General features: G+C 47.5%; 1 pseudogene; it reads right to left on the reverse strand.

Annotated features, from left to right (window-relative positions):
* Nucleotides 1–42,467: 42,467 nt before the first annotated feature.
* On the reverse strand, nt 42,468–115,118 carry LOC144161596 (uncharacterized; annotated as a pseudogene).
* Nucleotides 115,119–144,179: the final 29,061 nt, after the last annotated feature.

Genomic DNA, 144,179 nt, shown 5'->3' on the forward strand with positions numbered 1-144,179 from the left:
TTCGTTATCTTTCGCCCTTCGCGAAGACGACGTCCGATATTGCTGCACACGCTTGCAAGCATGAACGAGGCTGATTTTGGTTCACTTAGCGAGTGAGGCAAAAGTCGCGCAAATGTTTACACTCGCGCGTACAACAACCCTATTTAGGTTGTCGAACTTTTGGAAAGGTCTAAGGGACGGGGTTGAGGTTCGGCCAGCCCAAATATGCCAAATATTGGCTGTGGTAAATGAGTTATAAGAGATCTTTTCTTTCTGCTTATTGTGATAGATGCAACATGAACGATACACGTAAGCCAAGTGCACGTTTCGCGCGATTTGTAGAAGTGAAAATATTATTTTGAAGTAAAAGCCTTTTGACAACTTTGGAATGTCGCAAGCGCGTGTATAGTTTTGTAGGCTTATAATCTTTCTTATTGCATTTAAAAAATGGCGGATACTTCTACCTATGCGCCTAGTTTTAAACGTGATGGCGATGATGGTACGGCGTGGTGGTATAGCAAAAAACCTCAGGCGAACGCATGCCTTCACGCGGCAGAGCACCGTGCAAGTCGGCGGAGGAGTGCGTGCTCCACGGGGATTGTTCTTCACCGTCACTGGTCGCTGGGGACGTTTTTCGGTGACTCTGCGCCAGGTGCAAACGCCGTCTTCTCGGAGGTACTTTGCACGCTGGTACCTTGTTGTGTGCCCTGTACTTACGAAGCATAGAATTTTGCCATGGTGATGTTTAAACCAAAGACTACTTATTTGGATCAAATGTGGGCAAAGAAGCGTTTCAGTGCAGTTGGCCTTCTGTTGATCATCTTCTCGAGAACATTGCACAGGCAGCTTGTGAGAGCGATGCGTCGATAGCTTAAGGGAGAGAAAGCGTTTTCCCCCTCTTTTACTATTGCTAGAACTATGGCCTCCCTCCAAGACCTTTGAATGTGCCACGGAAGAAATATCTTGTTGTAAAGGTGAAGAAGTGTAACAAAATTGTATGCGTGTAAATGCTGTATCATTGAGGATTTACAGGTACTTAGAGCACCCCTCAGCTCATGAAGCGAAAACTCGGAGTTATAGGATGTGATGGATTTGTCCTTTTCATGTAAAGGCTTATTTTGATTGATTGATTGTGGGGTTTAACGCGCCGACGCAACGCAGGCGATGAGGCGCGCAAAAAGGCTTATTTTCGGCTGAGAGTTTGTGTTTCATGAAAGTGTTTGTGTCGTGTGCTGAACTGTACACGTGTTGGAAGTGTTGTGCAAGTGTGTCAGCCTGGTTTTCAAGTGTATCCCCTGTTGTGCTGACCAGAGGCAGGCTGTGTGTTTGTTGCCCTTTGAGCTTGCGTATTCGTGTCCATACTTTTCGTGTGTCTGTGTAGGAGTTATTTGATGTAATGAATGAACGCCAACTCTCTCGTTTTGCCTCACGGTGCACACGTTTTCCTGTCGTCTTTGCCCTTTTGAACAACAGGAGATTTCCCGACGTGGGGTACCGACGAAGGATACCCCACACCTTATTCTGGGCCTCTCACGCCCGCCCACAGTCCTCATTCCACCACGGGCTCGGCTGGTTGCGCATGGCACCAGAGGTGTCAGGAATGGACTTTTCAGTGGCTCCAGGATGTGCGCCGTAAGGAGTTGAGCGGCTTCATGTACGTGATGGTGTGTAATGGTTGTGTAGTGTAGTTTGGATGTGTCTGTAAATGTATTCCAGTTAGCCCGTGCATCATTGAGCCTGTTTTGGGAAGATGGACTGCATGGGCCTTTACGTATATATGTTAGTGAGGTGGGGAAGTGGTCACTGCCGTATATGCCAGTGCCCACACCCCACTCAAGAAAAGGGAAGAGAACTCTGAAGCCAATAGCCATGTCAAGAAATGAGTGTGTGTTGTGTCCTATGTTGTGGCATGTATGCTGTTTCTTATTGAAATGGCATGCTCCAGAGGACGTTAACAACTACTCTATCAGGCGACCTCGGGAATCAGTGCGAAAAGAGCCCCAAAGAGAATTGTGTGCATTAAGGTCCGCTGTCAGGATGTCTGGTTCGGGCAGCTGGTCAACAAGCGCCTCGAAATCAGAGCTCGAAAGTGCAAAATCCGGAGGAGTGTATATGAAGCATACCGTTATCAACCTATTAAATATTATTGTGCGGATTGCTACACCCTCAAAGAAAGTGTTTAAAGTGACAGGGTGGCATGCTAAGGACTTGCTGGTGATTATTGCCACACCGCCCAAAAAGTGTGTGCAGCCATCCCTGTCCTTTCTAAATACCATGTAACTCTTAGAAATTTGTGTGCTTGCAATTCAAATGTGTTCCCTGAACACCATTACACTTGGCTCATTAGCATGCAGTATTTCGTATACATAGTCAAGATTATTAGGAAGGCCTCTGCCGTTCCATTGGAATTAAGTGTTCGGAACTATTGGGGTGTGTTGTATATGTATCGTCTTTCGGTGCTTGGACTCTCGGAGGGGGCGTCTGAGGCTTCCCTACAGGTTTGGAAGTAGGAACCCGTTCTTTCCGCTGCGACGCAAACAGGAACAGTCCCACGTCCATCTCATCTTCGGATGTCCTAGGGGTGCCTGATTGACGAGGCATACTGGACTTGGCCTCCATGCGGGTGCCTTTCATTTTCGGAGCCGCTACCGCCGAAGGTGTTTGAAGCACCACAGGTGGCCCGGTCGGTGCGGCAGAGGTGGGAGCCGATTCGGAACCCCCGGTGTCCATCTGCTCCGCATGCCCCAGTGGAAGCGGGGAGGGTGAAGAAGCAGGGGCTGGAGGGGCATATGTCAAGATGGTGCCTGTTGCCACAGCCGCTACTGGCTCGGCGAGAGGTGCGGAGGCGCGCTGGGCTGCCTGAGACAATCCAGAAGGATGGGGGCGGGACAAAGTCTGACTCGGAGTACTGTGTGCCCGCCGAAGCCAGACGCCGCTCCGCCCCCCGGCGAGCTGCGCCGGCGTACCTCCCCAGAAAAAAAAGACGCGAACCACTTACGCGCCTCTGGACGGTAATGTTCTCTGTCACCTTGACTTTATTGATTTTCTTTTCCATTTGAAATTTCTCGCAGACCCGGGAGGATACCGCGTGCTGTCCCCGGCAGTTAGGACAAGTACGTGTTGATTGGTTGCTTGTAGGGTTTAACGCGCCGACGCAACGCAGGCGATGAGGCGCGCCGTAGTGGAGTGCTCCGGGTTAATTTTGACCACCTGGGGATCTTTAACGTGCGCCGAAATCTCGTACACACGGGCGTTTCTGCTTTTCGCCTCCATCACAAAAGCGGCCGCCGCGGCCGGGAATCGAACCCGCGACCTTGTGCTCCGCAGCGCAACGCCTTAGCCACTGAGCCACCGCGGCGGGTGACAAGTACGTGTAGTGAACGGACAGTTCTCAGAGGGGTGGTCCTGTGCGGCGCACCTTGCACAGGTCGTTGTTCTACGGTAAGAATTAATATCGTGCCCGAACCGCTGGCACTTCAAGCAGCGGCGCGGGTTGGGTATGTAGGGTCGGGGACCAAGCCTGCATTGATTAGTTGAGGAAGTTTCGATCGGTTGATTTTCAAAAATATGTGCTTCGTTGGGATTGTCTTTTCTGCTCTTCGGATAGTGATGCGGCTGACGGCCGTAACACCCTGCTCCCTCAGGCCTTAAATCAGCTGGGCATCAGTTTCGATCAGCAGGTCTGGCTCAGATATCACACCCTGGGAGCTATTCAGGCTCCGGTGGGGTGTGGCCCAGATGTCCAGATCGAGGATGCGAGTTTGGGCAAGGAGGTTGTCAGCTTGTTTTTCTGTGTTCACCTCAACAAGAATTTCTCCCTTATTGAGTTTTTGAGCCTCATACGTATAACCAAGAATCCTATGCAAGAACCTTGGAATCACGAATACAGTCATCGACGCTACGACTCTTCCTGAGTCAGCTGACTCAATCACCAAAAAACGAGAATAGTTATTGGGCTTGGAAAAGATGGTTGTTGAGAGTGGTGGAAAAGAGGCTTCGGTGCGGCACCTTTTCGGGGGCGATCATGTTTGGAGGGGGCTTTAGAAGATACCATACAGGATATATTGGAAGCAGGGTACGGGGGTATTTTCTTCTCAAACCTTATCCTGATAGCTTGAGAGGTCCCGGAACTTCCTGCCTGGTAAACAGACAGGGAGCCCATCCGCCGGAGCTTGACAAGGGCTCCGACAGCCACCGTTTGAGGTTTCTACCCTTCACCTTAAAACTCATTACCACGGTCGTTTACCGCGTGAGTATGGGGGCTGGGGGTCCTTGGTGTCGCCAATACCGTCACCAACGTTGCTCAAGGAGCCCCGTGCGGAAACAGGAGCAGCAGTGGGACGAGCGACCACACTCAAAGATGTGCCATGACCTAGTCGCGCATCCTTGGAGCGCGCTGCCCTGGACCAATTACACCACTTCAATAATCACCAAAGAGCATGAATGGCATTTTTAACGCGTTGGAACCCTGCCTCGAAATGTTATCATGAGCTTATTATTATCATCACTGCTCCGCCTTGCCCGAGTTTTGCTCACACTCGGGCCTTCTGGAATAATGCCCTAGGTTTCACGTTACTGGAGATTGGCGAAAGTTTTTTTTGGTGCTTTGGTGGGCGACCGAGACATGCGACGTTACTTTAGTTAAATCAAATTTTATATTCTGCTTCCTAATATTCCGATATTGTAAACCTTCTTGCGGTAGTGTGTCAGGAGCTTTCTCAAGAATATCGCGGCACGCTGATAAACGCAAAGAAACCAGGATGGAGCGGTACCACATGCGCTCCATCTTATTTTTTTTAATTACACTTAGTTGATGTATGCTTTATTGTCAGAAACGCCTATTTGCACCCATTTTGCTTTCTGAGTAACAAACATGCCCTAATCGAACGTTTTCTAATCAAGCCTGTATAACTGAATGCTTTGCTTCCCGTTAAAAAAAACCGCTGGCCCCATTTTATGTTCGGAATAAATATCTAAGCATTGTTTCACTCCTCGAGGGTCTACGAACTCGAAATACCAGGAACCTTATGCATTGGTTGTAATACAAATGCCGACGACCTAGAGAAACGAGGCCAATATCCTATCTTTGAGTCTTGTAGTTCGCTAGTATGTATTTTAAGGTAAAGCTTTTTACCTCTACCCCTCAAGGGTTCTTTCGCGACCGTTGGTGTCAACAGAAAACTCCGCAAAGAAATAAAAGAGACTGGTACCGCCAGGCATCGAGCCTGGATCTAATACAGTAACTTAGCTTGACCCCGTTGTCTTACCGATTGAGCTACGAGCCGACGTGGAAACGGGAAGACTGGAGGTGCACTGACCACGCACATCTGCGGGTTTACCTCCTGCACTCTCGCTGAATGCCATGTGATTGCGTCATGCGACCTCTCGCACCACTGTGCTCTCCACCCGCGGCACGTGAAGCGGCCATGTCCGCACGTTGAGCACGCGCTAGGGATGACAAAAATAGAAGGAAGCTCACACAAATGCGTGCAATCTCACTTCTAGTACGCCAATATGCTAAAGCCTGTGGCCTCCACTGTTCACCTAAAAAATCAGAGCTCTGTCGTACGCCCTCACGCCAAGCGACACATCAAGAAAGACCCTCAAATACTCCTTGATGGCCAGGCGATCACCCCAACCCCCATCAACAAGATCCTGGGGCTACACCTTCACTCCAACACCAAGAGTGACGATCCTTACAGCGCCTCCAACACAGCATCAATCAAATCATACACATGATCAGGCGAGGTGTCACCAAGAGGCGAGGCCGCCAGGAAGCCAATACCCTTCGATGAATTCAAGCTGTTCTCCCCTAGAGAACCACTTACGTCACCCCCTACCTTCTTGTTGGCAAGCAGCACCTAAGGATGCTTGATATAATGATTATAAATTCCGTTAAGCGGGCCATTGGTCTTACCATGAGTGCGTCCACGGAGAGGCGGCTTAGGATAGGGCTCCGCTACACGGTGGAAGAGCTTATAGATGGCCATCATTCTGACCAGAAGCACCGATTCAGCAGACCTCTGCTAAGTCGCCGCATCTTTCACCAGATTTGCTGGGCAGCACAAAATGCCCCTCCGCGTGACGTATTCCTGGATTCTTGGCGACAAGAACTAAGATGTTCCGCCCTTTACCTAGAAACATGAACCCGGCACACCACGAGTGTTCCCGACAAGCACGGGCACAGGCGCTCAGCACCACCTCCGGCCTGGATCATGCAGTTATCTACACATACGCCTCCCAACATCAAGGGGCGCAGTGCGCCATTATCGTGGCTACCACCAGAAGCAACCTCCTTGCGTGTGCCTCAGTCTAGACCAAAGACATGACGACAGCAGAAGAGGCAGCCAACGCCTTGGCTCTCACTTAACCATGGATTCAAAAGGTAGTCACCCATTCCAAACAAGCCTAGCAGAAATACCAGTCAGGGAGCGTGTCGCGTGTGCATTGTGAGTTCTAAATAAAAACTCCCCAACCGGTTCCATTCAGCTAATCTAGACGCCTGCTCACGCTCGTATTGAGGGCAACGAAAACGCCCACCAACAGGCCTACGATGTACGCCCCCCCCCCCTCCCATTATATGGGGTAGCACGAGCACAGACACCCGCTTGTCCAGTTCAGGACATAACCCAGCATTATAGCCTTCAGAGACATCCTACCCTCACCGCACCCTGCAGTTTTCACGGAAGAACTACCATACGGCTCATACCATCCGACAGGCCTTCAATCAATGCGTCCGTATCGCTAAGGCGCCTAATGTAAATTTTGCTCAGAAGTAGAAACACAAAGTAACATAATCGAGGTGTGCGACTTCATCCCTGTGAACCCACCTCTCTTCTCGTGAACTACCCAACAACAGCAATGGGACATGTTACTGTCCAGCTCTCTCTGCCTACCCAGCTTCAGTTGGTGGACAGAGCACAGGCAGCGCGGTATGCATATTGGCCCTAGTGAAGAATGAAACACTCCACTGCCCGCCCCCCTCTGGGCCATTCAGAAATCTGAATAAAAGTATTTCCTCCTCCCTCTCCTCCTGCTCCATCTCTCGCCGATTTCGCCGCCTTTGTCGGCGGCGGCAGAGACGGAGAAGGGAGATCGTCTAACAGGAGCTCTGAGCTTCCTTTAATTTTATAAAAAAATGAGTTTCCACTCATGTGCTACTCCAATACAACTCAACGAACCACCGTTCATTCATCATGCATTGATTTAACCTTAGCATAGAAGCTCTCTTTCATGTAATAAAGGTTGTGGTTGAGTGCATTTCACTTGTCTCTGGTTTCAATATGTGTACAGCCACGTGAGTGAATTCAAGTTATGTCGTGCGGACTCCTCGTCGGCACGAGCACCGAGAAGGTTCTGGCCCTGGGGGTGAACAACACCCTAGATGAGATCGCGGAGGTGCAGAGGACCGCCCAGATGTCGAGGCTCTCGGAAACGAGAACGGGAAGACAGATACTGCATGACCTGCGTCTGACACCGATGGAAGAGGGAGCCGAAAACGAACAGGTACCTGTACCAGAAGCCACAGGCAGAGAGTTACGCGTATGCCCGGTACCGAAGAACATGAACCCCGAGTTCAACAAGAAGCGAAGGATGGCGAGGGCTAAGGCGCTCGTGGACCTCCACACCAGAGACGAGAAGGGGCCATGTACGTGGACGCGGCGGAGTACCAGGAGAGCGAGAGGGCCTTCGCCGCAGCGGTCGTCAGGGCGTCGACTGCCGAAACGATAACCGCGGCGAGCCTGAGAACCCAGATGGCGCACCGGGCAGAGGAGGTGGCCATCGCCCTGGCCATCGCCGTCCCTGCGTGCATGACGGTGCTGTGCGACTCAAGAAGGGCGGTGCGTAACCACGCCAGCGGGAGAGTGTGCAGGGAGGCCGCACGAGTAGTACGTATGGTCGACCTCGACGGTGAGAGGAGGTGCGTAGCGTAGCCATCAAGTGGTTCCCGGCACACGTGGGCATCGATGTGTCGGACCGGGGCAAGACCAACCATAACGAGACGGCAAACACCGCGGCGCGAGGACTAACCAACCGCTCCGCTGCGGCAGAAGCCGACCCGTCGTGGTGGTGGAGGGAGACCAAGGACAGCATGACCACCTACACCCAGATCGTGAAGTGGTGCAGACTGAGCAGACGAAAGGTACCGCCACCCCACCAGGGCTTGACCCGAGAGGAAGCGGCGATATACCGGCAACTGGAGATGGGGTCCCTCCTCACCCCGGTGCTGATGAGGCACGTGTGTCCGAGCGTGTACGAGAGTGACCTGTGCCGAGTTTGCCAGAAGGAGAGAGCCACCGCGGCTCACATCCTCTGGGACTATGCCAAAAACCCGCACGAAGCGTCGACAGAGACTATGATCCCGCCGCATCTCGAAGCCGCAGCGGGAAGCTACGACCACGAACAACAGACCAAGGCCGTCCAGCAGGTCTCGGGGGCCCTCGAAAGGCAATGACCAAGCGAAACCGACGAAAGATTACCGCCCCAACAAAGGAGCAGGCGAAACCGGCCGAAGGGAGTAGCGAGGCCGGAGCCAAAGTAGAGGGACAAGAAGTCGAGAAGACGTCACGGCCGCGTCGCGGAAAGACCTCCGCGCGAGGAGATCTAACCGAGCTGCAGGCACTTCAATAAAGTTGTTCTCTCTCTCTCTCTCTCTCTTTCTCTCTATGTCGCATGGGTAATTGTGGGTGTCGCTTACAGCTTTACTTTCCAAGCACATTCACAGGGTGGATTGGCACGCATTTTTTGTGCCAGGAAGTTCTGCATTTACCGCGCTCAGCGTCGCGGGAATGCCCAAGTTTTACATCCTTCTAGCTCGTTTTGTTTAAGGTAGCAGCTACATGCAGTACTTCTAGTTAAGCTCGCTACATGCAGTACTCAGTCAACCTGTGACAACGTTTAATATTCTGCGCAAAAGAAGTATATTTGTTCTTTGGATGACAATGATCAAAATCATCAAGGTCACTAAGCTGTCTTTGAAAGACCACAGAAGCATGATATAGAGAGAGCAAGCAAGCTGTATCCAACCTATTTGCTGATGTAAATTTTATACCAGTAATGGCAGATTCAACGACATGCGGCCCTTGCGCAACATACATGCCCAAAATGAACCTCCCCATCCTCTGCAGTATTTAAACTTGTAGCTCACAGGAGCCATCAGTTTTTTAACCAGTCAAGATGCTTACTCTTACAGCTGAACTTTGCGTTCAAAGAAAAATATCTGAGCAACAACCTATATCCTTGGCCACTAGTGAAATAGAACTATAAGTAACTTTATTGTGCATTTCTCTGTGGGGTTAAAATTTTCTCTAAATGTCTGAAAAATAAATTTAGTATACCACCCCTATTTTTTCAGGCGCTTCAGTTTCGAGGTCATCTCTTCAAAGATACGCCCATTCGTCTATTTTTTAAAGGTGTCCTGAAATACCTTTCGCCGATGCATGGATGTACATGTAACCAAATAAAGCAATGTATTGGCAATCGCCTCCCGTATTCAATGGCAATCACCTCCCGTAAAGTGATGAGTATTAGCTGAGAAATCGTAAATTAAAAACCGCGCATTATCGTCGCGCCGCGTTTCCTCCTGCTTTCAACTTACTCTCCGCTGTTGACGGTGCGCGAGCCTTCCCTCCCATGATGCTGCGCTCCTCAGCGGCGACGTACATCCGCTATTGCGCTGCTCAGATTGCCGTCTGCTGCAGGCAAGCTTTGTTGACACCATGAATCCCGCACTCCGCTCAAGGCTGGAAAAGCGAACCAAAAATCTTGCCGCATGTGTGCGGCCGCCTTTCATTGCCCTTTCGCGGTGTACGTTTCTGCAGTTGCTATCGGCGGCACGTTACTTTTTATAGGCGGCGAACTCGCAGCCGCACGGGGAGGATCGTGCGCTCGTTCTCTTTGATGCACCGCGCACTGTTTATCCAAAAAGCGCCGTATCAGGTGTGGCCCCGCTGGTGCCGGGTCTTATTTTGCGGCGGTGGTAATTCCTGCCGGCGGCATGTGAAAAGGACATTTTAAACCGATACAGAACCCGTGTACAAAACGCTTCAATCATGTGACCAGTTTAGCTTGGGGTGACGCGTGGTGGACAGCGGCAACGTTGGCAAAACATGCTCCACCGTGGCTCTGAGCTTTCTAGCGCCGGAGCGAGCGCCATTTCTTTGACAATCTCAAACATCGGTTGCCTTGGCAACAGGGCACAAACCACTCTAGAAGTCAGTTACGGTTCCGTAATCCCGGTTTAGCTCGGGGCCCCACCTCGCGACAAGTGGGTACTGCAGGCGTACCACTCACTCCCATTGGGAAGTGCGAGATGCGTTTAGCATTACACGAGGCGATGGTGTGTGTGTTGTGGACGTCTTTGTTTCGCGATGAAATGCGACGTTGTGCTTCTTCGGGTGGATACTGCTTCACATGGTCTGGATTATCTTTCTCGAGCGACGTACGACTCAATCTCGCATGGGGTATGTCCAGTGTGCGTGGCTAAAAGCCATCTCGGCTTGTGCGCCAGAGTTACGTGACTTGCTGTTCGTCCCCACAAACCGCGCGCGAGGTGAGTGCCGAATTTACGACGGGCAGGAGGAGGCAACCCGTCGTCTGTCAATCGCGGTTCAGACTTGCAACGCATGTTGTGACGTTGTGTTCGATCGAAACGCATCTCTGGATTGTTTTGAGGTTGAATAAAATGTATGCGTCAAACCAGGGCATTCGGCTCAGGGCGTTCTCTGCGATTGCACAAAAGAAGTGCCACGGGGCTTCAACGCTTTTTTTATGGAACGCACTCAGGTAAGAGAATATCCATGTCGTGGGCGTGTTGCATTCAATACAAACGGTTAGGCGTTTGTTTGCACTTTTTTCGTTTGTCGTAAAAGGTCCAAGCACTACGCTGGCAGATCAGCCGGCGAGCCGACGCTGAGCAGACGACTCATCTCTTTGCCTGAAGTGCGTGAAAAAGTCGCCCAATAGCAGGATGTCTAGCTTATGACGAACATCTGGGAATCGTTGACGTTGACATGTGTAGATGGCGGCGTCCAAAATCACGAAGGGAAGGGTGAGAAAAAACCGACAAAATTTGCAACTAAAATGTGAGCTTTCCGCTGCGCGTAAAAGAGTAATACTTGGCACAGCTGACGTTGACGACCCAATCTAACGATTGCGCTAGTTCATTTAGTGTGCTCAAAACGCCTTTCAGGGCCCCTTTAATTCGAAGCAGGGTAGTTGTGAAAGGCTGATGTAAACAGTCGAGTTTTCTCGGTACCATTTATTTATAAATCGGATTTCCATAACTATTTCCTACTTTCAGTTGTATGGGTACCAACAAGGTTTGCAAAAAATGTCTTCACAGTATTTTCACGATGGTTTTCGGGCACATAGAAACAAGTGTTATGCGAGAATTTACGTGATGAGATGGAAAGCAAGCAAAGCGTTCGTCCGCGTACAAATTGTTGCAAGACCTTTTTGTTAAGGTCACAACAAGCATAACGAAGAAAAAATATTTGGCAAAATTTCGAAATTTTGCCAATTTATCTACGATAGAAATGTACTGCTCTCGCGCTTACTTGAAAAGCGAAAAAAAGATGCTCGCGTGTCTCCTTCCCTGCGGAAATCATCAAAATACTTCTGGCGCTCCTGCCACGTATATTATCGTCCTTTTCTCTCTGACATTTCAGCGCAGCAGCGTCCTTTCAGCGATATTGTAGTGAGGCCCCCCCGGCTGAACTTTAACACATACACAGAACAGGCATCTTCTGTACATTGCCATTTATTCATTTCTGCGCCATCTTCATCTTTCTCGTCCTCTATCCACGCTCTCTCGTCCCCTTTCCCTTTCCCCCACACAATAGCTGGCTAGATATACTACCATTTTCATTTTCAGTGCGCATTTTCGGAAAAATCAAGCTATTTGTAAATACAACAACACCGCTCGTGTCAGTTATGTGTAGATGGTTTGTAGTATGAGAACTCAATTGAGAATTCTGATATCTTTTTGCTGGGCGGCTTAATCAAGCGGCAGCGGTACAAACATGCAGAAAGAAATAGTTTTTCTCCTTCAAGAAGCCCAGAGAAAACTATCATCTTTAAAAGAGGGAAAGTACCGAAATTTTGTGAGGAGGGGAATACGTACAGATAACACAAATGCCGGTAGTGCTGACCACATGAGTTTAATGAGCGATATAAATCTCGACGCAACCGCAACATGGGCGGAACCTTTTTTGAAGAAGAACAAAAGACAAGAAGACGGCCCGGTCAGCTATGTCCGCTTGCTTCAATGCTGCTTGGTTTTTCGCTTTCCTGGTGCAGGTAATCGGCCAACCTTCAGGCGGATTAGCGGTTGTTCCCCGTCATTCTTTTGGTCATTTCTTTTCTCCCATGTTGCTGGTTTCTGCGCCTGGATGTCTTTTGAGTCCCCTGGCCGGGGGAGTTCCCCCTGTGCGGCCTCTTTTCGTCCACAGGACGTACAATTGGAAGGCCTAAACGCAGGGGGAGGGGCAGCATCCCCGTTGCCCTGGTGTCAGTGAGTGGCGGAGTCATCCGACTGAAGAACCCGCGGGATTTACAGGCGGCACTTAGAGCGGCCACTGAGAAGTTCGAGCACATTACGGAGGTTCGCCCGTTTGGCAAAGGTGGCGTCTGGTGCCGATCCTCAGACGAGACCTGTGTCGCTGGCCTCTTGAAATGAACAATTTTCGCCTATCTTCAGGTGAGTGCATTTATCGCCCCTCACCTTGCTTGTGTGAAGGGCATCGTTCGAGGTGTTGATGTCCAGATGACACCTCCGGAGGTACGTGGACAGTTTTCGGTTGCAGGAGTCACCTCAGTTTACCATTGCAGCCGTGTTGTAGACAAAAACAGGGTGCTGACAGAATCTGTCATCGCTACATTTTGTTAAAGAACCGAGGCGAGGACCGCGGGACATGAGCGAATCTTTAATGGCGGATGAATCATTACAATGATGGTGATACTAGACAACAGGTGCCAGTGGCCACCTCTTCTTCCTTTGAAATATTTTCAATATCCTCCCAGCCACGCGATTTGCACAGGAAGATGTCGAACATGACGGGAAGAATTAACGGTGTTTAGCGGTCATCTCGCATAGCTCTCTTCGGTGTACCCATCAGTCCAAGTTCAAAAGCATTATACAGTCCGTAGCACAAATCGATGTCACGCCCGTGGTAGCCGCACCGGGTTAGTCCATGCTTTCGTTTCCACCGATGTTTCCTGCGTCTGTGAAACCTGTGCATCGCGGAATCTGAACAGGTTAATCAACTAGTTTGGACCGTCGTTCGTCCTGGATGACGACCTTGCAGTATTCGCACAAACATCATGCTGCATGGGCGTCGGGTTGACTGTCGGGTCCTAGAGAAATTCAGGTACCGGACGAGTATCTTGAGGTGTATACAGGTCCTTCTACGTGGGACTTTGTCTTGCCCTTTTGTTTTTCCTATCACTCTGTACTTGATCATGCGTTTCCGTTGAGCGTTATTTGTGCTACTTGTACATGCTTGTCGTAGGCTCGTCCAGCTTCGCCGTCGTCGTTTTGGCATCGCGGTTATGAAATCTTCACGATGTGCCGTAGTCAATAAAATCCCCTTTGAAGTCGTGTTTCCGGGAGCGCAACATACATTGACCCAGTTTCAGGCTCGAAGGGTGAGCCTGAAACTGGGTCAATGTGTCGATGTTTCTGCAGTGTTCTTTGGTTCCTCTTTGCTGTTCCCTGAAGTCGCTCGTTGTACGCTGAGCACTTTTTATTCCCTTCAAAATCTTGCGCAGAAGACGACGTCTCTTTCGGTACCTCCACTGCGGTGACGTCGCTTTTATCACTCGTTACACGCATTGGATGTAATGAAGCCGGTTCATCGTTTGCAGCGTCAACTGTGGAAAAAGCTCTGGTCAGTTCGTCTGGACGAGTATCAGGAGCGGCTGCCTGCACTTTGTCTGTTGAGGCATTATGTTCGTCTTTGAAGGTACCAGCTCGTTCGGTGACCTGGGGCTCCTGATGATCGTGTTTCGAATGTGCCGCCAAATCGCTGTTTCTGTTAGGACGGCGACTGCTCTTCAGTGCTGACTGTTTGTTCTTTATGGTGCGGTTGTCTTTTTCGGAGGCTATTGCTAAAGTGTCATTTCTTGGGTAGTTTTGTAACTCCGGGAACAATCGCTCCATCCTAATTTTGTGAGCAGGATTGAATCTTCGAATTCTAATGATGCTTCACATTCTTTCTCTAAATCGTCGTTCGACAAGCTCTTCAATTTCACCGTCCAGTTTATTCAGGATTTCATATTTTTCTAATAAACTTTTTTTCAGGAAAATTAGCTCACCGATTGATGATGTGTCGTCAGTCATGCGTGATTTTATGTCGTCGATCAGTGCTTTGACGCCCAGTCGGATTAGGCTTCTTCTTTGGCAAAGGCCTTGCAGGTCCATTCTCGGCGTCGTTAATGTCTAGGTGGTCGTCGAGAAGGATCACGCTCGGTGGAATGTCGAAGCAGTTGTCGTTGATGTTGAAGCCGTTGTCGTTGTCTTTCAGTGTCTCCGCGAGACGTCCGCGGAGAATCGGTAAATCGTTGAGAGCGTGGGGTCCGCTGCAGGTCTGGCGCGTCCTCAAGTCGTTGTGTTTTCTCCGCGGACGCTTTCGGTCAATGGTCAGGAGCAGCAGTGTAGTCCCATCGTTGCGGTCACTCACGTCATCGTTGTGGGGCGGTGCGCACTCAGTTCTTCAACTGTATTATCCATTAATCCTGGTCAGGGCCCATTTTGTTAAAGAACCGAGGTGAGGACCGCGGGACGTGAGCGAATCTTTAATGGCGGATGAATCATTACAATGATGGTGATACTAGACAGCCGCTGCCAGTGGCCACCTCTTCTTCCTTTGAAATATTTTCAACACATTTTTTGGGATCACATGGATCCGAGAGAGGAGCCGCGCGGTGCTCCTGCACACCGTGCCCCTCGCGAAGTTGGAGATCGCCGACTTGGAGTCGCTGAGGACGGTCCGCGTGCCGGGCAGGGTTAGGGCTAAGGCGATCACCGCCTCCTCGGCCTGCCGGGCGGTCGCGGCCCGCACGCTCCCGGCGTTGAGCAGGTCTCCCGAGGTGGCCTTCAGGACCACCGCCACGAAGGTGTCGGCCCGCTCGCGGTGCTTGGCCGCGTCCACGAACACCGCTCCCTCGTCCTCGTTGTACGTTCTGGCGAGCGCGCGCGCCCGCGCCGACCGGCGTTCGACGTTTCGCTCCGGGTCCACGTTCCTCGGGAGCGGAGGCACTACGATACGGCGTGCTATGTCGTCTCGCAGCGGGACCAGCTCGTCTTCCGCCGCGGGACCGAGGGGCGGGCGGAGGCCCACCCGTTGCAGGATTTTGCGCCCGGACGTGGTGCTGCCCAGGCGCTCCAGCTGCGATACACGCTGCGCTTCGCTGATCTCCGCCAGGGTGTTGTGGACCCCCAGGGACAGGAGGGCGGCGTTGCTCGTGCCGTTCAGGAGGCCCAGGGCCGCCCGGTAGGACTTGCGGATGGCAGCGTCGATGCGCTCCCGTTCTTGCGCCTTCCACTGGTGAAAGGCGCCCACGTAGGCCACGTGGCTCACCACGAAGGCCTGCAGCAGTCGGAGGAGGCTGGCCTCGCGCATCCCCCTCGAACGCGTGGATCCGGGAGGGGGCCGCCAACAGCACGAGCATCCGGTGGTTCCCGGCCCACGCGGGCCGGGAGCTGCCCAACGGCCACCACAACCGCAACGAAGAGGCGGACGCCGCGGCCCGAGTCCTCGCCACGTGCCGGACCGCGCCCCCCCGCCTCGACCGAACCCCGCAAGACTCCGGGGAGGAAGCAGACGACGACCACGACGAAGACGCAGGGGAGCCCCTCGTCGCCTACGGCGAAGTGCTCCGGTGGTACAGACGCGAAAGAGGGACTTTTCCGCCTCCACACCCCGGCCTGTCCCGGGAGGAGGCGGTGCTCCTGCGGCAGTTACAGACCGAGACCGTGCTCACGCCGGCGCTGGCGCGCTACGTGTACCCGGAACTCTACGAGCGGACCGAGTGCTGTGTGTGTGCGCGAGTGCCCGCGGACCTGGCCCACATCATGTGGGGCTGCGACGAACAGTGCGCGCGCGACGGAGGCGACCGCCTCCCGCCGGACATTCGCGAGTTGATCGGCTCCCCGGAGCACGGCAACCAGCTCAGGGCCGTCCAGCGGCTCGAGGAAGCTCTGGCGCTGCAACGGCGAAAGGAAAGCCAGCGCCCCTCGCCTCCCGGCCCCCGCGGGGGTCCAGCGGACGGCGACGGCGCGGGTGATCCGAGTAACCCGCGCGGCCGGCCGGGCACGACGCCTCGGGCTCCGCCCGCTACCTAGCGCAGGTAGTTAGACGAGGTGCGGCGAAGCCCTGCGTGGCCTGACCCGCACCTTTCTCGCAGGACGAATCAATGCAGGTCATTTCTCTCTCTCTCTTGGGATCACATGTCCATCTGAGATTAAAATATGGCCACTCATTTACCGTGTGAGTGGCCATACGTACGTGGGCAGTTTTCGGTTGCAGGAGTCACCTAAGTTTACCATTGCAGCCGTGTTGTAGACAAAAACCGGGTGCCGACAGAATCTGTCATCGCTACATTTCTTGGGATCACATGTCCATCTCAGATTGAAATATGGCCCCTGATTTACCGTGTGGAGCCTCTCTCTACCCGGCCTCTTCAGTGCCACAGCTGGTGGCGTTTTGGCCATATGCACTGCCCAAGATGCCAAATGTTGTTTATGTGGAGCGGCACAGCCAGCTGACTATTCTAATTGCCCTGCTAGAGCACAAGAAGTCCAAGTTGTTGAGGTCATGGGTAAGCGTCGCTGCTCGCGCATGGATGCGGTTGCCATTGTCAAAGAAAGGACACATGGTTACGCTGGAGTTACGGCCAAGCACTCTCCATCATTAGCTGATCCAACCGTAGTGAGTACTATAGCTGCAACCGTGGAAACAGCCGCTGCCAAGCTCTAACAGCCTTCCCTCGCTGACCCAGCATTTGCTTCCGTTGTTGCAGCGGTGGTTGAGAGGGGTGTCTCTTCAGTAACCACCAACTTAACTTCCCGCATAATCGAGTGCATTTCTCACACATTGGTGATTCAGCGGGCGCCATATTTGCAGCCCGCTCCGCTTTTGTGTACCTCTTCTCCCCAAGTGATTCCACAAGATTCCACAGCTCCTGACAGGCCGCTGCTTCCAGCAGCAAATCTTGGCTCGGATTCTGTTAAAGTCACGCATACTCTCACTACTTCTATGCGTGGATCGGAAAGTCTTACTTGCGCTGAGGCTGGTACTTCGTCTGTTCGTGGTCCTACGGTCGACACAGAGTATTTCCCCTCCTTATCGCCCTCTTCACATTCGGACATGGAGCTTCAGGCTTGGCCTATGGAGTCTGTTCATCAGTCTAGTAAACGTTCCGGATCACCTAGTACTGATGCCCTGGAAGTGCAGCCAACAGAAAAATCCAAGAAAGGTAAACCTGCTTCAAAGCCCAAGGATCGAATATTAGAGGCTGCAGTCGCTGCAGGCTGTCTCTCTGAATTATAGGGGTTCTGAAAGTTATTCAGTCGAGTTGTCACTCTGTTTCAGCAGGCTTTGCGGATTTACTTTGTATGCGCTCCCAATTTTCCCCAGACGTAATTTTGCAAAGCTGGCTTGGTAGCAACCAAGAATGTGGTCTTTATAATTATCGCACCTTTAGGCTAAACAGACCAACCGGAGGTGGCGGTCTGTTAAGTTTGATATCAACAAAGTTTGCGCACAACGCGAAAGTGGCCTTAAAATTTCAACGCCCAGACTGTGAAATTTAATGCTGGAAATAAAGCTACCTGGTTGCCCCCCCTTCTCCTTCGCCAACGTTAACTTTCCTACTGGTGTCGTTGATTCCGAACCAATTCATTTGGCTATTGCTTCGGCTATACCTAAAATCATCTTTGCGGGAGACTTTAATTCCCAATACGTTACTTGGGGCTTCCGGACGGGTTCTTGCGGTAATCGCTTGTTGGATTGGATTACACATAACTTAACATGCATAAATTCGGATTGTGCAACCTACCTTAAGGGACAAACGCAATCTGTTTTGGATTTAACTATATCTTCTCGAGGTGTTTCAGTGTCTTCTTGGTCGACTGTTGATGGCGGGTCGAGTAGTGACCACATCCCAATAGTTTATTTATTGATTTATTTATGTATTCATATACGTAAGTTTCGCCCACAGGGTAATACAATAGGGGGTAAAAACACATTTTCACACACGAAAAGTTCCAACAAAAATAAATGAATAAAGAATAACAAGAAAAAGGGAAATAAACAGAGAAAAACATACATATATAAACATACAAAATATGCATAGTGTACAAAAAATATGCAGCACTGCAAGTAAGACACGTCTGCAGAAACACGTGTATAAACTCGCGGACAAAAGAAAACAAGTATGCAATAAGCAGACATGCGCACTAGGGTAGAATAATGTAGAAATTTAGCTTTGAAGATAATTGCGTACATGTACAAGGAATTCGTTGTCGCCTACGCCTTGGATGATTTCCCGTGTAAGCTGATTGCAGGATTTTATTGTGCGGGGAAAAAATGAATTCATAAAAGCAGTTGTACGAGCGGGCATTTCTTTAATCTTACTAAGCGCGTGGTCCAGACGGTGCGAAACATATGTGGGCGGCAGCAGATAAGCCTTTTTGTTGAGTTGGGTTCTGTCAAAGTATACTGCTCTTAGAAAGGCCATACGAAAAAAAGCGCGACGCGATGCACGTGTAGGCCAGCCACGGGAATCTTTTATCCGAGTAATGCTACTTGGAGATATATAGCTATTCCTAACAAAACGAGCAGCGTGGTTCTGTATGGCCTCGAGACTACCTATCAAACTCGGCGCGAAGGGATCCTATACCGTGAAACAGGATTCCAGAATCGGATGGATAGTTGTGCTGTATAAGACTTCCCTTATATCTTGCGGAGCCTGCTTAAACTTTCTCTTAATGGCGCTAAGAGTGCAGGCTGCCTTCATTATTATAGATTATATATGTTGTTTCCATGTAAGGTTGAAAGAAAACGTGACTCAAATATTTAGAGTGGGTTACCTGAGGGATTGCTTCGTTATTAAGATTATATTGTGTTTGCAACGGCTTGCGTTTCCAGGAAAATTGAATGTGGTTGCATTTAGATACGTTTAGAGACATGAGCCACTCGCTGCACCAAAGACAGACGTTATCTAAATCAGTTTGTAACGTCAGCCTATCAGAATAGTCCCGGACCTCTCTGTACAAAACACAATCGTCGGCGTGTTGCCTTATACTCGAAGTTACGCGAGCAGCAATATCATCGATATATATCAAAAATAAAAGTGGTCCGAGGACCAACGCTCGGGTTACACCGGGTGACACGGGAATAGTTGTTGATGAAACAACAGTAATTAAAACATTTTGAGACCGGCCGGTTAGGTAATTCTGAAGTCAGCACAGACTATTGATGGGTAAACCAAAAAAAAAAGCTTGTATAAGAAAAGGTTGCGAGAAACTTTGTCAAAATCTTTCTGAAAATCTAGCAGTACACAGTCTGTTCACCATTGTCGAAAGATTTAAATAGATCGTGTGAGGATTCAATTATTTGAGTGGTACATGATCGGCCGGACGTAAACCAATGTTGATAATCTACCAATAAATGGATTTTTGAAGGTGGGTAATTATGGCTGTGTATAATATGTGTTCAAGTGTCTTGCAACGAACACTAGTTAATAGGTCGATGATTTGGTCGATGATTAATATAGGTCGATGATTTGGAACCAAATCTCGGCTAATCCTCTGGTAGTGTGGAACTGTAAACAGATATGTTATACAACAGTTTTTTAGATTTGACAGAAGCGCAGGATATGAGGACAACATTTGGAATTCCACCAGGACCTGGTGCAGAGCTTGGCTTTATGTTTTGAAGAAGCTTTAGCACTCAGTAACCATCAACGATAATTTCAGGCATAGGTTAAAGTACTGAGAACACGCAAGTCGGAAATCGGCTAGGTTGAGATCTTGAAAAGACAGACTCGAAATACTCGTTAAAATATTTGGCCTTATCAACATCGTCCAGAATATAGCTGTTAATTAAAGTGAGTGGAGGTATGCCCGCATCGTCCTTGCGATTGGAATTCGCCAGTTTACTGAATTCTTTGGAATTCTTTTTAAGTTTTTGAACCTAACAAAAGAAAGAAAGTACTTTTTTCAGATTTTGTTTGGTGTTTTATAAAATGGCCTAGCTCCTCAAGGCTAGCACATGAATCCGGAATGCTTTATAAACATTCGTCTCCTCTTATTCACGAGTTTTTTTATTTCTCTTGTGGACCATGGCTTATCTGACCTTTGCTTTCCCCACAATATCTTAAATGGTATATATAATTCTATAAGGGTGAATATTTTTCTCTTGGACTTCAACCATAAATACGTGATGTCTGATGCAGCGGTATGAGACTCAAACAAGGGAAAATAATTTTCTAACTCTAAGGCAATTGAATCATAATCACCCCTATCGCAGAGGTAAACCGTACGAGGCTGGGTGGCACATAAAGGAGCGCAATCACATAAGACCTTTTCGGTTATTCCCACATGATCCCTCATTCCAGGAATTGCGGAGGCAGATTGAATCAGGGATTCAGAATTAGAAAAAAGTAAATGAAGCGTGTTGGCGTTAACGCTAGAGCACCTAGTATGGACATCAACAAATTAGAAAAGGCCATGGCAGGAAATTAGGTGTCGAAACACTGTAGTCAATGAAGCTTGTAAGAAAATACAGGTATGTTATTTACCCAGCGGACGTCAGGCATATTCAAATCTCCCCCGATTACGAAATAATCTGGTCACGTTTCGCAGCTGATCGGGTAATGAAAGGAGGGGGCGAATACTGCTGTCACTGGGTGGGCGATAAAACGCCGCCATCGTAATGTCCTCGCCATTCTGAAGCCGTCCTTACAGCATACCGATTCGCAATTTATATTGCTAAAATCAATCGGGAAACTCGGGAGGGTTTCTTAAACCAGAATAAATACACCTCCGCCACGTGAATTTCTGTCGTCACGGTAGGCTTCGTATTCGTGGGGGAACACCTCAAAATTGGTGATGCATTCGTCAAGCCATGACTTGCAGCCGAAGACTATACCCGTGTTTAGGGAGGATAACAGGCTCGCTAGCTCATCAGTTTTCTTTTTAACACTGCGGCAGTTACTAGCCGAATATCAAGATTTGGGGCACGCGCACTCACAGAAGACACAGAATGCTCAGTAGCAAGACGATGGCCCAGGCGTAGTGTGGGAACTACTGTTTATACTGCACAACAGTTTCGCAGACGACATCATAAAGATAACAGCGCCCATCAATGAACAGCTCGTCATGCCTGAGCTTGTATATCAAAGACTGCGCTTTGCCAAATTCGAGCAGTTTTTTCACGCAACACGTAGTAGGCGTGAAAAAGCTTCGCGCACAAAAAAATCAGTATCGTTGGGTTTGATGCCTAAAGTCAACACATATTCTGTACCTTTAAACCTAAAAACTTGTGCAATGATGGGCCGAATTTTCTCTTCGTCGAAAGAGCCAAGTCTATGAGCGCGGTCAATGTTAACTGCATCAAGTGCGACCCCAAGTTTATCGCTGCATAAAGAAACAACTGTTGCTTCGGACACCTTCCACGTCTCGCATTTAGTATCAGGCAAACCGAAAAAAAACAACAGAAGAATATTTCAACTCTGCCTGTTCTCGGCATCGTCTGTGCATGCCTCCAGCGCTGCTATCTCTGCTGATTGCACTTTGAAAGCACTTTCTGCACTCCCAGTACCATTACTAGAAGTGGGCTGCCTTTGCTCCAAAGAATTGACTCTTTCCGGCATTTTTTCTAGCTGTTCGCCAGTGGTACGCTGTTTGCTACGGATATCTGCTAAGTTATAAGTAATCTTTTCCTGACCGGACTCAAGTCTGGTCATTACTTCTAAGATTGCAGGCAATTCAGATGTTTCTGTCTGGCTGCAGAATTCACGTACTACGATGGGGCCAGGATTCGACTCTACGTCACCCGAGAATAATAGGCGCAATTGCGATACATCATGGTACACTGCAATCATGAGTTGTTTAGCAACTGCGAAAAGAACGTTTTTGGCGTCAAAAGGGCATGACACCGATGTTAACTTTTTGACATCAGGTGTTCCATCCGTTTGATTAACCGCCAGAGCCCATCTTTTGTTAACTATAAAAGGTTTCAAATCTCTCTGAAGGAATCCCTGTCCTCTGTGGTCACACAAAGCGAAGCTGAATGTGCGACAGGTCTTTGTTCCACCCTTTCCACTTCAGCTCAGTCGTACTTTTTTGAAGTCATGTCAAATAAGTCAGTATCGCCTAGTCCTTGGGGGACGGAGACTGTTCGTGCAGCTTTAAACGCTGAAAAGCGGCCTGGAAGAAACTTTGCGATAACCTATCCACGCTTAACTCGTGCAACTAGAAATATTTTTCAGACGTATTCAAACACGCTTTTTCCAATGCTAAACATATTTATGACATAGACCGATCTTCGTGTCTCTCCAAGCCTAACAATAAGCGTGCGCTTTTTCGGTGTCTTCGATGGCGGAAAGCAGTTCCCTCTCCAGATAATACAGACCCTGTGGGGCTATCTCCAGGGGAACTCTCAGAGTCCCTAGAGACGATTGCTGATGGGCTTCAAGCTCATTTTTTATTTTCTTTAGCGATGTTCTTCACTCCCCCAGACGTGATAGACGGCATCATAGAGGTAACGCTCTCAGAGCTCGCTGACGTCATGATGAAATTAACTGCTGCAGCTCCTGACCCGGATGGCATCACTACTGAAATGCTGACCCTATTATTTGATGAGGCTCCCAATCATTTTCTTAAAATGATAAATTATTCTATTACACATGCATGGATCCCGGGTGGCTGGCGTCTCGCCAAAATACTTCCTGTACTTAACAGTGCTGGTCAAGGCTTCTTAATTGAAAATGGCAGGCCTATCGCGTTGACATGGAACGAGGTAAATTAATCGAGTGGATCTTGCAGCAGCGCACAATGCAATTGGTGTGCAGTTCTAGAATCTTTACCCCGAGACAAATTGGTTTCCGGCCTGGGTGTTCGATTGGGACTGGGCATATGGACCTTGAAAGCCGGATTAAGCTTGCCCGTCGCACTAACCAGTTTGCGGCTTTTGTGAACCTAGATGAAGAAAAAGCTTTTGATAGCATGATATACCCTGTGTTGTTGTCCCGGTTACAAGTCTTAAACTTCCCAAGGTACATTATGGCTTGAATTTCCGAATTTCTGAGGGACAGGCAGTTCAGTTGTTTAAAATGTAATGTTACTTCCTAACAGCGGCCACAGCCTAGGGGTGTACAGCAAGGAGCGGACCTTTCCCCTATTCTTCTTAACATCCTTGTAAGCCCTATTCTGGTGGTTTCTGGGGTCTCTACATATGTCTATGCCGACGATATTGCGTTTTTTATATCAGCACCTGACATTCAAGCAAATTACGCATAATGCAGTCATATCTGAACATTATTGCCTCCTTGTTGGACAGTATTTGTGTTTCTTTGAATGTCAACAAATGGTCATTATTCGTTTTTCCGATCTAAACCCCTGTTCACATTACTCTCAGTTACCGACAGCGCATAATTCCTCAGGCTCCTTCTTAAAACTATTTTGTGATAATATACACCATTGAGCTTGACTCGACCCCACGTATACTCCTCATAGAGGCCAAAGGTGCACGTGCTGTTGGGATGTTGAGCCGTCTCAGTCATAGAAAGAAGGGTATGAGCAGAGAGACCCTCCTTATGACATACAGAAGGTACGTCCGGCCCATTTTAGAGTTTGTCGCCGCTGGGTCCGCGGCGTATAAGCTACATCGTCTGGTTATTCTGAAGCACCAGGCTCTTCGCTGCTGCTAAGGGTTACCTAAGAGTGCAGCTAATGCAGTAGTTTACTTGGAAGCGCGCGTTCCTGATACTTACTGATTCCCGATACTTACTAGGTTCCCGATACTTACTGTGGAAACTATTCTGAGAGCTTATAGCTCTGGGGTTAACAGAAAGCAGATTATATTTATTGCTGAACCATCTGCGTTTCTGGTGCACCAATAACCCAGATCCTTATGTCCTCAAAGCACGTTGGTTGAGAGCTTCCTTTCTCCATAGGGTGTAGCAATAAATCAGGTTATTCCATATATTGTCAGGAGTTCTCCTCTTTCCATTCATTTCCGGAACATTTTTCCCAAAAATGCGGTACTGTTGCCAGCCCCACTGCTCAATCGTCTTCTCCTAGATTATTTGGCCTCCAAGCAGCCAGGTGCTATAATATCTAAAGATGCCTCTCACCGAGAAGAAAAATGCGGCATAGGTATATCTTCCCTTTCCCTTGACTGATCCTTTTGGGTTTGTCTGGTTTATTTTATTCCCGTATTCTTCCAGGGATTCCTGGCAATTGTTTTGGCACTACGAAAGCTGGATGCATCAATTGCATTTGCAATCATAATTTCAGATTCATTTCCTGTATGTTTAGCCCTTTCTTTCCCTAAGACACTCTCCTTCTGCGGACGTTTCAGTCACTCCTGCCACCTCCCTTCACTGAAATTAACCTTCTTTGGGTTCATGGTCATGCAGGGATCACACTCAACGAGACCGCTGACTCTCTACCAAGGATCGCACTTTCTGGGCCTGTAGTAGACGTCGTTGAGCCGACACCTTTTAATAACCGCTGCTAGGTACAGTAGGATGCTGAAACTCCAAGAACAGCAAGAACCAGTTTTACTGTTATTAAGAGATTTTAATCATCTGTAATTGTGATGAAAACCTGAATGGTGCCCTTCACGCAACTTAGAGGTGATTACTACAGCCCTACGTTGTCGCGTACCCCAGTTAAATAGGTACTTACACCTGTCTCCTCTGCCGCCAACAGCTCTCTGCAGCTATCCCAACGAAGATTAGTCTGTAGAACATCACATCTTGACATGTCGACGTTTTTCACGTCTCAGACATCAGTCCCTGGAGGTGCCGCTTTGCAGTTGTGGATATCCTTAACAGTTCCTGCTCTACTAACGTTCGGAGCATCCGACATGGGGTTCTGCCGCCGTATGTATGCTCTGCCCTCCTGCGCGTCATTGAAAATTCCTGTAGATTTACTTTGATTGTGATTGGCCACCCTCGCCTTGATTTTCCAATTTTGTTTCTGTCGTTTATGGTACCAGAACTCTTTCCAACCGGTCTAAATTATCTTTTCTAAGCGTCTCGTAATTAGATAAGAATTCCATTTCTTAACCGTCTTATGTTGATTGGCCGATGCCCTGATTGGGTATGTGCCATATCTGAAGGCGCAACAACAACAAAATTTATTTAGGAGCACAGTCAGTTGACGATGGTGGCCGCCGTTGTGGCGGGTACCGCGGCCGGCCGGGCGACCCGTGAAACTTGAGCCCCCTAGTCTGGGCAGCGCAACGCCTCCTCCCACTGTTCACATCTTGATATTTTCGGACAGGGATTCCTCGGCCATCCACACATAAGATGCTGAAGCGTGCCGAGGGACTGGCAGGCAGTATAGTAAGGTGAAAGGTATAGGACTGGATGAATTAGGTGTAATTTAGCGAGATTGGGAAATGTGTTCGTCTGTAAAAGACGCCATGTGTGTTCTTGCTGGAAGGTGAGTTGTGTGTGTGCCGGGGGGTATAGACGGCGAGAGAGGCGGTAATGGGTGGTAATTTATTGTACGTGATCATCCGGTCTCTAGCGGATCTGGCGCCATGATAAGGCAACGAGCTGGGCCCGGCTCGGATGGGGAGTTCTCGAGCCATACTGGGGGCAACTTCATTCCACTCCAGGCCAGCATGGGCCGGAGCCCAGATTATTTCTACGGAGGACGTTGAAGGGGCTTGTTGGAGAATTTTGAGTGCCTGAGGCGAAATAAAGTCGGAGGTGACGTTGAAGGGGCTTGTTGGAGAATTTTGAATGCCTGAGGCGAAATAAACCCGGAGGTGAAGTTTTGAACTGCCTGTTCTAGAATCGCTGATGATTGTGGAGGGGCTCAGCTTTTTGCGTTAGCGCTAATGCCCCCTCTTCCGCCGTGGCTGGGTGGGTGCTGCGGATGGTCAGGAAGTTGCGCTCTACCTGATTGGAAGGGCAATGGGAAACGATTGAGAAGGTACCTTACCGCCGATATTCGGCTGCATTGACGTAATGGACGTCGTGTTTGTCGCGGTATTTTTATGTAATGCTTGTGCGCGTTCCGAACGCCTTTTGCTGTTGAATAGACCCTATGCAAAATGCGCCCCGCCATCTCACGTCGACTCCGGTAACTAGGTCCGCCATTTTGGTACGGTCGTTTGAAACCGAAACATAGAAGGCGCGCATTGACCGCTCTTGGTGATGGACTACAATATCGGAACATTTTTTCGTGCCGCAGTGCACGCAATGCGGAAATACTGCTCCAAATGGAGAAAAGGTACGTGAACTTCCACGCTCTTGGACGAACTTTCTGACGCGAACTATGCCGGCGCGAGCAACCTTTGTTACACGCTGAGCGCGGTGCGCTGGGAGCGAATATTTGTCATTGGTTCGCTAAGCGCGGGATTCCGTAGTAGCTGTCCGGATGAAACATACAGCTGCGTTGGAGTTCTGTGGTCCAGCCTTTGTATTCTAAATGAAGCCTGAGCGTGCGCCACCTATTCATGTGACTGACAGCGGCGCTCGACCGGGAAAACAGTACCGTACGTTGCCAAAATTAGGCTGTTTCTTTACTCGTCCCTGTGGCTCTGCGGCCGCTTCATTTCATTATTAAATGGTACCGCTTAGCCCCTACACGAGCCTTTATCTTACCTAGGGCTGTAAACAAACTTTTTTTGCCGCACTACACCGTCACGGCGCGATTGAAAACTTCCTCTTTGACGGGCGCGCAAGGTATGGGAGTGTGTTGTTGGTTTCTTTTGCGTTTTTAGCCGCGTGTCGTTGCGGAAGTGGTGTAAACTGTTTTATGGTGATCTAACGGTGGAAAATTCGAGCTTTTGCACTTGGTTTCCGATTTGCCGGGCTGAAAGGTTTGTTGTTATGTCAAGTTAACTTGGTGCCCATTGTCATTTCAGCCACGATGTATTTACTGTCGAATATTTTGCGACTAAAATACCCACTCACTCGTCTAGCTTGTCGCATGCTGCATGCATGCCTCCGACGTAATGATAGTGGCCATTGATGTAGGTAGCTGAGACAATTTTCAAGTTTTATTAAAAAAAAGAAAACGGCCAGAGTTGCATCAGGCCGCCGCCCATCAGCTTGAGTGTTTTTGCATTTTTTGTACCCACAGTGAAAATCCCAGTAAATTAAAATACTTCGCTGATTTATAGCGCGTGCAGTATAGCAAACTGTGGATATAAATGGAACGCGCACCCCTGCATGCCGCGGTCTATTAAACACGATGTTGCCCAGCCTATGCGTGCTTGCGAGATGACCACGGCGAAATGTGGCATGAATGCTTGCTGGTAGCTCATAGGTGACCCTCCAGGTGCCATGCCAGATCTTGTTTCTGTCACTGTGGGGGTGAGGCCAGCACAACTGGGGCAAAAAACCCATTCCCAAGGCTACCAAGTTTTCTCCCAAGCGCCTGCTCGCATTGCTCCTGTACTCGACGTGCATCAAACAGACGCATTGGCAAGGGAAGGGAGTGGCCATTTTCTCGCGGGCTTCTCCAGTCAATGTCTTGGACACTCGCTGGCTTGATGCCCTAGCTGCTGTCTCGGACGTCCCCACTGTTGTGGCAGCTCAGTGCACGCAAGCTCCAGTGGCGCCTCTTAAAACATTCGGCTTGCAATAGGGCGAGTAGGTGCACAGCGGCTAGGATGTGACTCCATGCTCCACTGCAATCCGCCGGGCACTCGCACGCTGCCTCCACAATCGCCCCACTGTCCGTCTCAATGGTGAGGCACACAACATAGGGCCGGCCATTTTTCTTGTGGGAGCGAAAGCAGCTGCTGAGCACATGAATGAGGCCCAACCTGCAAGAACAGAGAGAGTAACAGTAAATAGCACCCAGGGAAGAACAGGACTAGTCCGCTACAGTTTATGGTAAAGGGACAGAGCAGAAAGAAGTGGCCGCAAGGAACAGACTCGAAATGACCAGATTTTGTGTCGTGCTTGACACTGTTGCACGGGCAATAATCTACACCTCAAACAGCAATGATGTCAATATTGTTTGTCAAGTTCGAGCGTGCAAGTATCTCTGCAGGCTTTGTTAATGAATTTGCAAGAGAAGGACGTTTAACATTTAAAAACCTCACCGTGGGTAATGATACCAGTACCCGCACAATCGTGTTCGTCATAACTTAAACAAGCAATAATGTGATTATCTGGAACTCACTTCCAGAACCTTTTGAGATAAACAGGTAAACATTCGGGCTATACCGATGACCTATTGAAGTAAAAAAAAATCTTCTAGTTCAGTGAGTTCGAGCTAACGAGGTTTTACTATATTATCAATTCGTGCAAACCAAAAACATGCGCTTTAGAAACAAACACAACCACCCCACCGCCAAAAAAGGAGAAGAAAGACACAAACAGATTTTTGCGGCGGAACATGCGCAATAAATAATGAAAACACAAAAAAAGAAAATTCAAGGTGTATGTGCGCTTTTGTAGTTGACTTCGCCGCTAAGCGAGATTGCTTTGCGGCAAACACGCGGGCGGACGACTGTCACGAAAAACGGCCGCAACCTTTCCGTAAACATCTTCGCCAAAAATCATCCCGAAAATTCGATGTACAGCATTTGAAAATACCTAATCCACCCACTACCGGTACGGTCTGGCGATTGTCGCTTTCCTCTTTCAAAGTTACTGCAACAGGGTCCCCGCTACGCATTTGCATGGTAAACAACAGTGAACAAAGTGCTACATATGCTCATACCGGTTAACTCGCGTCAAGTAAAAACAAAGAAGTATTTACTTACTGCGAGTCGCACGTGTTTGTCCGCACCGATGAAGGCGAGCAATGCGCCTCGGTGGCTAGGCGACATGCCGTGCTCCGCTGTCACTCGGATGGGTCTTTGGCGCGGCACCCCGAGTGGTATGAGTCTTCAGACACAGTCGGCAGCTCAGACAAGTCCTTCGTCCACAATCCGCGGTCGGGAGCCGAAAACGCCGTCCAGTTTGAGCCATACCGCGTTACCGTCACCTACTCTTCCACAGTAAACAATACGAGACTTCTCGATCGGCGCCCGTACCAATATGGCCTACGGTCTCGTTTACATCAGTGTTGCTAGATCACCGAGCAATTTCGCATAAGGTCTATTGTGGGGGCATGTTTCTGGGTATAGGCTTGATAATTCAGGGAGTGTGGTTTTGTATTCTGGAGGGTCTAGAGGGGAGATTCATAGCCTCTGGTGAATGTGAGCGCCAGTGGTAGGTTTTGAGAGTCTGGTGATTTGATTTGGAGAGTTGAGCTTCAGTGAGTTCTTCCGCGGTGTTATGCACACCTAGAGCTTCGAGTTTGGCAGTGGAAGTGCTGAGGGGCAGTTGTTGCGCTTCCTTACAGGCTTTTCTGAGTCTGAGGTTGAGTCTTTTAAGCCAAGGTTTAGGTAGAATTAGATATGGAAAGGAGTAGGTCAGTTTGCTAAGGACAAAAGCTTGAAGGAGGCGGAGGCGTTCAGCTTTCCGGAGGACTCTGTGTCTATTAGTAACTCGTCGATTTCAACCTACCGTTTGTGTGGCGTGTTCGAGCTGGCGCATGTGGTGAGTAATTAATTTTTCGAACGTGGTTGAGTCAGTAGCGTAGTACTTATAATGGGTAGCGTTCTTTGCTGGGTACCCCCACAGCCAGGACCGCGTAACACCCTGCATTTCCACAAAAATGCAGGTATCGCGGAAGTTCCACCTCCAATCGCTACAATGGCGTAAAGTGCCATAACTTGTCCCTCAATATCTTGAATAATTAAAAAATAAAAAATATAAAGAAATTGCTGAACATGGCGAAACATGTAACGCACTGCATTTCCACAGTAACACAGATATCACGAAAATTAGATCTGTAATCGTTGTAATAGCGTAAACGGAGGAAATTCGTAATAAGAAGTTTTGAAAAACTAGAAAATAAGACAGCTATTACACGTTGCGCTAATGGGTAAAACGCATAACGCATTTCCACAATAATGGAGATTTCGCAAAGCTTTCACATGCAATCGTTATAATAGCGTAAATGGAGATCATTGGTCGAACGAAATTTTGAAACAAAAAAGAATAAGAAATACAAAATAATTACGGAGAATGGAGGAACATGTAACGCTCTGCATTTCTACAATATTGCAGATTACGTAAAAGTTCCAAATGTAATCCCTACAATAACGTAAATGAAAATAATTGGTTGGACAAAGTTTGGAAAACTAAAAAAAGATAGGAAAGCTGTTAACTTACGGAAATACAAAGCGTATAACGCATGGCATTTCCACACTAATGCCGATTTAGCGGACGTTTCACCTAAAATCGCTATGTTAGCTTAAATGAGATGATTTGTCGAAGAAAACTTTGAAACACTAAAAAAACAGATAAAAGAATAAGGGAAGATGCCGTACCGCGTAACGACTTGCATTTCCACAATATTGCAAATTTCGCTAACGTTGTACTTATAATCGTTATAATAGCGTAAATGGCCATGATTGGGCCGACAGGACTTAGCAAAAACAAAAACATTTGGCTAGAAAAAACTCACACAAGGGAACTGGCATAAGAGTGCTATGTATTTGTAGATAATTCTCTGAATTTCTACAGAATTTTTTTTATTCCGTGTAGTTTCTGTTTCAAACCTTAGACAACCAACCCACATCATCGATTACACAGGCATTGTTAGCAAGCACTTATTTTAATATATATTTTCCATAACAGAATTTTGGCATTGTATATCTCAAAGTAGCCAAGAAACGCCCGAACATTTCAGTTTTTAGGGGCAACTTTGCCCACCGCAAGAAACGGTGAGAGCGAATGAATGCCAAAGCAGAATGAAACGGAGAAAAACAGTAAAAAGCTGACTTGCGACTTGTTTCTAGCAGCGCCATGATCAAATATTGTACTTTTAAGACTCATGATTCCCCGTCGTGAATATCGGACTCCAGGGGCATCTTTCAGTACATCGTTTTAGTTCCTGCGAGTAGCTAAAGCAAGCTTAAAAACTCGAAGTTGCATTTTGCTTACATAGTGAACTTATGTGTTTACCATTTCGTAAGAAGTTCCAATATTTGCTTTTAGAGCAGAAGCAAATTAAAATCTCATTTCTTCAGAAATTCGAAACCTTTTGCCCAAAAAGTAGGGACAAACTTTTGTAGATAATGTGTATAGTTTGTGTTTCCGAGTTTTCAGTATTTCTCTGGTAGCCCGTTTCATAAAATGTGTATATATTTGCATAGTTTTTGCTGTAATACACTTTATGCCTACTGTTTATTAAGAGCATCAAAATAAAGCTCAGAGAAAATATGCTCGAATCACGTGAGGAAGGCAACGACCACAGTTTCCGAAAATTTTTTTGTGTGGAGTGTTTAAATTATACGACGGCATTTCGCCGTTTATAATGAGCCTAAGCCAGATGTCAGAATGATCGAGCGGAAACTGACAAGTATTGACGTCACACATACAAGCTAAGCCCTAGTATGTTTTGGAGTGCTCCTCTCTAAGCTGCCTTTTATTAAGCTCGTGAACACCTTCTGTCTTATTTTCCATATATAGCATGTTGGCCCCGGCAAATGTCTCGTTGCTGTGCGCTTCAAGTGAGGTGCTATAAAAGAAATGTCACTTTTTATATTGAGGGGAAATGGGACGTCTGCTAATATAGAAAAAGTCGGACCTGGGGCCACACGCCTGACAGTGAAGGTATGTATGCGACTACATTACGTGTTTACAGGCTTTTATGAAGAAATAGCTTTGTATCTTTTGTCATCTTCACCAACAGCCTAATTAGGTCTACTGCCGGACGGAGGCCTCCCCCTTTGACCTACTCCTGTTCCTGCCCTGTGTGTCGCGGGTCCACTCTTTGCCGACCAAATTTTCTTTCTTTCATCGCTCCATCGATTTAAGGGCCTTCCCCTTCTTCTAGTCACGTCGCTCGGCATCCATTCTGTTATTGTCGTGGTCCACCTGCTCTCACTTTGTCTCACAACACACATCGCAAGATCAAGTCCATTTCTTTATCGTCATTTCAACTGTGATATCATCTATTGCAGTTTACTCCTTTATCCAGGATGCTGGTTTCCTGTCCCTAAGTGCTACCCCTGTCATTATTCTCTTCATCGCCCATTGGGCTAACCTAAGTTTGCTTTCCAGATGTTAAGTAAGGCGAGACGTTTCCGCTCTATGAATCGTCACCGGCAACACGCATTTCTTATACATTTTAGGGATAGAGGTTGCTTACTGTTCATTATTTGTGAAGGCTTGCCGAGTGCAGCACAGCCCATTCCTATTTTTCGCCCGATTTCCTTCTAATGATTGAGGTCAGCACTGACCACCTGTATAAGGTGCGCCATATTCTTACAATTGTTGTCGCGTTTTGTTACCTATACTGAAGAGCAGACATTTTGCCGGTTCTTACTCGTTACTTTAGATTATCGATATCTATTTTTAACCCCAAATCCCGTGGTTTTAAAATGTAGTTCCTCCAGCATTTCTTTTTTCAGTTGTTCTACAGGTTCACTGAGCAAGACTACGCAATCTGGAAAGCTCCTAAGGCTCAAGTATTCCCCTGTTTACCTATAGACGTGCGTTTTCCTTTTCAAGGAAAACGCACTTCTAAATTTAAAAGAAAACAGGAAAAAGCCTTTTAAATACACCCTGTAGACATGCTGTGAGAAATCTGTTAAGATGGTATGTCCCTTTCAGATCATAAAGTTTTCGCTTTACTGGTTAAAGGTTATCCTCCTCGTACATTACTTTATGTGCTCCTTAAAATTCCTATGTATGTTTCTTTTCTTATTCGCTTGCTTAAAGCTTCCATTGCTGCTGCGGTGTTTATTGAATCAAAAGCTTTATCGTAGTTTACAACTGCCGAGTAAAGGGCCTAGCACTCCGCAGATTTTTCTATTGCGTGAATAATAACGTAGACGTGGTCTATTGAACAGTATCTTTTCTAAACCCAGGCTCTTTTATGGGCTTTCGTGAATTTGTGTTGTCGCTTACGCGGTTAACTGTTATCCCTGTAAACAGCTTTTATACAACCGACAGTAAGCTAATGGGTTTGTAATATTGAGATCTTTGGTTCGACATGGTTTGACTTTGAATAAATTGAATTAAAAACCTTTATTTGTTATCTGAAAGAGAAGGAGGCTGGGATAAAAGGCACAGATGGTCTGCCGGAGGTCCTCAGCCTTCAACGCACTATGTCAGCAACGTATACCTCAGTGCACTTCTCTATGTATGCAATCAAAGAAAGTAGATCGTTATCACAAATAAGGGAACAAAAAACAATAAAGCAACTAGAAAGAGAGCGAGAGAAATTAGATAAGAACGAAAGGAAGAATTACCGCCAAAAGTTCAGTGAAATCGGAGTCACCAAAAAATAAACAAAAATAAATATCTGTCTACGAATACATCATCACACATTTATACACAGTCCGCCACCGCAAAAAAAAAAAGCGTTCAAAGTGTAACATCAAGACAAAGAAGGGGAGTGTAACACATTGTAGGCATCTTGAAGAGTATCTGTTTTACAAGCACAACGTTAACGCCTGGTATTCCAAGGTCGCGGGTTCGGGTCCCACCCGGCGAGAATATTTTTCAACTCTTTCTTTTTATCTTTCAGGCATTTCAAACACTACATCTGTTTGAAGAAGAATAAATGACTTACGAACTTTTCTTTCTCGCCTTCATCTGTGTTCCTGAATTCCGGAACTTATTTCTGTCTTCATTCAACAAGATCCTCACTTGCGCTGCTGAGCACGAGGTCACGGGTTCGCTTCCCGGCCGCGGCGGCCGCTTTTCTGATGGAGGCGAAAAGCAAAAACGCCCGTGTGTACGAGATTTCGGCGCACGTTAAAGATCCCCAGGTGGTCAAAATTAATCCTGAGCCCTCCACTACAGCGCGCCTCATCGCCTGCGTTGCGTCGGCGCGTTAGACCCTACAATCAATCAATCAATCAAGATCCTCACTTGCCATTCTTAATCGCTATATTTTTCCTGGCACACCTAAAGCTATTGAATGCTGCATCAGGATTAGGTTGAGTCTGACTGGCTTCAGTGCGTTCACCTCATCCTGAAGGTTTGGAAGTCGAAGGGAACGTCCGAGCTGTAGCGAAAAACATTTTTAAAGACTTGTAGTAGAAACGAACTTTTCCGCATAATACTTTTCTGCAAAGTTGCATGTGGCCATGTTTTATTGGGCTGTCCCGCTCCCCGAGTAAAACACCGCGACAAAAAACTAGACACTCCACGGGTACAAGTGATGAGTACAGTATGCGCTTTTGATGGAGCGATTCGGGAGAGATTTAGTATAAAATACATGCTGAACCCTTCTTTTTTTGCTCCACGAAAAGACCCAGACATTTTGGTCCGAAAGTAATTTTTAACTCGGATACCTGAGAGCGTACACTACGTGGATGCAAAACTACTAAAAAATGGCCGCGTATCTGCTCCTCTCGTTGCAAATGTCGACTAAAGGCGATAGTCGACTGGTGCCCCTGCCAAGTAAATGCCTCCCTGCTCTTTTCCACTCACCAATTATGCTGTTCCTCTGCTGTCTCGTTACTCCCGAGGTGACACGCTAAAGGTTTGCTCAAGTCAGTTTAAATTTACTGCGTTCCAATGGTCCAAGTCGGGCGCCTCAATGCCAGTGCTGCCGTACGCCGGAGACACGCTCAACCGAGGCACCCTACTACAAGGTTTATAGAACCATGTCCTACTCCACGAGCGTGCCAAGCGGAAAGTGTACCCATCAACTGGATCTTTTCGTTGCATTTTGCGTTTGATTTTTTAATTAAGGCAGGAGCTATTGTAGCGCTGGCAACAGCAAGCGACGGTTTTCTGCAGTTGTTGATTTTATAATTCATTTGCCGCCGCAACAACGAAGCGCCAATGAATTTTTTGTTAAAGGAACACCGCAAATATTATTTATGTATTGATTTCCTGCTTATATTTGCGTAATGTCTCGTTCTTGTTCAATAGTGTTGCATTTCTAAACATTGACACCGGGCTTGGACGTTTAAATTTGGCTGTGGATATATAACAGTATTGCGCAGCTGTTATTTGACTTTGGCCGGGTGGCTGCATAGAGTCACAGACTGACAGACAGAGAGACAGACAGACAGACCAAATTTTCTGCATTTAGGCAGCCCAAGAAAAACTCGTCTTTAAAAGCGTCTTTAAGACACAAACATCACTCACTCACTAGAAAAGAATTTGCTCACTCTGATGTAGTAGTTGGGCCCGAGGTCGCATGATCTAGCAAAGGAACTCGCAGCCATCTGTCCCCAGCAGCTGTAGATCACTTGACCATGGCGGTGACCAAGCCAGTGATAGGAGCAGAAGTACTAAGAATTTCCGAGTCCGCACAAGGCGGCTCTGGAACTTCAACGTGGCAACGTTCAGCTCGCGAACCCTGTATAGTGAGGGAAGCTAGACTGTACTATTAGAGAAACTGTGGGATATAATTGCGATGTTATAGGTGTAAGCAACGTCAGGAGAGCAGTTTGGACCTATATAAAGGAACAGGGGAACAGGAGAAATGACAGCAAGAAGAATGACTTGAGGCAAAGCCAAGTTTACCGCGATTGCGTAGCCACAAGCGGTTCCAACTATTGTTTCATCAAAATGTTCTCTGAACGCACTGCAAAACACATATCCAGTAAGATTATAATATTACTCTGAGTTTTATTTATCTACTGAAATTATTTAAGTAAATTGTTTATATACCTATTTCACAGGGTAGTTGTAAATGTTTTCAAAATAACTGTTTCCGGTAAATACATGGGCACTTAGGTAAAGCGTATGGTTGCAGAAAACGGCTACAGATCTAACATGACAGCGAAATCTATTTACTTTTATTTATTGTGTAGCTACAATTGGAGTTGCTATTGTTGTAAAATTGCTGCCTACTGTCAGTGCACGATCTTCTCTGACAGAGAAGCGAATATCCGCATGTTTTTCTGCTAGGTAAAACACTGGGCCTTTCAGGTTTCACGGCGTACTCACGGACTACATACCTACTGCCATTTCGAGATGGTGAAAAATATAAGTGTGTTTACATACTGTGCCATGTGTGCAATATGTATTTTGCACAGCTTGGGGGAACATCTACTTGGATAAGAGGATTAGATCCTACGTTTTGTCTTATATAGATGCTTAGGCCCAATATTCTTTGTTTTATTCTTACCTCATCACCGATTATTTGAGACCAGAATGATGGGATGTCCAATAGTTTCTAGTAAATGTCACATTTACTAAAAACAGCAGCCTATAAGAAAATCCTCAAAATGTTGCACGTGCTATAGAAAACGTTTACAAATAACCACAGCAGCCAGCAGGGCTACGTTTCACGTACCTTTTATGCGGAATATAAATAACCTAAAAAATAGCGCCAATCCACCCCGTGAATGTGGTTGGAAAGCAAAGCTGTAAACGGCACCCATAACGATTACCCATGCGACGTCACTTAAATTCTTCACATCGCTCTACAAATAGTAAAACCAGAGAGAAGTGAAATGCACTTAACGACACCATTTATTACTTCAAAGAGATATTCTTGGTAAGGTTAAATAAATGCCTGATGCATGAACGGTGTTTGGTCGAGTTGTATTGGTGTAGCACAAGAGTGGAAACTTTTTTATGAAATTAAAGTAAGCTCCAACCCTGCGTTAGACGATCTTACTTCTCCGTCTCTCCGCCGCCGACGGAGGCGACGAGATTTGCGGAGGACGAAGAAATACTTCTGTTCAGATTTCTGAACGGCCCAGAGTGCAGCCCTGGGGAGTGATTCCTTCTTCTGTGGGGCCCATATGCAGTCCGCGCGGCTGTGTTCTGTCCACCCGCTGAAGCAGGGTAGGTAGAGAGGGCCTGGACATCAGCATCTCCCATTGCTCTTGTTGGGTAGTTGACGGAAAGAGAGGAGGGTGCTCAGGGCTAAAGTCGCACACCCGATTACGGGGCGGAGTGTTCGTTCTTCTGAGCAAAATTTACATTCAGCGTCGTAGCGATTCGGATGCATTAAGTGAAGACGCGTAGGCTGTGGGAAGGAGCCCGGATTGTATGAGCCGTAGGGTAGTTGTTCTCTGGAAAGGTCAGGGTAAGGCGAAGGTACAGTCTGTCTCAGAAGGCGATAATGCTGGGTTATCTCCCTGAACGTGAAAAGCGGGTGACTGTCCTCGTGCAGCTCCATAGCACGGGAGGTAAAAGCGAAGGCTTGTTGGGTGGGCGTATTTGTTGCCCTCCATTGAACCGTGCGGGGATGTCCAGATGAGCTGAATGGAACCGTTTGGGGAGTGGTTTTTTAGCACGTGCAGTGCAGGTCAGGACACCCAACCCGACTGGATTTTCCAGTAGGCTTGCTGGGAATCGGTGACTGCCCTCCGAACCCCTGGTTGAGTGAGAGCCAGGGTGATGGCTGCCTCTTCTGCTGCCGTCATTTCTTGGGTCCTAAGCGAGGTACACGCAAGGAGGTTGGTTCTGGAGGTAGCCACGATGATAGCGTATTGCTTCCCTCGATGTTTGGAGGCGTCTGTGTAGATAACTGCATGATCCCCACCGAGGGTGGTGTTTAGCGCTTGGGCCCGTGATTTTCGGTGACCCTCGTCATGTAAGGGGTTTATATTTCTAAGCAAACGGAGCATCTTTAGTTTTAGTCGCCAAGAGTCTGGGAGTACGTCAAGCGGAGTGACATTCTGGGCTGCCCAGCTAATCTGGTGAAGCATGCGGTTACCCACCGCAGTTCTGAGTCGGACCTTCTGGTTAGAAAGATGGCCTTCTATCAGCTCTTCCACCGTGTTGTGGAGCCCCGTGCTAAGCATCCTCTGTGTGGACGCACTCATGAGAAGACCAATGGCCTGCTCGACCGCCTTTCTAATCATTATATGAAGCATGTCTGTGTCTCCCTTGTCGAGAAGAAGACAGGGGGTTGACGTAAGTGACTCTCGAGAGGACAAAAGCTTCAATTAATCGAAAGGTACCGGATTCCTTTGGGTTTCGCTTTTTGGTGGCAACTCGCCTGATCGTGTGTATGATTTGATTAATGCTGTTTTTGAGGTGCTGCAAGGAGACGTCACTCTTGGTATTAGCCTAGAGATGTAGGCCCAGGATCTTGATGCTGGGGCTTGGAGTGATGGCCTGGCTATCAAGGAGTATTTGAATGTATTCCTTGATTTGGCGTGAGGGCGGACGACAAGGAGCTGTGATTTTTTACGTGAACACTGGCGGCGGCTTTAGCACGCTGGCGTACTAGAAGTGAAATGCCATCCATTGGTGTGAGCTTCCTTTAATTTTTGTAACTCTTAGCACATGAGCAAGGTGCGCACAGGGCCGCTAGAAGGGCGTGAGTGGTCACGTGACACTTTCACGTGGCATTCAGCGAGAACGCAGGGGGTAAACCCGTAGATGTGCTTGGTGAGTGCACCACCTGTCTTCCCCGTCTTCGCGTGGGCTCATAGCTAAATCGGTAAGACAACGGGCTCTCGCTTTGTTAGTCTATTAGTTCCAGGTTCGATTCCCGGCGGGGCCAGTGAATTCTTTTATTTGTTCGCTGGGGTTTTCTGGTGACACCAACGGTCGCGAAAGAACCCTTGGGGGGTAGAGGTAAAAAGCTGTGCTTTAAAATGTCGATCTGGCTGAGAATGATTTGAACCTATCCTCTTTGCGCGTGCTCATGTGTGCAAGTTCAAATACGCGCGTTATGTGTAATACCAACCAAACTCCAAAAAATACTGGCAGTATGCTTAACGCTGCTACTTTCAATACATAGGGGCACATTACGTCAATTCACGTAAACATACCCATTTTTATGACATGTTAGGATAACCAATAGGTGTAGTGTTTTGTACAAACCCTTCAGACATATATTTTATTGCAGCGGAACGATAACCACCTTTTTCCAAAAAAGCATGCCTTCCTGAAGATTGGTAGAATTATTAGAATAGCATTGTTTCCTAGCTTAACGTCCTTTCTAGCATCGTACGGCCCTATAGCTGTATCATATCTTGTGCAGTATGCACCTCGTGTCAAACCCGCCCCCTCTTGATACGATAGTGCGGTGAGGCTACGCAACCTTTCTTGTCTCGCTAGGTATATAAACACTTCTACAGTAAAGATGCGGCCTTCTTCTCATCGCACCCCTGCGTCATGCCTCGTTCGACCGCGCCAGCGATACATGGGGCCAGAAGTGGCTAGTCAAACCCGCGACTTCAACGGAGGACCGCGACTACGGGAACAGCCATGGACTTCCTCAAGCCACCGGACCCACTGCGCATGTCAGGAGACGCAGGCAAGAACTGGAAGCTGTTCATTCAGAGGTTTGAACTTTTCTTGACCGCATCCAACCAACCTGGGAAACCTCGATCGGCGAAGCCGAAGGCAGCTTTACCACTGAGTGTCGCCGGTGAAGAAGCGCTCGAAGTTTTCAACATCTTCACGTTCGCCGACAGCGAGAGCAGAGAGGACTACGCAATGGTTGTGGCGGAGTTCGAGGAACACTGCACCCCCCAGTACAGCGAAGAACACGAGCGCTACGTCTTTCGGAAGATGAGTCAAGCCCCAGGTGAGCCCCTTGAACACTTCCTGTGAGACTTGAAAAAACCGGCTCGTGAGTGCAACTTTGGCGCACTAACAGATTCCGTAATCCGGGATCAACACGTTTTGGGAATAGGCGATGATAAAACCCGGGAAAAGCTGTCCAGTGACACCAATTTGACCTTAGATAAGGCAGAGCAAGGCAGCGGAGGCAACAGCGGCTCCCTGAGGCGTATGGGACAGCCAGCAAAATCACGTAAACGCTGTGCGGAATTCAAAGCAGAGCCAAGGCGAAAATTGACAAGGCAACCGTAAATGCCAGAACTGCACGCGTACGCACTCTATAGGAAACTGCCCTGCATACGGACGGACATGCCGAAGATGCCAACGAAAAAACGACTTCGCCATATGTTGCCGAAACGCATCGCAAGTTGGCGAGGTGGGAAGGCACGAAGAGGACTTCGAATTACTCGACGTGTCGGTAAGGATAGTGGCAAGTCAACGTAATTGGGTCGTTCAGGCGCAAGTACAAAATATCCAAGTCATGCAGAAGATTGACGCAGGAACACAGGCAAATGATTCTGCCCTTCGGAATGTTCAGCAGGATGCATTCGACGCCAGTACTGAAGCCCAGCTGCGCAGTACTTCGCTCATACGGCGGCGGCGCAATCAAACATGCAGGGATGACAAGAATGGAGTTGACGCTGGATGCCCACACCGCTGCACTCGACGTTTTCGCGGTGCACAAGGGTCAGACCATCTTAGGCTCGAAGGCGAGCGAGCAACTTGGATTGATCCCGTACGTATACGCCGTGTCTCGTACAAGCTCTGAAGAAGTCCTCGATGAATTTCGCCACTTGTTCACAGGTACGGCTTGTGTAAAACGCGTCTACTAGATGGTTCTCAACAAGGAAACGGTGCCGGTGGTCCAACTAACTCGGTACGTACCCCTGACTCTCCAGAAGCCCGTCAAAGAAGAACTCGAGCGCACGGAACGGGGCCACATCATCACAAAAGTCGACGAACCAACGGACTTGGTGAGTCCACTTGTAATTGCCCGGAAAAAAGACGGGAAGCTGCGGATTTGCATAGACCCTAGAAAAATAAATCAATGCCTGAAATGAGAACACTAAGACATGCCTAGGCGAGAGGACATAGAAGCTCAGTTGTCTGGCGCTAAGCTGTTCTCTCGACTAGATACAAATTCAAGGTTCCATCAAATACCACTCTATGAAGAAACTTCGAAAATTTGCACGTTCTCCACGCCCTTCACCCAGTACCGCTTTTTGAGATTACCGTTTAGGTGTATTATCGGCATCTGAGGTTTAAAACCTTAACAGAAATTTTTGATGGCCTTCCGGGTGTCCGGGTGTACGTTGATGATGTTCTTATCTGGGCACAACTCGGCAAGAGCATAACGAGCGCCTGAGGTCTGCACTACGAGCTCCGCAACAAGCTGGCGTAAAGTTTACCCGACCCAATGCACAATCGTCGTAGAGGAGATAGAGTACCTCGGTGTCGTCATCAGCAAGGACGGTATCAGGCCGAGCCCTTCCTTGATAAAATGCATGCTCCAGACGCCTGCGCCGGAGGACAAATCGGGTGTCCAAAGAATGCTGGGAGTCGCCAATTATTTCGGCAAATACCTCCCATCACTAGCCGAAAGGACAACTCTCTTGCGAAGCCTGCTGAAGCTAAATACAATGTTTCAATAGAGTGCAAACCACGCGCTCGAGTGGGAGCAACTATGCGCTAACCTCAGCAGGCAGCCCCTACGTTCAGTGTTCGACGCCACGAGAGCCACGAAAGTATCGTGCGATGCATCGCAGAACTGTATCGGAGCGGCGCTGCTTCAGTGCGACAATGACACATAGAAGACGGTCGCCTATGCCTCCCGTGTGCTAACTCAAGCCGAGCAGCGTTATTCGCAAATTAAGAAGGAAGCGATGGCTTGCGTTTACGGCTGCGAACGCTTTCACCACTTCGTGTATGGCCCAAAGGTTATCATAGAGACCGACCATCACCCTTTGCTCGCTATCGCCCAGAAATCCGTTGGTTATATGCCGCCCCGCCTGCAACGATTCTTCTTGCGATTGATGCGTTATGACACAGAAATGCGATTCGTTCCAGGAAAACAGCTTCTACTGGCCGACATGCTGTCACGAGCACCTATCTCAAGTTATGCCAGTGATGTCGGGAGCGATGATGTGGAAGTGCACGCAGTGAGTGTCGTTTCATGTCTTGTCAGTGATGACACATGGAAATAACTAGCAGCAGAAACGAGTCGGGACTCGTATCTTAAAGCGGTGCTGCACAATTTAGAGCAAGGGCTACGCATAGAGGGACAGCTGAGGCCATTTTCTACAGAGCTGACCACAGGTGAAAGGTGTCCTTTTTAAAGGATGTAAAGTGGCACTTCCGAAGAGTTTAAGGAAGGACACCTTAGAGAAAATTCACTAAGGTCACATGGGCATCAACAAATTAAGGCCGACATTTATGCATTCGTGCAGATATTGTGCAGTGGGCAAGAAGTACGCGTATACGCAGCCGCAAGGACCTTTAATAATGCGCCCGGTTCCCAAGATGCCGTGGAAAAGGTGCCATTATTATCTTTGAGTACGGTGGACGGTCGTAACTCAGCGTATAGACGCGCTGTGAAATTTTCCGGAAGTGGAGCAGTTGCGTGACACATCGGCGAGCTCTGTCATTCAGGCAACCAGAGACATATTTTCAACGTACGGCATTCTACTGGACGTCCTGACCGATAATGGCCCACAATTTTTGTGTCATGCATTCAGGTCCTTTTTAAGGGCATACGACTTTAGACACATGATATCTAGTCCAGGATATCCACAATCGATTGGTTTGGCTGAGAAAGGCGTCCAGGTTATCAAGACATTCCTCAAAAAACGCATGAAGCAAAGCAAAGTTTCTGGCTCGGTCTTCTGGCTTACAGGACAACGCCGCTAGAGTGCGGCATAGCCCCAGCGGAAATATTGCAAGGCAGAATACTGCGCAACACCCTGCCAGACATGGAGACCGGACCGGACCACGCAATCGTGAAGCGCTCCCAGGCAAACCGCCCTGGAAGACTGCTGGCGCCGCTCCAAATAGGGACCACGGTTCGTCTGCGTTCCAGAGGAGCCTGGGCGAAGAAAGCTAAAGTCTTGAGGCCTTCCGGGCATCCAAGGCCCTACGACGTCACGACAGAAGGGGGCAGCTGCGGCGGAATCGTCGACATTTGCTGCTAACCAGCGAGGACTTCAGCCTAGACCTTCCCGAAAGCGATGAAGACGAAGCGCCGTCTGCTATAATTACAGATTCCCTATCCGTAGGCTTAGCCCTTTCTTCTCCGAAAGACTCACCTCTTCTACGGACGTTTCGGTCACTTCTGCCACCTCATATTACTGAAGTCGACCTTCTTTGGGTCCCTGGGCATGCGGGAATCACCTTTAATGAAACCGCAGATTCTCTGGCAAGGGTAGCACTCTCCGGGCCTGTTGTCGATGTCATTGAGACTACGCCTCTATTAGCCGCCGCAAGGTTCCGTAGATTGTTGAAACTACAAAGGCAGCACGAATCAGTCCTATTGTCGTTGCGAGATTTCTGTCATCTCAAATCCTCCTGGAAACCGAATTGGTGCCCCTCACGCGACCTGGAGGTGATAGTAACGAGCCTTCGATGTCGTGTGCCCCAGTTGAACAGATACCTCCACAGGTCTCGTCTGGCGCAGTCTGCCATGTGCAGTTACTGTAATGAAGAAGAGTCTGTGGACCACTTCCTTTTGTCCTGTCGACGATTTTCAAGCCTCAGACGTCAGCTCCTTGAGGTGCCGCTTCATCGCCTGGGGTTGGCATTATCAGTGCCGGTTCTTTTATCATTTGGGGCTTCAGAAACTGGATATGGCCGCCGGGATGTTTGCTCTGCTCTTCTGCGCTTCATAGAAAATTCCAAAAGATTCACAACCTAATTCGTATCTTATTCTGGAACCTCACCAGAGCCCTCCAAACGTTTCCATTGCTGTTTTTTTTTTTAATAATTATTATTCTCCTCCTCCTCCTCCTTCTTCTTCTTCTTCTTCTTCTTCGTCTTCTTCTTTGTCTTTCTTTCTTTCTTTCTCTATTTATTTTGTTTCAATTTTGACTAATTTACAATCTCGATTCCTCAAAAACAAGAAGAAAAAAGCTTCCAAAATTTTCTAACTTTCCTTGCATCATCCACCTAGGCAGCAATCTCATTCGAATTAGCAACTGATGTTTGGCCGATCCCCTGATTGGGTATGCGCCATTTTGCGAAGGAACAACAACAACAACAACAACAACTACGGCGCATGAGGTTCTAGTCGCGTTGCCGGGGTTCATGCCCGCGGCCCCATCCCGGCCATAACAGCTACACAAGTTCCAAGAGGATCGCAGCGACAACGTGAAGCGCCGAGACGGCTGGCTTACAATGAGAACTTTGTTCAAATGCCGTCAATGAGTGCTTAACATTTTGTGAGGATGTGTCAATTGTTTTATACACAAAGGAGGATGTATCATACCTGGCGCAGTATGCGCCTCGTGTCAAACCCGCCCCATGTTGATACGATAGTGCGGCGAGGGTACGCATACTTTCTTGTCTCGCTCGGTATATAAACATTGCTACAATAAAGATGCGGCCTTCTTCCCATCGCACCCCTGCGTCATGCCTCGTTCTGCCGCGCCTGCGATATAATAGACATACAAACGTTATGCTTCCCAACGGAGGTGACAGTGAAGAGGGCACTAAGTTGTAGTTGGGGGAAATAACGCCTGACGTAGAAATGCTGAATCGTACTCGGCTTCTCAGTCTGCGGGTGCTTGGATATTTCGGTGTACACATCCTGAACCCTTCCTCTCTGAAATAACTCACTTTTTGGATGGATGCCTGAGACCCGTTTCAAAAAAACGTTTTGCATTAGTTTCAGAGTGTTGGAGAAATAGCCTGGAATATTGTTTGAAACAGTATAGTGGAACACTAATGGCACATTTTGCTTTTTTCATCTTGTGTGTCTGCTTGATGACGCACCCACAATGTGCAGATGCTTCAGACAAGGAAAAGTCTATAAAAGAAGTAAGTAGGAAACGTTGTTCTCTTACCTAGCGCCAAAATGAGAAACCTGGTTTGGTTGCTGAGTTCCTGAGACATCAAAACCACGTACAGAAAAATTCAAAACGTCTGGCTTGAACTATAGGAAAACCTAAGATAACTATTAGAGGTTGGAAACTATTAGAGGCAAATAGGGCTCACGTATAGCAAAAGTTTCTTATACGGTGACTAATTTCGGTCCGTGAATAGGACCGCTTCCACTGCAGCACGGAAATACACACGAGAGATCATGCTGGTTTTGAAGCAGTTTTTAGGGGGTTTCACGCAATTTGTTTACAAATAACCCGCTGAATATATGAATATCCAAAAATTCAGTTAACCTTGCACTCACACGAGCGACTTCAATGATTCAATGGTGAAGCGATTGTGGGGGAGCATTTCTGGGCACATAGTTAGGTTTCTTTATCATTTTTCTTTTTTTATAGCTGCGGTGCTAGTAATTGGCGTCATATGCATCCATAAGGCCGCCGTCTTCTTCACGGCCAGTGGTAGATGGAAAGTCATCCTCAGCAGTGTGCACTTCCACCAGCGACATGCGCATGTTTCATGTGCATGTCCCGTCGAGTATAGGAAGCAGTGGCGGGATCTGCAAGTCGTCTCGGGAAGGATTGCCACACTTGTAGCCATGTCTCCAGTTATCCATAACGGCTTCAAGAGAATGCGGCGGGCGCGGTGACCTCTCCCATGCAAGGTGTCTTTCCATCTTTAGCCTTATCGCTGGAGTTTCTTTTTTAAATGTCCGGTAGCGCTTTAGGTTAGCGCGCGAGATTTTTGTTGTTTTTGTTGTTGTTGTTAAACAACAACGACAAACACCCCGGCGTGGCGGTCGGCGCGGGGCAGGCGTTCACGCGGGTTCGCCATTTTTTCGCTCCTGGAGGTTTTTGCCAGTTTTTTTCCAAAGCCACAGCGCGTGCCGAAAACGGTTTCCGGTCGCCGAAAGGCACGCACTCACGAACGCTCGGCATTTTGTTGGTATTTTTATGATTTATTGATTGATTGGTTGTAGGTTTAAACGCGCCGACGCAACGCAGCCGATGAAACGCGCCGTAGCGGAGGGCTCCGGAATAAATTTGACCACTTCGTAATCTTTAACGTACGCCGAATCTCGTACACGCGGGCGTTTTTGCTTTTCGCCTCCACCATAAAAGCAGCAGCCGCGGCCGCGAATCGAACCCGCTTCCTCGTATTTAGCAGCACGTTTTATTTTATTTTTTTGCAACATAGCACTTCCGGCTTTTAAAGCAGCCACGCTGTTCAAAAAGGATAAAGGTGCAACTTCTTGCAAAATATTTCATGCTTCCGTAGCTGTTAGCACAAATACAAACGGAATTAATTTCAGAGAAGCTACGTTAGGACAGCATCGTGGAATGGAATGGAACGATATAAACAATTCGCATCACCAAAAGGATTTCCTTAAAGCTCTTCGCATACATCTTTGAGTCAAACTAAATTGGGTCCAATAAATGGCGCTAAAAATAATTGCAACTTAACACCTTAGCCACATCTTTGATTCCCTCACTGCTAGAAACATCCTGGTTTAATACCGCGCTTGACGGTTTCAGCGCCTGTGCAAATTGCAATGTGGCAATTGTTAGACATATATATTTAATTAGATATGCATCGTTGGTATGGGAAGTTTCGTTGACAACGGCCTAGCATGAAGCTAGTAAAGAAACATCACAAGATTTGCAAAAAAATCTTGTCCTTTTTCGCGCCTACAGCCAAATCTTATGGTAATAATGGCACAGATGAGTCGCGGACTCTCACCTTATTAAAAAGGATAAAATCAGTAGGGCCAATCACTGCGTACGTCAAAAATGTGAGCGGAGTACCGGATAAAAACACGGCATAGGTACATAATTCAATTTTCGCCGCTAACAAATATATTTATAAGAGTGTAAGGCAAGTTCAAAACGCATCCTTTTAAAGAATGTTCAATAGTTGCCAGCCGCTTTCAGGATTATAAGCTTCGCCTTAGCGATGGCTGGAAGAAACCGCAGAGCGGAAGGAGAACTTGGCATTTCGCGGTACTCACGTACTTTGGAACTGTTTTTTCTCGATCCGAGATCAAGAGACTACAGCATGGTAGGGGAGTAGTAATCGCCAGAAACTGGCCAAATGGTGCTCGAAGACTGCTTGCTTGGCGGAAGTTATTGTTGCAATGTCAGCAGCTTACACGTAAACGTGATTATACCAGTGTATGTGATGCCACCCGTGGCTTTGCAGAACTGTAGGGACTTTTCCGCGCGACAGCAATGCCTCTTGGTTGGGTATTTGCAACTGTTCCAGGTGCATTAAGTGTCGAGTGCACTTTTTATGCTACGGTGAGCGCACCTATGCACCGCCATGGAAGTGTGCTTTTTAAAGGGGTCTGATTCCTAAAACATTATTGTTGTTGCAAACGCTGGCATTACAGCCTAAAGTCTTGCTCATGAAAACAGAAAATTCTTTTTGAGTCATTACTAAAGTGAACTACGGGTACAAAACTGCTGCTGCTCGCACCTGAAACGACGATTAGAAGTTTAAACTCATCGACGTACTAATAGAACCCCGCGGCTCCGAAAGGACTCTTCAAGTCCTGGGAAGCAGGGCGATCCCAACCACAAAAACACGGCATTACCGGGATCGTAACGCAAGTCAACTTGCAAAAGTTACTACGGGGTACAATTTCAGAAAAGGGCGTATAGCTCAAGGCACAGGGTGTATTACTACGGCTGCGGCCGCAATACATGCTCAGCCTAAGGCGATTGAAACCGTAAACGTTGATGTTACCGAGCGTCTCTGGCAAATATCAGCGACCCGAGGCATTCATGTTCGTGCCTCTCAACCACGAGCAGCAAACTGTGAGGCTGGGGTCATCTGACAGATCATACCAAGGTATATATAACTGGTAGCGAAGCTTCCATAAAAGCCCATACGTTCAGAAAATGGCGGCTCTTAATCTGCTCAAGGGGCTTAGCGCCATCTGTGTGCGGAGGGAACACTTCCGGCGGAACAAAAAATAAACAGGATGTGACGCAAAATGCGGTTAAAAAGTGACGTCATTTTGGTGGCATTAGCGGGAAAATTTGACTTCTAAATAGCCTTAGCAGGCCTCTGATCGCTGAGGGCTCAAGTCATTGCCATCTGACGCAAGTTGGCGAGCCCTTGGCGTGTGTCCTTCAAGTCAACTCCATCTGAACTAGTACAGACTCGTGACTAGAGAAACGTACTTCAGCATACAGTCGTATGATTCGCCTCGGTGTTTATAAAAAAAACATCTTGCATTTTCTCTGAACCTTTATTCTGTATTCATGCCTTCCACTGCTGTATAAAAGCAATCAGTTGTTTATTTTGATTGCAGTGAGTGGCAAACCGGGATCCGGGCACGTAGCCCCCCCAACCGGAATTTTAAATGCAGAGCATTTCTTTAACTCACAATGTCACCCGTCCGTTGGCGATCGGCGTCCGCAGCCAGCCAGCACGTGCGCCCCTCCCCCTCTCCTCCTCGCTCTCAACAACAGGTGCGGGCGCGCATGCGCGTGCTCCGGCGCTGAAAGAGGCGTTGCAGCAGCAGGTGCTACCTCCTCTCCCTCTACTGCGCGCGCTACGAATATCGGGTATCGGCGCGGCTCACTCCATTCTACTCGTGCGCTCTGTTCGGCTTACTTTCGAGTTTGGTCGTCGTCGAAGTTCATAAGCGATGGAAGCAACACCTTCAACCAGTACCGCGACGCGAGCCAACGTCAGCGTTGCAGTATCAGTTCAAGACATCGTGCCATCCTCTTCATCGACGGCGGCAGAAGACAAGGCGGCGAGACGGCGCGCTGCCGACGCCGAACGCAAGCGTCTGAAGCGCGCTGCCGACGCCGAACTTCGTGCACGAGAAGCCGTTACGTACTTACGTCTCTCGTTTCTCTCTCTCTCTCTCTCTCGTCTCGCAACCAAACTACCCAACCCCTACGACAACAACAACTAGAACTACCACCGCCAACTACCACAACCTACGCCACGTGACCACCCCCAATGCTCTGCATTTACTCGTGTCCCTCGCGCGGGTGCATGCGACGGAGGTTTTGTTTTTCTGCCTTGGGATACAGAGCACAAAATGACACTTGGGCACTGTCCCCGGCCCCCTTTCATATAAAAAACGTGCCCACTCCTTACCCGATACAAATTTCTACCAACGCCAATGCTGGGTTTAATTGAGTCGCACATACGCAGGTTGCGTGCGTGTTTAAGGAAAAACGAGCGCTACAAACGAGGACAGAAAAGGCGAAGAACGACGAGACAGATGCGCATCTGTCTCGTCGTTTTTCGCTTTTTATGTCCTCGTTTGTAGCGCTCGTTTTTCCTTAAGCAATTAACCAACCAGCCCAACAGCATATTTTATTGCGTGCGTGTATCATGTATAGATCAAGGTTATATAATGCTTGCTCAGTTTGTGTACTTCTGTTCTAAGAGAAGAAATAACGCATAGTCATGCTGTAATCAAGACATTTGAATTTTATTCCAGGATAAACATAAAACAACTTTACCACACTCGACAAAATCAGCACGTATACAATAAATACAAAATGTTCGTTGGCACTACATGCATTATGATTTTCCTTACACGCCGAAAAATTGACTTTACCCGTAACACACAGCATTATTAGCAATGAAAGCGCCAACACAAGAACTACTTCGAAAAAAGAAAAGAACTAGGCACTGCATCTCGACGCAGAAAACCGGGCCGCAGGAATGCCGGTTCACCAAAGTGCAGCGAGCACAGCGCAGCTGTCCCGGCGTCTTATCAAGTAGACATGGGTTTCTACAGACCTTCACTCAGCATTCACGCCTGCAATTTCCTGGTTGCATTATTAGGCAAGTGTCGCAACAGATAAGTACAAAGAGGAAAAATGGATGAATGCAAACGAAACCGACGGCAGTGCGCAAATCACATAGCAGGAAAGATCTGGCAGCAGCGCTGCATGGAGCAGCACAACACAGTACTGCGATGGGAATTATGCTAGCGCATACAACTGCGGGAAGGAACAAGCACTACAAGCGTTGTAATGCAAAACAGAAGACACTGACATAAACAATTAAAGCGACTCGTTTAAATTCGAGTCGTACTGCGCTGAGAAGTCCTAGAGTAATTGACACCACTTGCTCCGAGCCAGCCTGAGGTGAAATCAAGAGATAACTGTGACATAACCAAGCTTTAGACCCATTTTTTTTCGAAGCCCCATCACGTCCCCTTACACAACCCCCGTGCACGTATAACAGCACTATAGTTTCGCGTTACCAGTGGAAATGAGAGGAAAATGGCGCAGTAAAACGCCAGGCGTACGGGAGTTGCTGTTGAAACCTTGTACAGCGCATCGTTTCCGTACGTACCGAGGAAACCGCTTCGCTCCAACCATTGGCAGCATCGTCCCGTAGTTCACCGTGCCCGCCGGGCACGGTACTAAACGTGTTTACTGACGATACAACGCACCTCGCAACTCCACGCACAGCGAAAATTAAGTGTACACCAAATTAACAAGGAAAAACGAATGCAAATGCGCACCACCAAAACACGCGAGGGGCGTTTCCTAGCAGACGAACTTTAGGAGCGCCTTTCCGTACACTACAAGGGCTGAATCACATAGCAATGACATGTGTTATTCTTCAGAGGGCGCTACAAAAAAGGTTTTTGAGAATGAACAGCATTTGCGTAAACTATTTACACACTGTGCCTAAATAAATGGGATTCAGAAATAAATATGGTTCGCGAAATATAAATGTTGTATTGTTGAGCAAAACTTGGTTTTTTGTTAATAGTGTTTGTTCCCTCCTCACCTAGTCGCGCTTTATTTGCCATTCCCATAAGGCCCCATGCTGATGTCGCTGGCAATAGGTTCTGAACCGCTTTTCGCCCGAAGCTTCGCTACCATTTATATTTACCTTGATCATACTGCACGACTGCGAACGTAACGTTTTTGACAGCGTGGTACAGACAGCACTAATAAAATGTGCATGTCGGAAAGGAGCGCCAGAGGATTCTGTCCACATTGACAGAATATTATGCGGGGTTGCGGATGATACCGCTTATAGACGACGCGGAGCAACCTGCACTGCACACGCATGTCAGTGTAAGGTAACAAGTCTGATACGTGAAACCGGTATACGATACGATACGCGCACAAGAACGAATCATGCTATGGTGGCATTGAATTAAGAACAGAAACGCTGCGTCAACTGCAGTGAGACTCATGACACTGACTTAGCCTATTTTTCCCCACTTCAGCATGAAAGAAGTATTTATAAGTAGAAGAGTCAAAACAAAGTGAACTGGATGATCGTGCATGCGGTGGTTTTATCTGGAAAAGGTAATGCGCAATGGGCAAAGAGAAAAGGTACTGGGAAATGGTAATTCGCCAAAAAAGACCCAAACTCATTATTTTAGAGATGCGTCAGGGCACGTAAACTAACCTCGTGTCCATGATCCTACTAATGTAATCCCAAGGTGAACTCGAGCAGCTGCTACCACTGGCACTGCGCCTGCAGGTCCACGCATGCACTGTTGAAAACCGCTCAACCGAAAGCGCTTGAGCAGGAAGGGAGAGAGGCGTCCTTTATGTGCGGTTTCGATCTCCATAGTCCAAAGTATAAGCGAAAGAATGGGCCTCGCGTGGCGGCTTAAATAGCATATTTTAGATGCAAAATACATTCGCACAAATAGAAAAATGTCGCAGTTTGTGTCCATGAGAGGCTTTGAATATGCAGTGGACATAAAATGGCATGAAGAAGACGATGATGATAGTAATGACAAAGGTGGTGGTCATAGGGATAGTGACAATTATTAGAAGTTTATGTACTATGGTTTCTTTTCTCAAACACAACAATATATAGCCATCAGCTTCTCAAAGAAATTACGAAGGCGACATACACCATTGCTTCACAAAAATGAGTTCTTTGTCCCGGTAACAATGATATCAACTTGAATGCAAACTTCAAAATAGATTTCTTGGGAACTTAAGTCTGCCTGCGCATATTAAGGAGAAAGCCTAGAGGCATTCATTCGTCTTCTACTGCTACATAGCGTTTCCGTTGGTTTTTTCACTTCTGTTTCCTAGCACTTTGACGCGAATTTGTTTGACGGACACACTGGCCACCATTCCCGCGACGCCTTCCCATTAGAGCTCTTCTCAGTGCCCTGTGAAATAGTTTTATCCTTCCCTTAAAGTGGTGGGTTACAGCATTGGTAACAAACTTGCCTTCTGCTCTGAGGCCCGGTTTAGAGTCCCACAAGAGTACAAATAGGTTTTAAAGCGAAGTTTTCTAAGCCCCTCACGAGGTGCATGTGTCGTCGAAAATTCACCGCAGGAAAGACAATATTCTCTGACGACGATAATGGTCTTGCATGAAGTGAACAGAACTCTTCTTTTGGTTTGAATTGAATCTGGGTCTATTGCATTATGAAGTCAACGTCTGTCTGATTGCGGCGTTCCGAGATGGTCAATGAGTTGGATAGCGAGTAGTCAATGCACGTACAAAACTAGACAGAAAAATCGTGCACCCCTATGTCTAAAGCGGTGACAGCTGCACGAGAAGCTACCTTCATGCGAAATCAATTGGCGCAATGTCAAATTCAAAGCTACTGCGATCAAAATAAGTCCACACTGCGTGCGATTCTAAGTGAAAGATCAACGAGTCAAAGTCCAAATTGTGTGGAGTCGAAATTCTTGTGGCTGGGGACTTGAATGCTCCTCATTGTGACTGCGGGTACCCCACTTCAAGTGAACGCGGGCGTGTGCTACTATACCACTTCTGTGATGATAGCTTTACGCTTCTTAATGACATTTCTTGCCCTACGCATCGATGTATTCGTCCTCGGATGCCACCGTACTCACCTGACTTAACATGGTGGCTTGGGGGTGATAAGGTATCATGGCGGCGAGAAGCAGACTGCTGGGGCAGTGACCATCACCCCATTAGAATTGGCATTACCCAGAGCTCGACGCGTCATCTTCGGCGTAGCAGCACGGTTGTGAATTGGGATCTAACACAGACCTCGCGGCGCTCAGCCCAGATCCAATCGCTGTTCTTAGGCATGCTCTGAATGACGCCTCTCAGAAAACTTGGGTAGTGGAGTCCCGGCCAAAACCTGACCTCCGACTCTTCCAGCTATGGGCCAAGCGCAAGCAAGCTGAAGTGGCTGCCTCACGAGATCCGTCGTCTGTGGAGGCTCGAATACGCTTGCAACGTCTGACCGCGGCTTCCAGGCGTCATGAGAAACGTCTGTCAAGGCAGCGGTGGCTGAGCTGGTGTGAATCGCTCGGCCCATCGGCGCACTTTTCGGGTGATGGAAAGTGGAGGCCGCACTACGGATGCGGCAGCCAGTGCATGTCTTGCATCGGGCAAGACTCCCGACTAATTCGCCACCGATGTTGCACGCGCCTTGTACCCTGCCTATGACATCTTTCCAGCCAGTAGCCCGTGCCCGCTTCCTCTATCAATCAGGTTGGTTCACCGCCCTCTGACGACACGGCTCATGGAATTCAATTCGCTTTTACAATGGCTGAGTTCCTAGCTGCGATTGACCACGATAAACTTTGGACGACTGCTGTACCGGACGGCATTACATACGAGGTGTACAAGAACCTCGATGAGCCAGCGCTTAGCCATCTCCTCAACTACATCAACGAGGTTTGGCTCTCGGCCCAAATACCAGAGTCGTGGCTTCACGCAGACATTGTGCCTATACCGAAGCCAAGGAAGTCACCCGACCATCTTCTCAAATTGCGCCCAATCGCCTTGACGTCCACGGTTTGCAATCTTTTGGAGCGAATGGTGGCAGCCCGCCTTCAATGGTGGTTGGACACCTTCCAATGGTACCACCCAGCCAAGATCGGGTTTAGACCTCGTCTGGGTATTTATCGTCAATGGTGCTACTAGGAGGTCGTTCACACAAAGTGCGGACAGTCCTTGCCATGGACATCCACAAGGCCTACGACGACGTTAGCCACGGGGCAACTACGAAGTCTTTGTCTACCAGACAAGGTGTGCGCTTTCCTCGAGACCCTTCTGAGTGGAAGATCTTTATACGAATCGGCGGGAAAAGCTATGGACACTTAACACCAGTTCGCAAAGTACCTCAGGGGTCAGTTATTTCACCCCTCCCCTTTAATATTCTGATGTTGCCGCTTTCCTGGCATCTGGGATCCATACCGGACCTGCATTTCCTCGTCTACGCGGACGACATAACGGTATGGACTGTCCACCACCCAGACCTGCATCGCCAAAACGTTTGCCTTCAACAGGCCTTGACAGAAACGCAGACATGGTGTCAATACGCTGGATTGACACTTTCAGCGGACAGAACAGCCGTTCTACCTTTGGCCAGTGCTTGGGGCCGTCGCAAACTAGCGATTTCTCACCTCATACTGCAACTTTCCGGCCAAACCGTACGCAGAGCCGCAGCACTTCGCGTGCTAGGTTTGGAAATTTCTGCGTCTGGGTCGGCTACCATGTGGCTTCGATCTGCTCGACAAAAAGCAGGACAGATGCTTCCCTGATTTGACGCATCTCACGGAAGTCTGGTGGTTCCTGCTCTAAGTTGGCTCGCCTCCTGGTGAGGTCAGTATTGCAGCCTCGACTGGTTTATCAGACCCAATTCCAGTACATGACTCAGACGGAGTGAGCCGGACTTTACGCTATTAACAGAGCCGCAATGCACACCATCACCTGCCTTCCTGCAATGACCCCGATACCATCGCTCCAAGCTGAGGCGCAGCTAAACACGCTTGGCGAACTCGTCGAGTAACGTCGCTCAGCCCGCATACACAAACGTACTTTTGTTGCGGAAACAGCGGCCTTGGTAGCTGTATAGGCTGTTTCCTACGTTCTTCACGAGATCACCCTGTCACCAGGCCGCCGTGGCGGTATCACCAGGTGACCGACAACCGACCACTGACTAATCTGCACAATCGAACTACCGGAAGAGCATGTGCGAGAGGATCACTACTGACGGCTTCGACCCAGTACGAGGCGATAGACGCTGGTGCCCAGGATGGCGTTTTATATACTGCGATACAGTGTCCCGCCTATCCTGACGCCTCTCAAACTTGCCTCTACCAAACCATCCGCACCCTGCCCTCTCTACTGGCGGAGTTCACAGCCATCCGGGATGGTTTACAGGCACTAACGCCGGCCCAGCAGCGCGCCCTCGTGGGTGCCATCCTACATCTTCATACGGACTCCACCGCGGCAATACGGGATTTACGCCAAGTATCCAACAATTGTACTATTTCAAGGGACATTCACACACTACTAGACACATACCCCTGCCCTCTCAGGCTGGTGTGGGTTAGGCAGAATACGCTCCCCGCTCACATTGCAGCGGATATGGCTTGTCACCCGACGTATATTCCTCGGCCGCTGCCAATGATAACAACCGGTCAGATAGAAAACTTTCTCCAACGGAAAGGCGATCTGCTTCGCGCCATACGTGCCCTCATCTCACCGTGTGGAACGGACCTCTCCAGTAAACTTACTCGCTGGGAAGAGGTTCTGTTGCTCAGACTTCGCGTTGGAGTGGCGCTTTCACCTGCTGTGACCCGGGCGTGGCCACCACGCTACCATGCCCCGTTCGATGACACCTGCCACTTCTGCACAGCTCCTGCCGAACAAGCTGATGCGGATCATCTCCTATGGGCGTGTCGTTCACTGGCCTCAACCAGAAAGCGACACCTGAGAGGCCCAGGTCTGCATCCTGGAAGACAACCCGACCTTCAGCGGTGGCTCTGCCGACCCCACCACCACTCCCTTCTTGATTTCCTTCGAGAGACGGCTGCCCATGTATATTTTTAAATAAATTATTTTTATGCCAACGGGCATTATATCGCAAATAAAAAAAAGAAATTCAAACTCAAACGAAAACCAACAAATCGCTCACGGGAAAGCTTCGCGTTCAACCATCGTCATTGTTATGCGGAAGGGTGCTTGATATTTTGTTTTTCTCCGCAGCGGCGACAATTTCGGGGCCATTCTTGATGACACCGATGACGACATCGGCCACTTTTCTGTTTGATGAAGCATATCAGGCTTTCAGACTAATTATGAAGATGTTAAGGAAACCTGATTAAACCGTGGCTACTTCCCAGACGCGTTGCACTGACGTCTCTGTGACGTCACAGAATCCTGTTTATGCAATTAGCGGCTTAAAATCAGTCACAACTGAGGAAAATTACTGATGACTGTAGTCTCGTTAGACCGTATTAGTTGAATAAAAAACGTAAAAGTAACGCTCTGCAAACTGTTATTGTTGGCATCTACTTCGTCGCCATGCTGAAATTGGGTCACTGTAGAGCGAAATTCGGACATTTTTCAATATATTGTTTGCTTTTTTGGGGTAAGAATTGCCAGTTGTGGTTCGAACGGTGGTGAGTGAGTTACCGAGACTAGTTCTTTTAAATTGAACGCAGTTCCATTTTGCCTTCAAGACACCTTTAAAAGCTTAGTAACGTAATAAGAAGTACTGGGATACTTAGAAGGTGCGTAGCTGATGAAGTATGGGTGGAGCTCTGTGGTGTGCCTTTGAAAATTCAGTAATACCCGCACCAGAGAGTACCGCGTCGTTACAAGTCATATAAAAAGTACCTTTATAGGCAGACGATAAACTGATGGCCCTGTATTGACTTCAGCCCATCTTGAAAATTTTCTGGCGGTCCTATTTACTCTCTTCCCTCTATTAAAGCATTCAATTCTCTTTCAACAAAAAACCTAAATAGAAACTTCAAGACTCTTTAATTTTTCATGGGATACAGCCGTATCACTGTTTGGGCCTAAAGATATTGCAAAGAAATATAAACATAATATACAAAGTAATTTATTTTGTTGCGAATACAGTTTTGTGCATGAATAAACCCTATGTCCTTGTGCTTTCAGTTTATGGGGACCAATGGCACAGTCACCGTGACATTCCTGTCCAAAAAAAATTACACATGCAAAATCGATAAAGTGACTTCCGAAGGAGACAGAGAAATTTCCTTTGAGAGGATGTATGATATAGAAAAAGAAACGTAAGCATTCTTTTTTAATAATAGCAACTTTTTCTCCTGCAGACTTCACATGTTTTTCTTAGAAATATATGAGAAACGTCGATAAATTATAAACGAAAACAGTAGCGCTCCCACGACTGTTTTTAGTGTTTGTCTCTTCTGCGTCACTTCTGCCGACATTTGGTTTTATGTAGTGTAAAATTTAGAAATCCCTTACTACTTTATTTATTTTGTATTGTAAAAAAAACCCCTCGTGGCTTGAATGACGTACTTATTAGCGGCGTCCTTTCTGTAAACAAATCTAAAAAATAACAAAAGAATCTTGTTTACACGCAGAATACGTATAATTGTCTTATAAGAACATTTTGCGCTAAAGAGAAATTACCGTCCTTCACAGGAAAATGCTGAGGCTCGAACAGAAGGCATTGGCACCAGAATACCTGATTCTAAGCGTATTCTATTCTGGCCGAAGAGCGGAGTTCTTTTAGCACTTGACGAAAACAATGGAAAGAGACTGTTTTAAGCACTCGAGTAGATTGCGCTGTGCGGTCATATGAATTGCCTTGCTTGTAGCTATCGCGGAACCGACTGTCGCGGATCAACATAGACACAATCTTGAGTCGCTCAAAACCCCATTTTGTGGCGAACTACTTTATTGGTGTTGAACCCTTTTTGTCGCCACCATCGCGCCTGCCACCCATGCCGCCGAACAGGGAGTCCGACGTCGCATACTTTTGGCCCGTACATTCTGCCAAAATACCCGCATGTTTTACATTTCCACGGTAAGTTAGCCACACAGGACGGCGTACGTCACTGGAGCTTCAATGTTGTTTGCCGGCGGAGTTCTAGCGCTGCGGGAAATGACTGCTGTGCCGTTCATAGCTACGAAATAGATATCGTGATTGATAGTCCAACTGTAGTAGACGAATGACAATTTTAGTATCCAGACAAAACTCCCATATGCAAGCTGTGGCAGTTACCAGTACTGCTTGTTTATTTAGTACTTACGGGCACCTATACGTTCACCTCAAACAATAAAAGGGGTGCTGACACAGAAGTTTTCAGGCGGGATAACTTCGGAGATAGATTGGTATAAACACACATACCTCCTCTGCGAAATGTCAGCGCAAATACATCTTAAAACATATTTAAAATCAGTTTTAAAGTGTGCAAAACGCAACCGACCAGCCAGCGGAGGACATCGCGCAATCGACATTCCCATGATGTTAAGTACAGAAACAACTTCAAAGTACATCACGAGATCGTGATGGCCCCTAGAGCACTGCCGGAGTTTCTCGCCCGCTTGCATTTCCGATCGGGTGTCGGAACTTCTGCTTTTGAGCAACCAACGACCCTATAATTCGCGAAGGAGCTGCCAGTATTTCGTAGGATCATCGAGCACCTGGCCGCGACCTAAGTTCTGCAGCGGTTCCAGGCACTCTGTTTCTATTGCTTGTTACTACACTGGGCGAGAAAGCGCGCCGGGAAGACGAAAAAAATTAGCAGTGGGTCAGCTCGGCTACGCCGGGATATACTTAGCGTGAGCTAAGGTTCAGCTGGTTATTCTTAGGTTTTCTGGTTGTCTAGGATTAGCTTGATTATCATGCTTACTGCTGCTAAAACGATTTCCAATTCAATCCAATCCAGTCCAGTCCGCGCAGTGTAGTCCAGTCCAGCCCAGCCCAGTCCAGTCCAGTTTCCCCGTGCCTGCTAGCCGTACGCTATCGGCCGTGCTCATGAAGCGTCCATCAAAATACGTCGCCTTTGCCACCCGGAAGCTACGACTAAGGCAGCAAGATTCGAGGCTTGGCCTGAATCTGTAAACTGAAGTGCGCAAAGCAGGACAATGATACTACGGCGGAGAAGAAAGAAACGACACGAATTTTCAGCAGGTGCCAATCCTGTGCAGTGAATTTCATCCACCGCCCAGTCGCTGATTGCATACTCGACAGACACGTTCGCTAGCCGTGTGCGCAACTGATGCCCTCACACCACAGTGTTTTTTGAACAAAATTTAAAAAATACAAATTTCTTGTAATTCACGTGTCGAAGCTACACCTGGGCTACGAGGCGTGACGCAGTGGGAGGCTCGGGAATAATTTAGTGTACCTGGAGATCTTTAACGCACGTCGAAATCTCGACACACGGGCGTTTCAAGTTTCTGCGTCCATCATGACAACAGCTGGCGCCGCCCGGAATCGAACCCGCATTCTTGCGATCAGTAGCGCGATGCCTTAACCACTGAACCATCCCGCCGTGTTTTCCACAGTAGTGATGCCGTTACAAACATTTGGCCACCCAACTAAAACGGGAAATAATTAATGCCAGTCTCTCAGAAATCAAGCAAGGCATTGATTATGAACAGAAAAGAAGTAAAGCAAAACCCAGTAGTCGTCGTCGTTATCAGCCTGGTTGGGACCACTGCAGGACGAAGGACTCAACCAAAGATATCCAGCCACGTTTATCCAATGCTAGTTAAGTCTCCCTTTTCCCCACAAATTTCCCCCTTTGTCCCTCATTTCTCCCCTCTCCGCCCAAAATAAACCGCAAACGCAATAGGGGTCACTCAAGGACTCGGTGTAGGGATAAGCTACAAAAACCAAGTATAGAGGGCCTAGTAACATGAAGTTTCAAACTTTTCAATATCCTCGTGATTGTGTCTTCTCTGCAAGCTCCGTTTGTCAAAACGATGGAGAGTCACATGCGGCAAAGTTAATAACCATCCTAAAACAGGTAAAGATGTCCTCCTAGAGAAGAGGCAGGTATGAATGCTCGGTGTGGCTCCAGAATCAAGCTGCAGAGCCAAACTCACAATCGCCAAAAAAAAAGAAAACATTTTAACCTATTATCCACTATAGAAAACTCCTAACCGAGAGAAGGCCAGGAAATAAATAAGAAGAAACAGTAATACTCATTCAGCCACTGATCATGAGCCTATCATTGCAGACCCTACCATACCCCAAATTTACTAGAAAATCAGACAAACTACCATCAGGACAGCATAAAAGGCAGCCGTCAACCACGCAATTTTGATCGTAAGACGAACTGACAAAAGGTGGACTACGAGAGGAACACAGTGGACAACCAGAGGCGGATCTAGAGGAAGGGGAAGTCCATTAACTCAATCAATGGAGTGATGAACAACATTCGGGGACACAGAATAGACTCGGGCAACGCAGGACAAGAGCTGTGAAAGTCAATGGGAAGGTCTTTGTCTTGCAGTCGACCCAAATAGAATGTTGATGATGACGATGAATACGCCTTCAAATTTTGTCTTCATAACGCTTTTGAAAAAATAAGAAAAGTCACCCTTCTAGCACCAAGAGAGGTGCTGGAAAAACAAAATTGCGACGGGCCATAGTATTAAAGACAGGCTACCCCATTGAACCGAAACGACTGCGCGCCATGATGGACGTGTCACCGATTCGGCGACTCCGAAAAATGACTCTCCTCTATCAAAAACAGGGATTCAAACTTACAAAAGAACACGCGACGTGGAAGGATCAAGTTCATTTCAGAAAAGTTCGATAAGTACGAGACCAAAAGATACACCGACTCAGGCTTCTACAAAAGTACTACGAGGAAGCAATTGTCGCAGTTGACTACTGAGGCCTTTTAAGTACATGGCCCTTCTGCGTAGAGGAACAAAGAAACGGAGGTTGGAGCCATCTTCTTGCAAATCTGACAAGCTGAAGTATCGAATAGAATCCTAAACTTGATTACAGACTCTCAAGGGGCACTGGAGTGTTTTCTGCATGCAGAATATACCTAAACGCTTCGGCAAAATGCTCCCTTCCACAATCCACAAAAATAAGGTCTCCTGGACACCCGGGAACAAGGGCCTAAAAGAGAACGACACACCGACTAAGAGGTACGCCATCCCACCTACCATGCTCCGTGCGACCGCGACTACCACACTACCCTCCAAGGAAAATGTCAAGAACGTCTCCTCATCCTACCCCTAGGTACACGATTTCTCCTCTTGCTTCAAGGAGGCCTCAGTGCAGCAGAATCAAAAACTCTCTAGCATAAACCTGCACAAGTATCTAAAAATCTATGTGCGCTAAGGTGTTCGGGCGGAACACGCATTAACTTAAAACTCTGCTAAATTCGGGAAAAATCCATCCTCTTCCACGAACCCTTGCCATATACAAGGGTATGCTCAAGGGAAAACAAGTCAAACATTACATATTCCACTTATATCGAGACGTGGGAGGCAGCTAATACCAGCTGGTTACCTCAAAATCAGCGTGAACTGTTGAGAGGGCAAGGAAAAAGCAGCTGCATACGGTGCCCTAGACATCATGTTTAACCGTAATGCTCCCTACTATCACTTTACCCCCTATCCTAAACTCCCACTATTTCTCCTGTAGTAGATCTCTCACTCGCTTTCTCTCTCTTCACAAAACGCTAAAAGGTTCAGTCTGGCATACACGTCAGATCATAACCACTTTGAGACACTGACAGTGCCACATTCTCGCTCGAACTGACCAACAGTCCGCAGGCGAACCTTTGCCGCTCACATCTCAAGCCACAGAAGCGCAGAAGGCCTTTGTGTATCCCGGGCAACGACGATTAAAAACCCTCGCTGCTAGTGTTTCTCTCTTGAGTGGCTGCAGCCCCCTAGGCCAGTGGTGTAAATAAAAGTTTTTATCTCTCTCTCTCTGTTCGCTGACCTTCAGTGCTCGCGAAGCACAAAGATCGGAAATGCAGAAAGTGCGTTCGAGAACGCTCTCTTGGAGTCGAAGTAACGCTGTCGCGTCTTGCATCTTAAGACCCAAGCGTAGATGTCACCTGAACATTTGTCTCCGTATCCTTAGTGTTGCAGGCAACAAAAGCTTGGATGTTGCAGTGTGACGTGCCGTCTGCGTATCGAGTCAAAGTTTTGTTGTGCGTAAGCAATCGAGTGATGATGTGTTCTGTCTAATACGCGGGCTGTTAGTACTCTGAATGTATAGAGTGTGCTATGGCGGCTCTGCTGCATTGGTCGCGGATGAGGTACAGTTTTTTTTCTTATGTCCGTGGGCTGCTTGACGGGAATAACCTAGGGTGGTGAACATGCTGCTGCCTGTGGGTATGAAAGTGAGCCGATGTATTTGTGTGGCTTCTAGGGATTCGAAAAGTTCTTGTCAAGTATCGCAGAGGCCCAGATGAAGTAGTTTCTTGGTAGGAGTGCAGTAAGCTGGGCTAGATGGTAATGTTCTATGGCGGGTAACAGCGCAAACTGGACGGAAACACAAAAAGGGAGAGACACAAACACGCGCTTGTTTATGTCTCTCCATTTTCTTGAGTCCGTCAAGTTTGCGCTGTTACCCGCCATAGTTTCTTGGTATTCTAGTAGGGAGTAGGCTAAGGGTTGTGTTGTAGGTTTGGCGAATTATAGTGTGGCATTTCTTGATTCCGGCAGTCTTGAGGAGCATTGTGTATTGTAAGTGATGTGACTTATCAAAAGGGCTTTGATTACTCTTGAGGTGCCCTGTTCTCTGAGGTCGTGTCGTCTTCATGCTACTTCATGTGGAAAGCGTGTTAGCTTGGTTATTCCACGTGTGATGCAATGATTGCGAGTCAGAATCGTCTTGCGGGACATTGAAAACTAATATGAGAAGTTGAGAAGCATACCATATTGGTTGTCCGGTTTTCGCTACTTTAGGAAGAGTACTCTAACCTTGAAGCGCTCTGAGGTGCTTTTCGGGACAGTCAGTAGCAATGATCATTAGTGTGCACATGTGAGACCTCTTCGCTGCGTAAAGCCATTTAAGATCGTGACAGCTTGCTGTGACGTGTCTTGCTGTTTTCTAATAGAGCCAGTAGAGGTCCGTAGTGCGAGATCATGGGCATAGATGTCGTGGTTGAGCTGCAGAAGTACTTGCAATGGCTCTGGAAGGTATTTCATAGCCAGAGTAAACAGCAGAACAAAAGTCGCAGATCCTTGGGCCAGTTTTTTTGGACGACAAGGAAGATGAGTTGTACGTAGATGGCTCAAACTTACCACTTCTGTGCGGCTCCTTAATAATACTTTCCCATATTCAATGTAAGTTGACCGCAGTTTGTTGAATTGAGCCTATGCCGTACAGAGTCATGGGATACATTATAAAATGTCAAATGCCCTTTTAATATCGTGTGACAGTGCTTCGTAGCGTTTGTGGAAAGCAAGGTGGCCAAAAACGCCTTCTTTAAAAAACTGCTCACACGAAATTTTTGTGTCACGTTTTTTTTTTTTTTGCTGCTATGGGTGCCTACCAGCCCACTAATCATAGAATGGCACATTAGGCTGACGATCGCAGCGTAAACAATCATTTACGGCGTCGGTTATTGACACTTTCGGTTGAGACAAAGCGAACGCCGAGTGGCTGCCGTGACAGGAGGTCGTCCGTGACGTCACAATTCTTGTCGCACCGCGGTGGTCTGGACACGCGCTCAAGCGAGCTCACGCGCGCGTTAACACCGGCCGAGGTCTTCACCATCCCCACGCGCCCGGGCAGTATGATGTCACTCCCAAAAACATGACGTGCACACAGCGTAGCAGCGCGCGCCAACTGCAGGCGGCGCGTCGGCTAGGTCACGGGAACGTAGACGTCGCCAGTTTGGGGCAAGGAGCAGATGATGTCATGCTGCCCCGCTCCGGGCTTCCTCGTGAGGGCAAAGATCAAATTGATTTAAATTATGTTATGCTGTACGGTTACTGTTGACATTTGCTGGGAGATATCTCCTCATAAAAGTAAGCATTTTAACTAGTTAACTCAGCTTTGACATTTTGTGTCACCACTCCCTTAAGGCATATACAAGGTCCCGCTCTGTAAGTTGGGGGCATAAAAAAACATGGTGTCAGAGAAGTGGGGATCATTTTCTAAATGTGTGAAGATGGGCCTGTACACAAGGGGCTAAAAGAATTTTCTCGCAATTCTCCCCTTGATGGAACAAGTTTCTTAAGCGCTTATCTAATAAGAAACGACGGTTTTCATGCGCCGCGAAAAAATGCCCAAGTGGCACTCAATGGGCGGCGTACAAGAGCGAAGCTTAAGTTCATTCTAACGCCTCCAAAAGCGCCAAATTTGCCTTTTCTGATCAGACCCTTCCGTCAATCCTTCAAACCACTACTAAGAGCTTTCGCAACGTTGTAAAGAGTAAAAACAATACCATTATAACCCTTATTAACAGCTCCAGTGAGCAAATTCCTAATCATCACTCCGCATCCCTACTTAATGAAACATTCAACCGCTCATTCAGCAATTCGTTCTAAAGCGTTTGACACGGGAAGCCCAGAACCGGTCTCTTCTTGAATTTCAGCATGCAACTGGTGCAATGTTGTACCTGTAAACTTACCTGTTATGTCGTAGGGCAATCTATCGCATTAAAAAAAGTGAGCCTTTCCCTCCCCAACCAAATTTACTCCCCATGGATTTTATTGTTGTTGAGTCTGCTGGGAGTAAAACTGTCATTAAAGAACTTGAGCGGTCATCTTCCTGTGGCACTGATGGAATCACTTGTAAATTTCTTAAGAGTGCTTTAGAATAAAGTTAAATAATACTGAATTGCATCTTCAACAAATGTGTTAACGATGGATGCTTGCCTACTGATTGGAAAACAGCAAAGTAGTTCCGCTTCACAGATAAAGAGACACGCGAAACCTATCTAACTACCGGCCAATCTCACTCACATCTGTGCCATGCAAAATTCTTGAACACAGCATTTTTACGCACCTGGTTAACCTTCTTGAATCGAGTAATTTTTTCCATCCATCTCAGCATGGATTTCGAAAACATTATTCGTGTGAAACGCAGCTTCTCACGTTCACTAACGATTTACACTCATTTCTCGACTCCGGATTCCAAACCGATTGTGTGTTTTTCGACTTTGCTAAAGATTTCAACACGGTTAACTATCAACTTCTAATACTAAAGCTCAGCCGGCTAAACAGTCAAACTGAAGTCTTGAAATTGATTATTGCGTTCCTAACTAATCGAACTCAGTATGTGCTTGCTAATGAAACAAACTCACCTTCAACTCTCGTCAGTTCTGGTGTGCCTCAAGGCTCTGTTTTAGCACCATTGCTCTTCTTAATCTACATCAATGACCTTCCTAGTAATATATCCAGTTCTATCTGTCTTTTCGCAGATCGATGTGTTGTGTATCGCAAGCAAACTACTAACTCAGATATCGCCGCACAATAGACTGACCTCGATAATATCACTGCCTGGTGTACGCTATGGCCTATGGATCTGGACATTTCTAAATGTAAATCAATGAGAATTTCGCGCAAGCAATGGTCCTGCCCAAACTATTTTCTCAAGAATATTCCCATTGACTACTTAGTTTCATACAAATACCTTGGTATACATATAACTAATAATCCTTCCTGGAAACTGCATATCCAGTACATAGTTTCAAAATCGAACCGTATGCTTGGATATCTTAAACGAAACTTCCACCTTGCACCGCCTTCACTCAAAAAACAATTGTATTTCACTTACGTTTGATCTAACCTAGAATACGCTTTTTCAGTTTGGAACCCCGGTTTCGTCACTCTAATAAATAGTTTAGAAAGTTTCCAAAACCGCTCAGTCTGCTTCATTCTTTACGACTACCACCGCACAGCAAGCGTTACTTACATGACGGCCACACTTAACATTCCCTCTCTGGCCTCTCGCAGAAAGCTTTCTCGGCGGTGCCTCTTTCATAAGATATATTATCGCAATCATCTGCTGCGATCACGTTTCATCGCATCCCCTGCCTGTACTTCTACGCTTGCGAGGCCACCGTCAAAAATTGCGCATTCCATTTCAGCGCCCTACAACAATCAGTAACTCATTTCTCCCGAAGACGTGCTCTGATTGAATCACCTGCCTGCCTCATTGGTTACTGTGACAGACCCTAATCGTTTTCGCGTTGCACCTACGAACCTTATCGAAAACGTACACCCCTACGCCTTATCTGCTTATCTTTTTTTTCCTTCGTGTTGGTGATGTGAGGGCGCGCGCACTAAAATGAACTCTGAATTTTTGCACAGAGAACTACTTGTTCTTGCTTATGTTCACTTTATATTTGTATTGTTGCATACCAGGGTGTTTTTTTTTAGTTTTTGATCATATTCACCTCATACTTGTTATTGTACCGTAACTTGCGTGTGTTGGCTCATGCCTTGTTGCTGTTGGTTTATTTCTTTGAGTTCCCTGATTTTTACCTGCCTTGTATTCCACTGTTGATGTAGCCCCTCCCCTCGACAACGCTTCTTGTAAGCCCTGAGGGTAATAAACAAACGAACAAACAGACAAACAAACAAACAAACAAACAATAAATAAATAAATAAATAAATATTCCAAGGAAGAGGTAAAGAAGCTGAGAGTCAGATTGCCCAGCTTGAAAAGTTCCTTTGGCCTATGTATCATGGTATTTCTGCGTGTTTCCATTGTTATGGATGGGGCCTTGTTCTCATTGCGCATTGATGTAATCCAGCGAGTAAGCGAAGAGTGCATGCTCTATGCGTGTGAAGAGTTTTTACGCATCTTTTGTTTGCCAGGTGTGGTATTGCGCAAGTTTGTATAGTACGGCTTCAGGTTCACATAGAATCAAGGTAACATGTTATTCCAGGTTAGCTTGGCATGTGTACAAAGGAATGGAGTGGAGAGTTATACTGTAAGTTTATATAGCACTGGATTATTAGATGCGACGCATCTCTTGCTTTGAGGCATGTCCCTCCTGCGTCGGCATCGGCGGCGTCGCCACGCCACCTGCGCATGCGCGACTCTCCTCCGCTCTTCTCTCCGACAGCTGTGCGCAACACTATCAGTCCTTCTCATTATCATAAACAGCTGCGTTCGCGGGCTTCGCTCGCTTCGCTCCGCTCCTGTCGCGCAAGTGCGCGCATGCGCGACTCTCCTCCCCTGTCTCCTCTCCTTCAGGCGCTGTGAATATAAAGCGGGTAGCGCGCTGTGGGGCTTCAGTCGGCGCTCGCTCTCGTTCGACTCCGCGTGACTTGCTTGACGACTTCCTGCTTGGCTTGATTCTTCCGATGAAGACATGATGGAAGCGGCGGTCCCTTCAGCGAGTGGGCTGACACAATCCAATACGAGCGCCAGCGCAAGATAATCAACCCAATGGAAACGCCAATTGAACCACCCGATGCGTCGCATCACATCAGGGTTCCCTCGCGGGAAGATGGGCGTAATTTTTGTTAAGTATTTCTGGTTCCGTACTTCGCAAGTTATGAATGAGGCGACAATGTGGATGAGTTGTAGCTATCTTTTTTTCTAGTAAACCCATGAGCTTCCGTAGTATATGCCATTACTTGCGGATTCCAAGCGTATCATGCAGCATGTGGCATAATTATTTCCAATTTATTCTGCTTTGGTGTGCGAGCGCGCTCTGCTGCTTATTTCGTTGTGCGTGTAACTTGATGTGCGAGTTTTAAATTCGTGCTGTGTTTTTCCAGCGTTTAATATTCCTGTGCGGTCATTCCATAGGTGTTTCAAATGACTATACGTAGCAGCGTAGTGTGGGGTGAGGGGGATATTTGTGTGGCATTTCCGAAAACTGGTAAATATACCTTGCCTCCATTCACCCGAGATTGGGATTGGTGCTCACTGTTGGCATTGTAAATATACTCCGTCCCCTTCCGCGAAGCTCGGCGCCGTGCCGGATTACACGGAAAAAAAGACGTTCTTTTGTAGTTTGCGATTAAGCATACTTTCCTGTTATTTAGCTGAATGAAACATGGAAGAACCAGAGCTTTATTGTAGAAGACAATCCTGTGGCTGTCTAGTTCATTCTGTAAAGCCCGTGTACTGACTGCAGGCTGAAATCTCCTAATATATAAAGTCTACACTGTGAACTACGCGATCATGAAAAGAAACAAAATTTCGTTTATTGTTATTTTCACCTGACACCTAATTGTCACTATGATTCCGTCCGAATAGTTGTAATAAAGCAAGATTTACCGCAGTTTTCTGTAACCATAGTCCTAACGAAGAAGACCATAAACGGACAGTATACGGTTTTTTGATAATGTGTGCAACTCATGTGTGAACTAATTATGAAAAGTGAACTAAACACACAGTAATAATAAAATCAACCATGCGGTTAATTTTAGCAGGTTTTTTGAAGATGCTCACGTTAGATTGAAAGCAGCAGAACACTCACAGAGAAGTTCGAAGCCCGCAAAAACTTGTAGAAACTTTCCATTGACACGTGGTCTGTAGAAGAGTTTGGTGTTGGGCCTGTGGGTACATATTTTAAAGAACGCTGAAACCCAGCCTTGCATACGCGTAGACGAGGGGAGAGTAGGACGACACACACGCTGGGGCTAGACGTTTAATGAATAAAATTTCGATGGAAAATCAAGGTCAGGGCATGCGCCGTAAAAACTAAAGTAAGAAGGTCAGCAGATGACGAAATTCAAAATCGGCATTTTTTTAAATATTCAGCTTCTTTGCCTGATACCTTTAGTGAGAAAACACTCACGCACTTATCCATGCCGTGCTTACGCATTTGATAAGCTTCGATAGGCTCCCGGTCGCACTTCGTGGTTCCCCTACCAATTATTTGTTTTTTGTCAGAGGGGGGTGCATCCACAACCTCTGCAATGGGCAGGCAAGTTTGCCCCTCCGCCTGACGTGAACAAAGTTTCATGCTCTTTTAAGCAAACGTTCAGACAGCGTCCCGTCTGCCTAATGCACACTTTATCGACTTCAGCGGTATGCGGTAGATAACATTTGTCGTGCAGTTCGCGAATTTTCTGGCATTTAACGCAGTAAGTGAACAAACTGTAGCCGTTGTACTTGTTTTACCTAGACCAGTCCATTGACGTAGTTCACGCGTGAATGCAAGTGGTTGATTGCTAGAACAAATTAGTAGAAATACTGTCATATACAAGTAACGTTGAGTGATGATTCAGTACGAGTACTCATCAGTACACGTTGAGTATCACTACTCGTTAGTACAGAAACGTTCAGTGGGATTGAATACAGATTGAGTACAAATACTCATGAGTACAGATTGAGTACGAGTAACCGTGAGTAGAGATTGAGTATGAGCACAAGTTAGTGCAGATGACTTGAGAACGAGTGACTGCAGATTGAGTACGAATACTCAAGGGTACAAATTGAGTAAAAGTATTCTTGAGTAGATTGAGCATGAGTACTGGTGAGTACAGATGATTTAAGTACGTGTGAGCACGGATTGGGTACGAGTACTCACGTGGCATGTCAGTTTTAGTGCAGCGAGTATAATTACAAATGAGGTCTTTATGATTAAGTAGGAGTGGTTTTTAGAGCCCGATGAGCTTTCTGAGTCTGGTTTCGAGTAAAGCAAGAAGAAAAAAATTGTGCTTAAATTTGAGTTAGTTGTTTCCGTTTTTTCAACCTATTATTATGTCTGATGATGGGAAGGAACACATCCGTTGAAACAAAGGAAAAGGTAAAAAGGAGTACACTGCAGTTTGGTGAAAAATGGTCACTGCCTGCCCACGAAAGTCCCGTTCCACAGCATAAGGTGTCCAGTGCATCATGGCATAACCATGGGCATGTCTATTTTGGCGCAACTGTGAACCCCTTACCACGGAAGCATTGGGAGGTCGCCCACTGGCTTTGTTCTAAGCACGTCCAAAGTTATTTCACGATTGCTTCTGCACAGTTAAAAAACACGTAGTTTCTTTCTCTGCTGAACACACATGATTAGCAAAGAAGAATCGATTCAGTTCGTTGTCCAGGTGAAGGCGGCAGGACGTCTTCTTTTTTTGAAAATGTTCACTGAAGGTCTTTGTGATCGCCTTTCGTTCAAGTTTAAAACAAAGTAAGTACATAGACGTTATCTCCATTGTTCCCCGGCCTGTTACAAACGTGCTGCTGTGTCTCCACACACCCGATGTTCCAAACACTCCTGCTGAAGACCAGGAAATATCACTGATTATAAACGACAAGTGCACCGAAAACTCTGAAAGTGTGGCTGCCGTAAACACACCAGGGGTTGTGTTCTTCGACAGTCATCCCAGCCATCATAGCCCGTTGGTCTTTCTCGCTGACACCAACACTCAATTTCTTATGAGCCCGACATGAACGAATATTTGGTTACTCTTCTGCGCAATTAAAGTTAACATGACGCTCACGTTCCTGCGTGCAAGCTGAGGCACGAGCTGGCAGCTGTTAGTCACCTCATAAAAAATAGTTTTTGCTGTTAGTTTCAACATTTGTGGTCAGGCTCTATCTTTTGCACATTGGTCACAGTGGCTACTCGAAAAGGGGATGGCGGGAACTCACGAACGACACCACAAACAAGAAGATATCGCACTTAACGCGCTTGCAGAACAAGTAAAAGCCATGACACGTGGCATAGTATAGGCAGATGCCAGAGAAACACAAAAATGACTGTCACGCCGAAATGTGCAGTACCTCATTATTCAAATAAAAAAAAAAAACACCCTCAACCATAACGCAAGTGATTCCGGGGCACACCCTTCAGCGCACCTAAATGCTTCGAGCTTTGGGCTTTTCCGCTCAGAGAACAGGGCTTCCGTATGAACGCAGACAAATTTCTTTTGAATAAACCTTTCTGCTGCCATTGCATGTTTTTTTTTTACTTGTTTACTTTGATTTTGTTACCGAATCCCACAAACGCCCGTCAAAACTGACGTTTTTGTGAATTTCACAGCGTAGAAATTCTTGGGTATGCCTGTTGATCCGAATTGACAGTACACTACAATATCGTAATTGCGTCCGTTGCTGTTGCTATTGGGAAAAACAAAATTGCCCGCGTATCTGTTCCTTTCCTTGCAAATGTTGACGAAAGAGGATAGTAGACTGACGCACCTGGCAAGTAAATTTTTCCCTTCTCTTTCCTGCTCACCCCACACGCTTTTCGTCTCCCACGTCGTTCCTCCCAAGATAACACACTACATGTTTGCCCAAGTAAATTAAAATTACAGGGTTTAACTACGTCACGTCGGGTGCCTCGATATCAGTGCTGCGATACGGCGGAGTCTCGCGTGAATCAAGGCACCCTACTACAACGCTTGTAGAACCACGTTGCTCTACACCGCGAGCGTTCCAAGCGGAACGTAGAGCCTATCTAGTGGAACCTTTCGTTGCTGTTTCTGTTTGATTTTTTAAAATTCCGCCAGGTTAAGCGGGCAACAGCAGGTGAAGGTTTTCTGCAGTTCATGTAGCATTTTGTTTGCTACCGCAAAAACCATTCATCCTTTGATTTTTTTTATTAAAGGAACACTGCAATATCACTCATGTGTTGATTTTCTACCTTATATTTGCGTGATGTCTTATTCGTGTTCAGCAATGTTGACAAGTATGAACATTTACACCGGACGTATACCTTTAGATATCATCATCATCATCATCATCACCAGCCTGTCTACGCCCACTGCAGGGCAAAGGCCTCTCCCATTATTCTCCAATTACCTCGGTCCTGTGCCAACTGTGACCAATTTATCCCCGCAAACTTCTTGATCTCATCTGCCCATCTAACTTTCTGCCGCCCCCTGCAGCGCTTGCCTTCTCTAGGGATCCACTCTGTTACCCTTAATGACCAGCGGTTATCTTGCCTTCGCATTACATGCCCTGCCCAAGTCCATTTCTTCTTCTTAATTTCTACTAATATGTATTTAACACCAGTTTGCTCCCTGACCCACTCCGCTCTCTTCTTGTCCCTTAATGTTACACCTATCATTTTCCGCTCCATTGCCCGCTGAGTCGTTCTCAATTTAAGTTGAACCCTCTTAGTGAGCCTCCAAGTTTCTGCCCCGTAGGTGAGTACCGGTAAGATTCAGCTGTACCGGTGAGTACCGGTAAGATGCAAGAACCTTTAGATACGGCAGTCGGTATATAAGACTACTGCGCAGTTTCTGTTTCACTTTGGCCGGGTGGCTGAATCGAGTCACAGACAGACCAAAATTTCTGCGTTTTAGGTAGCGCTTACATGACAAGGAGCAGCGCTTACATAAAAAAAACAGCGCTTACATAACAAGGCGCGGCCGGGATACGCGTACTCTCACCACTATTCCAGAACTTACGCACAACGAGACTAAGAGAAAGTGCCATTCATCATGGAAAGCATATATCACAATTTGTCTGCTATTTTTGTCTTCCACAAGTGCCACTACCAGTTTGAAGTCCCGTGTTTATGAAACAGAAACATTGCTATAAACCCTGCATACACTCATTCAGCAAAAGAAAAAATGCTGGGTTTTGTGGTGCGATGCCAAGGAGTGCAATAAAAGCCAAAAAAAGTAAATGTGAGTGGTGTAAACGTGAATAGTGAAGTATGTAACAGTATATGCGGAATGAATTAAAAGAAAAAGAAGATGGTTGGTGTAGAAGGCCGGAGTTTCATTATGAAGCATATAAATGAACCGCAAAAAATGACTCACTTTGAGGTACACAAAAACGCGCTTATTAGATAATTTGAGAATTTCAGACAGGAAGAAAGACAGGTGGAGTTTAATATGTTGTCTATTGTGCTCGGGAAATCTTCGTGTAAGTGTTGTGCGTGGTGTGCTACATTGAATAGCATGTGATTTATGGATAGGTGTTCTCCACGCCTGCTGCACAGGGGTCTTGAAAAGAACCAGTGTGCAGGTAGGAGTACGTTGTATGAGTGTGGCCTACGCGCAACCTAGCGACGGCAGCTTCGATTAATCTATTTTGTGAGTCATTAGTGGATCGTCCCAAATGTAGTTGTATTACGTGGTGTTTTTTGCTTTCTGCTCAGTCCAATGTGTTTGCCAGGTATTAAGAAGTTGTGGTTCGATGTATGCCTTCAGGGCACTGTAGGGCACTCCTGGTGCAAGTGCATAAAACACATATCTCCCCTTCCTATATCAAAGAAGGAAAAACAGTACTTTTTCTGATGTGTGATGATTGTGAGGTTTCTCGCGCCGATGCTATGCAGGCGATGAGGCGCGCCGTAGGGGAGGGCTTCGAAATAATTTTGACCACCTGGGTATCATTAACACGCACCGACATCTCGAACACACAAGAATTTTCACTTTTCGCCTCCGTCAGAAATGCGGCCGCCGTGGGCAGGAATCGAGCCCGTCTTGAGATCAGTTGCACGACGCCTTAGACACTGAGCCACCGCGGCGGGTACATAACTTTTTTCTCCTACTGGAGGACGTGATTTCATACTTTATAGTCACACTTATGACGCTGGGAAGGTTTCGCAACAGTTTCAATGAAAGAAATGAAAATCTGCTTTTTAACCTTTAATTTCACGCGAGGCTGTGTTTGTAGGTAAATGCCGTGTTTCATATCATATGCACAGGCTTGGCCGATACCTTAGAAGCCGCAGTATTTCTTTTTATAAAATAAAATCTACACTCCAAAAACTTTCGCTGTTAATGAGAAGTTTGGCACCTTTGCTCAATGATGGCTGCAACCTTAGATTTAATTTGCGGTATTCGAATTCCCTAAAAGAGTAAAACCAACAGTGCTTATCAGATTTTGCCAGATTTTTAACGTTGTGAGAATATTTTTAAGTATTTATGGTGAAAAGGGTTGGCTTGTTTTCTTGCGGGAGCCTGCGCTCTTCTCTAACTGGGTCATTGCGTTTAGGTTTACGTAAGGAATAACATTGCCTACAAATACGAATATTTTTGTGCGCAATGATGTCTCCAAGAACACAGACTCCGCCCAAGTAAGTATTTCAATCGTAAAATGCACTGTAAGCAGACAGGACCTTTACTATTGTTGGTGGTGCGTTAGTTGAAACTAAGATTCTCCACAAAAGCCCGAATCATTTTCTAGTGGAAACACGTTTTAAAGAACATGTGCAGTGGTCTAAGTGAATGACATCTTTCTACGCAGAGTACACGAACTGACAGGGAAATTTGTATATTTCCCGAATATTATGCAGGTATACGAAAACAAACAAGGTGACGTATGAATTGCTTTTTTTTTTTTTTGCGGCAGATCAAATTTGTATACCTTCCAATTGATTTAATGTTTGTGCCTCGGAGCAACTGCTGGGCTCTATAAGCAGGCAAAGCAAACTTTCGAAGAGCAAATCTTCACGATCAATCGGTCGGCAGCGAATAGTGCGGTGAAATAACGCATATGAATATGCATTAAGGAGCGTAAACCATTAGGAATGCTTCACAATGAATTCCGCGTTATTTATTTATTTATTTATTTACGAGTACCTTACAGGCCAATTGTGTAGGGCATTGAGTTAGGGGGGCAGAAAAAGAAAAAGTACACGTTTGTCTCGAATATACAGGAGTAATGCGTAAAAATTATTAACAACAAGGAAACAGTGCAGCAAAATAAAATACATAAACCAGCATACCGCTTCAAAAACAAAGTAGAATGCACAAAGAAACAGTGTAGTAAAACAATACAAAAGTCAGCATATCGCATCAAAACAAAGTAGAATGCAGTTTACAAATGATACAGGATGCGCAATAAAAATGGCTAAAACTTTGAGCGAAAAGGTAAGGAAGTCAAGAAGATAGGTACCGTAATTTTCGAGCAAAAGCATGTTGACAATACAAGATAAGAATTCAATCAACAACAAAAAAAAAAAACGAAGCGCAAAACGTGGTTTTTAGAAATTCACGGCGTACTGCACGTGCCAGACATATACAAAAACAAAAACAGACTATTGAATTATGAGACTATCATGATAGATGTAAGAGGAAGAATAAATCATTTTAAGGTAGATAAGTAATATTAATTTGATTATTTTGAACTGAGTCAGAATATTCTTGAATAAGTTACATTAAAATCGATTAGAGGTAGTGAAAGAGCAATACTTTAGGTTATAGGGGAAAAGGACTTAGTTGAAGTAAGATGAGTAGTGTTCTTTTTGAGATAACTGACATAAATTAGAATGGGTGCGGAAGAAAGACAGCTTAAAACAGATAAATCGATTGCAAAAAAAAAATTACGTGGATTTTTCTGGAATAAGGCCAAATGGTATTTGGGGTGGAATAATAATATGGTAGGTTAAAATGGGTTAAAATACAAAAAGGTGTCATAAATGATTCCGGGTGGAATGGTAATAGGTCAAATTTAATTACGGCACATTGGGTGGATTGAGATCGTTGAAGCCGATTAATATCTAATAAAGTAATCAAATAAATTACATTCAGTCAGAATGATTGGTGGTGTTAATACATAAGATAAAGTGCTAAGATTTAGAGAGGTCAATATTGGTTCAGCTTTGTTAAGCTGAATAGGGCAGCTTTAGGTAGTTTACGCTGAACGTATTATTCAGCGATTAAGTTCCCTGAACTTATATTCACTGAACTTTGAGTTGAGAGAAAAAAATAGATGGTTCGGTCAAAATGCAGTTGAAAGTACCAAAATACTTGCTTCTATTATTAAAACTTCTGCTTAACCGGATGCTTTCGCATTTTGCTTGTTACAAGAAATCAAATGTGTAGTTCGTTTAAATCGCAATGTTCTCCTTAATGGGGCCATTCAGACAAAACACAGGTTTGCTTCATTCCAAACATTAGCTAGTTAGAATCATACTGATACCACTTTTGACATAAACTTCGCCTAAATAAGCCACGTAATTAGGAAAAAAATTACCGTGCGACCCGCTAGCTCATTTCCCGCAGCAAAACCTGTGATGGAATATGTGCCACCTCTGCGAATGGCTGAGGCCTGAAAAACAAAGGGAAATTTGTCAGGGCTGATAAGCTTGCCGAACGAGCTACTTCCGCTTACATATACGGCACAATCGTTTTACAGCAGTAATAATGGTGCGGTGAACAGTGGAAGTTACGGACGTACACGTAAATATAGAAGTACTGATGCGTAATATGCTTGTTTTAGCTGCACAGCACTGCGGCGCTTTGGGGTTGTCTCAGACGATACTGGCCGATTGGCGTAAGCCGTGGGGTCTTCCGGGACCATATTTGTCTAGCGAGCACCATGCGTCTCGAAACAATTATTTTCTACCTTAAAAAGCAGAAGTACAGATACTGTAAAAACAAAGAAAAGGTAGAAAAGCGCACGCCGCGGTATGGTGGCGCCATGTAGGTTGACTAACTATGAACAGGGCTTCACAGCAAACTAGGTTTAGCGTGAAGACCTGCTGTTGTGATGTCATTGCAGACGTCATGAAAACAGATGATTTGGCGGAAAAATCAAACTTGTAACTTAAATTGATCATTTTCGCAGTGAATAAAGCATCGTTTGCTTCCGGACCAGTGCTGGGGCACTAGAATATACAAAAGTTTTCCAATAAAACTTTGCAATGAACGTGTAATGAAATAGCTGTAGGCATGTCGAAGTAAAAAAGGTGGATGAGCATTATTAAAAATAATTAACACGGAATATACTAGACAATACTGGATTTGCATGGAAAACAAATTACACATCTTCCCGGAGGGGAACCCTGAGTAGTATGCGAAGCAGCCATGAGGTCGACTGAAGTTCCGATTAGTTTTCAGTTCGTCGTTTTCTTTGACGTTCAGCTTCGCGTGCCTTCGTTGTATCAGTAGCTTCTTGACGTAGTTTGAATGAGTGAAGGAAATAGGGCGCTTTCTTAGTACATGCTCCCGTCTCGGTTTGCAGCCCTGTGGGAAGAGCGCCACGTACCTCCCGCTGCGGCCAAAGAGTCGTGGCATCGAAGCCGGGCGCCCCCTAATTATTTCTTTTTATAGTGGACTGCTTTGACGTCATCCCAAACGCTGACGGGGCTGAAGAAACGCGCATGCGCAGTAGAGTGCGGACGGTGGACAACGACAATGAGGGAGGGAGGGACAGAGCAACGAGTATGAGATGCTTCGCATCTAACATACGGTATTCTAGAAGATTTAGGTGGATTGAGCTCAGTTAGAATACTCGTATATTGTTTAAGTCGAATAGAGATGAATAAAATCAGATTGCGATTGGATAGATTAGTTTAGAGCAAATTATGATATATTACGCTGAATAGAAATTTGGTAACGTAAGTTGAAGTTGAATAAGACAGAAAAATTTGACAGTGTGGACTGGCATGAATTGGGGGTTTGAACTTGCATTGCGGTACATCAAGGTACAAACGGTGAATATGTCACTGCATTGCGCCTTAGCACGGTAGAATGCGGTGAAACGAGCGAGGGTAGTCAGTTTTGGGCAGAATGTTGCAGCCCGAGTGATGCTGTCATCTGCATGGCTGTTCCTGAAAGCATGGCGGAAAACCTTTTGCGCTGGTAATCAGCCATCTATCACCATCAGTGAGAACAAGGCGCACGCAAAATCACTTCCACCGCCCGGTAATAAACTATAGCCGGCTGATTAGCAATGAAAAATCTTGTGTCCGGTTTGCGTGGAGACTCTATCAGTCGACGGTTGCACAGGCGGAATCTTTCGTCATTTGCTAACTACTCTGTTCGCTTGTTAATACAACGTTGTTAGTTTACCTAGCTGCCTCACAGGTTTCTACCATGTAAGGCGCGGACTCGTCGGCTGGTCTACGCTCCTGGAATATTAATAACAAATCCACCACGATGCATTTTGCTGGATTACGGCCGATTGAGGTAGAATAGGGATTATTTGGATGCAGAAAGGCGTATTAAGGTATATGTAAGGATTGGTGTGACTTTCGATGAATTGAAATTGATTGGGAATAAATTTACCCTAACCTAATTTAACATATCCACTCCTTTCGTACCCCAAAATCTACCCGCAAACCAAACGTAATTTCTCGTGCCCTATCTTCTAATAGTGAAGTTCAATGCTTAAAATGTCCTCAAGACATTCTTACTAAGCAATCGTTTCCCTCAAAAGTGTAGGGCAAACGAATATGTGCACACTCCCTTGTCTGCTTTGAAGCTTCTCTAGTCATTCATATTTTCATAGAGTTTGCAAGTTAAAGAGATCTGTGACGTTTTTTAACGTTTCCACTGAACACTGCAGCATATTTATTACTCACGGCATTCCTTGTCAACTATTAATAAAATTCAGATTTATAGAATACGCAAATTCCGCAATTTAATTTTGATTATTGGATTCCTGCGAACGGAAGTAGGAAGCAAAATTGTGGCCCAGTTTTTGTGTAAAATAAATTGAAGATCAAACCTTGAAATTATCCCATGTGAAGTCGGCATTTTAATTCGCCTAAAACTCCTCCAAAGTAAGAAACCACTTACCTTCATTATCTGTCGCAAAGAAACAGCCTCAGTAGCTGCACAAGTGTCAATATCAGAGCGTTTTAGATGAACAAAGTTATCTGGCCCTGCAGCAGTTGGTGATACTAAAAGAGGGGAGCTGTCAAGTTTGTGAAATACGGGAGAGTAATTTCTAAGTACAACTCTATCTACCGAAAGTCTTCCTCAAACATATAAAAAGGCATATGCTCTACGTACTTGTCAGAAGTGCGCTGCAAGATGCGTTTCAAATTGGTGCGGTGGGGACTTTTCATACAATCAGATGCAAAAACGTACAGTCTGTACACAACTTCGTTCGAACAGAGCACAAGATCTAAACGCGGAAAAACTTTCTCTTCGTTCAAAGCTTTTGCAACATTCTCCCCTTCTTGCAAAGCAAACTTCTCATAAAGAATCCTTTCAAGAGTTTCATTAAACCTACGGCGTCTTAGGTTACTCTTTGTCAAAAACACTTGGATCAAAATACGTTCCGACAATAGGGAGATGTAAGATCAAAGAAGGAAGGAAACCGCAAATTTTCTGGCCTGTTTTTATCGTTCTTGGCGTCTTTCTTTTTCAAGTTACGCCAATAACCATAAGACCCTTAAAATGTTTTTAGAAAAGTATATGTTCAGACTCGAGCACTGGATATGACGCTACCTCTCTAAAACCTCCAAACGACAAAAAAGTTGCAAAAAAGTGTAATATTTGTAGCCTCAGCAAAGATTTCTCAAAATCTCCGGGTTTCTCCAAAGTCGCTTCAAATATATTTGTAGCAGCAACTACATGTAGGCGGCACCTCTCTAAGAACGCAGTATCGCCGTCTTCATTGAGATATGACCGACCGATGAAATCAATAAGAGCAAATACCTGACAGCAAACTTCTGTTTGAAGGATCTGTTTCTTTCGATCTTTGCCACCTCTGGTTGCGTGCCCAGGTAAACCAACCAAGTCATCATTGAGTTGACGAATTAGGAGAGGTCGTAGTGCCACTTAATCGGGTTTAGATAGTCGCTATAAAACACGCAAAATGTTGGAGTCACACTCGTCTGAAAATCCCTGCAGGCATCAAGTCACAAAAACTCGCACAGCTCCAACACTACTGCATTTTTACGTCCACGGAGTACACAGCGACACTATAGTTCTGAAGCACATCGCCCGCCATAATTGTAACGATAATGAAGCCACCCCCCCACCCCTTGTTAGTGGGTACTTAGAAACCCCGGAACTTATTTTAACAGCCCAGCTGCGGAAGCTTGTACGTACTTGGTTCGCTGGCGTTAGTGAAAATATACCCCCAAAGATTGCGCCGAGAGTAAAGGGTGCACCCCGGTAGATAGGGTATTATACGCCTCGAGTGCTGCCTATGGGAGCGCCACTGAAATCTCCCTAGCGGTGCGTTTCGAAAGCAAGCGGGGAGTTGCCGGTCCGCTCTCCACTGTCGCGGCTGCTTCTTGGGTACGTGGTCGAGTCTGAGATTTACCGTTTGCATGCGTTGGAAACATATATTAATGTGCAGCAATCGCCCCGATCGCAAATGTGGTGTATTTACGAGAGGATAAACGTTTGTGGCGGGATCTTAGTGTGGTAAATTTGGTCTGTATGAGCGCCAGATGTGTTTCACAGACTTAAGTCGCGAAGGCGGCGTATGAATGGAACTGATTGTATTTCTACTGCCCTGAAATTTACTAACAGTGCCTCCATGAGCAGAGTTTCCTCAGATGATCATGATACGCCTACACATCATGATGTCAACCGGTATTGTGCGCCTGTATGTATCCGAGTGCAGCATTCGTACCTGACAAAACACCAGTTACAATTGCTGATATAACACCTCGGATATTAATCACTACATTGGGTAAGCAATGTGGCATAAATTTTACGAAGATTCTACAAAAGAAGTGCAGTAAATAAAAAAATACACCATTTTCCCGTGGGGAACCCTGATGAGGATGCGAAGCATCATTAGGGTTCCGTGTGGTTCCATTGTGTTGCGGTTATGTTGAGTGATCTGGTGTTTAGTAGCGCCAGAGTGAATTCCGCGTCCGGGTCCACACCGGTGGCAAAGGCACTCAAGTACTGTTGTGTGACGGTGAGTAGGCGGTGGTTTTCGAGGCGCCGAAACTCGTCCATCATGTTCTTGTCGATGTTGTCGCCTCTGTGGTAGAATCGGTAGGCTCCGTCAGCGTTGGTAAGGTAAAGCTTGTTGACGTTGGTGCACCGGCTGAGAGCACCGTACACACCCTCCTCTTTTAGCTTTGTCTTCTTCTCCTTCTTCTTCAGCGGTTGCCCTACGGGAAGATGACGACGGTGGTTGAACGCGTAGCTATCTCGTGATGGATTCTTTGGTTGGCCAATATCGGGGGGCATCCTGCCACAATCCTCATCAGCGGTGCCAGGCCAGGCATGCGCAGTGGGGGTGCGGACGGCGGACAACAACGACAACGACAAGGGAGGGAGGGACACAGCCCAGAGCATGAGATGCTCCGCATCTAATACGAAACTGTACCGGGGACCCTCACCCGACAAAGAATTTATTAGCCGAGTTATAAAACAGCGCTAGAAACAGGACTACCGAAAGGGCACACAGACAGGGCGCTGACTAACAACTGAGTTTATTGTCATTGAACAGGCAATAAATACGAAAAGACAGTGACACGTGAAGAAAGAAATAACAACTAAACAATATATAAAACGATTATTTTCAAAAAGTACAGTAATCGTCATTAGTAAGACAATCGTAGCAACTAGCACGCCTTATCTACAGTATCTCCAAGAAATTGAATTTCTTTGCCCGTAAGAGCAACAGAAGGAGCGCTGACGCAATCATGATTCCGGGTATGTATATCCCAGGCTTCTCTAATCTCTCGTCGCATCCGGCCCCGGTATCGCGCCAGCACGTGGCTTTTCTCCAACAGGGGCACACAGCCTGGGCATTTGGCAACGTGTACAGCGAGTGTGCTATCTGTGGCGTTTCTTACGTCGCTCGCGTGCTCCCGAAGACGATCGTTGAGGCATCGCCCCGTTTGTCCCACGTATGACCGCTTACAAGACAGTGGTATAGCGTAGATAACCTCCCACTAGCATTGGACGTAGGGCTTCGCATGTTTCTTCGCGCATTTTTTCGTCGCTGGTCTCTCACTGTTTAGCTTGCGCACAGAAAACAAGCGCTCTAAAAAAATGGCCGCGTATCTTCTCCTTTCGTCTCAAATATCATCAAAAGACGATAATCTTTGTAGACATTTGCCAAGGAAATTCCCCCCTTTACTTTCCCGCTCATCTCTCATGTAGTTCCTGTACCGTCGCGCTCATCCCAAGGTAAGCACACTAAAGGTTTGCTAGGGCGATTTGAATTTACCGCGTTCCACTGCTACAGGCCGGGTTTCTTGATGCCAGCGCTGCAGTACGGCGGAGACGCGCGTGAATCGAGGCGGCCGACTTCAAGGTTTATAGAACCGCGTGGCCTTGCTCCACGTGCGCTCGAAGCAGAACGTGGAACATAGCTAGTAGATCCTTTCGTTGCTGTAGCCGCGTGATTTTTCATATGCAGCCATGAGGTGGCACGGGCAACAGCAGGCGGCGGTTTTCTGCAGTAGATGTACAATATCATTTGCTATAAAAAAACCAAGCATCCGTGAATTTTTAGTAAAGGGACTCTGTAAATAACCCTTGTGTGCTAATTTCCTGTCTTATATTTGTGTAATGTATTGTTCTTGTTCAACAAACTTGACAAGTATGAACATATAAACTGGGCTTAGACGTTTACATTTGGCTATGAGTATAAGACTATTGCGCAATATCTATTTTACTTCGGCTGGGTGGCCGAATCGAGTCACAGACAGACAGACAGACAGACGTTCAGACAGGCCAACATTTCTGGGTTTAAGCATCCCAAGAAATGCTATCCTCTTTAAAAACACAGCGATTGTCCTGTCCACGCCTAGTCCTCTGTTTTTTGTGTGTCTAGTCCGCTAGTCTAGTCTAGTGCTAGTCCACGCCTAGTCCTCTGTTCTGTGTGGCTATGAACCAACGCGGCGAAACCTTTTCCCTTCTGAAAAGAATTTAATGCCGGGTCGTCTTGTCCTGATGTGAGTGCTAGCAAACGTTCATCATCTGCTACATATATACTCTGAGAACAGCGGGGCGACGACCTTATAAAGACAGCCGCGTCCACGACTAAACGCTTCTTCCAAACAATGCTGTATGGCACAGGGAGCCTGCAGAAACTAGCATAAACTTAAATCAGATGGCCTTATCAAAGACCACACTATCCTTGCGACATCACTGTGAACTCCCTGTCCTGCACTTCGAAAATGCGTCTGTCGAGTGATCAGCTCTGCGTTAAAGTAGAAAAACCAAAGAAAATTTAACCCGCAGATTCTGTGTGTGGTTACTAAAATCTTGACTCCTTTATTTTGTTCCGCTTTCGGTGACAACGATAGAAAAGCGTCCCCTTTGCTCCCCCCCACGTCCTGCGAAAAAGCAAAGCACTTCGCATCTAGATGGGTAAGGCAAGTCCTACCTGACTTAGGTTCAGACAACCTTTTAAAAAAAGCATTTCCTAAGCTGTACTGGGTTTTTTTCCGCCCCGTACGAGCTATTGTGTTTCTTCGCGACTGGGAGACAATTTATTATTCCCTGGTTTCATTAACGTTCCGTGATGCTCGCTGTCAGGCGTTAGTGGGCACGCAATTATAGACCCTTGCGCTATGCTTAATATTTTCGCGTGGCTTACAAACCCTTAAAATACCTAAGTTGTTGTAACGTAATGGGATAATCACAATAACGACACAGATTTTTCGATTCGAAACGAGGCCACATTCGTTGTACGTGACAGTGGTTCACACTGTCGACATGCGGTTGCCGTCGCTGACGCCCGGAACAGCGGTCAGGAAGCGAGCAGAACCGCATCCTTGGATAGCATTTCATGGCGTTCGAGCACTCTAAGCAGCTGCATCTGTTTTTCTAAGTGCTCTAAACGTACCATTTGCTTACAGTGAATACCATAACCAGTTGATCATGGTGCGGAAAGGCAAAAAGAAGAAAAAAAGAAGCAAAACATAGCCTGAGCCCCTATCAGCCAGCCATCGGTGATTACGCTAACATCGCGGAAAAGCGGGGACAGGAGGCGTAGCCATCGCAAAGCTCTAGGCGTGTAACAGTGACGTCGGCTTTTGCGCTGCTCAAGTGTGAGGACAAAGGGCATAATCGTGCGTATGCTCACCCGCTACTATTCTATCTTCAATGTGAAAATATTTTTTCGGCTACTACAACGCGAACAAATTTGGAGCGACTTGCCCTAGTGGTGCAACGCTGGCGAAACGGTTGAGCTAGTGGACCGCCTAGCTTTTCCCTCCCTGGGATCCCCTGTCAGTATGGTAAACCGACCAGAACGGCATTGTAAAATCCGGCTACACTTGGCCTCACCCCTCAACACTTACCATAGCGTTGAAAAAACATCGGAAAGCCTAAGAAACCTTAGCAAATCCTAGCTATATCTAGCAAAACTGCAAAACCAGAAGAAGAAAGGTCTACCCGCAGCTCCAATGTTTCTGCAGCCTCGCACCAGTGTTACAAGCTGCAACAATTTGTGTTTTCTTTTTTCACGTGAAGATTGCCGGTTTTAATCACTGGGAGAAAGATCTGCGCATTTTTAAATCAATATAGCTAATGCCACGAAGGAGGCTTCATGCATTTAGGGGCCACCGTGTTGTAGTTTTGGGCAGATTATCATCGGCAGCGACACTTATCCGAGATATTAACTCGTAATCGGTGCAGAAAATAACAGTAGGGGCTCCTTGTACGCGAGCAGAGTCGCTTGCACGTGCAATATGGCCCTTATATGGCGCGAGTGCGGAACATTACAGCTCTCCGAAGGCTCGCCAGACCGCTATGCAAAACAAATATATTTATATATTGCCAGCCAAACAAGAATGAAATTTGCCTAATTTGGAGCTTTTTCCCCAATCTGGTAACGCTGCCTTTCTGTACAGTCTGTCCTGCTTTATGCTTGCCAGCTAATTTTAGTACGCTACATAATTCAAGGTCATTGATTGCGTCGCAAGAGACTTTCAGACGCTGCCACGCAAGTGGCGCGTCATTGAAAACTTCGCTCGCCCGGAGCATCGGTGACACGGGAACAGGCGAGGGTAAAAGGGCGTTTAGTTTGCGTTAGGGCCTTCTGTGCGTGCGCTTCGTCGCAATTTCACCACGTGAATTTGTGAGGGTTTAACATCTGCTTCTCTGGCTCTTCCTCCCCCAGTCTTGCCATTGGTAACGCGTACCCTTACGCGCAAACGAAATGCTGTATGCAGTTATCCAACCGAGAGAGCTGAGAAAAAGGCTTACGAATATCAAGCAATCGCAAACTTTCGCAAAGCACTCTCTCTGTGCATTGTGCTTTCTTTCGCATGGAATAACGAGGTTAAGAAGTAATAGACGTGCGATATTATCTGATGTGTTGTAAACGCTACAAGAGCCGTCAATGGGCCTACAAGTTCTCCCCTTCTTTGTTATGTGTACCTTGCACGTAGTCACGGGATGCTGAAACAACATTTGAACTGGTTTCATGAGTGGGGATGCTTTTGATTTGTTGATATTTTGTTGGCATTTCATCCAACAGTAACGCTGATGGCGTTTGGGCGAGTTCATTGACTGTTGAAAGCTGCCAACCATGGTTCTTCATTTGCATATCGACTACTAGTGATATACTGGATGCAGTTCTAGATATTAGCCGAAAAGTAAGGGTTCAACAAACATGCCCGTGTTATATCAAATGATCGGACAAGAGGTTTATTGCGATTTAGCTCATGTGAAGTTAATAAAGCATGCAATTACGTATTTCTTTCGTATGCCGTCACCAAATCTATCACTCGCCATATTGATGACGCTTCCCTAAACGATTCCGGCGGCTACAAACAAGTGGGTACCGTGATTCGTTTGTTGTTTGTTTGCATAAAATGGGAAACGGAGAGAGACTGGCAACCTCTTATTTTGGAATAGGCTCACCGTGGTCCCTGCAGGTTTAAGATGGTCTGGCCAAGAATAAAATCTGTTGTTTATAAAGCACATTTATGAATTGGCGGGCTTTACAACGCTGCCAAATTAGGCAAGCAAAAATGTACATGAAGGCAACCTGCAGCTTCGGGAAGACGCAAAAAACTGTGGCTTTCGGACAGGGAGCCTATATAAGGTGACATTCTTATGATCTTGCTATGCATTGTCCTGGTTGACAGACAAGTTCTTTAGGCAATCAAATATTCCTTGAACAAGTGGTCCGAAACTTTTCCAAATCGTCTTCTTTTTTTCTCTAAATGAGTTCTTTACTCCATCAAATATTTCTTAAAGCACGGGTCCTAAACTTCTTCAAATCGTCTTCTGGTTTTCTCCAAATAAGTTTAAGATGATCAGCCAATTTTTTGGGTTGATCAGCAGCTTTCTACGGTGGTAATTCCGTAAACGCCTCCCGCGTCCCCCTTAATGAGAAAGCCGTAGGAGACAGCCGGTAGGGTTCGTTGACGTCGTTAAAGGTGTATGTGAAGGGCCGGGAGTGTAAAACAGCCTACACCTTGGTTAGAAGTGTGACCAACTCCGTGAAACTTCTGAGGCGCCTGCCCAAGACTTTCTTCAGGCACATCTTGATAGATCGAACCAGTCCTTCATAAAATACTCACCAACAAGGAGAGCTGGGGCAGACAAAGTTCCACTGTGTCCTTAGAGTTGTAAAAATGTGATAAGATCTGGGTGTCTGATAGTTTTCCACGGCTTTTGAAGTTGTTTCTAAGTGTGCACAAAAGTTTAAGCATTGTCGCTGTAAATGGGTGTTCACAAGCTACGCCATTATACGAACCTCCGCAGGGCGCCAATGAATGTTTCCGTTGCGAGCTCTTCGACAAGCTCCAGATGCACAGCTGTTGTAACCGCACAAGTTAACAAGGTATGCACAATGTATGTCCGAGCTTGGCATCGGCCTGTAACGTACAAGGGTTCAGCAAAATCAACTCCGCTTACCGAGAAGGGAAAGCTACGGTTGTTCAGTCTTTGGGCAGCGGACGCGTTTTTTTTTTGTGTACAACGAACGGGGACTGTAGTCGTTTGCAAACAAATCATCGTTGATGAGTGTTTTTTACCAGTGGCCGGGCGCCTTTAATTCAGAACTTCCCCCGGTCTTCAGTTAGTGTGTCAGGCACTCCCTCAGTTAAGATTTATTTTTCCGAGGGCTCAATAACGAGTGATGTTAAGTGCATGCCCATAAGCAGAAGTAAGGATACCTGTGGTCCGAAGGTGTGGCTGCTAAGTAAACTCGCCCGAATTTACAACAAATCGTCGTCGTCGAAGATTCTCAAGTATTTATTTGCGCTATTCTGGGGAACAGGTTTCTTGCTTGCAATACATTTACCCTCAGTGCCAAAGGTATTCTTATGTTTCTCGCAAACAAGGGATAGGAGAAGGAAGAGAAACGTTTTTCTAAAGCAGTGATCCCTGGGGAGGAGTCCTCATTGATCGACAGCTTGATGCGGCTTCTTGGGCTGTCTTTTCTAGCCAAAGTCGGTCGACAGGGTCAGAGCTGGACATTGCAATTACTCAGTGCTCAGGGGAGATAAATGCAGGGGGCGGGGGACTAGGGGCGATTCTCGTGAAAGCACCACAATATATGGTGTTGGGCGCCCGGCGCTTTTCAGGAGCGTCATTGCGAGGAGTAGAGGGTGGGGGAAAATGTGGGCTGTAATGCCGCGGGGACATGTGTTCACTTAGACGCCTCATTGGTGGCATTACTGTTCTTTAGTGAGGATTTTGTGCGCAGGATATAGTGTTCGTTCCAGGCAGTAATGCTGAGTGTCTTCGTGGAACGACAACGGGAGACAGCCCGCACGGGGCACCTTGAGTAATCTTGGTGACGCTATTGGCGACACCGCGGACCCCGAGCCCCCAACAGAAGCTGTAACCTACCGTGGTGATGTGTTTTTAAAGTGAAGGGTACAAACCTCAAACGGTGCCTATCTGAGGCCAGGTGAAGCTCCGGTGGATGGGCTCCCTGTCTCTTTACCAGGCAGGGAGCTCCGGGACCTCTTCAGCTATCAGGGTAAGGCTGAAGAAGAAAGTACCCCCGTCCCCTGCTTTTATACATGCTGTATGGTTCTTTCTAGATTTCCCAAACCCAATGATCGGCCCCCTAAAAGGGGCTGCACTGAAGTATCCTATCCACCCGTTCCCACCATGACAATTCCAAAACCTGATAATTACCCACTCTTTTGGTAATTGAATTTCTTGAAGAAACCAGGCTCATTGCTTCACAGTCCGTGTTATTGATTTCGAGTTCTTAAACACTATTACAGGAGAATCTTATAAAGCTAAGAAGCAAAGAACCGGCGACATTTTGGTAGAGGTACACAATCAACAGCACGCCACAAAACACCTGAAGCAAAGACGAATTGCCGATCTTGACATCAAGGTCACGCCCCACCGCAGCCTCAACAGCACGCAGGGCGTCATCTCGGAGCCAGATCTAGAAAACGAGACAAAGGCCGATCTTCTTGAAGGCCTGATAAGTCAAGGTGTAACGGCTGTGAGGCGCATAACCATAAGATTAGACGATAAGGTAGTACCCACAAGACATATCATCCTGACGTTTTATCGTTCTGTCCTTCCAGACCACATCAATTCTGGTTTCATCCGGGGCTCCGTCCGAGCGTACATCGTGAACCCGTGGCGCTGTTTGAAGTGCCAGCGGTTCGGGCGTGGTACTAACTCGTGTCGGGGCCAAATAACCTGTGCAAAGTACGCCCAACATGACCATCCCACAGATAATTGTAGTTCACAACAACTTCTCCACATTAACTGTCAGGGCCCACACGCTGCCTACTCCAGAAAATTTGAAAAGTTCCAGCTAGAAAAGAAAACAATAAACATCAAGGTCACAGAAAACATCACCTTCCCGAAAGCGCGAAAGAGGTTTGCCTCTTTTCTCCTAGGAAGGTACGCCGATGCGGCTCGCCGGTGGGCAGTGCGGCCTCTGGTTTCGGTAGGGACCCAGTACCGCGAGGCGGACCTGGCCCGGCACCAGCTCCCCCTCAGGTTGTCTCCGGTGGCCCGTCCCGCCACCGGTCCGCTAGCTAAGCCAGCAGCGGCTGTGGTGGCAACCACGTCTGTTGGAAATGCCGCTGCAGCCACTGCTTCTTCTCCAGCGTCCCAAAACACAAGAAAGGGCACCAGGGGGATGGAGACAGAGGCAGCCGCAGCGACCCCCCCCCCGTTTCACTTTCTGTGCCATCTGTGGTGCTCCGCACGCCGTCGGCACTGGCAGCGCAGGCAAAGAACACCCGAAAGGGTACCACGTCAAGGGGGCCCAGTCCGCTGGGCACCCCCTTGCCTTCATATGACGACAAGGACGTCGAGCCCTTCCGGCTTTCAATGCAGCAAAAGGAACGGGCTGCGACCTCCAGGTCAGTAGAGAAGGTCAAAAAACCCCTTCCAAAAGTCCCAGCCCCGAAAGACCTTACATAAATAGTCACACTCCAGTACCTCTGAACACTTAATAATGGGGAGAGAAAACGTTGTTCAATGAAACTGCAGAGGCCTTCTGAAAAATGTTGACGACGTGTACCGTAAAATACCGATCAAGCCCCCCCCACCCATGCAAGCGGCCCCCTCTCATTATCCGGATATTTTGAGTGTTCACACATTATTTAAGAAGTGCCCCCCCTTCTCCTCCCCCAACCACCGTTGATGGCCCAAACCAATCAAATTGAAACTGCCAAGGGACACTTTTGACTATGTCTTGGCTAAACCAGATTTTAATTCGAGAACACAGGGTAGCCGTTAATTCCGTACACGCTTGCCATTTTGTTGTCGTCTGAAATAGCCGAATGTGGTTGTGACTGTGACAATGGTGGTTCGTGACAAGCATTCGTAACGAAAGCCGGAGGACACTTGAAGATTTCTGAGAGGCACCTAGTCCCTTTAGCTCTACCGTGAATGCCCTCCAAACACATCACGAGTAAACCTTGTTCAACATCTCAGAAACGGACAGATGATGGCAAGAGGCAAGAATGGATTCTCTGGCGAAAAAGGACCAACAACGAACGCGGTTGGCAGGAACACCGTATAAATTGCTAACACTGGTTGTGCCAAGAGGGGTGTCATACACTGCTTCTTTACTAAAAATGTTTCTCCTTAATGAACTACATTATTTTTTTTCTTTTTCAGGGGGGAGGAGGGAGGTAAGGTTAGTCAAAATTTACACAGTGCCCTTTTGAATTGTGGGGCAGTTCCTAACAAGGGCTCCCTCCCCAAATTCCGTGAACTATATGCACTTTCAGGGGGGCGCTTGCTCGGTATTTTACGGTACGAGATTCTGCATGCTAAGCAGCCACGTTAAATGTCTGTTCAGGAAACACATCTCAATTCCAAGCACACAAATTTCTTCAATAGCTATATGGTATTCAGAAAGGATAGCAATGGCTGCACAGATTCGTCTAGCGGTGTGGCAATAATCGCCCGGAAATCCTCAGCATGCCACCATATCACTCTGAACACTGTCGTTCAGGCTGTAGCGATTCGTACAATAATATTTAATAGGTAGATAACGGTATGCTCTATTTACATTTATCCTGATCTTCCACTTTCGAGCTCCGACTTTGAGGCGTGGTGGACCAGCTGCCCGAGCCATACATCTTAACAGGCGGCCTTAATGCGCACAGTTCTCTTTGGCGCTCTTCTCGCACGGATGCCCGAGGTCACCTGAGAGACATTTTTAACATCCTCTGGAGCATGCCTTTTCAACAAGAAACAGCCTACACACCATAACATAGGAAACAACACATACTCATATCTTGGCTTGGCAATTGGCTCCGCAGTTCTCTTTGCTTGTCTTGAGTGGGGTGTGAGCACTGACCCATGCGGCAGTGACCACTTCCCCACCTCACTAACACATGTAGGTAAGGGCCCATGTAGTCCATCTTTCCAGAACAGGTTCAATGAACCAAGAGCAAACTGAAATACATTTAAAGAAATATCCAAACTTCACTATACATCTACAACACACTATACGCACATGAAGCCGCCAAGTCCTCAGGGCACACATCCTCGACGTCGTCGAAAAGTTTGTTCCCCACGCCTCTGGTGCCCTGCGCAACCAGCGGAGGCCGTGGTGGAATGAGGACTGTAGGCGGGCGCGAGAGGCCTAGAACAAGGCGTGGGGTATCCTGCGTTGGTACCCCACGTCGGGAACCTATTATTGTTCAAAAGGGCAGAGGCGATGGGAAAACGTGTGCGCCGTGAGGAAAAACGAGAGAGTTGGCGCTCATTCATAACATCCATAAACTCATATACCGACAGACAAAAAGTATGGGCACGAGTACGCAAATTCAACGGGCAACAAACACACAGCCTGCCTCTGGTCAGCACAACAGGGGTACAGTCGAAGACCAGGCTTACACACTTGCACAACACTTCCAACACGTGTCTAGTTCAGCACACTATACTAACACTTTCATGAAACACAAAAAAATCGGCCGAAAAGAAGTCTTTACTTGATAACCACAAGTCAGCATCCTCTTATAACTCCGAGTTTTCACTTCATGAGCTGAGGGCCCCTCTGAGCACCTGTAAACCCTCAACTCCAGTCCCAAACAACATCAATGATACAGCACCCTTCTAACGCTCCTCCGCCTATATAAACAGATATGGCTTTCGGGGCACATTCCAAACTCTTGGAAGGAGGCTACAGTTGTAGATTTCCCGAAAGAGGGGAAGGACCCGTCGTCCCCCTCAAGTTACCGTCCCATAGCCCTGACGAGCTGCCTGAGTATGCTTCTTCTCGAGAACCGCCAGGCAGGCTTCAGGACTGGGCGATCCACGAACGATCAATTCGTAGCTCTAGAAAAATATATAAAGGATGCCTTCGTGCACAAACAGTGTTGTTTAACTGCGGTTTTCGGCATCAAAAAGGCGTACGACACCGCTTGGCGTTATGGAATCCTTAGCAACTGAAGTCATTCGGAGTTTCTGGTAACATGTTAAACACTCTTAGTTACTTGTCGGACAGACCATTTCGAGTGAGAGTTGGTTGTGCACTCTCAAAGTCCACGTGCAAGAAAATGGCGTGCCGCAAGGTGGCGTATTGAGCTGCACTCTCTTCATAGTAAAGATGAACTCTCTTGGAAACGCATTGCCACCTACAATCTCTCATTCCATGTATGAAGACGACGTGCAGATATCCTTTAGATCGTGTATAATGTTCATCTGCGAACGTGCAGTCCAGCTTGGTGTCAATAAACTTTCCAGATCGGCTGACAAGAATGGTTTTAAAATTAATCCCGGAAAGAGCTCATGTGTTGTGTTCTACAGACATCAGTGTTGCGAATGTGCCGAGCCCTGTGAACAAGGACAAGTTCTTAGGTATTCTATTCGATAAAAAACTTACATTCATTCCTCATATAAAACAGCTCAAATGCAAATGCTGAAAAACAATGAATATTCTGAAGGTGGTCTCACATAAATCTTATGTGGCCGACAAACAACTCCTAGTGCGCCTTTACACAGCCTTGGTGGGGTCTTGGCCCGACTACGGCTGTGTCTTGTATAGGTCGGCGACAAAAACAGCACTGAAAATTCTCGAGCCGGTGCTGCATCTTGTCTTTCTCTCATGCGGCGCTTTCCGCGCTAGCCCTGTCGAAAGTATTTATCTCGAGTGCGGCAAATGGTGCCTAGGACATCAGCGGGAGTATGTTGACCTGCTGTATGCATCTAAGATCGTGTCTCTGAGCAACCATCCTTTTAATCCCATCATAAACAATACATCAAACTTGCAACTCTTTTTAAACAGGTCATCTATTTCCTTACCATTTTTTCTCAGAGTGACGGAAGAGGCTTCTACACTCAGTGTCCCCCTTTATGACACACACAAGACGCTCATCCATAATTTCATTCCACCATGGCATCTTCGTCCTATATCATACGACTTGCCATTCACGCAACTAGAAAAAATAGGGTACCCAGGAGTGCAATTCTGCAGCACTTCCTGTTCCTGCAGGAGAAGTACAGGTGCGCAACATTCTTCTGCGACGCGTCAAAAACTTCTTCTGCAGTCTCTTGTGCAGCGCACGGGCCAAATTTTAGTGTTTCTTAAACAATAAATTTTCATACCAGTATTTACACGGCAGAAGCATATGGCAACTTACTCGTTTCTAACCTCATCATCGAACATAAAATTCCCAAGTCCATCCTGTACACAGATTCTCGAAGCGTTGTGCAGGCACTGTCATCAGGAAGGTCGTCTAAAACTATGTAATCAATGTTTTTTTAAAGGTTATAATGACTGCATATGCTTCAAATTTAGAAATATAATAACTATGCTGGGTACCAGGTCACTGTGGGATCCCTGGCAATGAGACCGCTGGTCAAATGGCTGGTGCTGCTGCTCTCGTGATCATAGTTGACATAACAACAGTACCTTACAGCGACCTAAAGACACACATCATACGATACCTTCGTAACACATGCCAACTACATTGGAGTCAACAGATTGCAAACTACACGTAATAAAGCCACAATTAGGACGCTACACAACTGACTCACACAGCAGATACACTGAAGTAGCCCTGGCTAGGCTGCAGATAGGCGACACGCATGTAACGCATTCCCACCTGCTCACTGAAACTTCGGGACGCATGTGTAGCAGGTGTGGAAAGAGCTTATCCGTAGTACACACACTAGTCACATGCAAGGCACTTGACCCAACACGACACAAACATTTCCCTGAATTATGCCGAAGACACATTCCACTGCACCCATGAAACGTTTTAGCCGACGAACCAATGTTTTCTAGTGAACGTGTTTTTAAGTTTTCAGCTTAGGTAAAATTTCTGCAGCTCTTGTCATATCACGTGACTCATCCTGGCCATATACACCAGCTATCTTCATTGTCTCAAGTTTTGCGTCACTTTTACTTCTACTCACAGGTTTTAGTATTTAGTCTCATCAACCATTAAATAACTTCTTCTCTGGCGCTCTTTGCCCTTAGTCGTCCTTGCGCCATTAAACAGCAACCATCATCATCATCACTACGGGAGGCAGAAATACTCATCATTGACAGCCGCCAAGCAAATAAAACGTCCTACAGCGTTTACATATTGCGAGAAAGGGAAAGGACTGCATTTACTGCTTGGGCCGTTAGCAGTCCAGTCACTTCAGTTTCTTGTTTTAAGGATTTTATGCAACGGCGTACCCACGCTGCAATGAACAGTAAATTGCTTGACGCACTAACCCGTTCGGTGTCCACGACCTGTAGCACCAGAACAGTCGAATTCATGGCGTGAGCGATGGTAGTTGTCACCTGCTCTTGTGCGTGTAGTTGCGCATCATCTAGATTGAGTATTTCTCACCACAAAACGGCGCCAGCTTGAATTATGCCACCACAGCGACTATCTCGTTATCTTTACTTGGACGGCAGAAAATGCATCTTTTCCTTCTCTGGAAAAGAGGCATTCCTTCACTTCTTTCTTCCCGTGAACAGGGAAGGAAACAAGAAGAAATGACAGGGAGCACAAGGTTTTCCTTCCCAGGACAGGAGCGCCTACGTTTGCAGTCCATCAACTTGCGTATCTCTTGTACCCAGTTGCTCGCGAAAGCTTAACACGTCATGGGATCTTTTCTACTTCAGCAGAGGGTGATCTGTGAGTCCGACTAAAACGTAATATCTTTATTGTCAAGCTCACATTTCTTCAATATAAATCTGTATATACGTGCCGCAATTAAAGCTAATAAAATTCTAGCCGCACTAGCGCTACTCTTTTCAGTGGTTTTGCGAAGAAAAGGACTGTTCGATTGTTGCCGTCAGCGTCATAGAAGGTGATGCAGACTACTGTCCAATACACCGACTCACTTGCGTCTGCGAAGGTGTGAATGGTGAATGTGCAGCTGTGGCTGTCCCTCCCGGCGCCGAAAAAATTTGGGATGACTAAACCGTGCCGTAGACAACTTCTGTTGAGGATGATAATGAATAAAAGAGGTAGGACTGCACGGCCAGGGCGTACGGGACTATCTCGCACCTCTTGCTAATGGCAGTCGCTCGTGACCAACAATGAAAACGGGGACCGCTGTTCGGCTCCCTTTTTACGTCGCATCCGCGAATTTTGGTGTCGCGAAACCGTTGAGACTGAGGACAGGAGCAGACTTGACCTGATGCGGCACAGTCTTCGAGAACGCTAGGCCTGGGATGTCCTGAAAGCTATCCGATTCTGCGAGCGTCGTCTTGGAATGCTGTCCGATGCTAGTACTCGTGCCGAGGCCACGCCGGTTGCCTGCCTTTGCGCCGACAGCCATGGAGGAGCTACGCCGCCACCGTGAAATTCTGAGATAAACCGTAACAAGGGGCGTAGCGCATATTCAGTCACTGCTACAGGATCCGACCATGCAGACAGGCCAGATACGCTTGCAATTAAGCCCCGTCCATACCAGTGAAAAGGAATTAAATTACTTCGACAAGCGTATCCACGAGACCGTCGATTTGAATGAACTGGAGGCCCATTTGCTCGAGAAATATAAGTAGGACGAAAAGGTCGCCGAAATCTGCACGCAGGTCCCCTTTTGCAGACCCTCCCGCTTCCTTCTCTAGTTGCAGCTCGTAGTACCAGACCATCAAACGATTACTGCGCCGTCATCGGGCATGGAAAGACCACGGCGTCCCCTGTGACAGCAAGATAACCACAGAGGCTGACAAGGCGGTAAACATGCCCGCTGCGTGAGCCGTGTGTTTCACACCTACACGTATCACAGCTACCGATTAGTTTGATCGTGCGGAGCAACTAGCGAAGATGGCAACGGATTCCCTGGAGAGACGACTGAATGAACCCAGCAGCCAGAGTAACGATGACGGCACCGTTTTGCAGGCGGCCTCGGAACCGGCCTCTCCATGAACACCGTGACCACGATACTTGATGATGTGGCCGACCCGGACCCGTGAAGTGTGCTGTTCTCCTATGGTTCGGACGTCGCTTCCGCTAATGGGGGTTCCTTGCTGAGGGAGCGTGTGGTTGTTGGGCGTCGTGACCGGACGCAGTTGCTGCTTGCACGACGGTGGCAGTGTTGCTCCGGGCGCTGGCTTATCCGTTGGCATTTCTGTTGGCGTCAGAGCTTCCTGGTGTCATCGCCTCCTATATTGCACCAGCACTGTGATTCCGGTCACGAACTATCAAGTGAACCTGGTTACGGCGAACTTGTCAACGACAACCGGACATCTTCAATTGCCGCTCTTGGCGGCGTCATGAAAGGCTTTTGGAAGCAGTCCCATCTACTGCCACGATCACAGTTCCGGATGCAAAGTTGCCCAGCTCATGAGCCGAATCGGTGCAGCTCACAACAAAGTGTGGTCAATTGTCACCAGCCACCAGCCATGGCACGCTGCGGAGGCTGCGCGCGTGCTTCCCAAGGACAAAACAAGGTGACAGTGGTTTATCGAAGACCGCGGCAACAAGAGAAAGATTTTCGTACGATCCTGGTCAGGACCAGGAGGTGATTAAAGCGCTAAAGGTACTGGGCATCACTTTTATGCCCACCATAACCAAAATGAGCTGCTTACTGACCAGTGCAACTACGCCATCAGCTACATCAGGATGTAAAATAAGGGTGGCGAAGAGCAGTCCGCAGACATGACGGCTACCCGCGTCTTCCTTCCTGTTCCTGCTATGCCTAGTGCCCTCAGTCATTGCGGAGTAGCCACGCACGTTGTTTGCGGCTCGGTGGATACATTGGTCTACGATTGGTGAAGAGAGACACGGCTGCCAGATTCAATCAGAATGTCATCTACATACATAGGTTTCTGGAAGAGACGGGCCGTCGAAGGCCATTTCTTTTCGCATCGCGGAAAATTGTGCTTCAGCGTAGCAAAAAGGAACTTGAAGTGGCCCTGTACGAAACTCAAGTCATACCCCACATTTCCTGCTGTCGCAACGGTCGGAATCTCTAATCTCTTTACGTAGGCCAATCTGAAGTAACCCCTTCTAGACGTCAGCAATTATTGCTACCTTGTACCAGCTAAAACGCAGTAAAAAAGTCACAACGCCAGAGCTCAGGTTTGGGCCATCTTCCAAGTTTTCGTTCAGCGACTTCGCGCCTCTTTTATGTAATGCCGTGTCACACACGATTCGCACTTTTGTCGTGGACCGATCTTCTGGTTTCACTGCTCGGTGGGGCATGTAATACATCCGATCGCAAGGTACGTTCTCGTTTCGTAGGATGATTTCAGCGGAGCCCTTTTCCGTGTACGCTCGAATCGTCACGCATGCCTTCTATTACTTTAGGACGTTGGCTTCCTTTTCTAGCATTTTTATTAAACTGAGAACGCACTTTCACGAAACTCCAGCCTATCCGCCAGACCAACCTTTGCTTTATATGAGAGCGTAACCGCATACTGCTCGTTCGTCGCTTTTACTCTGTTATCGAACTGGGACATCCACAGTTCTTTGCTGGAGCTTTCTTCGTCCTCGCAATTCTTCGTAATTGCTGGAGCTTTCTTCGTCCTCCAATTTGTCTGCGGTGCTCAGCACGTCATTGTTAGGTACAGCCGACGAAACCTGTATCCAGAAACGCGGCAGATTTTTCCGGTTTCCGTCAAACTTTGCGAGCTCGAGCTTACGGAGCTAGGACTTTGGCAGTACCGGTCTGGATGCGAGGACGTCTTGCAACCTGAGTTGCCGTGCCACTGCAATGTTCTCAACCTTCTCGCCGCGTTTCGCATTGTTGCACATTTCCATCTCCAGCAGTTTCTCGGGCGTCTTGTCAAAGAAGAAGCAAGTTTCTTTGCCCGCTCATGGAGCACACTCGTTCTAGCAGGGCACTCACCTCGGACGCCGAAAATCCTGGTGGCCCTCGCAATGCCCCTTCCGCTTCGGTTATTACGCCGTCCAGTTGCGAGCGGAGGCCCTCGCCAAGTCGTAGTAGCCGTTCCATGGCAGGGCTTGAGGGGCTCCGTGCGTCAATGAGGTTGGCCTTGTCTTGAGGTCCCGGTTTTGGCATCATGTTATGAACATCGAGGTCCTCTGGCTGCCCAGCTCTCTTGAAACAGCGGAGAGCACACGTTATGTTTGAATTAAGGCTTTAATAAAATTGGCTGCGGGTGCAGCGCCAGCGGCTGCCACCGCTTTGTTTTCAGAGATGAAGCTGATGATGAGCGTGTTCTGATATGCGCGAAAACTAAGTTTCAATACCAACAAAAAAAATGGCCCTGTATCTGCTCCTTTTGCTGCAAATGTCGAGGAAAGACGATAGTTTTTCGTCAACATTTGCCAAGTAAATGTCTTTCTTCACTTTCCCCCTCACCTGTCATGCTGTTGCTGTCCTGTTGCGCTCCTGCCAAGGTAAACACGCTAGAAGTTTGCTGGAGCCAATTTCAATTTCCCTCGTTCCACTGCTGCAGGCCGGGAGACTTGATGCAAGCACTGCCGTATACGGCGGCGGCGCTCGTGAATAGACCCGCTTTTCTTCGACGTTTTTAGAGCCACGTTGCCCTATTGCACATGTGTTTCAAGCAGAACGTGCATTCTATCCAGTGGAAGCTTTGGTAACTGTTTCCGTTTGATTCCTTAAAATTCCGCTAGAAGCTATAGCGACAGCAGGTGACGGAGTGAAATTTTCTGGAGTGGATGCCGTATTTTATTTGAAAAATCAAGTATCCGAGAATATGGTGTAAAGGAACGCTGCAAATATCACTTATTTTGTGATTTTGTACCTCATATTTGCGTAATGTTGGTTATCGTTCAACAATGATGGCAATTATGAAGATGCCTACAGGAATTAGACGTGTAGACCTAGCCGTGGGTATATAAACCGATTGTGCAGCTACTGTTTCACTTTGGCCGTGTGGCTTAATCGAGTTACACACAGACAGACATACAGTGAAACAGACCACTATTTCGACGTTCAAGTAGCCCAAGAAAGACGAGCGTCTTTAAAAAGCAGTTGCCATGATGTCGGGCCGGAAGTTAGGTACGTGGGTGCGTATCCTACCACATTTACGCCGTGTGAGGGAGACGTTTTAGAGCAATCATTTAACCTACCGCACGTTCACCTTTCATATCGTTTTCTATTATTGCATTCAACTTTGTGACTTCCCCTTCTACACTTTCGTGCTTTCAGTAGTACTATGTATTCCCCACACAAGAATAAAAATCAGTAGAGCAGTGCGCCGAAGGCGCGATGATGTATACATTTATTCGTGGTCATTTCTGAGAAACGTTTCTAGTGCAACCATTTTACACAACGCTTTATTAACTATCCCTACACCAAGCTTTCCTTTCATGGAATTCGATGGACACGGTGCCATACGCGCAGCGAATTAACAGTTTTAACTTCGTACACGGGTCACAAGGCGGAAGTAGTGACTATCTCATAAAAGGTGTGTTACTCTTCGCGGGCGGATGGTGTCTACAATATCGGTTGACCTGGACGGGCAGAGTTAGAGCAGCCCAGAGATAGTGTGAAAATGAGCCGATGTTTCTATGACGTATGCTATTACTGAGCGTCTTTTGTACAAGCGCACCAAAAATAGTGGCACGAAATCTGGGAAAACACACTTGTACACGGCGAAGAATACCGAAACAGCTCTCGAATATTCTAGTAAAAAAAATTATGCCACCTCTCCTGCAATAAAAATGTTTACCAATTGTAAACACAACGAAACAAAATAAAAAATGTGCCAATTATTGTAAAGACTCCCACTATCGTCACTTTTTTTTTTTGCTATCACATAACGCACTCATAATATTTGAATTATTTTTCTAGCCAACGACGACAGATTTTAACGCTGCGGCCAAGAATGTTGTTACTTATGAAATAATGGGTTACAATGGACGATGTGAAGACTGACTCCATAACTGTTAAACAAAATTGATAAAATACCTGAATATAGGATATACATCAATGCACGTTAGGGACAAATGTTGTATAAAAATTACGTGTGCCCTGCAGAACAGAATACCTCCTCCCCACCTGTACATCCAGCTTTAGTGTTTAATTTGAATATAGATTTGCCTAAAACCACTACGTATTTTATTTGTACCGCGTTTAAGCATCATACCTGGTCTTCGGGTCTTGGATTAGTCTACATTATACGGAATTTGTTTTGGTAGAGCGCCTATTACGGGCTTTTCACATCGATCAATTAAACCGTGATACGGTACTTCCTGAGGCACCCTTCGAAGAAGCGGTATGTTTTCTCCCTTTCTGTTTTAGGTGAAAGTCAAGAGACTGATATCTTGGAAAAATTAGGCACCCAAGAAGCCTGCGGTATATTTTACACAGTAGATTACAGCAAGCCTGAAGGTAAGTTTGATTTGTTTTAGTGACACTTTCGTAAGACCACAGTAATCAAGCAAATGCTAAATCCATTTTTACATACCATACAATAACTGTTAAGGCTTGCCGTCGTACCATGACATGTGGTCGCTACGTATCTCCACATTCGAAGGTGTTTATTATTTATCAATTGTTGCCGATAATTTCTGCGATTGTGTTTGGGAAATCTTACGAAACCAGAGTTTAGTTGTCGTTTAAAGTGGCCTCAAAATATCCTTGAAATCTTATTACCGCGCATACGGGTACACACCACACCCCTAGAGCCCCTCCCACTACGTTAGTAGAATGCTGCTCTCCCCTCCCACTCCCGCTGGAATGCGAATGAAGATGGGCTTTTGTTGTTGACAACTGATGCATCAGTATGCTGCATTGCGTGATCGTTGATAAAGAAAGCGGCACTTAGGTATCATCGGTGCCCGATTTTAGGTTTGGGCGTTAGTGGAAAGCGTCTACCAATTCCGCGGTGACGCTGAACAGGGCGCAGGCGAATCGCACACAGGAAGCATGCAATGGTCCGCCAAACCCAGGAGGTTTAAACAGACGGCTGGTATGCGTTTCCGCGGCGGGCACATAATAAATAAAGACAGTGAGAAGACAAAAAGCGGCATACTGCAGGGGCGGTGCTGCACAGAGTCGTCGTGTACGCCTGATCGAGGATTGCCTCTGTGGAACTAAAACGGTTTCGTTATGGGCGTCGGCGTCGTTTGCAGGTCGCAGACGACAGGAGAGATATTTCGTCCCCCATTTTGGCGTTTGGAGAAACCGTACAAAAGACGACCTTGTGGGCTAACTCTCTACGGCATGCCAAGGAATGAGGCGCACTGCGGTTGCATGAAAGAACTCTGAGCTTGCATCGTCCACCTCGCTGTTGCCCGTCCAGGCATACACACGCACAGACACACCAAAACTCCCTGTCATCCTAAACCCGAGTCCCCCGCGCGTGCCTCAGCACGGCACGACACCCCACCGCTCTCCGTGTCCACCAGCGCCATCCCTCGGGCGCCGACGTCTCCAAATCTTGCGGCCCGGTCGCCGCACGGCCAGCGAGGGGGCCCAGAGAAGGGAGCTCGCGCGAGGGGATCCCAGCAACACCCTCTAGTCCAGAAGGTATCGTGCCAATGCGCTTCCCACATCTCTCCCCCCCTCATACAAGGGGCACGGGTCCATCAGTGAAGATTGTCCTCGGGGTCCTATTGGTCGTGGAGCCGCTGCTCGGCGTCCATGACAGCCCTGTGTGGCCGTGGTTGGGCCGGGACTCGCCAAAGTGTGGTAGCATGCCGCTCTGTCGCTATAGGGAGGCGAAGCTAAGGTTTGCCGGGCGAGGGCAGCGCTGATTGTATCGCGAAGCGGCGTCCTTTTCGTTTCGGGGGAGTGAGCGGCTATAGGCTCCGGAGCGATCGCCCGGTGGCGCTGCACTCTCCCCTCCGGTAAGGTCCCTGAAATTACTAAGGTGGCGCCATCTTTAGATTTCGCCGCCTTTTGCCCTCGCCCGCGCTCCTTTCCTCCTTCGTGTTTTGCCATTTTCTTTTCCCGGCGAACGCCGCGCGCCATTGGCCAACTGCCAGTGATGTAGTACCTCGGTTTGTTTTTAAATGCAGAGCATTTCAGTAACTCACGATGTCACCCGCGTTGGCGTCCGTAGTCCGCGTCCGCATCGCTCCCCCTACACTATATAAATACTTGCCGGCGCCAGGTTTCGATCCTACGACTCTGCGGGCGGAACGCAAGGTGCACGGTACTCTACCAACTGAGCCACAAAGCCGACACAGAACGGAAGGCTACGAACGTGCCTTATATCCTTGACTCATTCAACCGTCGGCCAGAGGTGCGCCCTCTCCCTCGCGTCCTCCTCGCCTTCTCTCTGCTCGCAACGCCCTCTCTCGCCGCGTTCGGTTCGGGCGCACAACAGGTGGGGACGTGCGCAACAGCCTCTCTCGCCGCGTTAGGTTCGTGCGCAAGAACAGGTGGGGCGCTCGCATCGCGCTCTCTCGCCGCGGTCGGTTCGCGCTTTAACCACATATGTCGTTCGCGCGCGCTCCGGTCGCTAACATCTGTGGCGTGATCGTGACGTCAGTATCACGCGTTCGCGTGGTGGCGATTTCGGCGCTATAACACTCTCTCGCGAGGGGCATTGGATTGGATTCGATTGGATTGGCTTGGATTGGCTTGGATTTGGATTGGATTGGATTAAAGTGGATTGTGTTGGATTGTGTTGCGTCATAGCCGCGCCACGTAGCGTCATAGCCGCTCCACGTTGCGTCATAGCCGCGGCAGGGGGTTCACGGCACGTTTCACCATCGACTTCATCGACAATGTCTACGCTGGAAGACAACAATTACAACAACAACAACCAATACATAATCCATACGACTTGCAGGCGCGCCCCCCCCGCAGAAATGCTCTGCATTTGATCGTGCCCCTCGCGAGGGGGATGTTTTCCTTTTTGTTTGTTCTCTTCGCCGCCACTCTCCATTTACATTCGCCACTTCAGGCTCAGCTGCAGCAGGCCTTGTCGAAGCCGCCAGCGTATGACAACCGATAACAACCGAAATGTCAGCTGGGGCCGAATTCTCCAAAACGGCGGGCCGTCGCTTTGAAACGACGGGGTAGCGCCATTGAAATGTATGTGTTCTGGGGTTGGGGCCGCCGCTTTGAGGTGGGCAGCATGAAGATGAGCTGCAAGAAAAGCACTGTGGCAAGGACGCGAAGCGACAAGTGAAACGACGGAGGGCAGTGGGTGTCGCTTCGCGTCCTTGCCACAGTGCTTTTCTTGCAGCTCATCTTCATGCTGCCCACCTCAAAGCGGCGGCCCCAACCCCAGAACACATACATTTCAATGGCGCTACCCCGTCGTTTCAAAGCGACGGCCCGCCGTTTTGGAGAATTGGCCCCCTGCTCGTTTCAAACAAGTGTTGCGTCGGCGTCACTTTATGTAGCTTCGCGATGCCGAGTTGTTGTGCCTTCGGCTGCTCGAAGGTCAGTGCAGTCGCGGCCATCTCGGCTGTGGCAAGCTGTAATTTATGAAAGCCCACACATGAATCAATGTTAGCTGTACAGCATAAAAGTTACATCCGTTCCACTCTACGTGAAAACTGTTGGAAATGCAGACCACTGATTCGCCATAATGGGCTGTAGCGCCGGTATCCGCTCACTGCTACCACCCGACGCATTTCAAATTTCCCGCCTTCGCAGTGCTCGCGCGCCCCCTGCCTGAAACTGCGCCAGCAGGAGTTCTGTTCTTTTTGTGCTTGTTTTCCCTCCCGCATCGCCGCCCGACGTTCACGAATGGCTGCGGCTTCTCGCTGGCGAAGTTCGGCGTCGGCGGCTCGCTTGCGGCGCTTGCGCTCAGCATCCGCAGACGCCGCCGCGCCGCCTTCTCTTCCCGCGTAGACATTGTCGATGAAGTCGATGGTGAAACGTGCCGTGAACCCCCTGCCGCGGCTATGACGCAACGTGGAGCGGCTATGACGCAACGTGGCGCGGCTATGACGCAACACAATCCACTTTAATCCAATCCAATCCAAATCCAAGCCAATCCAAGCCAATCCAATCGAATCCAATCCAATGCCCCTCGCGAGAGAGTGTTATAGCGCCGAAATCGCCACCACGCGAACGCGTGATGCTGACGTCACGATCACGCCAGAGATGTTAGCGACCGCAGCGCGCGCGAACGACATATGTGGTTTAAGCGCGAACCGACCGCAGCGAGAGAGCGCGATGCGAGCGCCCCACCTGTTCTTGCGCGCGAACCTAACGCGGCGAGAGAGGGTGTTGCGCACGTCCCCACCTGTTGTGCGCCCGAACCGAACGCGGCGAGAGAGGGCGTTGCGAGCGGAGAGAAGGTGAGGAGGACGCGGGGGTGAGGGCGCACCTCTGGCCGACGGTTGAATGAGTCAAGGATATAAGGCACGTTCGTAACCTTCCGTTCTGTGTCGGCTTTGTGGCTCAGTTGGTAGAGCACCGTGCACCTTGCGTTCCACCCGAAAGTCGTAGGATCGAAACCTGGCGCCGGCAAGTATTTATATAGTGTAGGGGGAGCGATGCGGACGCGGACTACGGACGCCAACGCGGGTGACATCGTGAGTTACTGAAATGCTCTGCATTTAAAAGGATTCACAATTGCGCTTGGAATACGGTAGTTATTATAGAACTGGGCACTACAGCTAATTGTAAGCTGAGCGCATTCTTTAACTGCAGGTTGTTTGTGCCAGCCTGTTCCAGATATGCCCGACAGGGCCTTACTCGAAGTATAATTGTGAACGCCAATCGCACGAACATTGCTATGCCACGGACGCACTGCCAAAAGTACAGCCGTCATGGGCGAGGCCAACGAGGAGACGCGAGAACTTTGACCTTGACAGCAGCCTATAACGACGTGAAGGTGACATATATTTTGCAACAGCGTCAAAGCACCGGAAAGTGCACGGAATAAAGGTGGCATGAATGTCAGTAGCTAATGCGTGACGCATACTGAGCGCTGCCTAATGATCTACAACTAACGCAAAAAACGCGAACGCAAAAAAGCCAGCGCAGCGCTTGAACTGCCGCGAACCAAGGTCACCGCGAACCATGCGCAAGCCCTCTGTGCAGCGCTTGCACGACCACAACTTAATCACGCAAATGCAAGAACGGAATTACTGTAACAGAGCAATTTGAAACGTCCACGTTCGATCCTTTCGCGTTCACGAACTATCCTGAGCCTGCCGCACACGTAAACAACCACCGCGCTGTCCGTATGCGCCAGCGGCATCCATCCCGCAAATATCCCCTTCTACACAAAAATATACAACAAAACAGCCTCGCTTAGGGCGTGTTGGTAATAAGGGGCTCTAGAAATACTTTTAATGCTACCAAAGAGCGATTGCGGCGCGAAAACAAGAGCAAACTGCACGAAAAACTGCAGCGAGCGGCCCGAAGCGTTGCGAGGGCGTCTGCTCTGAGGAAGCCAACAAAAATGGCGGCCCCGCCGCAGAGTTAAAGGGACACTGAAGTGATTTGTAAACAATCCGGGATTACGAGCGCAAATTGTAGACCGGAGTCCCTAGGCCCTGTTTCGACCACTCTGAGCGCGTTTACGCGAATTTATTTCGTAGAAAAACCAATTCGAAAATGCCGTCCTCCTCTCTGCACTCTCGCCCATTTTCTGTGGCGTTTTCGTGTGACGTCAGCAGGAGAGGAGCTGGCAATTGGCTACGCTACTGCACGGCTCGCCGACCTTCCGCGACCGAGTCAGTCGGCCCAACGTTTAGTCCGCCGGTCACCGACGACAGTCATGGCAATTCGCTCGATCAGTTGAAACTAAGCCACAACGTTTGTGAATGGAAGAATGTGGCTGTCTTTACTTCGTCTTTACTGTATCTAGCTCAAAGTCAAGGTCGCTTCACACAAGCCCTGCACAAGCACACATACGACGCTTCGCTGACTGGTACGCCAGTAGGAAAATATAAGGCCTCTTGAAGGGGGAGAAGAGTCAGCCAAGTCAATATAGTTACTAAAGAAATAAAATCAACTGATATTTTTACCGTACAGCGTAAAACTAGGGTGCAGGAAGCACTTTTTTGCGCTGGGCGAACAAGCACAGCAGTCAGCAGCACGACTACGCATCTGCGAACGCTTTTCCGTCAGAGAAATGCAATTGCTAGACGTGAGCTATTGTGGAAACTCGGGGGACGCTTACTGCACGAGCGCAATACAACAAATAGTCTCCTAAGCTGCTTGACATACCAAAACTAAATAAAAGTGTAAACTAGTTATACAATATATACCTTGTATTACCAAGGTCAGCAGAGCCCGCCCCGTTGCCCAGTTGTCTGGAGCGCTAGGTATGCCATCGCAAGTGTTTTGCAAGTCGTGAGTTCGAATCCCCGCGGGTGCATGGTTTTTTTTTTATAAGTCAACTTTTTCGCTTTTCGCCGATGTTTTCTATACTGAGTTCACCTTTTTTTGGGCCGCAACGTTCACTGCTCCACGAACTAGTCCACAGAACTCGCGCAGGCTGGCACTGGCGCGCTAGCGAGTTCTCGTTGGCGTGCTGTTGCCATAAGCACCGACTGCTTGAAGGCACAGGCCAGAATCAACAGACCCTTGGCATGGTGCGAACACGCTTTTTACGATACAGCCATGGGTGAGGCAAGCTCCAAATATGGGGGGAAAGCGCATGCATTTGAGCGTCTGCGGGGGCGCGGAGGGCGTTCATGCACTGCGTAGGCCTAGACTAGTGAATGCTACGATTCCAAGCCGTCCTGGGATGCTTATATTATGCATTTTACAGCCGAAACATGGCACAAGCGCGGTACTACGATTACTGGGATATTGAGAATGCCCATCCAACGACGCCATCGGATGTCAAACATGTTGTTTTACAGAACCGAAACCGAAACCGAAACTTGTTTGATTGCTAACCTTGGGCAGCGTCCAATCACGGTGCCCCCTCCTCCCAACGTCACAGCTTAGTTGGTGCGGCCGCCGCAAACCGCGCATGGTAGTTTTTCTTCTTTCGCGCTTTGTAAAATAATTACCGATTTGTCAACCGGATAAACGATGAAAAGTGTGCTAATTTGAGCAAGTCTACGCAATGCAAGCAAAAACGGGAGCTTGACAAATTCACTTCAGTGTCCCTTTAAAGGGACCGCGGCGCGGCGGGTGAGGGGAGAGAAAAAAGAGGAGGGCAGCGGAGAAGGAGGGAGCAGTTGGCGCTACTTCAGTAATTTTAGGGACCTTACCCTCCGGGGGAGTACGCGGTGGCTGCCGCCGCTTCGGCACGTGCAGTTTTCGCTCCGCGCGTGCTGCATTTATCGCGCTACGATGAGGTCCAGGTAAAATTTTCTTCCGACTTGTGAAAGCATACACGTTAGCAACTGTCCAGCAAGTTCGGTTTACACGTAGAGTAACTACTGGGTCCATTTTTGCTGGTGCTTGTCTTGTCTGCTAGAGACGCGTCGTCTGCTAGGCGCCAGTCGAACGGCGGAGCGCCCCGGCGGTTTCACGGGATAAAGGATAAAGAGTGCTCTTGTGGGTGACCCTTGGCTGGTCTAACCACCTCAATCATCGCGAAACGACTGCGTCTGGTGAAGGGCTTTTCAGCGCCCTAAGCAGACGCCCCCCGGCCCGCTCCTCCGCGTCTGGCAAGTGCATGTGCAGCTCGGGGTGGACGCTGTCTCCCGCACCGCCTGAGGCTTCCAGCCCCCTACTCACGAATGCGAACAAAGCGACCGCCGGCTGCGCGAGCCACTTAAGCCAGCACGTACAAAGGGCGGCGGGATCACTCCTCACTCCCCCGAAACGAAAAGATGAAACTGAAAGCGAAGCAAACCCCCATATTGTTGCATGGTCAGCTGCCACGACATGTAGTAACAAGGCGAAAGAAGATGATCCATTCGTTAAATTCCTCATATTCCCCGCGAAAGCGCACCAATAGGATAGGCGGTAAGCATGGATCACTGCGTTTCGAAAGGTGAAATAAGTTGGCACATTTTTGTTTGTATCTGTGTGCTTTCGTTTACATTACCCGGCTTTGAAAATGCGAACTAGTGTTCTAACGAGTCCTCCCCTCTCACTTTTTTAATGCATGCTGCCAATGATTGTTTTCCGCTATAATTAATGAACTTCGGAGTTGTTTAGCTGGTGCCGTTCGATATCGTCCATATATATTGCAATAGGTTGACATTTTGCATGGGTGAAAAAAAATAGTTTCTAGCGATTTACCTGGCTGTAGTAGCTCTGGTCCGTCTTGTCATTGTGACTTGTGTTCTGGACGGGATTGCTGCGTTGTTCGTTTTTTTTTCACATTTCAAATACTGGTAATTAAAAGAGGTATACACCAAATTCTGTAAATTAATAGTAACTAAAAGTTGTACGCCACAAGCTGTTCTGTTGTTTCCGCGAACTGTGACTCTAACCTATACTTGTACTCCAAGAGGGTGACAAACATTGCGAACAAAAATTTCTTCAAGGAAAAGTAAAATGGAATAGCGGCGCTGTGAGCGCACCCCTTAATTAGCGTGTGCCTTTCTAATGCATTTTTATAAGATGCAGCAAGTTTGTTTCAAGAGTAAGAAATAACCTATTACCATAATCAATCAATCAAGCGTGCAGCGATGGCGTAGAGGTAGAGCATCCACCTCACGTGCAGAAGAACCACGGCTCGAATCCCGGTGCCGGACAATTTCCACCGGATGAAAAAAAAAGGGGCCCGTGTCCCTGCGAGGGGGACTCGAGTAAATGCGTCGCATAGGGGGTGGGTGTATTACGTTAACGCTTAGTGTTTGGGGAGTTGGTGGTAGTGAATGCGTTGTATCAGCAGCTTCTTGACGTAGTTTGAATGAGTCAAGGATATAAGGCGCGTTCGTAGCCTTTCATTCTGTCTCGGTTTTGTGGCGCTGTGGGAAGAGCACCATGTACCTCGCGTTCCGGCCACAGGTAGTGAATGCGTTGTATCAGCAGCTTCTTGGCGTAGTTTGAATGAGTCAAGGATATAAGGCGCGTTAGTAGCCTTCCATTCTGTGTCGGCTTTGTGGCGCAGTGGGTAGAGCACCATGTACCTTGTGTTCCGCCCGCAGGGTCGTGGGATCGAGACCAGGCGCCGGTAAGTATTATTTTTTTATATAGTGCAGGGGGGGGGGGTGGACCTGTTGTTGAGAGCGAGGAGGGTAGCGTGATGCGGGAGAGGTGGAGCGGGGGAGAGGGCGCACCTGCGAGCGATGCGGACTACTACGGACGCCTAGAACGGGTGACATCGTGAGTTAAAGAAATGCTCTGAATTTAAAATCCGCGTATTGATGGAATTGCACAAAGAGGCTTGGGGTGCGGCCTGACCCCGGCGACCATTGCCGGCAATGCACTCCCTCACCAGAGCAGGATTGGCCACCCTGGTGTAGTAACGACCACAACCTCCCATGAATACGCCAATTAACCCTCGGCCCTCAGTCCCCAGCGGCTGCGAAGCAACTGACCACGGCGGCGGTCAGACCTGTAACGCAGCAGAGGGTGCTAAGAATCACTGGATCCGGACAGGCCGCCAATGGAATCTGAACCTGGCAACGTATAACGCGCGAACCTTATCTAGCGAAGCGAGTCTAGAGGTGTTGTTCGAGGAGCTAGAGGGCATTAAATGGGATGCAATAGGGCTTAGCTAGGCTAGGAGGGCAGGCGAAACACTTACGGTGCTGAAAAATGGACACGTCCGACGTTACCGGGGTCTAGAGGACAGAAGAGAACTGGGAGTGGGATCTCTAGTCAATAAAAGCATAGCTGGCAACATAGAAGAACACTATAGCATTAACGAAAGGGCAGCAGGTCTTGCAATTAGGCTCAATAAGAGGTACAAGCTCAAGGTGGTGCAGGGCTACGCGCCCACATCCAGCCACGACGACCAAGTAGTGGAACGCTTCTATGAAGATGTGGAATCGGAAATGGCTAAAGTAAAAACACAGTATACCGTAGTTATGGGGGACTTCAATGCTAAAGTAGGCAAGAATCAGGCTGGAGACAAGGCAGTTGGGAACTATGGTCTGGGCTGTAGAAATAGCGGGGGGGGCCCACTAGTTGCGTTTGCAGAACGGAATAACCTACCCATAAAGAATACTTTCTTCTGTAAACGGGAGTGTCGGAAGTGGACCTGGAGGAGCCCGAATGGGGAGCATTAAAATGAAATAGACTTCATATTATGCGATAACCCTGGCGTCGTGCAGGATGTGGAAGTGCTCGGAAGGGTAAGGTGTAGTGACCACCGCATGGTAAAATCTCGAATTAGGCTAGATTTGAGGAGGGACCGCAACAAGCTCGTATGAAAGAAGCCAGTAAATGAGCTAATAGTAAGACGTAAATCAGAAGAATTCAGGATCGCGCTGCAGAACCGACATTCAGCTCTTAACGATGAAGCCGAGCTTACGACACAGGAAGCCAGCGACAACCTTACACTCATTATCACGGAGTGTGCAGTAGAAGTCGGGGGCACTACGGCTAGACAGGATACTGGTAAACCTTCATAGGAGACGAAAGATCTAATTAGGAAACGGCAAACCATGACAATCTCCACCGCAGCTGACAGAATAGAACCAGCGGAGCTTTCGAAGTTAATCAATAAGCGTAAGACAGCTGACATACGGAAGTATATTATGGAGAGGATCGAATACGCTGTAAAGAACGGAGGTAGCCTGAAAGCAGTGAAGAGGCGTCTTGGCGCGGGAAAAAATCAGATGTACGCACTTAAAGATAAGCAAGGCAATGTCACCACAAATAGGGATAAAATAGTCACAGTGGCCGAGGAGCTCTATAGGGACCTGCACAGTAGCCGGGACATCCAGGATAATGCCGAACGAGACAGTAGTTCAGAGGAGATAGACATCCCACCAGTAACGACCGAAGAAGTAAGGAAGGCTTTGAAAGAAATGAAAGGGGGCAAAGCACCTGGTGAGGATCAGATAACAGCAGACCTTTTGAAGGATTGCGCAGAAATTGTACTTGAAAAACTGGCAAACCTGTATATGCAATGCCTAATGACCGCAACTGTACCGGAATCTTGGAAGAACGCGAACATCATCCTAATCCATAAGAAAGGCGACAAGAAGCACTTGAAAAATTACAGGCCGATCAGCTTACTGTCAGTCGTCTACAAGGTACTTACCAAGGTAATCGCTAACACAATTTCTGCAACCTTAGATTTCAGTCAACCTAAAGAACAAGCAGGGTTCCGTAAAGGTTATTCAACAATGGACCATATTCACACGATCAATCAGGTGATAGAAAAGTGCGCTGAGTATACTGAACCCCTATATATAGCCCTCATAGATTATAAGAAAGCATTTGATTCGGTCGAATCCCTAGCAGTCATTCAGGCATTACGGAACCAGGGGGCAGATGAGCATTATGTAAGAATACTAGAGGATATCTACAATGGCTCCACAGCTACCATCATCCTCCATAAGGAGAGCAGTAAAATACCTATAAGGAAGGGTGTCAGACAAGGAGACATAATCTCTCCAATGTTATTCACAGCACGTTTACAAGAAGAATTCAGAACGTTGGATTGGGAACAGGTGGGAGTAAGGGTTAATGGAGAATACCTCAGTAACCTCAGATTTGCTGATGACGTTGCCTTGCTAAGTAACTCGGGGGACGAATTGCAAAGCAGGCTTTCCGCACTGGACGAACAGAGTAGAACCGTGGGCCTGAAAATTAATATGCAGAAAACTAAAGTAATGATGAATAACCTCGGGACAGCACAGCGGTTTGAGATAGGTGGCGAGGCAGTGGAAGTGGTAAGCGAATATATCCACTTAGGCCAAGTTGTGACCTTAGATCCCAACCATGAGGCAGAGATAATTAGAAGGATAAGAAGGGGGTGGGGTGCATATGGCAGACATTCTCAGATAATGAATAGCAGCCTACCATTGTCGCTGAAGAAAGTGTATGACAGCTGCATCTAACAGGTACTCACCTACGGGGCAGAAACCTGGAGGCTCACTAAGAGGGTTGAACTTAAATTGAGAACGACTCAGCGTGCAATGGAGCGGAAAATGATAGGTGTAACATTAAGGGACAAGAAGAGAGCGGAGTGGGTCAGGGAACAAATACGTGTTATGGACATATTAGTAGAAATTAAGAAAAAGAAATGGACGTGGGCAGGGCATGTAATGCGAAGGCAAGATAACCGCTGGTCATTAAGGGTAACAGAGTGGATCCCTAGAGGAGGCAAGCGTTGCAGGGGGCGGCAGAAAGTTAGATGGGCAGATGAGATCAAGAAGCTTGCGGGGATAAATTGGTCACAGTTGGCACAGGACCGAGGTAATTGGAGAATAATGGGAGAGGCATTTGCCCTGCAGTGGGCGTAGATAGGCTGATGATGATGATAATCAATCACGCTTATCTTACATTTCTTGCAAGCCTCAGTGTTGCTGCAGTCCAGAAAATCCGGATGTCCGAAGCGCGAGCACGCGAAGGGAGTAACAAACAAGAGAAAAGTACTCTGTGACAAGCTGAACAGCTGTCGCCTTGCAGACGAAAGGACAGCAGCCGGCGACCACCGAACAACGCGTTTCCCCACTTAAAATCGTCGGGGCAGTCTGCCGGTCGAGCGGCGGGTCTGTAGCAGACGACCAGACAAACGTCGACAAAAAATGAACTCAGTAACTACTCTACATTTACACCGAACTTGCTGGACACGTGCTGACGCGTATGGTTTCATAAGACAAAAGAAAATTTTACCCAGCCCTCTTCCTAGCGCAAAAAATGCAGCACGCGCGCAGCGAAAAAAGCACGTGCCGAAGCGGCGGCAGCCACCGTGTACTCCCGAGGAGGGGAGAGTGCAGCGCTGCCCTCGCCCGGCAAACTTTAGCTTCACCTCCCTATCGCCACAACGTAGGCATCCGCAGGAGCACCCTCTCGGCGGCCTGGCGCAGGGTTCCTCGGAACGGCCAGGTTTCTCTCGACATCGCCCCGGTAAAGGATCTCCTCTGGTAGGCGCCGGAACCGGAGACGCCGCGATGAGCCCGGGGGAAACCCGGTTGACGGGCGCTCGTAGAGGCTTGAAGCTCCAGAGAGAGCTGTAGGCCTCCACGCCAGGGTTACAGCTCCGCGAGGAGCTCAGCATGCCTTCAACCCATGGACACGACTCGGCCGTCGACCAGGAGGCGAACCGCAGCCGCCTCGCATCTCCGAAGGCAGCAGGACCCCCGGACCGTGGCAACAGCTCCCGGGTCAAAGCAGAAAGCCCTGCTGCTCGGCAGGCCCTGGCTGAAATTGCAACGCCCAGGCACGAAACCACGCCTCGCACCACCAGGCCGGTGGCTCGCTGAAACTCGTAGCGATGACTACGCAGCGCTGCAGGTTGCTCCGTGGCGGAACCACGTGAAACCCGGTCCCGTGGGGAGTTAAAAACACCGCACCGTCAGGTCGTAGCGATAGGTGCGAACCATATCGCCGGCCGTTCTGTAATTCGAAGCGGGACTCCCACATTCTGGTTCCGCTATCACCTGTTCGTCATCGGCTGTGCGAATGTGATAGGCATTGAAATCGCTAACGTGCACAGGACGCACCAGCTCGTTGCTTTGAAGCGACTGCATCTCATACGTGAGCAGAGTTGCCTGCGCCGTTATTCGGTATGACCCTTGCCATTTGTGTGCGAGTGATGCGGTGAAACCGCGTGCACAGTTGCTGAGTGGGTGCGTTCTCCTTAGCACTAGGTCACCGATGTTGTACACAAGGTGACGACGGCTTTTGTTATACTGCTCGGCTTGCTCCATGCGCGCCACGTCGAGGTTCTCCCAAACCGTGCGTTGCGCTCCGGAAAGGCATTCCAAGAGCCTAGCCGCGTAGAGCGCGTACAGCAGTGCATTCTTTTTTGTGAAAGCGATCTCTTTATCTTTACCGAAAGTTTAGGCAACCTGGTGTCAAACCCGTTGACCTATTTACGGTAGTTCTAGTCGCGAAAGCCAGCTCAGGCAAACGCGCATCCCAGTCCTTATGCTCCTTGGTTGTCGCAACCAGCATAAACTTCACGTTCCGGTTCACCGTTTCAGTAATGTTTCTCTGAGAATGATACGGACTCGTTTTTTTGTGCCCAATGTGCAACGCTCGAAATGTCCGCAAACACTTTGCTTGTAAAATACAAAACATTGTCAGTGATCAGGTCAGAGGGGAATCCGAAACGAGTGAATGTCTCCAACAGCTTCTCTGCGATCCGCTCCGACGCTACCTTTCTAAGGGGAAACAGCTCCACCCACTTAGAAAAGTGGTCCGTTATAACCAGAATGAACTGGCTTCCTCGCGCGGATCTTGGAAGGGGTCCCATCACGTCACACGCTACAATCTTTGACGGGTAGTTGCTTTCGACCGGCTTCATAAAACCCACTGGTTTTCCAGCGCGCGGTTTCGCTACCTGACAAAGAGGGAAAGCGCAGGAATAGCTCAGTACGTCTCTCCTGATGCCTGGTAAAGTCGCGACACGGCAGAACTTGTCGTAAGTCTTACTTGCGCTGCCATGTCCTGCCACCGCTGAGTCATGAAAGTACCGCATGAACCGTTTCCGCAACTTTTTTGGGACCACGACTCGAAATGGGGATGAAACCGCCTCTTGGTCGTGCAGTTGGGGAATGTAACGAAGTAATAAGCCATCATCACCCAGCAGATACGCGTCAAGCCCCTCAGCGTTACCGGTGCAATCTACGCCACTCGCTAGCCTTTTGAGCACCTGCTGGCAGAGACCGTCTGCTTTCTGGGCCTCAATGAACTCTTCTTTACTGACTACCTCCCCCTAGGATAGATTCCTTTCAGCCTCTGTTTTACGGGGGATGAGAAATCACCGCTGCGAGATGCCGGTTTTCTTTCTCTTTTCGGCCGGCCTCAACTCCTCCGTCCGGCCCTTTCCTCTCCCGCTCGGTGCGGGCGCTTCCGCCACCCCTTTCCAATAAGGGGAGCAAACTTTCCGCCAACATTAGGCGCTGATCATCCGACCCAGAAAAAGGTGCGACGACCGCTTCTACATTAGTGCTCATCTTTCCTGACACCTCTCCCTGGCCTGCCACAGCGCAGTACAGATTCGTTTCTCCGTGTGGTTGTAAACCATGCATTGGCGCATTCGCGAAAGGAAAGAAAGGGGGTTGCGTACCGTACTGATAGCCGTTCCTCCCCATGTCGAGCACAACACCATCCCTCGAGAGTAAATCTTTCGCCAGTATGACTGGAACAGACAAACAAGGCAAGCAGACAAAACGCTGTCTGCGCTTTCTGCCATTAAAAGCGAGCGTGAGTCTCACGGCTCCTTCTGCTTTTGCCGAACCCGCTGGTAAGCTCAAGGGTGTCTCGGGGGACCTAACCCGGATTATCCTTCTCCGGCAAGCCAAAAAAAAAAATTTCGTCTCCTATTAGAGACACCGTCGAGCCTGTGTTGACCAGTGCAAAAAGTTCGCGACTGACCAATTGCACTCGCATGAACGGGGCTAACGAGGATGGGTCCCCATGTGCCCTACATGCGGAGGCGGCCAGCTGCCCGCCGGCGCGAGCGTCGGGGTTGTGAGGCGGCTCCCCCGCACCCCCTCCGACTGGGCCCCCCTTCTCGCTTACCGCCGCAAGGACGAGGTACCCCTTTTCATCGCCGCCGGCGATCAGCACTTCCCTACGTACTACGCATTTTCTCGGGGCATTGACGGGAAAAATGGTGAGGCTTGCGATAAAACCTGCACGAACGGGTCGTTTCGTCCTGCCACCCTCTTCCGTCGCCAAGCATTGCCTGCGACCTAGGAGTTTGTGGGGCCGTTATCCGCTCCCCCTCCTGAAGAGGCAAATCCCGGTTCGAGAGATTCCCCGGGTCTCGGCGGCAACCTGTAGCGAAGTACAGCTCCTGCATCGCCCACACGTACTCGAAGAGGCTCTCCTCAGGGTGCTGCGTGCGAAGGGCAAGCTCGTACCTCATGCGGTGTTCGTAATCAGGTTGGATAAATTCAGCGCCCAAGCGGTCCTTAAAATCTGCCGTCGATTCCAAAGGCGCTTGTCAGCGCCTCCAACGCGCAGCGCTTCCTATTGCCACGGGCACGACTTGCCTCAGCACGTCATCATCCGATGTGCCTACCGCAGTCTGGTACGAATCCAGTTCGTAAACGGATTCGTAAACCTCGAAACGGATTCGTAAACCTCGAGTTCGTAAACCTCGATATTCAAACACGGCTTCGAGGCTGGCACTACGGGACCCGCGGTTGGAGCCGCCCGAGTATTCGGGTCATCTCCGCGAACATCCCGGTCACCTGCGTCATCATTGAGGCGAGGTCTGCGGGCTGCTGATCAGCCTCCTGCGCAAGGGCGTCCGCCTCGGACTCCCCTCTCGAGCCCTGCGGCTCCTCCTTCTCTCCCGTCTCTCTCCGCGTTGTAGGAGCCATTTCCAGAGAACTACCCAACAAAAGCTGGCTCGACCACGCCAAACTGTACACGCCCCGCTACACAGCAGGCATTGCTAACTACATTTAGAACGTGACAAAACCCCACACTAAAAATCTACAGTGGAAGCAAAAAAGAACATCTAGACAATACATGACAAAAAACTGCAGTACAGACACAGCGAAATACACAAGTGACTAAGATCCCTTCAAACGCTAAATACACTCGCAATGTAAGCACTTAAGCCGTTACACAAACCGCAGAAAAGAGAACGCACGAAAAACTTCAGGCATCCGCGGCCATGGTAAAACTTAAGCAAAATAAAATACCGGTATCAAAACTCCAAAACTTATTTACAAAACATGTATCTATATGCCTGAAAGACCCGGGTATCCTACTGCCAAAATGGCGCTTCTTCTCGGAACAAAGGAATGACGTCCGAAACCGCAGAGAGCAAATGTCTACGGGTTGGCTTGAAATTAGCCCCACGGTCGGGCGCGTGATCTGGGCCTGATATCTACGGCATGCCATGAAACGAGACACACTGTGGTTGTGTACAAGCAAACTGTTTACTCACATTGTCCACCTCGTTGTCGCCCGTCCGGGCAAGCGCGCGCATACACGCACACACACACACACGCACACACACACACACACACACACACACACACACACACACACACACACACACACACACACACACACACACACACACACGCACGCCCGCACGCACGCCCGCACGCACACCAAAACTCTTTGCAGTCCAGAACCCGAGTCTCCCGCGCGTGCCTCCGCATGGCACCCCCGCGCCCACCCCCTTCCCCCCCCCCCCCCCCCACCGTTTTCCGTGTCCACCAGCGCCATCCCTCGGGCGCCGACGTCTCCAATGATGGCGGCCCGGCAGCCGCACAACAGATGAGGAGGGCGAGAGACGGTATCGTCTCTCGCCCTCCTCATCGTCTCTCGTCTCTCGCCCTCGACGGGCGAGAGGAGGAGAGAGACAATAGCATCAGACGGTGTTGTGCCAAGGCGCTCCCCACAACCTTTAGGGCTAAACTGGATGGGCTGGGGGAGAAAACGCGCGGTTTGCCCCCCTTGTTGTACACTCTTTTCTAGAAAGGTGTTTATTTGTACAATACTGCGGACCTTGAGAAGTCCAAACAGCCGAAGGATTTATATACCCGGAAGACACGCGTACGGATACAAGATAACTACATGAACGCGTTGATACATAATCAACAAGTAAGAATGCAATCATTATACATCGGATGGCAGCAACGGTGAACACTCCAGCCAAACATTGCAATCGGAAACAGTTCTGGGTAAAACCGAGATTTTGTATTGGCCAGTACGGGCAAAGAACGGTTGAATACTTCGGCTATGTTTGTGACGAGACGCTCGACCAGGGTTGTTGGTCACGTACTCTCATGACTGGATTCCCAGTTTATCAAAATAAAGCTGGTGTAGAACGTTTATACGGCCACTTTTACGCCGGTTGGCCAATGGCTCAAGGTGTGCAAGCTCTAGCACAGCTGAAGGCGAGTCGCGATGTCTAAAACGTTTATGGCTAAAACGAGCTGCCAATCTCTATATTTTTCAATGTTTTTCTATATTACTGATAGTGTAGAGGGCCCAGACGATGCTACCGGATTCCAGTAAGGGTCTTACAATGAATATTGCATGCAATAAGTCTAAGCGACGAGGGGGCATCACCGAACATATGCGGCAAGAATCCAAAGTTCTTTCTCGCGGAGGAACATATGTTGTTTATATGTGTTGACTCCTTCATTCGAGACGTCAACGTTAATCCCAGGTACTTATGTTCTTTCACTTGTTTATTTTGGTAACCGCTAATACTATACGGGAAGTCAAATCTATTCTTTTTATTTGTGATGCATATGTGAACCGTCTTGGCGAAATTTATAAGCATATACCACCTATTGTACCATTATGTTATTGCATGCAAAGCTTGGTTAAGAACTTGCTAGTCAGCGGAAGACATTATGCGACGAAATATGATGTAATCGTCTGCAACAAACCTAACGCGCACGGCTATTTTTCAAAGAAAGGTGGATGCAGTACTCGGCGGGCTGCCGGATGTCCAAACCTGCCTTGACGACGTGCTAGTGTCAGAAGGCAAGAGTGATAACGAAGAGCAGCTCAAGAGAGTGCTGGAGCGGTTCCGAGACCACGGCGTTAAACTTAGCATTGACAAATGCATTGTGTCGGCAGCCTTCCGTCACTTACCTTGGCCATCGTATTGATCGGCAAGGCCTCCACCCCATTGAAAAGAATGTAGACGCCGTCATGCAAGCCCCGCGCCCACGTAACGTAAGCGAATTGCGCTCGTTCCTTGGCATGCTTACGTTCTACGCCCGTTTCCTGCCCAATATGTCGACTGTGCTCAGCCTCTTGTATCAGCTAAGGGAAAAACGAGCCCGTTGGGAATGGCAGGAACCGCAGCAGTCAGCGTTCGAGAAAGCGAAAGAAATTTTGAAGAATGCGCAACTTCTCGTTCATTATGATCCCAACAAGGAACTGAAGCTAGAATGTTACGCTTCTCCTTATGGCGTGGGTGCTGTTCTGTTTTACTCGGTTGGAAATGAGCACAGACCAATTACGTTTCGTTCAAGAACGTTAACAAAAGCGGAGCGAAACTACTCTCAGCTGGAGCGAGAAGCATCGGCACTGATTTTTGGCGTTTCTCGTTTCCATAACTACCTCCTAAGTCGGCAATTCACCCTGGTAACCGACCATCAGCCACTGCTGGGACTGCTCAAGCCTTACCGCCAAACCCCGCCGCCGATGGCCGCCGGGCGCATTCAATGATGGGAACTGTTCCTGGGAGGCTACCAGTACAAGCTAAAATACGTTCCGGCGAAACAACTACTGACAGCAGATGCCCTCAGCAGACTACCAGCACCGACGGCAGCGGAACCGGTAGCTCAGGGGACTCTCCCGAGTAAGTACTGTCGTTGGAAGCCCTTGACGAAGGTATAGTGACGACGCACGAGTTGCAGGCGCTCACTGCCAAGGACACGTTGTTAGCCCGTGTCGCAAAATACATCTTGCATGGCTGGCCTCGAACCACAAGTGGAATGGCGCCCGACTTGTTGCCGTTTTTTGATCGCAAAATGGAGCTGTCAATGGGTCACCGGCTAATCTACTGGGGCAACAGAGTCGTGATACCACGGAAGGCGCAGGAAAGGATGTTGCAGCTTCTACATAAAACACACCAGGGCTCCTCATCAATAAAAGCGGTGGCGCGGTCATTGTTTTGGCGGCGAGGATGGGCGGCGAGGACACATGCCTGCCGCCCAGGGATGAGAACTTGTCGCCGGGTGCTGGCGACTGGACCATCTCACCAGGAAGCAGCGTCTACGTGTGGAACTACGGTGTCGGCAAAAGATGGACGCCTGGACGTGTAAAATCTGCTTCGGGGGCGAGAATGATAGCAGTGGACACGCCATCGGGGGTAGTGCAGCGTCATAGCGACCAAGTCCGCCGCCGTCGCGAATCGACGCCGGAGTCTGCATCTGTGGGGGCCACTGAGGGCGCGGAGGCTGAAGGGGAACCTGACAGCGTGACTACTCCTGTCCCGTCTCCTGCGTTGCAACGTACGCCCAGGCGGAAGGAGCAAGAGCGAAGCCTAGAGCTACCGGCAGCGGATGGTCGGAGTGGGTTTCCGACACCAGCTGCTACCGAACCTCCAGTCGTTACGCCCGAACACCCTCCTGAGGAAGTCCCACATCAGCCTACGCTGAAGCGATCGACAAGAGTTAGGAACCCGGTACAACGGTTCCACTTTTAAGAGGAAAGAAATGTTGTATTCCTTCGTTTTGTACCGGCCAGCAAAACCAGCTGCGCGCGCACCTTTTCTTTTTGGCCCTGTGCGCCTTCATTCTCCCTCTCTCCCCCTCTCTTTCCCTCTCTTGATGCCAACGCATATAATCACGCTTCTGACAATAAACGCTGTCGTTGACTTCTCGGCCATCGTCCATGCTGCTGCTCTGCGCGCGCCTGTGTTACTAGATATGCAGACGACATTACACTATGGGTACCCCGCGGTAGTCACGCACATATCGATAAAGTCCTCCAACTGGGAACCACGGCAGTCGCAGACACAACACTGCAAGCCGGTCTCACATGCTCGATGCACAACTCCGTATTCTAAATCCTACACACCCTCCGCGAACAAACTCCCCCGCCAAACACAACATCCATATAGAAATCAATAAACACCCCATTCCGCATGTAAGTAACTTACGCATCCTAGGCCTTACGATTCAAGCAAATAGAAGCACAACCCTCACACAACACGCCCTTCGAAATCACACTCTACAGACCATCGGACTCATACAACGAATAACAAAAAGACACCACGCAATATTCGAAATGGAACGCCTCAGACTTGTGCAAAGCTTCAGAATAATCCCTTTCTGCTACCATCTACCATACGTGAATCTACCGAAAGCCAACAAAACGACTTGGACGCGATACTCCGCGAAGCCTACAGAGCCGCGCTGCTACTGCCCCCCCACGCCAAGACTGCAAGACTACTCGCCCTGGGTGTCCATAACACTGTAGTGGCGGCAGCTTCACCCGCTAACAGCGCCACTATCATCATCACCCCTGCATCGCACGATCATCATCAGCGGCGGTGCTTGCCGGGCTGCGTCAGCAGTGCCACGCGCCTCTCGAGAGGGCCACAAGATCGAACACGACCCAGCGCCTGGGCGGTCGCTTGTCTCTACGCCGCTCCCACTCCAGTTCCGGCCGGGCCTTGCGCACCCCAATAAAATGAAGGAAGCCACAGCGCACCTCACCGAGTCCACGGCTCCGCTTTCCTACAACACCATTGACGACCTTGTCGAGGCCCACAGAACAGATCAAATAAATATATTGTCTCAATCTCAAGGGAATATATTGTCTCAATCTCAAGAGACAATAAATATATTGTCTCAAGGGAACCCGGGATGAAGGATCCTCCAGCGGATTAACCTCAACCCACCAGTACCCCTCGACCCACCTCAGGTCATCCCAAACGACCTACGCCAACTTATCAAGATCAGGCCAATTCCTCGAAACATGCACACAACCTTCCATTCGGCCAGACGACAAGCTAGAGCAAGACACCACAACACCCACTAGCCACCCTCGGAGCACACGCTGTACGTAGACACAGCACAGTATCATTCAAGGAAGCCTTCACTGCAGTAGTGCTTAACTCACTAATGAATGCACCAACAAATTCCATAACCATTTTTACTAACTCCCAGGTGACAGCGGAGGAATCGGCAGTGGCCCTCGCCCTCCATAAACCCCCACCCCCATGAAAATTCTCACCGATTTCCAACAAGCACTTCGCAACTTTGCCGTAGGCACCATATCTAAAGTAGCACTGCAAACCTTGCGGAAGAAGCCCCCCACCCAACCCGTGTCGCTGCTGTGGACCCCGGCCCACACTTGCATCGGCGGTAATGAGGAGGCCCGCTATCAAGCTCGAGCACTGACCACCCGAGCAGGCCTCTGGTTTCCGCCTAACAACGGTGTCCCAACAGATTCTAGGAATGCACTTCTAACATATCGAGACGTCGCCCAGCACTACCGACTCCTCCGCAGGCACTATCCCCCAACGCACCCGTCGCTAAAGCACGCTGCCGCCAACATGTGGCGCATCCTACAAACTCACTGCTTCCCCCACAGAACCAAGCTCACACACACGTACCCACACAAGTTTCCAACACCACACTGCCCTCATTGCCACCAACGTAATTACCACTTTCATTCGCTGTGTGAGTGTCCACACGACCCATTTCCCTCCTAGTCTACGCCCCACCACTGGGAACAGGCCTTGGGGAAACTCTAACTGCACGGGCCTTTGCGGTCACAAGCCATATGGGCATCGGCCATTCCTCCCCCATCAATACCAGTTGTAAAATAAAGTGGTTCTCTCTCTCTCTCTCTCTCTCTCTCGGCGGGCCGTGATTACAAGCAGCCCACAACAATCCGTGGAACGTGCATCGCCCGTATCTTCAGCAACTTCAGGGTTCATCCACTACAACAGCCCTTGACTTTACATTTCACAGACCATAAAGCGGTCATAATCAAAGCGGAACGACAACCACAGCTCGACGTCACCTACGGTGAACATGATAAAGATCATGCTTAAATAGAGACAAACTCATACCACGTACAACGTCTCTCTCTCTCTCTATCTCCCTGTTTAATGCCTCTCCACTCTACCATCCCCACCTCCTCGAATAAAATTACACCATCTTCCAGTAGGGGAACCCTGAGTAGCATGAGAAACAGCCATGGGGTTAACGCAATTTCCCATTTCGTAGTTCAGGTAAGTGAAAAGTGTGGTAGTTATCATGCTAACCAAAGGGTAAATATAACGGTAGCTACATACCTCAACCTCACGAAAACGACGAACTGAAAACTAATGGGCACTTGAATCGACCCCATGGCTGCTTCGCATACTACTCGGGGTTCCCCTACGGGAAGATGGTGTAATTTTTTTTATTTTGCAGTTCTTTTCATATCAGCAACTAATGCATTTTTTCTCGTCTGTTATATAATATTCATTACGCTGAGTGATCAACGTTTGCTTTTGTCACTTATATTTTTCTTGTTGACGTGCTTTAAATTGTTCATTGGCCGTTAGTACCTCGCTCAAATCATATGCAACAAAGCGTATTAACATAACCTCACCGAGAATCGTCTGTCCATCGCGCTAAGCCGCTTTTTGCTATTACCCGCCCCTAGATTAACCATACGCGCTTTACTTATATTTAACATAGATATTTCCTTTCGTGGCAACATGCAAAGGACCAACTGACTGCGATGACTTGTTTTTCGAAATCTAAAACTGTACATAGACAAATGTTCACTGTCTGACAAAATCTGTCGCATTCTTTTTCAGGGACCTTGAGGGTTTGCGAACTGCGGATCAAAATAAATAGTGAGTTTCTGACGAAACCTCCGGACTTGCAAAAGTGCAGAACTATGTTTCAAGAATCTTGTGGCAACATAGAACGTTCTCAGTGCTTCTTAAAAGACATGGCGCAAGCGTTACTTCCTCTGTTCTGGCGTCATTGAGGATTTTGTAATAAACGACATAATGCGAGTTGCATTAAATGAAATTAGGCAGTATATGGGGCTGATTCGTTCAGAATAAAATTCTCCTTACCGTATCATTTACGAAGTTGGACGATTAAGAGTTCGAAACCTAAGGAGACACTGAAGTTGAAACAAATTGCTCGAGATCGATAGATAATTTCACCGGGAACACAAATATACCACTCTTGCGCAAAAGTTTTAAAATGTACATTAGAAGATAGCGAGAACGTGAAGCCAGGGGCCACCGCGGCATGGCCTATGCCGCGCAGCTTCCTTCAGAAGTGCTTAAATCCTCTTGGGTGCACAACGTCTTTCCTGCCGGCCGCTGTACGGTGCTACTCCTTTATGCTTGGGGCGGTGGTGCTGCTTTTGGAGGAAGTGAGCGAACCACCAACGAGCGGTTGGTTCGCTGCTAACATTAGCGGGGCCTCAAACGGACACTCTGCTTTTCTTCAATAACGTGTCCGCATTGGAAACATGGCCCATAAAGGAACATTTGGCCCAGGGGGCAGAGCCGCAAATGACGAGGCAGGTCGAGAAAGCACGACTGATTTGACCGAAACTGAAGAAACCGCTTGGTACGTGGTAGCGTTGGATTCGGTTGCTCCTATACTGCAATGCACCACTGCTTCTTCGCTTGTTTTCGGTTTTTCGTGACGCAAACAGTGACTGCAGAAGCCCCTGCACGGGGTCTCTTGAGCAATCTTGGTGACGGTAGTATTAATACCGAGGACCTTGAACCCAATACTCACGCTGTAACCGACCTTGGCGATGTGTTTATAGGAGGACGGTGAGAAACCACGAACGGTGGCCGCCGGAGCCCACGTCAAACTTCGGCGGATGGGCTCTCGGTCTGTTTACCAGGCAGGAAGCTCCAGGAACTCTTCAGCTATCAGGGTAAGACTGACGAAGGAAGTACCCCCGTCCCCTGCTTTTATGCATGCTGTATGATATCCAAATATTCCAAATCCAAAAATCGGGCCCTATAAGGGGCCGCAATGAAGTACCCTTTCCTTCGTTGCCAACGACGAGTTTCCCAAAGCCGGACAACTATCCTAGGTTTTTGATAATGAATGGGTTTTGATCATCAGTTGACACTTTAACCCCCTTGCCACAAAGTCAGTCTTTCTGGCCTCCAAATTTCTTGAGGGCATTGTTGGTCAATCCTACAAAGCCAAAAAACGTAGAACCGGAGAAGTTCTTGTAGAAGTCAACAATCAGCAACAAGCTACAAATCTCTTGAGCCAAACTCGCATCGCAGACCTGGACATCAGGGTCACACCCCACCGCAGCCCTAATAGCTCCCAGGGTGTGATCTCTGAGACAAATCTGATGAATGAGACTGAAACCCATCTGTTGGAAGGCCTTAAAGACCAAGGTGTGACAGCAATGAGGCGTATCAGGATTCGTCGAGATAACAAGAAAATCCCAACAAAACATGTAATATTGACTTTCGACCATTCCGCAGTTCCTGAATCAGTAAATGCAGATTTCATTCATTGCCCCGTCAGGCCATACATCCCCAACCCGCGCCGGTGTTTTAAATGCGAGCGGTTTGGGCATGGCACTACCACCTGCCGTGGTGGACTAACATGCGCAAAGTCTGCCAACATTATCAACCTTCAAAAACCTGGTCTCACAAAATCTCATCTGTACAAACTGCAGGGACCACACGCTGCATACTCCCGAAAGTGCGAAAGATTTCAGATTGAAAAAAAGATAATCAACATCAAGGACACGGAGAACATCACCTTCCCAGAGGCGCGAAAGAGGTTCGCCTCTTTCCCCCTGCGGAGGTACGCTGACGCAGCTCTCCCGGGGGCGGAGCGGCGTCTGGTACCCACAGGGACCCACTTCAGCGAGTCTGACCGGGTCCCTCCTCCGCCGCCCCCTGGGGTGCCTCAGGCCGCCCAACCCGCCACCACACCGCTTGCTGTGGCAGCAACGGTTGTGGTGCCAACCGCTTCCGTCGGGACCGGTGCCGCTCCCGACGCTGCCTCACCGTCCTCCAGTGCGTTGGAGGGTACCGAGGTGATGGACACCACGGGCCCCCGCATCAGCTCCCACCGCCACCGCACCGCCAGTGGCTCCTCTGGCGCCCCGGACGGTCTCAGTGGCGGCGGCTGAAACAAGGGGCCCCGAAGAGGCACCAAGACCAGGGGGCCCGGTCCGTCGGGCATTCCTCTGACCTCCGACGAGGAGATAGATGTCGCGACGTTCATGCCTGCAACGCAGCGCATGAAGCGGCCTCCTATGTCCAAGCCAACAGAAAGGCCCAAAAATCCCAGAATAACAGCCCCAAAAGACGACACATGAACACACTCACACACACAATGTAACTAATGCGAACAGAAAACTATATTCAATGAAACTGCAGAGGCCTCCTAAAACATTTTGACGATGTGTATGAGACGCTGCATTCCAGTCAGCGAAGTATCATATGTCTCCACGAAACTCACCTCGATTCGAAACAAACAAATTTTTTAAATAGGTACATGTTATTGAGAAACGACAGGGTTGGCTGCACGCACCCTTCGGGCGGTGTGGCTAATGTCGCCCGGAAGTCATTAGCATGCCACCCTCTCTCTTTAAACACTGTCCTTTAGGCTTTAGCAATTCGTACGATAATAATTAGTAGGTTGATAACGATTTTGCTTCATTTACATTTCTCCTGATTTTGCACTTCTCAGCTCCCATTTCGTGGCACTGGTTGATCAGCTACCCGAGCCATGCATCCTCACCGGCGACCTTAATGCGCACAACTCTCTTTGGGGCTCCTCCCGAACGTATGCCTGAGGTAGCCTGATAGAGAAGTTTCTGACATCCTCTGGAGCATGCCCTTTCAACAAAAAACAGCCTACCTCCCATAACGTAGGACACAATACATACTCACATCTTAACTTTGCTATTCATTCTGCAGTTTTCTTTCCATATCTTGTGCGGGGTGTGAGCATGGCCCATATGGTAGTGACCATTTCCCCACTTGACTAACGTATATAGGTACCGGCCCAAGCCGTCCAGCTTCCCATAAGAGGTTTAATGAATCACACAAGTACATGCACACAAACATTCACACATTCATTCACACACACAACTAAACTACACCACACATCCATAAAACACTTACACGTAGAGGAAGCCGCCCAACTCACCACGGCGCACATCCTCGACGCTTGCCAAACGTTTATTCCCCAGGCCTCCACTGCGTCCCGCAACCCAAAGAGACCCTGGTGGAATGAGGACTGCAGGCGGACGCGAGAGGCCCATAACAAAGCGTGGGGTGTACTTCTCCGGTACCCCACGTCGGGCAAGAATACGGAAACGTAAAGGATAACATACACATAGCCTGCCCCTGGTACTACAACAGGGGACACACTCAAAGACCAGGCTAACACACTTGCACAACGCTGCCAACACGTTTCCAGCTCTGCACACTACACAAACACTTTCCTGTAACATAAAACCGCTTGTGAAAAGAAGTCCCTACATGACAATAACAGGTCAAAGTCTGGTTACAATTCTGAATTGTATTACAATTGATTCTCTATGAGTTGAGGGCTGCCCTGACCACATGTACACCTTCAGCTCCAGGCGCAGATAAGATTACATACACCATGATACAACACCTACATCCAGACACTCTTGAAACACTCCTACGCATATACAATAAAATACGGCTTTTGAAGGCACATTCCACGATCTTGGAGGAGACCATATTAGTGGCATTCCTGAAGGAAGAGAAGGGCCCTTCCTCTTCTGCCAGTTATCGCCCCATTGCCCTGACAAGCTGCCTGTGTAAGGTCTTCGAGAAGAATATAAGCAGGAGACGCGTGTACGTTCTTGAGTACAACGGTCTTCTCGCGGGATGTCAGGCAGGGTTCAGGGCGGGGCGATCTACAAATGATCAACTAGTAGCGCTCGAATCCTACATTAAAGATACCTACCTACATAAGCAGTACTGTATGACAGTATTGTTTGATCTTAAAAAGGCATATGATACTGCTCGGCGGTATGGTATCCTCGGCCGATTGAAGTCCTTTGGCATGTCGGGTAACATGGTGAACACTCTTCCTAGTTATTTGTCCGAAAGAACATTTGATGTGAGGGTTGACACCGCACTGTGAAGGGCTCATGTGCAAGAAAACGGCGTTCCGCACTCTACTGCACTCTGATTATTGTAAAAATGAATTCACTCAGAAAAGCCATTACCACCACCCATTTCCAGCTCGATCTATGTTGACGACGTTCAATTATCCTTTAAGTCTTGTAACCTTTCTATCTGCGAGCGCCCAATCCAGCTTGTGTTATCAAGCTAGCTGTCTGGGCAGCTAGCAATGATTTAAAATTTCATTCAGGAAAGTGTACTTGCGTTTTGTTTTCGAAAAAAAACGTGGCCTTCCGCCGGATCCAGACATCAAGCTCAATGGTGTCTCAATTCCTGTCAGAAATGTACGCAAGTTTTTATCTGCAGTCCTTGACGAAAACCTTACATTCATTCCACATATAAAACAACCTGAACATAAATGCCTAAAGGCTATGACCATACCTCGGCAAAGTTGGCGCGGCTCACTCAAACTCACTCACAATTTTTTTTTCGAATCACCACTCACTCAAACTCAGACTCAATGCTGAGCAGCCAATCTGCGCTCACTCAAACTCAAACTCACATTGAGCGCAAAACTCAGAACTCACTCGGACTCAAACCTCAAAATGTACTCAGAACTCAAAATGTACTCAAACTCAAAATGTAATCAAAACTCAAAATGTACTCAAACTCAAAATGTACTCAAACTCAATATGGACTCCAAACTCAAAATGTACTCAAAACTCAAAATGTACTCAAACTCAAGTGAACTCAAAATGTACTCAAAACTCAAAATGTACTCAAAACTCAAAATGTACTCAAAACTCAAAATGTACTCAAAACTCAAAATGTACTCAAACTCAAAATGAACTCAAAACTCAAAATGTACTCAAAACTCAAAATCAACTCAGAACTCAAAATGGGCTGAGAACTCAAAATGAATACAGAACTCAAATGGCCTCACAACTCTCTCATGCTAGGAATTTACTCGGGGTCAGATGGACTCTGATTTCATTAGCAGTCAGTGTTTTCAAATTCACGCGTGGTAAAAAATATTACGGGTGCAAATTCGTGAGCTCAAACTATTGCATTCGCCACGACATGACACCGTAGCTCCTGTAAGGTCGGAAACAATTTTCGTTGCAGATTTAACACAGCTATACTTGCTGCCCATGAAGAGTAGCGCTGGTTGGAAGCAATTGTACGTATATATTGGATACCAAACTCTTGATGTAGGCTCCGTGTTCGTGTTCATGACAGAGGCGGTCCAGGCTCGATGGTGTGCTGGGTACCTGGGCCGAAACAAGCAAGATTGGCGAGGGGATGTGCGCTCACTGCTCCGTTCATTTATGTCGAAGCTGTATAGGGTTACGGTTCCGTCCATTCTTGCTCTGCATCCTGAAAAAACGCCTTGCGTCAAGGCGAACTGTCCCCGCGAATCTCTGAAGCGCGAGGCGTTCATGGATATGCTTTGCTTTTTTAATGCGTAGCATTCTGTGCCGAGTACCCCCCTCTCCCTACCCCCACCAGGATCGTGTAACGCCCTGCATTTACACAAAAATGCAGATATCATGGAAGTTCAACCTGTAATAATTATAAAAGCGTAAATGTAGACAATTGATGAAACTAAATGTTAAAAAAACTAAAAAAATAATAAGAAGAAAAAATATCGAAAATGGCGAACCGTGTAACACGGAAGTCATGGATAGTCTCAGATTGGTTTTAGAATTCAGAGAGATGTGGCACTAAAGAATGTGGGGTATCAAATTGAGGGTCTCGAGGAGAGAAATCACGTGGGACAAACAGAAAACTGCCTCGTTGTTTGCTGAGGCACTTGTATTAGTTTTTGTTTGCATTTGCTGGGTGGGATAAGCTCTCCTAGCTCGGCTCAGTACCACGCTATCGTTGTAAGCAATTACCGCCACTGTACCCAGCTGTTAATTTCCAGCATGCGCGCGTGTGCGAGTGGGAGTGCGAGTGCAAGTGCGTTTGCGTGTGCGTGTGTGCGTGCGCGTGCGCGTGTGCGTGCGCGCATGCGTGCGCGCATGCGTGCGTGCGTGCGTGTACGTGTGCGTGTGTGCGTGTGCGTGTGCGTGTGCGCGTGTGTGCGTGTGTGCGTGTGTGCTTGTGTGCGTGTGTGCGTGTGCGCGCGTGCATGCGTGCGTGCGTTTGTGCGTGTGTGTGCGTGTGTGTGCGCGTGCGCGTGCGTGTGCGTGTGTGCTTGTTCGGGTGTGTGTGTGTGTGTGTGTGTGTGTGTGTGTATTTTGCGTCAGTCGTCTGTTCTTTCATTGTTTTTGAGATGTAGTCGTTGGAGAACTGCAGAGCCCGAGTTAATTCTTTTCTTTTACATTGTCTTCATGTGCTAGTTTTGATATCTTGCGCTGATTTCTCATTGTAATAAAATCAGTTCGAACGCACACACAAACTGCTCTTGCTTATTTTTCTGAAGTGTTTTCCTTCTGTCGCAGTGTCTGTTTTTGTGTTGGTAGCTATGTTGCCTCTCTATCTCCTACACTCTAGCAAGGAGTTAATGTCTCACATGTAATTGGCCAATTCTGGATTCGAGTGCACGTTGGTACACTGTGGGAAGGAAATTACGAACACGAAACGCGGCCGCAAGGCTTATTCATAAACAAATGTGAAATTCGCCTTTCTGATGAGCTCTGATGTCCCCTGTTACCTATGGTCGTCCACAATTTCCACAACACCATATGTGTCGAATGATTTGCTTGTTTGTTAGGACACGGGGAAATGGAGGAAGTAACGTTTGAATGGCAGCTATAAGGAGATAATTTTTGAGTCTGGTGATTTAGGTTCGAGAGCTTGGCATGGCTTTTGTTCTTACCCATGCCATCCTGCCTCGATGATTCAGCAATTAGACGCCAACAGTTTTATTACTATATACCGCATTGATGGACATCTCTGGACAAGCCCTCGCATGTATTTAGCACAACTGCCTTACAGGTTGACAGGGATTTTGGTTAAACCCTACCCAGGAATTACAGAAAGATACCATTTGCTTTATCCTCATCACCATAACCAGAAAGCATTTGTATATGTGTCCCACGTGATCCCCCTCAACGAGACCTTTAATTTGATACCCCACACACCCTAGCAGGATCATATTGGGTGAGGGGACGGGCGCTCACTGCTCCGTTCATTCATGTCGAAGCTGTTTAGGGTTACGGTCCCGTGCATTCTTGCTCTGCATCCTGAAAAAACGCCTTGTGTCAAAGCGAACTGTCCCCGCGAATCTCTGAAGCGCGAGGCGTTCATGGATATACCTTTGATGTTTTATTGCGTAGCATTCTTTGCCGAATACACCCCTCCCCCTATCCCCGCCATGATCTTGCAACGCCCTGCATATACACAAAAATGCAGATATCACAGAAGTTCAACCTGTAATCATTATAAAAGCGTAAATCTAGAGAATTGATAAAACTAAATGTTAAAAATCTAAAAAAGAAATAAGAAAAATATGGAAAATGGAGAACCGTGTAACACGGGAGTCATAGATCGTCTCAGATTGGGTGAAAATGCAGACAGGTGTGGCGCTAAAGAATGTGGGGTATCAAATTGAGGTTCTCGAGGCGGGAAATCCCGTGGGACAAACAAAAAAGTTCCTCGTTGTTTGCTGAGGCACTTGTATTAGTTTTTATTAGCATTTGCTAGGTGGGGTGAGTCTCGTAGCTCGGAAAAACACCACGCTGTCGTTGTAAGCAATGGCCGCCACCGTACCCAGCTGTTAACTTCCAGCATGTACGCGCGTGTGAGTGTGTGTGTGTGTGTGAGAGAGAGTAAGCGAGAGAGAGTGAGAGAGAGGGTGAGAGAGAATGAGTGAGAGAGAGAGTGAGTGAGAGAGAGAGTGAGAGTGAGACAGTGAGAGAGTGTGTGAGAGTGAGAGAGAGTGTGAGAGAGAGTGTGAGAGTGTGAGTGAGAGCGTGAGAGTGAGAGAGCGAGAGTGTGAGAGAGAGTGAGAGTGAGAGAGTGAGTAAAAGACTGAGAGTGAGTGAGAGAGTGACAGTGAGAGTGAGAGAGAATATGAGAGAGAGAGAGTGTGAGAGTGACAGTGTGAGAGTGATAGAGAGTGTGAGAGTGAGAGTGAGATGTGAGAGTGAGAGTGAGAGAGAGTGTGAGAGGGGGAGTGAGATGTGAGAGTGTGAGAGTGAGTGTGAGAGAGTGAGAGTGTGAGAGAGTGAGAGTGTGAGAGTGAGAGAGTGAGAGTGAGACATTGAGTGGACTCATGAGTGAGTTCGCCGACCTCTGGCTATGACTATACCCAAGGTTCTCGCTCACACTTCATATGGCGCTGACAAACAAGTTCTTTTACGTTTATTTACTAGCCTGGTAGGTTCTCTATTGGACTATGGAAGGGTTGTTTATGGGTCAGCAAGTAAAACTACCCTCAAAATGCTGGACCCAGTGCTTCATCTCGCGCTTCGCCTGTCATGCGGTGCCTTCCGCACTAGCATAGAGGCTTCCGCTCTATGTGGAGTGTAATAAATGGAACAAACAACGTCAGCGAGCATACACAGACCACCTTTATGCGTTTAAAATTTCATCCATGCCTCACCATCCTTTTAAATCAGTTTTTTATGATACCTCCATGACTGAACTTCTGCTAAAGTGACCGTAGTTCTCGGCGCCCTTCCCTTACAGATTTAGAGAAGCGGCGTCAGAGCTTGCCGTCTGCTTTTTATATACCATCCAAACTTCTCTAACAGACTTTATAGCACCATGGCATCTCCGCCCTGTTTCATACGACACATCTTTGACACATATAGATAAACGCCGAGCTCCAGATGTGCAATTCTGCAGCACTTCTTGTATTTGCAGAAGTATCAGTGTTCTCAATTTTATATGGACGCCTTTAAAACTGCCCCTTCTGTGTCCTGCGCTGCGCATGGACCCTGCTTTAATGTCACTAAAACTCTCAATACTAGTATCTTTACGGCAGGGTCTTCTCGTTTACGTGTTGTTAATCATATACTTCAAAGCCACATCCCGCAATCCATTATCTATACAGAATCCCTCAGTGTTGCTCAGGCATTGTCGCCAACAAAGTCTTACAAAACCAAGTTGTCAATCTGATCGTCAAGGGTATTATGTCTGTGTATGTCCAGAAATTTCAACTGGTCCTTTGCTGGGCCCATGGCCACTGTGTATAGCCGGGAACCAAGCCGCGGATCGAATGGCTGGTGCAGGTACACTATTGAATGCAGTAGGCATAACCACATTATCCTACCCCGACGTGAAGCCACACATGAGGCAACATCGTAAAACGTTGCAGGCACACTGGAGTGAACAAACAGACAAGTTACGCGTAATCAAACCACACTTGTTAATATACACCACCGACACACGCAGTAGATACAGAGAAGTAGCCTTGGCTAGATTACGGATAGGGCAAACACATGCAACGCACTCTCACCTTCTCACGGGATCTCCAAGACCTCGGCGCAGCAGGGGCGCAGAGGGCCTATCTGTGATCCACATCCTCATACAATGCAAGGCACTAGAAACAACATGACACCGACACTTCTCACAACTATACAGACAACACATTCCGTTTATGTGTACACTGTGATTCTTCTGTGAATTTTAGACCTATGCTTTGTATAATACATAAGAAATGTAGTAATGCCATTGTTTTGCGCTATTTCTCTATTACGATTGTGTTATCATGCTTAAATTTGTGAACAGACCTGCTAGTATGTACGCTGTAAAGCGGGTGGCTGAGGCCTCTGTCAGGCCATGTTCGCCTTTAGTCTCAGCCACCCCTTGGTTTTTCCACGAAATAAAAATCAAATACTCAAATACTCACTACACCCATCGTACTTTTAAGGGGACGACCCCATAATCACCCACAAGCGTACTTTTAAGTTTCTTGGTGATGTGAACTTTTTTACATCTCATTACTTACCATGCATATTGACTACCTGGCCCTTTCACCAGTTATCTACATTGTCTTTCACGTCATTTCACGTATAATTTTAGTTGAATTTAGTTGATTCATCTCGTCCTCATCAAACAACTTTTCCTTGGCACCCTTTGCCCGTAGTGGGCCTTGCGACAAAAAAATACAGCCATCATCATCAAGGCTCCTAGAAAAGCTCATACAGATGCGTTTTCATTGCTTTAAAGGAGGAGGAGGATCAAGGGAAGAGAAAGAAGTTTAAAGGTGATGGATGACCGTGAGTTGTGACATCATTTTGGAAGCAATGTGTGTCAGCTACCGAGTGCGCCTCGCTGCCGCCGCACATAAGGCACACTGCCCAGAAAACCGTTGTGCCAGCTGTCGCCTGTGACACATGAACTTTCGCGCTTTGGTCGTTAGGTATAGCTGAACGGGAGGAGATGTGCTTCATGTACTTTGTGTTGGAATGCTCTGTGGTGCACTGCTACACAAGCATAACTGTGCCCATTACTCGCAAGCGGCCTTGCATTTACCTTACACTTGCCAAAGAACACGGCCGACATTTTAAGGTTTCATTGAGTGCGTATCACAGCGATCGCACGGCAATCGTTATTTCTTAAACTTTTCCTTTTGACTCTATCCTTGCAGCTCATCCATCTTTGCGAAGTGTTAGGGTTGAAAACTTTTTTTTTGCTACACGATGTAGCACTTTTACAATACTTTCTAGCACTGCAACGCACGATTTTGTTATTCAATTTACGTGGACGGGAGCTGAGATTCTTCAGGTTGTGTCTGTCGTCTCTCTGTGATTGGTCAATGCAACTTATTAGTAGACCAGTCAAACAGCGCAAAGTAGCAGTTTTAAGGCGATCTGCAGTAAACCACTTTGTTTCTCTCGTCAGGTATCGTGGGCTTCATCTGTATTCCACAATACTACTTAATGGAGTACACACCCGATACCGGGGAACACTAGTTTGTAGATTTATTGTTAGATAATACGCTTATACCAGATACCCTTATGTTAGATTACTAGCCTACCCCATTAAGTAAACAACTAAAAATAAAATGCATGAACACGCTCAATATATAAAACTCTCTTCTGCCAGAGTTGTGGTGCAAATAAGACCAGCCCTATACGTGTCTGAAGCTCAGTGACGTCACGATTGAAGTGTGTTAGTGTCGTGTATAGGTTAATTATGATAACGGGTTTTTAAAATGTTGGTCCCACATCTAAATAGGAGGACACGGCTTGCGTCTGGGGTTATCCGAACAAGTCCTAATGAAAGCATTTATCGTTAGTGCGATCAATGGTGCTTAGAGCCCGAGCGTAGATGCACAGAACTCATGCAATTCAATGCAAAATTCATAACAAATCCTCTATTTAATAGTTTTATACAAAACCTATCTTAAGAAATTTTGTTGTTCCAATATATCGGCCACTTTTTCTTGCTTTTTCCGCTTCGAGTAAGAACAACGGCGCATAACTTGCGGTCATTTACCTGCGCCTGCAAAACTGGTTTCACTAAACGTATTTTGCCTTGGAAATATCACAGCCGGTTAAAATATTAGCGATTTTTTGGTCCTTCCACTTGTGTAGAAAACAAAAATGTAAACAATCCGTGTCCGTAGAATGGTTTAACGAGGACATCCAAGAAGCAAATGAGGACCATGGGAATGCTAATAACAAAAAAATACTGGTTGATTACTTTGCCATCGGAATCAGTAAAATACAAAAGTGAAATGTGCCTCGAAATCTGAAGCTGAGCATGATTTGCGGGTCGGCGGCTGTCTTATGTGTGTGCTTGCCGAGCTATGTCCTGCTGGCGGGTCGCTTCGGCAAAGGTGTACTGGCGTTACGGCCGTGACGGATATGACGTCAGTGAAATCTTAGGGTATCGTGGCATCAAACACTTTCGTATTAGAATATAACACTTGAAAATGAGCAACCTTAAGGATAACGTACTTTTATAGACGATAGCCTTTCTTGGGCTACTTAAACCCAGAAATTTTGGTCTGTCTGTCTGTCTGTCTGTCTGTCTGTCTGTCCGTCTGTCTGTCTGTGGCTCGATTCAGCCAAAAAAAAAAGCCACCCGGCCAAAGCAAAACAACGCCTGCGCAATAGTCTTATATAGTCACAGCTATATCTACCCGTCTATGTCCGGTGTAATCTTCATACTTGTGAACATTGTTGAAGAAGAACAAGACATTACGCAAATATGAGACAACAAATCAATACAGAAGTGATATTTGCAGTGTTCCTTTATAAAAAAAATCAAACACGCTTGACTTTTGTGAAATTAAATACTTCATCAACTGCAGAAAAAGACTTCACTCCGCCCTCGCCTGCTGTCGCCCGCGCCACTTTAACTTCTGGCGCCATTTCAAGAAATCAACCGGCAACAGTTACGCAAGTTTCCACTAGATAGGTTCCACGTTCTGCTTGCAACGCACGTGGAGTAGAGAAACGCGGTTCTATGAACGTTGAAGTAGGGCGCCTCGATTAACGCGCGTCTTCGCTGTACGGCAGCGTTCGCATCGATACATCCGGTTTGGAGCAGTAGAACGCGGGAAATTTAAAATGATTTAAGCAAACCTTCGGCGTCTTTACCTTTCAAGGAGCGCGACGCAAGAGGAACAACATGAGCGGTGAGCGGGAAAGCGTAGGGAGGCATTTACTTCGCAAAAGCCGATAAAGACTATCGTCTTTGGACGGCATTTGCAACGAAAGGAGCAAATACGCCGCCATTTTTTTTAGTACTAAAGGTTTTCCCCGCAGGGAGCCCCTGTGTGCAGGGGTGCACCCTATACAGGTCGCTTGCTTAGTTGTACTGGCGTCACTTCCGTAATGTATATGACGTCAGCAAAATCCTCTTGCATCCGGGAATAAAACACTTTCGCGTTAAAAATAATCAAGCAGCTCCACGCCTATAAGAACATTTTAACCATGCCAATTTAAATTGTGACCATGCTCGTTTACGCTAACAGCGTACATGTGGTGCTAATCACGGCGACTGCCCAAACATTTCAGTCATAGTAACACATAGAAAAGGGCAAGGAAAAGAGAAAAGGGACTGAATAAGAAAATAGTCCCAAGTATTATAATACGACGACGCCGTACCATGACAAAAGTAGCAGAGCACGTTTACCCGAATAGCTTATATGGGTCTAAACAGTGATTGGTAATGGAGCGGGTTCTCGGGGCAGCTATCATCATCACCATTCGACGCCACCGCAACCGTTACGACGCGGGGACACGCCAGACATATTTCTCCCGGCACGAGGACACATTCTTTAAGGACGAGGGCATACTCACGGTAGGAGAACCATAAAATTTAAAGGATGGCATCTCTTCAAATAAAATGCAATTCTTACGCTATCCCACACGTAATCTGTCTTGAAGTCTACCGGAATGTTTGCGTTTTTAGATTGTTTAAATGGTTGTCTTTCTGAACTTTCTGGTTTTGTCTATTTAAATTTGGTTGCAACTGGCCCAGGAGGTACAATATAAGACAGGTGCGAAGTGGTTATGGGATAGCGTACCAGGCTTGCACCACCTTATTTCAATCAAAGCTCGCTAGCTGGCACGTACCCAATGCGTAGGTCACATACGTAGGAATTCGGGCACAATCGTCCCTTTTAACATAGACAATGCTCCTCAGGCTTGTCTAAGGCAAGTGAGCGCGCAGCTTGGGAGCATGCTGGCGACATCTTCTGAGAGCTACGGGGTTTTAGTTTCAGTTTATTTCAGTTTCAGTTTATTTGCATTTCTCATATAGCACAAAAAATTTGCAGGGAGAGGGGACAGAAAGCTGATGCTATATCACCTTGACTGGGTCCCATCCCAACCTTACAAGGCAGTCAGAGCTCTTAATGTAATGAAAAACACTTTGTACAGTAGAGCAACAGACTGTGTAACGTTACTGAAAAGAGCAATGATAGAAAACATCAACTACAGGAATGCAGAAAAAAACACAATAAAAACATTGCTAACTTACATATTTCTAACAAATTACTGCAGTGACACTATTTAGGAGAGAAAGAAAAAATCAAATATGCAAAAAAAAAATATTGGCCGCGTATCTGCTCCTTTCGTTGCAAATGCCGTCAAAAGACGATAGTCTTTATCGGCTTCTGCGAAGTAAATGCCTACCTTCGCTTTCCCGCTCACCTCTCATGTTGTTCCTCTTGCGTCGCGCTCCTCCCAAGGTAAAGACTCCAAAGGTTTGCTTAAATAATTTTAAATTTCCCGCGTTCCACTGCTCCAAACCGGGTGTCTCGATGCGAACGCTGCCGTACGGCGAAGAAAGGCGCTCGTTAATCGAGACGCCCTACTACAACGTTTATAGAACCGCGTTTCCCTACTCCACGTGCGTTGCAAGCAGAACGTGGAACTTATCTAGTGGAATCTTGCGTAACTGTTGCCGGTTGATTTCTTAAAATGGCGCCAGAAGCTATAGTGGCGCGGGCGACAGCAGGCGACGGTGGAGTGAATTCTTTTTCTGCAGTTGATGAAGTATTTAATTTCTCAAAAGTCAAGCATGTTTGATTTTTTTATAAAGGAACACTGCAAATATCGCTTCTGTATTGATTTGTTGTCTCATATTTCCGTAACGTCTTGTTCTTCTTCAACAATGTTGACAAGTATGAACATTACACCGGACATAGACGGGTAGATTTAGCTGTGACTATATAAGACTATTGCGCAGGCATTGTTTTGCTTTGGCCGGGTGGCTGAATCGAGTCACAGACAGACGGACAGACAGACAGACAGACATACAGACATACCAAAATTTCTGTGTTTAAGTAGCCCAAGAAAGACTATCGTCTTTAAAAAACAACTGGCCCGAAATATTGAAAAATAAGACAACACTATAATGTACGAAATACGAATCGTATCATGTTCAACGAGAAATAGTGTGACAGCAGTCTACGACTCAGTGAAATAAAGCTATGAATTGGAAATGAAAACCGAGAAAAAAGAAAACAAAATTTGAGCACATACTTTTATTCACGGGTCACTACGCTTTTAACCACAATGTTTATGTACAATTCAATATAGATAATTTATAAAATAATGCTTTAATTTGGATATGGAAATTCTGTCTATGTTAACACGTTCTAAAATCATGTCATGTAATAGTCGATATATACGGTTATCAATGTTATCGTCGCCATTGTTGGTTCTAATAAAAGAAACCGACCAAGTGGCTTCATTTCAAAACGTATATCCTGTATCAGAAACCTTTCTCAGGTTGCATAGTGATAGAAATGCGGTATTATTACTTTTTAGGTTCCTTTTATAACTAGCGAGCAAAATAAAATTGAACATTTGTGGGACAGGTACAATATTAAGGGAATGATAATAATCGTGTATTGACATATCATAGGAAACGTTTGCAAAATTTCTAAGCGCTTTCTTTTGGATAGAGAATACGCTGTCTGTATTATTCTTTGATGTTGTGCCCCAAACCAAACCACAGAAATTGATTTTTGAAGAGAAAAGCGCGTTAAAAACCGTAAGCTTTATTTTTATTGGCAAACCATGACGAAATTTGCACAGAATACCAGAAATATTTGCCAGAGTGCTGAGTACCCGCTTTACCTGGGTATTCCATAGTAAGTGCTGGTTAAAAATAACGCCTGAAATTTTGACTTCCGGAACTACTTCAATCCTATTATTACCAATATGCAGGATAAAATTGTAGTCGACATGTTTCTGAAAAGGCGTAAATACAATAGCGTTTGTTTTCATACTAGTAATTTGCAAGGAATCAACAGTACTACAGCAGTTGAGTTTTTCTAGCGTAGTATTTGCACTAAAACACAGTTCTTTGGGGTTCGCAGATTGTACAAAAAGGCTTGTGTAATCGGCGTAAATTATGAAGGAAGTTGGATCTGTCATGTTTCCAATACTGTTAATGTATAAATTAAATAATATTGGTCCAAGTATGCTTCCTTGAGGGACTCGAGCAGTCACATTTTTGAAACTAGAGAAGAAAGTAGCAATTTTGACACACTGTTTTCTGACAGTTAAATACGAATTCAAAAGTTTCAGTGCAACGCCACAATATCCATATCACTCCAATTTTTGTGAGAGTGTGCGGTGGTTTATCGAGTCGAATGCTTTCGAGAAGTCGACAAAAATGTCCATAATTAGTTTCTTGCTTTCAAGGGATTTAATAATGATATCTTTTGGGGTAATAGGGCAAGCTCTGTAGACATTCCCTTACGGAATCCAAACTGACTTGGGGATAATATGAAATGCTTTTCGCAGAAAGATATTAATCTTGCAGATATGACCTTTTCTACCGCCTTTGAAAATATTGGGAGTATGAAAATCGGTCTATAATTCTAAAATTATTTTTGTCTCTAGATTTGTGTATAACTATTACTTTGGCTCTTTCCATGTTTTCTGGAGACACACCGGAGATCAAAAAGGGGTTATAGATACGGCTCAGGACAGGTAAAAGGCAATATAGAACAATTTTTATTGGCTTACTCCTAAGACCATCAATATCTCGCGCATTGCTGTTGTTTATGGATGAGAAAAGTGTGTGTTTTTCGTGCGGCGTTGTTGGACTCAGAAAAGCAGTATTTTAATTCGCCACAGTTATTAATCAGAAAAAGACTTGTTGTGTGAGCTATTTATAAGATTTATAAAGTACGTGTTAAAGGCTTCAGCAAGTTCTAAGCCTGAAAGGACAGTGTTATTATTTACGATTTCTTTTACATCAGTTGCGGAGCTATTGCGGCTCAGAACGCTATTTAACTTGCGCCAGACCTCCTCTGGGTGGCTTTCACCCGTTTCATTGAATACGTTATTAAAATAGCCTCGTTTAACTCTACGGATATATCTATTTAACCCGTTAATGTACCTTTTAAAATTTGCATGGTCATCAGGGTTCTTACTTTTAACAAACTGCGCGTACAACGAAGATTTCTTGCGAATCATGGCAAGACACTCCCTTGAGACCCATGTTTTTCCTGTCTATCTTGCCATTTCAAACTTTTTGAATTTGAAACACCCTTTGTAAATGCGCTAAAAAATTGCAATAAAGACGTCGTATGCCTCATTAGCGCATTCAGAATTCAGAACTGCCTCCCAATTTGTCGAAAATATTTCTTGCCTATAATTCTGAAGGGCAGTAACACTCATGTCCTCTACCATGGCAGTTTCAGGTAGCGCTTTTTTATTATATGCGGAGCTAGTTTGCCAAAACAGGTATATTGGCAAATGGTATATATTGACTTTGTCCTAACCAACACGCAATAAGAGGAATTTGAATTAAGGTAAATTACGTGTTTCAATTACTCCTCCTTAAAGGCCCGAGGGATTCACATAAGGGTGCGGGCGTGGTAGGTCCGTGTGTCTCAACGAGCATCCAGTCAATCGGTATAAAAATTTGGTTTTCCATGACAATTTATCTATATTAAGGCCCCAAAATACATTAAAGCATTTTGCCCTCCAAACCGTAAAGGTGGAGCACATTTATTAAAAAACCGCGATAAAAAGAGGAAAATCGGGGTCCTGGTCGTGCACCCCAAAATGCTTGACTTCGAATTTGAAAATTCACCTACTGCATAAATATGATTTTTTGAATTTTCTCCCTATGATGACTAGGCAATATTACTAAGAAAATCACTTTAAGAATCAAGCCTTCAGCACCCCAGTTTGCAAAAAGGTGTCGTTATTGCGTTTCGTGATGATGATATCCCATCGAAAAAATAGCCACCGCAGCAAAGAGTAAGTAATTAAAAATTACTCAGGGCACCTGTATCTGCTTACCGGCTTTGAAAGTGAACGGTTATGATTACCTAATCTGATATGGTTGACTTCGACATAGCATTTGGAAATTATTCGCTTGAGTTTTCTTTCGTTTTTCGCAAAAACCTTGCAACGGCTTACTTTCCTGAAGCACATGTCCACGTCTATTATTTCTTCGCTTTCATTTCTTCGTCCGACACCGTGAATTGCGTGTACTAGCTACATTGCCACAAGCCACAACTCTCCTGGATCCAGGGTTTTGCGCAGTTTGTGTGCACCTGCTCTTCTCACGTGCCATCGCTTTGAGTTGTCAAGCCGCATTCGCCATTCTACAACGTTTTTTAAATTCATAATTTCGGGAATTTTGGGAACAGATCACTTTGCCGCTCAAGGTTCCCTTGTCGTGGCCAGGCCCCCAAGTGTGTCTCTGCCTCAAAGAAATGAACAACAACAACATTTCTTCAACGCTGTAAACGTGCGAAGGTACAACAGATAGGGCACCCTTCAATTTGACACGGCTTTATCAAATCTTTAAAGCGCGCCCATTGCAAGAGGGCACTTAAGCTTTCCGCTTTAGAACGAATGTGTGCTCCGATAAGATTTGACAACGTGTATCCATAGCTGTAGTCCAGACCTCTGCCACCTGTTCTCCCTCCGCACGTTGAAAGCGTAAAAAAATTGTTTTCGTTTTTGTTTCTGTCTTTCTGCGCGTACCTAGTTTTGGGGTTCGCAAATAGTAGGAAGCCTTGAGGTGAAATGGCAAGCTTCACAAAGTTCACAAACGTACGAATTAAAAACGTAAAAGTAGCAGACCACTTTGTGCTGCGTGATGAATTAATGTGATGGCACGTCAGTGAGAAATGGTTCCCACCTGATTGTAGGGAAGGTGTCGAGTCTGCTGGCTACTTTCTGATAATGCAAGCGGCACGACGAGGAAATGGTAACGAAGAAACACATGCTCACTCGGCGTGGCCGAAAAGAAGCCGGCAGGAGTAATACCGACGAAAGGGAAACAAGGCAAACCAAATGAATTTCGAGAAAAATGTAGCAGTAAATAAGTTGGTAATAACTAGCACCAGGCCTCCGCTTTTAGAGCACGTAAGAAGACACTAAGAGGCCATGCGGACAAAATGAAATCTTCTTCTATTCGGAAAAAGTAGCTTTTGGTAACATAGTCACCTCTATCCTAGATACTAATCACAGTTTTTAACTGAGACAAAGATCGAAATACAGCCAAGCTGCTACTGTGAGGTGTGCTGTACGGGAGTGACGTCACATTGACCAGGAATGAAACAGGAATGAATGAATGAATGCCAGCGTGTGAACCGCAGGTTGCCATTTTAGTATCACGATCAAACAAAGCTAGAGTCCCAACTACAATCGCCCAGTCATGTGTTTCGAAGGTGGCGTAGGTCAACGGCCATAAATCTCACCGAGAAGATTCTGCAACGTCATAGCGAAATTTTGGAACGTGGCTGTGGAATCGCCACAACTGCAACTGTTTTACAAAATATATCCACTATTTCTTTGATGCATCATTGTTATCAGCACAACGCCGCCTTTCAATTAAGCAAACCTGTACTTTGTGTTCCTAGCTCGTTGCAGTGTTTCGAGGAATTTTCTTTATCTCTAGCATTTTGCCTGTTATAAGACTTATAGTCGGTTTTCTTCACACTTTTAAAACTGTGTTTCTCACAGTGTAGTTGTACGTGTTTACCCGTCGAGATGCTTTCCCCTAGTGGCTCCCACACTTAGCTGTATTTATACTTCGAAAAAATTTCCGATGTTTTCAATCATTCAATGGCAACGGCAGAGATAAATAACCAGCCAATGTATGGCTCTTCCTTGTTTTTTTTTCTTTCACAAAAAAAGATTTTTGTGTTCTGCTGTTTATGGCTACCGTTTTTATTATTGTTTTTGTACACAGTAACTACTGTTTTGATATTGTACAAAGCATGCCACCGAGGCGTCGAAGCAAGGGGTAAGGTTTGACCATGGAGGTCGTCGCACTGCGGGCGCCTCCCACGACGCCGACGCGTTGACGTCGGCCGTCACTGTCCAAAGGGGCCGCTGACAATTAGGCCGCCTCGACGCCCGGCGCTTACGGAAACGAGCAGGGCCGTGTCCTGCCTGTAACAAAAGTGAGCGTCTTTCTTTGACAAATTGAGTGGTGACCACCATGTAACCACGTTCTCCGAACGCAACTTGCTCAGTCGGAGAGTACTGTACCTGCTCTTGCTGTTTCTTGTTTGCTTCAACGTTTCCCCTTCCCTTACCCAAGGTATTTATGTCGAGTCCGGCGATAGGCAGGAGGTCTTTTGCTATCGAACTCACTGGGGGGCGCGAGTAGGAACCGAGCGCTGCAGATTAGACACACGCAAGCTCCTAAGCCCCACTGCGGGGTACTTCTTTTGTCTTGTACATGCTAAGTAAATATTCCTGTGCATAAACTGTACATACTTTGGACATCGGAATCCGCCTCGTCCCTCACGCTGACACTGGTGAGGGCGCAGCCTACAGGAAAGGAATCACCGTACGTCCAACTCCAGCTACGAGGACCACGGGAACGGGCGGCGCACCATTCAAGGAGCGAGTCCTGACCGTGCCTCGCCGGGAGCACATCTACAGCTTTAGCGGGCAGTTCGAGCTCACCAAGACAGCCTCCAAGTCTCACCGAGGAGTGTCAGGAGGCCGCGAAGAAAAGCGGCACGATCGTCACCGGCTTAAGGGCGGTCTGTCGCGAGCACCATTTTGAATTAACACCCTGCGCACCGGGTCATCACAACGTAAAAGTGAATACATTTTACTAGCGCCAAAGACGGACCACACGAGTAAAAAAAACACAGGACGAACGCTAGTAAAATGTACGCATTATCGTCTAACCAACTAGCCCAACTTTGCATGCGTTAAAGTGAGTCCCCTTCCACTTTTCAACCGCTGGAGGCCACTGTTGCAACGAAAGGGGTATTGATAACTGTTGCTTTTTTCGCGCTAGGTTTGCTATAACTAGAGCGATTTTCAGTTTGGAGCACTGTAAGCGTAAGTGGGAGAGAAAACGTCAGGCTGCTAGGAAAGTAGTTTACGTCGCAAGGGAGCGCTTGGGAGAATATCGAAGGAAAGTTGCGCTTGATCTTTAGGCAAGTTTGGGCGACGGGGAGTCGTCTGAGGATATTTCCGGCGTGGCAAAAAGGTCTCCTATTGTCATCGCCTCCATGCTGTTACAGATTATCTCGACTGCCAAATTAATATTTCCGGTTAGATCTGCACTTTGGGTAAGAGCATGCTTCCACGATACGAATGGCTTTCGCATGCAGACCTAGGCGTGGGCGGTTCAGTGCGTGGCCGAGGGAAGTAGATTCGACGAGCGGCGGTGCAGGTAACACCGCTGGCGAAGACCGTCGCACCCGTCACGTTGTCCGCCGAGGTCAAACCCGTACTACTAGCCCTGATCCGTTAATTGGTCCCACCGGCCTCTGGTGTGCCGTAAGAGGGCACCAGCAACTACGTGTCGAACGTAGGTGAATTCGCTCACCCAACGAAAGGTGCTGCTGGTAAACCGGTATCCGAGGGCGAGTAGGATACACTCGGATCAGATGAGCCGGTAGCACCATCGGTCGCACCGCATATCGCCCGCATTCCTACGGTGACGCGGCTTCGTGCCCGAAGCCTGCAAGGGTCTCAAAGGCCGAGACACCGCGCTAAGACGGTAGCCAGTCATGGATGGAAGCGACGCTCCGCTGGCCATACTGCCGCTAAAAGCAGTTACCGGAATTTTGGACGAGAAAGGGTAATGCCAGTAGCGGCCCCGGCAATGCCGGATAGAATGAAGCCCCAGTTGGTCAAGGTGGATCAGGGCGACGCACCTAGCTTCACAGTACGCGCAGCACTGCCGAGTTGAGAACTTTGGACCGTGGTAATATCTTTGCCCACGAGACTGCTCGAGGTATCACCGGCCAAGCGCCGCGAGAGAGTTGTCTGGACACGACGATCCCCTTGACGTCATTCCAAGAGGTGACGCAATGCTATAGGTTAGCCCGATTTACGCTCGCGCCTACACACCCCTGTCTAAGCAAAAAAGAGCGCTGCCTAGCGTCTCCTGCAAGCGAACACTGTTCCCCATTCTACCAACCTGCACTTCATCTGGCCCATGCAATACAGTGTCCATTCTACAA

The sequence above is a fragment of the Haemaphysalis longicornis genome, unplaced genomic scaffold (genome assembly GCF_048455015.1).
Source record: "Haemaphysalis longicornis isolate Haplotype H1 unplaced genomic scaffold, Haemaphysalis longicornis Haplotype H1 scaffold_12, whole genome shotgun sequence".
NCBI lineage: Eukaryota > Metazoa > Arthropoda > Arachnida > Ixodida > Ixodidae > Haemaphysalis > Haemaphysalis longicornis.